Raw genomic sequence first — 108,591 nt, 5'->3', positions numbered from 1 at the left:
CAGGAAAATTGCAAGGCCATCACCTTAAAGGTGGAGTAAAATCAACCATATAGTTATAGGGATCTGTCAAGCATAGAGGAAGCAGCATGCATATATGGACATGACCACGAGGTGGCAGTAAAAACCGCCTGGCAACTGTAAATCTGTGGCATTCCTCAGGTCAGGGGCCACACCCAGGTGTGTTGACCACTATGCGAGTCCAGTCTTCCCAAACTCTAGTCCTAGCTGTGAGTGGAAGGCCACAGGGAGACACCTTCAGTATATCCACGTGACAGCCCTATAGCCATGAACCCCTGCTCTCCAGGCGCCTCCCCACTTGCTCAGTTAAGAATCAAGTTCAGGGGCTGCAGAGATGGCTTAGCGGTTAAGCGCTTGCCTGTGAAGCCTAAGTACCCCAGTTCGAGGCTCGGTTCCCCAGGTCCCACGTTAGCCAGATGCACAAGGGGGCGCACGCGTCTGGAGTTCGTTTGCAGAGGCTGGAAGCCCTGGCGCGCCCATTCTCTCTCTCCCTCTGTCTGTCTTTCTCTCTGTGTCTGTCGCTCTCAAATAAATAAATAAATAATTAAAAAAAAAAAAGGAATCAAGTTCAGGGCGGGCGTGGTGGTGCATGCCTTTAATCCCAGCACTTGGAGGCAGAGGTAGGAGGATCACTGTGAGTTCCAGGGCGCCCTAAGACTGCGTAGTGAATTCCAGGTCACTCTGGGCTAAAGTGAAACCCTACCTCGAAAAAATAAAAAAATAAAAAGTAAAAAATAAAAAAAGAATAAAGTTCAGGGCCATCTGCTTAGCAGTTACTAGCCTGCAAAGCCAAAGGACCCAGGTTTGATTTCCCAGGACCCATGCAAGCTAGCTGCACAAGGTGACTCATGCATCTGGAGTTTTTTTGTAGTGGCTGGAGGCTCTGGATCACCTATTCTGCCTCTTTCTCTAATAAAATATTTTCTTTTCTTTTCTTTTTTTTTAATAAAATATTTTCGAGAGAGAGGGAAAGTGAGAGCGAGCGAGCGAGCGAGCAAGCTTCGGCTGAGGCCAGCTGTCTGGTCCCTAGGACAAGGACGTCAGTGACTTGCCCTCCATCTGATCCTTCTGAGTCTGAGATTTTGGCTTCTCTGCTGAGACCATTAAGTCTACTTAAGAAATGGCACTACGACAGGTGAAAATAATGGCAAACTTTATTGGCATAAATCACAGGAATTGAAATGGAAAAAGCCAGGTTGGAAGTTTATAGAAAAAAAATGATCACATAATCATCGACCCAGAGGGTGGCCCCCTGAAGCCCCAATCCCTTCTTGAGGACAGGCTTGGGACAGGTCACTGTAAACAGAGCAGTTAAGGCCTGTGGGTGGGGGTGGAGGCATCAGACCTCTGGAATGCCCAGACTGACCTCCCCAAACCTGGGTTGCTCCAGCCCAGTTCAGAGCATCCACTTCTGGGACCCCAACACACTCAGCCTCTATTAGGAGGCTGGTAGGATGGTCTGAGCCCCCTGCCTGCGGACCTCTCTGAATACCTGCTTTCCCTTATTCAGAAAGCCCAGGCCTAGCTACTCCGGTTTCATCTTTGGGAAATAAGAGCTATGGGATTTCCCGTTGCTTGACAGGATCCTGTCACTTGGCTACAAAGCCTACCAGGCCCCACTTGCACTAGCTTAGGTCCTACTTCCCAGACCTTCCAAGCATGGATCCTGCCTGTCAGAGGGGAGGAGCAGCCTGTGCCCAGTCTCCAGGAAGTTTGAGGGAGCGATGTACCCAGTGGGTTCAAGACCAGAGACCCTTACGGTCTTCCTGGACAAAAGTGGATACCAACTTTCCTGAGAAGACAGAACAAAGATCTCCAGAGGAGCAATGAGGCAGCTAAGAATGTTCAGTGGGTTCTCTTTGCTGCCATGAGTTCCTGGGGCACAAGAGGCTCCAGATGGCTTCCTCAGGCAGAAGAAAGACCCCACAGCGTACTTCCCTCTCGTGTCTCTTGGGAACAGGACAGATGAGGTTCAGAATTCCAGGTCCAAAAGGGCCAAGCGCCCTTTGGCGAGTTTTAATTAACAGCTTGCTGGCCTGGGCAGTGGGGAAGGGGTTTCAAAATACAGCAGTTTATAAAACAGTCCTGGTGAGCTATGAAATTAAGGGGTGGGAAGGGGATCACAGAACTGCTCCCAGTTCACCTGCTTGTGCTAAGAAAAAAATAAAATACAAATTGCTTCCCCAACCCAAGCCCTTAGTACAAAGCAAAGTCCATACCAAAGCCAAGGTCACCTGCAGGACCAGTGGCAGTGGACAGAGGGGAGAATACAAAAGGGAACATCTTTAAAATCTCTTCAAAATCATCTTGTATAGAGAAGTAAAAGCAACTTGGGACAATACAAATTCAAACCTCAGTGTAGAAATCTATCAAAGTCGGTACAGTGTCGAGGCACACGTGACACTCCCCACCTCACGCCGTCCCCGGAAATGGAGAAGGTGGCTATAAAATATTATTGCTGGAGAGGCTTTTCTCAGTAGAACCGGAGCAGGTAGAAAAGAGGAGGTCGCCCAAACCCAGGGAGACTGGCAGGCAGGAGCCCAAGGAGCCTTCGGCGGCCCATGGGCATATTCACCCTTGGATGGATGGGTTTATGCTGGCATTGTCTGGAGGGGGACCGGTGTCCCCCAATACTCTCAGGGTAATTAATTAGGTCAGGGAGAAAGACGGATTTTTTTTTTTAAAAGCCCCCAGTTGACCCTGCCTGCTCTCCTGCCCCGACTCCACTGCTGACAAATGAGTGTGAGAGGTTCCAGTGTGGAGTGCTGACCTGGCATGGGGCCACACCTGGGGCCGGCTGGACTCGGCCTCCGCCTCTGCCTCTGAGGAGGATGGAGAGCAGGCAGCCACAGGATGAGGCGGCCCCGGGGCTCAGGTGGGTGTGAGGAGAAGCAGGCAGGACCCCCACAGCCCTCTTCTCAGCCTTTGCCTGCTGAGGACGAGGCTCCAGTTTCTGGGGGGTGAGGCCCACCACCCTGGGCGAGCGAGGGCTCTGGATCACAGTAGCAGCTGGGGAGGGCTGGGGAAGGGCGGGCCGGTCGGCGGGTGGGCGCCTAGCAGAAAAGCTTGAGAAAGCAGCTCTGACAGTAGGGCTTGTCGTTCTGCTCCTTGAAGGTGCCCTTGTTGAGCTGTTTGAGGCAGAAGGCACAGACGAAGTGCTCTGGGTGGAACTTCTTGGCCATGGCGGTGATGCAGCGACCGGTGATGGGCTTCTGGCAGCCGGAACACAGGGAGCCCCGGCGCTCGTGGTAGTGCACCTCGCAGTACGGCTGCCCCTCGTGCTCGAAGAAGCTGCCATTGATGAAAGGGGTGAAGCACTCCTGAGGGGCACGGGGGGGGGGGGGGAAGGAACACAAGTGAGGCGTGACCGGCGATGTCACCTGCCCAAGGTCATGCATCAACCAAGCTGCACAGCCTGGATTAAACAGGCCTGACTCAGGCTAGAGAGATGGTTTAATAGTTAAGGTGCTTGGCTGCAAAGCCAAAGGACCCAGATTTGATTCCCCAGGACCCATGCAAGCCACAGGCACAAGGTGGTGTATGCGTCTGGAGTTTGTTTGCAGCAGCTGGAGGCCCTGGTGTGCCCATTCTCCAGCGCCACCCCCCCAACACACACCTGCCTCTTTCTCTAATAAATAAATAATAAGCTAAGCATGGTGGCACACACCTTTGATGCCAGCACTTGGTAAGCAGAGATAGGAGGATCGCTAGGAGTTCGAGGCCACCCTGAGACTACATGGTGAATTCCATGTCATCCTGGGCTACAGTGAGAACCTACCTCAAAAAAATAAAAACAAAAAAATAAATGGTGTGGCTATAAATCGGTGCATAAATGGATTCCATCAGGAGATTAGTGTGCACATGAGGTGTGGAAGGCTCTGAGAAGCCTACAGCAAACAGTGTCAGAGCACCCATGTGGACTCCATATGGACCCCCAACTCCCGTATTGCCCATGTCTTTTTTTTATATTTTATTTATTTCCAGGAGGAGAGAGAATGGGTGCCTTCCAGGACTTCCAGCCACTGCAAACAAACTACAGACACATGCCCCACTTTGTGCATCAGACATAATGTGGGTATTGGGGAATCAAACCTAAGGTCATTAGGCTTTGCAGGCAAGCATCTTAACCACTAAGCCATCTCTCCAGTCCCCCATTTCTGTTCTCTCTCTCTCCTCTGATCCCCCCCCCCTTGAGGTAGGGTCTTACTCTAGCTCAGGCTGACCTGGAATTCACTATGTAGTCTCAGGGTGGCCTCAAACTCACCGTGATCCTCCTACCTCTGCCTCCCAACTGCTGGGATTAAAGGCTCCTTCTACCTCTGCCTCCTGAGTGCTGGGATTAAAGGCATGTGCCACCACGCCGGCTTCTGTTCTCATTTGATTCTTTTTTTTTTTTTTTTTTCTTGAGGTAGGGTCTCACTCTAGCCCAGGCTGACCTAGAATTCACTGTGTAGTCTCAGGGTTATCATAGCGATCCTCCTACCTCTCTGCCTCCCAAGTGCTGGGATTAAAGGCATGCACCACCATACCTAGCTCATTTGATTCTTACATGCCATTCTCTCGGTCACAGAGCCTCCACACACCGGCAGACACTGAGGACATGTGGATCTTGTTCTGGTTTACTTCAGCCCTGGCCCAGAACTTTTTGGACTTGAAACATATAACCCATGCTGCTCACCCCATTACATCCCAAGCAATAGAAGGTTCTTCTCCCTGGTGCCCGCCGCCAGCCCCTTCAGCTGTGGTGGAGGGTCCTTACCCGGCACACAAAGCACTCGGGGTGCCAGAGGGTGTTGAGGGCCGAGATGTAGTTCTCCAGGATGGCCCGGGCACAGCCACCACACTTGGGCGCGAACATGTCAAAATAATCCTTCCGGCAGTAGGCTTTGCCATCTTTCTCGTGGAAGCCTGAGGAGGGGGGCATTTGGGGGTGGCTCAGAGACTGCGCATCAGCAGAGTGCCCCACCCTCCCTGGCCTTCAGGGCGAGGTAGGTGTGCCTCCAGGCCAAGCTGTACCTTCTGGACCAAAGAAGGCCCCACACTGCGCGCAGAAGAAATGCTCCGGGTGCCACGTCCGGTCAAGGGCTGTCACCACTTTCTGTGAAAGCAGAGAGCAGGCGCGTGGGCAAGGCTGGCCCTCCCACCCCACCAGCAGCTCACAGCCAAGGAAAGAGCAAAATACTCCCAAAGGGATCTCCCCTATTGATGCTACAAACGCCAAGAAAAATTCAGATTTACTGAAGGGCAAGACATGCCAATCTCTCTCTCTCTCTCTCTCCTTTAACTCTCACATGGGATTAAGGTTATAGGTTCCTAGGTCCTATTGTGACACCCATTTTATGAATGAATAAACAGGCTGAGAGCGGCTGGGATTTCTATCACATGGTGGAAAAGTGACACTGCCACAGGCAGTCTGAGGGTGTGAGCAAAAGAAATCCAGGTTGGGCCAAGCATGGTGGCACATGCCTTTCATCCCAGCACTTGGGAGGCTGAGGTAGCAGGATCGCTGTGTGTTCAAGGCCAGCCTGGGACTACACAGTGAATTCCAGGTCAGCCTGAGCTACAGCGAGACCCTACCTCAAAAAGAGAGAGAGAGAGAGAGAGAGAGAGAGAGAGGGAGGAGGAGGAGGACCTGGGGAAATGGCTCAGTGGTTAAATGCCTGATGGCCCCAGTTCAAAAATTCCCAATACCCACATAAAGCCAAATGCACAAAGTGCCACATGCATCTGGAGCACATTTGCGGAGGCAAGAGGCCTGGTGCGCCCATTTTTCCTCTCTCTTTCTGCTCTCTCTTCCCTTGCAGATAAAATATTAAAAGAGAGAGAGAGAGAAAGAAATCCAGGGGGCTGGAGAGGTATCTTAGCAATTAAGATGCTTGCCTGCAAAGCTAAAAGACCCAGGTTCAAGTCCCCAGGGCCCACATAAACCAGATGCTCAAGATGGCACATGCATCTGGAGTTCATTTACAGTGGCTGGAGGCCATGGTGTACCCATTCTTTCTCTTGCTCTCTCTGCCGCTTTCTCTGTCTCCCTCTCCCTCAAATAAAAAGATAGATACTTTTCAGAATCCAGGATGGGAGATGGAAGGAAGCTAGAGCTACCTATGCACCAGGCCTGGCTGTGGTGCGGCTCAGCCCCGGTTGGACTCCCTTTCCTGGCTACACGAGCCTTGGGCTGAGACACAACCACCTTGGACCTATAGCCAGTGCGGGCAGCAGTGAGGGAGAAATGCGCAGATGGAGACCCAGGGCCCTGTGGGCGAGAACCCGCGGCTGCTCTGCTCCACCCTGCCTGCACCCTCGCCGGCTCACATCCAGGATGGGCCCGTTGCAGTAGTAGCAGCGCGGGGAGAAGAGGTTGTGATAGTCCTTTTCACAGTAGGGCTGTCCGTCCCGCTCGAAGAAGTTCCGGGACCCGATCTCTTCTTGGCAGTGGGTGCAGACAAAGTGCTCGGGATGCCATGTCTTCCCCATGGCAGTCACCACCTGAGGGAAGGCGGGAGGTGGGAGGGGGCTCAGGGTGAGGACAAACGCACAAGCCCCGCTGCCCACCACTCTCATCATTACCTGTCCAGCGATGGGCTTCTTGCAGGCCCCACAGACCCCCTTAGCGACGGTGGCGACCCCCAGCTTATTCAGGTCAGACTGCAGGCTCCCCAGCATGCTATCAAGCTGACTCCCAGGCTTTGAGGGTACCCCGGGGGGTGGGCTGCTCCCGGTCTTCCCCTGAGCCATGAACTGTGGGCACAGAGAGGACTGGTCAGGGCCTCTAGGCCTTGGGGTGGGGTGATTCACAGCATCATTCCGGGGGGGGGGGCGGCTTCTCTCCCTCCCGAACAAAGAGGCTGACAGAGGCAAAAGGCGCAAGTGGGGAGCTTGAAGGACCCTAAAAGTGGGAGTGACAACAACAGGCCATCCTGGTGTCAGAGGGCTTCCGACACCCAACTGCATGACCAAGCCCAGGGAAACATGCCACGCAGACATCAGGCATCACCAGGCATCGGTCCCCAGCCCGGGCACTGACCCCTCCCTCGTCCTGCCCTTCAGGGCTGCTCTGCCTGCTGCTTGGAGACCAGCCGGCCGCCCGCTGCCGCTCTCCGTCCGCTCTTTGTTCCAGGCCGTGCATCTTATGGGGGAGGAAAGGAGGAAGATGTTAAAAAAAGAAAAAATAATAAGAAAAATTAAGAGACCTTGCCATTGGATCATTTCACATGGGATTCAGGACAAGTAGATTTATCCCACAGGCAGTATCATAATAAGGAGAGGAGGGGTTAAAAAAAAAAACAAACAAACATCTGGGAGGGCCCATGGAGTGGAAGAAGAAGGTCCAAGCCTCCCAACAACATGGTCACAGGAAGGGGAAGTGAGCTGGCCTAGGCTGGAAGGGGGGGAGGCTGTGGTTTCTAGTGTGGGACCGACTTCCTCTGATGGCAGTGGGGCCCTCACTGGAAAGAAAGAAGTCAACTATTTCCCAAGGTGGGCAGAGACATCAGGCTCAACAGGGTCCAGTCCAAGTCTAAACAAAGACCGTGATTACGGTGCTGGGTTGTGGATGGAAGGCAGAGCCATCCGAACGGGTAGAGGTGGGGAGTACATGCATATGCACCCATTCTCGGAGTTGGGAATGCTCCCATATCAGGACAGGGGACAGGAAGGATGGGTGCTGGGGCCCCTGGGAGGCCTGCCTGCATCAGGGGGAAGAGCGGGTCCTCATCAGTCTGGCAGCCCACAGACCTCACAGTGTGGGGTCCAGGAGTGGGAAGGGCGGGGCCCTGCCCATCCTTGTCACAGGGCTCCTCCCCTGCACTCTGGACCCCAGGAGACCCATGGGTGCCAGCCGAGGGCCCCAGGCGAGAGGGAGTGGGCAGGCTGGGCAGGGGAGAAGAGGTGCCGGCCAGGGCGTCTGAGTGGCGCTGGAGCAAGGGGGCAGGAGGAGGAGAAGCCACACCAGAGAGGGTTCTTCTCAGGGGAATGGGAGAGTCGGGAGGGAAGACAACCTGGGAAGAAGAGGGCGAGAGACAAGGAAGACAGAGTAAATATCAGCTGTACAAGCACAGGGGAGGGAAGGGCTCATCCCGTACTTGACGCCAAGAGCAAGGACAGCCTCACAAGGCCTCAGAGCCAGCACTGGGGTCAAGGAAGCACGGAGACACCTGCCGCCCTGGTCCCCAATGTCTCCTGGCTACCTTCTCTATGAGCTGAGCCCCAGCCCGCCTCCCACGCGGCTGCACAGTGATGACAATGCCCTCTGTCAGCCAGTCCTCAGTGGGGGTCCCTGTGGCCTCATCTGCCTCCGGCTGGATGCCCAACCGGCCCTGCAGCTCCGCGATGAGCTGCTCCTGGGATGGGGTCCTGCTCAGGGTGGCGGGATCCAGCCTGCGGCGAGGAGAGGGCTCCCGGGACATGGGGTGTGCGTGGCCTGTCTCCCGGCTCCTCCTGATCACAGAGCGGATCTGGGGGTGGAGGGGAAGCCGTCACCGTCCCACTCTGGGCAGGGTACAATGCTGTTCACGCCACACTTGGTGTCCCAGGGGAAGAGAAAGCAGAACACGAGTGCCAGGGAAGAGCCAAGCCAAAGTGGGTGGAAGCAGGGAGCGGCGGTGGCTGGCTCAGGAACAGGCAGCAAGAGCCCGTGGCCCAGCATTCGCTTCCTGGCCAGCCTCTGACCTTGGACAAGACACTTAACTTCCAGGGGCCGCAGCCTCTCAGTCCTTAAAATGGGGTTAGAGTATTTTCCTGGCTTACCTCACAGGGCTATTACAACAATTGTTTGAGAAGAAGTAAGCAAATGTTCCTGTCTTTTTCTTCCTTTCCTCTTTCCTTTCTTCTCTTTGATTTGTAATAGAAAAATGCAGGCTTTCCTTTTCTGTAAATTTATTTTTTGGTGGTTTTTTTTTACTTTATTTTTATTTATTTGAGAACAACAGAGAGAGAGAGAGAGAAAGAGAGAGGGGGAAGATGGGTGCACCAGGGACTCTAGCCGTTGCAAACAAACTCTAGATGCATACACCACCTTGTGCATCTGGTTTGCGTGGGTCCTGGGGAAATAAACCTGGGTCCTTTGGCTTTGCAGGCAAGCATCTTAATTGCTAAGATCTCTCTCCAGCTCTATCACTCTCATTTTTTTTTTTTTGTTTGTTTTTTTCGAGGTAGGGTCTCACTCTGGTCCAGGCTGACCTGGAATTAACTCTGTCATCTCAGGGTGGCCTTGAACTCATGGCATTCCTCCTACCTCTGCCTCCCGAGTGCTGGGATTAAAGGTGTGCACCACCACACCCGGCTATCACTCTCATTTTAAAGATAAGAAAACTGAGCCTGGAAGAGGTTACCCAAGGTCACGTGGTAGCAAATACTGGCAGTGTGGTCTGAAGGTCTATGTGGTCACCAAGACCATGCTTTTAGCCATTCTGCACATTGGAATGTCCAGAGCAGTTTATCTAAAGGGAAAAGCAAGAGGTGGGTCACCACACCAAATGGTGGGATCCAGGGAGCTCTGCTGGCCACAGTACCCATTTCTAATTGCTCAACCTCAGGACCATGACCCCTTGGCACTTCCTGTGTAGGCAGACATGCATGGTAGACTGCATGCAGTTAGCGAGGAGCAGCCCACACTCAGACCCGCCAAGACCATGACTAGTGGCTGTGCAAAGTGGTGCCTGCCTGGCCAGAGGTAGAAATCCTCTCAGAGGCGCCAAGTGTGCCTGTGGCCGTGGCATGTGGAGTCTCCGGCTGTTCCTTCCTGGCTTTGGGAGCAGCTCTGATGGTGTCTTCTGGGTTCCTTGAGGTCTCAGGTGCCTGGGCTGCTCCCCTAAGACTTCCCCTCCAGGGAAGCTCTCCATCTAATTGCTCCTTGTCAGCTGGGACAGGGCAACTGCTTTCCAAGTCCCCTGGCTCTGACTTTGTCCTCTCCTGCTGGCCACATTCCTTGGTGATACGCCAGGTGTCAGGGAAGATGGCTTGACGGTCCACGGCCACAACAGTTGGTTCAATTACTTCTGGAAAGCTGCGAGTGGCTTCATGGGGAGTATTGGGCCTGGATGTTGCCAAAGCCCACGGCCACTTCCAAGTGGCAGCCACAACCTCCTCTGGACAAAATGGGATAGCCAATGGCCCCTGGGATCCTGTGCCCCCAGCAGGGGATGCGGTGTGGCAGAGGGGATCACTAGAGGGCTCATTCGTGGAGTTCAGCAGGTCCCTCTTAACTGGAGCCTGGCTCTTGGCACTAAATGACCCCGGAGAACCCTCCACAGTAGGCCACTTTGAATTGCGGATATCAGAAGTCACCTCAAAGCCAGCCAAATCAAGCCAGCTAGGGGCCACAGGGGTCAGAAGGACCTGTCTATTTTCCTCAGTGCATACCTCTGGAGTGGGACCTTGGCCTCCAGGGGTGGGCTTAGTGGTGGAGGCCAGGGCTACAGAAGGCATGGGAGGAGGAGGAGGAAGGGTGTGGGATGGGGATGGAGGTGGGCTGGGCAGCAACTCCGGAGAGCTCTGGGCCACAGCAGAGGAACTGGTCTGGAGGAAAACAAGGAAGAGGAGAGAGGAGAGAGAGAACATGGGGAGAGGTGAGGAAGGGTGATCAAGGCAATAGGTAGGCTTGGCTGAGAGCATATCCAGATGCTAGAGCACTCTTTGGGAAAAGACTCAGACCCCAGAAGTGCTTGCCTAGGCTTCATGTCCTTGGATGACATGAAACCCGGCAACAGAAAGCAGCCACAAGGCCATGCCTGGGCCATGGGGACTAGGAGAGGTAGGTGACAGGGACAGCTAGCCCGAGGAGGTCAGTCCCTGGCGCAAATCAAGGAGATTGGTCCGAGAGCAGCTCGGCCTTCCTCAGGCACTGGCTCCGTTTTCACCGCCCCTGCTGTGCCACCCAGGCAACCCCAGCTTTCCTGTGTTGTCGAGTCCGGCTCTGGGGCACAGCCAGAAGCAGTGCAGCCTTTCTCACGGAACTAACAGCAGTCTTATGGAATGGGCACAGGGCAAGCCAATCCCTGAATCCTGACTTACCTACTGACTGCTCAGAGCCATGCCAACAGGGCTCAGAAAACCAGACGAAATTCTCCACCCCAGACATGTTCCAGCTCCATGTGAGCTCTAGCTGTGAGCCCCAGCTGAAGTGAGGCAGAAGGCACCTTCTGGGCCAAGAATGCATGGAGAGCCTGCTCCCTTCTCGTGTTCCCTAAGTTGTGCCCCAAAGGTCTCTGACCCACATGGAGCTGAAGTCAGCAACTGCTGGACAGTTCTGTCAGCACTAATTCCCCATTGAGATACTGAGCCTCTAAACAAGACACTGTGGGCTGGCAGGCCTGCATACCGCACGCAGATGAGGTGGGGCACCTCAGGCTGATGGCTCCAGGGGCCTGACAGACAGAGCTAGTGCGAACTCAAAACCTCCAGGCAGAGAGGGAAGGATGAAAGTAAGGGAGGAAGGAAGGGAGGCCTGTGGATCCCGTCACCACAGGCAGAAAGAAAGAGGGTGTGTAGAGAACAGCTAGCGTGGGAGACGTGGCTCTGGGGAAAGTGACCTCTCAGGCACGGGATCCTGAGTCTCACAGGGCCCAGCAGAGCACACCTCCCCCACTAAGAGCAGCTCTCAACACAGGGCTCTTTGTCTCTGTGTCCCAGTCCCCTGATCCCCTTGACCTGGGTGGCTGGGAGCGCCAGGAGGAGGAATGTTCCCGCTGGAAGCTTCTCTGGGTTCTCTGCCTTCCCTGTTGCACAGCTTCACCCCACCTGCGTGGGCTCTCTGGCCCCTCCCCTGCCAGCCTGGCCAGGCCAGAAGCACCGCGCGGCTTCTGACTCAGGGCAAGAGCCCGCAACACTGAGGAGCCAAGGGCCAGCTACGCGCAGTGAAGTACGGTGCAGAAGAAATGGATGGGAGACAGAGGGGTCTCAGGGCACCTTAAAATCTGACAGTGAAGCCATGAGCTCGTCCAGCTCCCTGGTGGCAGAGGAGGCCGAGATGCGGGTCTGCTGCTGGCTGGAGGTGACTCGCTGTGGGCTGCTCATCTCGCCCTGGTTCACAGTGATGGCGGGGCTGCAGAGCAGGCATGGTGTCAGTGGGGAGCTCAAGGGCTAGGGTCAGGCTTCCCAGGGGACAAGGACAACACCCAGCTCGGGATGTCACTGGAATCTAGCACCTCTGACCCCGGGGAAGCCCACTAGCACTTATCAACTCGAGGACTCATCGCTGGGAGAGCTCCGTTAGCCAGGAAGTACTGCTCTGAGGTGAGCCGACCAGGGAGGGCAGGACGGCTTAAACGGCATCCCTCCCTGGAAAGACACCTCTGCCCCGGTCTAGGGCAAGTCTGCCTGTCAAACACACCAGCACCCCAAGTATCCTCTATAGCACTGTGCACAGATGGGAGACCACCACCGCATGACGGCACCAGTAAGAGCTAGCACTAAGCCAGGGATGGCGGCTCATGCCTAGAATCCTAGCAATTACTTCTTTAGAGGCTCAGAGATAGGAGGAGTATAAATTTGAGGCCAACCTGGGGAACATAGGGAGTTCCAGTATATCCTAGGCTACAGAGTGAGACTTGTCTCAAAATAAAGAGCTTGCTGGACACCTGTGGTGGCGCAGGCCTTTAATCTCAGTACTCAAAGGCAAAGGTGGGAGGATCATGGTGAGTTCGAGGCCAGCCTGGGACTACAGAATGAGTTCCAGGTCAGCCTGGGCTAGAGTGAGACCCTACCTCAAGAAAAGAGAAAAAACAAAGAGATAACATTAGCTACTTCCCAAGAGCTCTGAGTCCAAAACCTTCCTAAGCACACTGCACACATAATGAGTCTCACTCTATCAACCTAAGTGGTTTTCTCCCCATCACCTGTATGTATCTCTCATCCTGTTCTTGAGGGCGTTCTGAGACAGCGTGTCACTCTACAGACCATTCTATCCTGGAACTCACTCTGTAGCCCCGGATGGCCTTGAATTTGAGATCCTCCCACCTCAGTCTCCCAGATGTTAGGATTATAAGTGAATGTTACTATACGCAACTGCTGCTGTCCCCGTTTACAGACAGAGAGCTGAGGCTTGAGCACCGACACATCCTGACAGCAATATTTCAACTCTACTGTATGGCTGCAATGCCTGGACCAACAGTCACCCAGTCACAAGTAACCTTGCACAATGCTTGCTTTATCTGATTGGTGGTGGCTGGCTGCAAGCAGAGATGGTGTCCACACAACTCCTACCACGTCCCCAGGGCCTGACAAATAAGGGAATGGGTGGCACCAGGGCTCAGTGGCTTTCCCCAACCTAGGAAGAGCCGATACTCACACAGGACTGGGCACAGAACTCTCCAGTTCATCCAAGAGGCTCTCCACACTGGGCCGCATATCCTCCAGGCCTCGGCCCCCATTTCGTTTTGGCTTCTCTTTCGTCAAGGACCCAGCCTTGCCTCCCAGAGGGCTATTATTCTCTGGGATCCCAAAATGAGGGCTCAGGGCTCCAGGTAGTGGGGGGCTTGAGTTGACATCATCTTAAGAGAGGAGAGAAAACAGTCACTCACTCCTTGAGCCCTCCAGGGATCCAGAGGCCAGCAGGTGACCTGGGGACCCAGTCCTACCTGCAGGGAAGCCTGGGGGATTATGCTGCACGGCATTCAGTTCTAGTAACAGGCGGTCAAGTTCAGAGAGGTTGCTACCCAGCGAGGAGCTCATGATGGTAGGTGAAGGTTCAGCTGACTTCTGCTTGTTAGGGAAACTTTGAGAAAAGAAGAAAAGAAGTGAGAACTTCTTGACTTTTCAACCTTGCACTAGAAATCTCAGGCGCACAGGTGGAATGTAAGAAGTCTCCCTTGGAGAGAAGGTAGCGGGCGGGGAAGGGATGTGGGAGGCCAGGGAGGAAGCAAGTCTTGCTTCAGTTCCTCAACTACCGGAGATGCTGTGGGCAGCCCAGCCCATCCTCTGCATGGAGACAGCAGTGACAAGACAGAGGGGCCAGGTGACAGAAATGGGAGCTGGGCACGGGCCTCAGGGACTGCTGTAACAAAACCAGTGACTGGGGAGTTTTCTAGCAGGAGAGAGACAAATGTGGGGTGCTGGGCCTGTACCTGTAGACGTGCTCCTCCTCGCCTGCTCGGGAGCACGGAGGACCCACGCCGTCTTGGGGGTTGGAGGCACCAGGGGCTTTGGCACTGGAGCTGTACACGGGTGATGGGGATGGAGGCTATGGAAAGAGAAGAGAACTAGCCCAATGGAGAGAAAGAAACTGGGGACAGGACAGCTGGAGTCAACCCCAGGTGCCTCCTGCTCACAGGCAGTCTCACCAGGGAATTTCCACACTCTGGCCGGGTGATTAACACTTGGTCACTACCCCTCCCCTCACGTGGTGGGCAGAAAGGCAGAGTCTGGTTGGGAGCAGCCAAGGAGCCCGACCATTCCCACGACTCCACTCCCCCACTGGCTTCCCACGTCCCTGGAAAATAAGTTCCTTTTGCCCAGAAGGCGCTGAGGGCATCTTAGGACTTCTGCACACCTTACCTGCTGGTGGGTGAATCGGGAGCCACTGGTCTGCCACTGGTCTAAGGGGTCAAAAACTGTCCCATTGAGGGCCTCGTTGGACGGGGGTGGTGGGACAGGGGGTGGCACCGCAATCTCCTGGTACGTGTGGCTTCCAGTTGGGTAGGAGTAGGGAGGCTCCTCAGATAAGAACACGGGCCGTTTGGAGATGTGGGAGGTGGTAGATTCCAAGTCTGCCAACAGCGCGTCTGTAAAGAGAAGGATACGGGGAGCAGATGAGAGCCAGACCTCCTGGGAACTTTCTGGAAGCAGTGCCCTGCCTGTCTGAACCTCAAGTCTGCTGGGCACCTGCCCCACCCAGGGGAGAAACCATCTCCTCAGGACAGGAAACTGCCAACCAGCCCAGGCCTGGCTAAGAGGAAGACAACTGGGAAAGCCAGCCCAGACAGAAGGAGCTCAGCTCGCTCCAGGCTGCGCCCCGCGGCTCTCCTACCTCGGGGCTCAGCACCTGGCTCTGCTCCTCCAGACAGGGCTGTGTTGCTCACTGGTATGAGTGACCGCTGCCTCCCTGGAACTCCGACTCCTCCGCAGGGCAAATGGGAGGGCGGGCGGGGAGGGGCCCCACGTCACATCATTATCACAGGGAGGGGCTGGGCAGTGCCAGGCCTTCACTGCACTTCCGAGAGCTCCAGTCCACAGACAAGAAAGGGTCCCGGGAGCACCTTGCCCTCCTCACCAGGTGGATGCAGAACCCCAAGCTCCAGGTACCTCCTTATGACCCAGGCTATGGGACGAGGTATGTGGAGTGGGGGGCTGGCATGCAGCCAGCACAACAGTGCCCACGCCCTCGGTGAGCCTGGGGCAAGACTGCTCCGCTGGCTGTTTCTGTGGAAGGCTGGCAAGCAGCCTAGCCCCAGAGGCTCCAGGGCCCTACTACCCTGCTTTTAAGAGCAGCAAGCTTCCATTACCTGGGCACCCGGGGCTCTGGGTCTCCCCAGGCTCCAAAGGAGAAGGATACAGCTAGGACAGGAGAGGGACATGCTGACCTTCCTGCCCCATCCCTCCTCTCCTGGGACTCTCACTGCCCCGTCGCCTTCACAGGCCACAGAGTCCAGTCCCAGATGCCACACTCATTTCTGCTGTGCCCACTGCCTTATTCGCTCCGTGACCTGCCTCAGGGTGATAATCAAAACACAGTGGATGCATAGATCACTACTGCTAACCATTTACATACTCAGTCCTGGCTGACCCTCCTAATGGCCTGAAATGTAGAAATCTGGTCTTCTTTTAGATGAGGAAAGTGGCTTGCAGAGCCAGAGACACCAGCCCCAAGTAACAAAGGGCCTTATAAATCCCAAACCCCAAACCCACCTACAAGAGGTAGATTGAAACATGATGCCAAATTGAAAGAGTTCAACTTTTTTGTTTGTTTGAAGCAGCGTCACTCTAGCCCAGGCTGGCACCATCACACCCAGCTAAATCCAACCTTCTTTATTTTTAGGTTTTCTGAGGTAGGGTTTTGCTGTAGTCCAGGCTGACCTGGAATTCACTATGTAGTCTCAGAGTGGCCTTGAACTCAGGGCGAGCCTCCTCCCTCTGCCTCCCCAGTGTGGGGATTAAAGGCGTGCCCCACACCCATCTTGCATTCAGCTTCTTAAATGTCAGAAGCCCAAGGTTTGAAGGCGACCAGTCTGATCCTTCCACGCAGCCGGTCCCCAGCCCTGCTCTCCCTCTGAAGGGAGAAGGGGCCACGCATACTACCAGCAGCTCTGATCACCTAACCCCTAGCCAGTCACACGTACCCTGGGTTCTTTCCTGATGGTGATGGCGACGAAACTACTCCAAGGCTTAGACTGTGAGTTCTGGTTGCCTGCTTCTGAAGAAGGTCAGTTCCTGCAGCCCCTCCCCACTCCTGGTCCTTTAAAGAGAGCCCGGCTTCCTGTCCTTCCTGTCGCCAGCAAACCGGAACTAGAGAGAGTCTAAATGTGTCTAGGTAACAGCCAGCGGAAAAGGAACCAGTGTCCAGGGCCAATCCCAACTGCCTTCTTGAGGGCCACACCTGCCGCCTTATCTCCAAGCAGTGTCCCTATTTCCTCTGGGTCCAACCCAGAGGGGGCGGAGCCCTTCCTCCTTTATCAAGGCCAGAACCAGTGGGAAGGGCAGGCAACCTCTAGCGGGGTTGTCAGTCCCAAATACCTTCCAGGGCTAAGAGCTTCTTCTCCCCCCACCACAGCACTAGTGGAGTGGAAACTGTAGTCCAGAGGCAACCATGCCCTCACTGCTGAAGTGGCAACACAAGCCTCTGAGCTCCAAAAACTCCATGGAGGACGAATGGTCAGCGTTCCCTGCTAGACACTCTCCATCAGGGACCGGCTGCCAGTTCATCACACACTCACCCCCGCACAGATGATGTGACTCCAAGTCTGGCTTACTGGCTTATGGGTTGGATTCTGGTTCGAAATCAATGGACTTTTTTCTACTTTTGTGGTGCTGGGGAGGGAATCCAGAGCCTTACACAGAGCAGACAAGAACTCTTAACACTGTGCTATGGTCCCAGCCCTTGGTTTTTTTTTGTTTTTTTTTTGAAAGAGGGTCTTGCTATGTAAACCAGACTGGCCTCAAACTCTCAATTCTCCTGCCTCCATCACATGCCTGGTTTTCAGCAAATTCTTTTTGTTTTGTTTTTCCTTTTCTTTTTAATTTATTTAAGGGAGAGAGGTTTATTTTCTCAACAAGTTCTTTTCAACACAGACGCCCAAGTTGGTCAGACAACTGAGTCCCAACTCTTCTATCTTCTACCCACAGTATTTTCTCTGTAAGCTGTGGTGAATAATTCTTACCCCAGAAAGCACTGGGTGAAGTATACAAGAGATGTTAAAGTACATTAGCTACAAACATCAGATCTATTTGTTTTGTGAAGTCCAGAGACACTTCTCTGCCTTTCAAGAATAGAATCTGGGCAAAACATGAACAGAGCAACCTTAACTAGGCAAAAAAAAAAAAAAAAAAAAAAAGGAGTAAAAGCCAGGCATGGTGGGACATGCCTTTAATCCCAGAACTCTGGAAGCAGAAGTAGGAGGATCACTGTGAGTTCAAGGCCACCCTGATTCTACATAGTGAATTCCAGGTCAGCCTGGACTACAGTGAGACCCTGCCTCAAAAAACAAACAAGAGAAGAAAAAAAAAGAAACACCTAGAGTAATAAAGCAGCATTCGAAGAATAGCCTGCATGGCAGGGAGAAGGCCCATTATTCTTCCATTTTCTGCAGATGTTTGCCTGCCTGGGAGAGTCGGAACCCCCGCAACACAAACACAAACACAGTCTCTGGCATGGCTCCCTCCTGTCCTTCCACCCTTAGTCCTTGCCTGGTGATCTGGAAGGACTCAGTGTCATTGTACCCCAAGGACCCCCACAAACTGCTCAGGCGCCAGCTCTACTCGGGATTCTTGTGGTTGCAGATGCCTGACATTCCCGTACGGGCTGCAAAATGGTTACGAGCCCGAGTCCCGTGCTAGCTCAGCAAACTCCGCCCTGACTTGCCTCAGCAGAGCCAGGAAGAGCCTGCAGAAAGCAGCCCACCACCTGCGGGTGCTAGAGTCCCACCCAGGAGTTTCCCTCAGATTTCACCTCAGCTACCACCTTTTGCCCAGCTCTAAATACCCAAAGGGCAGGCTGAGAAATTCCTTCCATTCATACCATGATTGGTGTCTAACCACCCCCCCCTTAGAGATGCTGAAGATCAGAAACAGACTCTCTTTTCCCACATGCCAGAAAGACAGTCAGGGGTGTGCATTTGGGCTGTCAGAGATCTCAAAGTTCTTCAACATCACTCTGCTAAATTGTTGGCTCTAGGCCCAAGACCATTCCAATAAAAGTCACCCCGTGAGAGGAAAACGCCTGCAGCCCCTGGGATACCAACCCTCCCTCTGACTTGCACAGCTGCAGAAGGTGGCACCTTACAACCTGTCGGTAGGAGATGGGGTGGTGGGGGCAGGTGGTGAGAAGGGGACTGGCTGTTTCAAGGCCAGGCACAGCAGGGTGCAAATCCTCAGCAAGCCAGTTGGAACTGAACGTTTGTATGTATGACTGGCTGAGTTAAGGGTGTGGATCATCTGCCGCTAACCACCAGGGGGCGCCATTGGTCCACTGCTTTCCTGCCTCCGGAGTAACCAAAGGTAACCTCAGGCAATCACGGAACTTTCTAGTTGAGATGGGGAAGACCAGGGAGTCCCCAGCCACGAGAACTTTCAGTCCCAGATAAGCTGAATGAGTGGAGGCACAGAGCAGGCTAGTGGCAAGAACATTAAGTGACCTGGGTGTCATCTCTGGAGCATACTGAACTTGGGAGGTGCTACCTATATAGTTCATATAGCTGAAGGCCCCCCACAGATCCAAAGGGACACACTCCCTCATCTCCATGGCTTTCTCCTCCACTCCACAGCTGCACCAGGCCAGGGGAACAGCTCACAGCAATTTAGGCTGGGAGGCTATGCCAGGGCACAGTGCACAGGGGACCAGGCTGAAAGAAAGAGGCCCTTAGCCAGTTGTGATGACACATGCCTATAATCTCAGTACTCAGGATGCCGAGACAGAGGGATTGCTACAAGTAACCAGCCAGCTAGAGCTACATAGCAAAGATCCTATCTCAAAACAACAAAAATCAGAAAAGGGGGACTGGAGAAATGGCTAGTGGTTAAGGCACTTGCCTGCAAAGCCAAAGGACGTAGGTTTGATTCCCCAGGACCCACATAAGCCAGACACACAGGTGGCACATGCATCTGGAGTTTGTTTGCAGCAGCTGGAGGCCCTGGCACACCCATTCTTTCTATCTGTCCCTCTCCCCCACTCTCTCTCAAATAAATCAATAAATCAATCAATCAATAAATAAATAAATAAAATTTTTTTTTAAAGGAAAGGTTCCTTCCCTGTGACAACCAAAATAGGAGGAAGTATGCAGGTCTTCAACCCTGAGGGCTGAGATCCAGGCATCCTTAGCCCCACGGCCTGCCTAAGAAGGAACTGACTGAGGGGCCCTTGCATCACTCTGCCTACATCTCTCAAGTAATGCTACAGTTGTGCCCCTCAAGTTCCCATACCAGCCCAGGGATGCAGGCTGGAGGGGTATCTACTAGACCCTCTAGGACCCAGGCTAATCCACTGACACACAACACTCCATAATGGGCTCGAGAGCAATCAGCGGGTCTGGGAGGGAGCCAGTAGAAGAACTCTTGCTTAGGGAACCCTGGGGTCAATCCCCAGGAGCCCCTCCAAAACAAGGACAAGAGGAAGACTGAATAGCACTTCCTATCGCCACCCCCAAGCAGAGTAAAGAAGCAAGTGAGGGTTCTTTCACAAGCTGGGCTTCCTCCTCCTACCAGGACCCAGCCACCACATCTCAGCATGCCACCACATCTCAGTGTGTGACTGCCTAGGTAGGTATCAAGAGAGATGAGCCAAAAGTCTGCCCAAGACGGTTCAAGTGTGGGCGGCCCGCGAGAGGGCGGCGGACGCACAGTTACTCCTTTCCCTCCTCTCAGGACACCGGCCGTTCCAACTTGCACACGGGCATTGAGAGCCGCGTGTCCTGCTCGCCGGCTGAACTGCTCGGGCAGGTTGCTCCAAGGTGCTTGTGCCTCAGTTTCCTTGCCTGATCTGCAGTCCCAGAAATGTCAGCTTTTTTTTTTTTTTTTTTGCATGTGTGTGATGTGTGGTGGACGCAGGTGTGTGTGCAGATGCGCTTATCCTATGTACATGCGGATGGAGACCAGAGGAGAATGTTGGAGGTCCTCTACACACATCTTTCTTGAGATGAGATCTCTCTCGACCCAGAGCTACCTGCCATAGGTCAGCTAGCCCCAGTGGCTCTCCAGTTTCCACACACCTCATCATGGACTGGGTTTACACACATGCAAAGGTGTGCCCAGCTTTTTTTTTTTTTTTTTTTTTTAACATGGATTCTAGGGAGTTGAACTTGAACTTGGCAATCTCTGGCTCAAGAGACCCTCATACTTAGCTGGCAAGCGCTCTTAACCATTGATCCCTCTTCCTAGCCCAAATGTCACTGTTTTAGTCACAGGATTAGGAGTAAGCAAGGAAGCAGACATAAAGTGCCTACTTAGCACAGAGTTGGTAAAGGCAGCTGAGGGGCAGATAGGAGTTCCCTCCCAGAGAAAGCAACTCCTACCCGGAGGGCAAAGGTTGCTACATACAGTGCTAGGACAAGAGACAGAACTCCATCCTAGCCAAAACAAAGCCTTGAGGGGAACCTGCCACCTCTCAGCCTGACCACAAAGGCTGGAACGGTTAAGTAAAGGGCACTGGGTCATTGAGCCAGCTATCCCACAGTTACCACTCCTGGCTCCTCCATCCACAGGCCCAGGCTCAGGAAGACAGACAGCCCCTGAGCCATCAGGAAGGCTCACCTCACTGTGCCTCTCTTTCTGAGGTTTGGGCGAGAAAGTCCTACCCTTCTCCCACAAGCCAGCGAAACTCGGCTTTCCAGGCCCCAGGCAGGGCCTCGCACTGCTTCCTTAGGAGCTAAGCGGCAGCATGAAGGAGCAGCCAAAACTTCCCCTGGAAGCCTAGCACAGGCAACAGGGGTGGCTACGGCTCCAGGGCCTCCTCAGCAGCCCACTGTCCGTACCTTCAGTGTCATGTGAAAGTCAACGTAGACTTTCAGAGACTTCGAGCTCTGCCAGTCTCTGAGATCCCTCCCAGGAGGGCATCTACAGAAGCCTAGCCGTATGGTCTGCCTACCCAGTTGGGCCCAGAACTCTGGGCAAGGGAGGAGTCAGGTCCCCTGCTGACTACCTGGGTCAAGTAGGTGGCCTGGGGTGTCACAGAAGCTGCCCCTTACGACTGCGCAGGGGGAGGGAGGCAGCAGCGAGGGGGCTCAGGCCGTCAAGACAGCTCAGGGTGGCCCATCATCCCGCTCCCTTCAATGAGGCCGGAGAGAAGAGCACTGGCACGCCTTCTCCCCGGCCTGGCCCTTCCCCCACTCCAGAGCAGAGAGCAGGCCAGCAGAGGTAATCCAATCCGCGGCAGGGTGCTCAGATTCAGTGAGTAACTCCCCAGGAATGGGGAGCTGGGTATATTTATCCTGATAACTGTCCTGTCTGTCCTCAGGGAAGGCAGCTCTGAGGCTAGCAAGGGCCAATCCACAATGAGGCCAAATGCACACCGCCTCTACCCAGGCCAGAGACCTAGGACGCGGATCGGACTAGGAACTCTATCTCCTGGAGCGGGGGGCCTTCCCTACCAACCCGGGCTCTCGTTAACTATCTTCTTGCCAAGATTGAAGCTCCGGATAACAGGGGGTTTGTCCACCTTGCTGGACTCCATATCCTGGCAGACACATGAACAGCTAGATGACAAGGGGACTGTGAAGAAGAGAAGGTTGAGGAAGGAGCAGAGAAAACAGCCAGTGCCCCGGAGGACCAGGTGCCCAGGCTGCTGAGTGCCCGTCAACACGTCGGATACCTATATGATTGTCTTCTCATCAGTAAAGTGGGCAGAACCCGGCCTGTTCCCATTCCCGGTAGCAAGTTCTGAGGAGGATTAATAGTTGCTGAGACTGAGTTCTTCAGGACTCTGTGAAACCATGAGTATCAGAACCCCAGGCAGGAACCGCTCTCCCCAAGAGGAGGGAGGAGATGAGACTGATACCATAGTGTCACTTAACTTTTTTTTTTTTTCTGAGGTAGAGCCTCACTCTAGCTCAGGCTGACCTGGAATTCACTATGTAGTCTCAGGGTGGCCTTGAATTCATGGTGATCCTCCTACCTCTGCCTCCCAAGTGCTGGGATTAAAGGCATGCGCCACCACGCCTGGCTCACTTAAATATTTTTCAACAGTTGTGCCTACAGGGTATGAAGACTCAGCCACCAAATCTCCCGCTGACTCACGCACAGGAACTGCTGTTTCACCCTCAGCCTGAAGGAGGTGTGGGCCGGGGTGACACACAGGAAGCCAGGAGGAAAGGCTCAAGAGTTTTCCAACCTGCTGCAGGGACAGAGGGGCTTGGCAGCACCTTCCTATGAGCCAGAGGCTGGTTTCCTGTCTGCTACCAAGCTCTGACTGGCAAAGGCTGACACAACATAAGTGTGCAGGCGGGCCTGCTTGCTTTACTGGGTACCTGACTTGCACCCAAGGTCACAGGGAACCAGAGAAAATAAGCCCGACTGTGTCAGCTCCCTCTGCACCAGGCACTGAGCACACACACAGGGCCCACCAAGCAGGCCTTGGCAGCAGTGGCTTTCCCACCTAAGCAGGGCCTGAAGGTTGCACAGGAACAGGACCAGGAGATGGAGGCAGCCCCCATTCACTCGAAGCACGTGCACACACTGCCCCTGGCTACTGACCCAGCAATACCATCCAGGCTGGCCAAGCACCGGAGTCTCATGCCTAAAAGAACTCATCTTGGGCCTGGAGAAAGAGATGACTTTTAGCAGTTAAGGCATTTGCCTGCAAAGCCAAAGGACCCAGTTTCGATTCTCCAGGACCCACATAAGCCAGATGCACAAGGTGGCGCATGCCTCTGGAGTTCATGTGCAGTGGCTAGAGGCCCTAGTGTGCCCATTTTTTTTTCTCTCTCTCAAATAAATAAATAAGTAAAATATGTTTTAAAAGGGGGGCTGGAGAACTGGCTTAGTGGTTAAGGCATTTGCCTGCAAAGCCAAAGGACCTCAGTTCGATTCCCCAGGACCCATGTAAGCCACATGCACAAGGTGGCACATACATCTGGAGTTCGTTTGCAGTGGCTGGAGGCCCTGGTGTGCCCATTCTCTCTCTCCCTCCTTCTGCCTCTGCCTCTTTCTCTCTCTCAAATAAATTAATTAAAAGAAGAAGAAGGAAAAACAAAAAACAAAAAAACAAGAACTCTCCATGGCCAAGACGAGAGTGAGGCCTCTCGCTCAGGTTCCTTAAGCTCACCCAGAGACTCTGAACCTTTTAAGGTCAAGGGTCCCACTTGAGGCCCATCCATCCCTCCTTCCCTCCCGTTCCCTCAATGGGTAAAACACAGGTTCACAAATAAAAAGACAGCCTCAAGCCCAGGAGATTCGTGTGCTGGAAATGTCCTCAGCTCTTTCCAAATCCACTCCAGTCCCTTCCTGCATCTGGGCTCTTCCAGGCAAATGGGTCTGTTATAGAACAGGGCGGCTCCTCTGCGCCTCTCCCCATGCTAATCACCAACAGAGGTTAGGAGGGGCTCACCAGTGAGTCATTGCTGGCCCCAGAGAGACCCGAACAAAAAGTTCAAAAGTTTGCCTGTTCCTGGGATGAGCTGTAATCTTTTCACAGTGTTTGTGGATTTCAAAGCAAGAGTAACCCCACTCTTGACTAGTCATTTTTTTTTTTTTCTTTTTCAAGGTATGTTCTCACCATAGCCCTGGCTGGCCTGGAACTCGGCTCGACAAATTTTGACTAAAGAACACAGCTCTGTCACATGTCACCCTTTTTTTTTGTTTTGTTTTGTTCTGTCTTTTGAGGTACGGTCGCACTCTACCCTGGCTGACCTGGAATTCACTATGTAGCTCAGGCTGGTCTCCAACTCATGGTGATCCTCCTACTTCTGCTTCCTAAGTACTGGGATTAAAGGTGTGTACTACCGTGCCCAGCTAAATATTTTTTTTTAATTTATTTATTTGAGAGCGACAGACACAGAGAGAAAGGCAGATAGAGGGAGAGAGAGAGAATGGGCACGCCAGGGCTTCCAGCCTCTGCAAACAAACTCCAGACGCGTGCGCCCCCTTGTGCATCTGGCTAACGTGGGACCTGGGGAACCGAGCCTCGAACCAGGGTCCTTAGGCTTCACAGGCAAGCGCTTAACCACTAAGCCATCTCTCCAGCCCCCCAGCTAAATATTTTTATTTATTTATTTTAGAAACAGAAACAGACACACACATAGAGGGAGAAAGAGTGAGTATGGGCACTCCAGAGCCTCTGCCACTGCAAACAAACTCTAGACATATGCGCCACTTTGTGCATCTGGCTTTACATGGGAACTATGGAATCGACCCTGGGCTGTTAGGCTTTACAAGCAAGCGCCTTTAACCACTGAACCACCTCATCAGTCCCCAGGCTGGCTTTAGCCATTAGATGTCAGCCTTCTAACTGCTGGGATAACAGACACACACTACCATACCTAAAACCTTCCGTATGTGGGTCCCATCTTCACTCACCTCTCCCAGCAGATGGGACATGGCGTGGTGACTCCTGTAATGTCAGCCAGCCAAGAAGCTGACACACAGGACCACAAGTTTGAGTCCAGACCAAGCAATATAGGAAATCACAAAACAAAACTAAATCACACAAAAAAATAATAAGTATATGCATAGGTTATATACAAATAATATGCCACTTCTATTGAGTGTATGTGGAGCTGGTATCTGAGGACTATATTTTTATTTTATTTTTGGTTTTTCAAGGAAGGGTTTCACTCTAGCCCAGGCTGACCTGGAATTCACTATGTAGTCTCAGGGTGGCCTCGAACTCACGGCAATCCTCCTACCTCTGCCTCCCGAATGCTGGGGTTAAAAGTGTGCGCCACCATACCCGGCTTTCCATACCACAGATTTGACTGCTCTTGTGTCCTTGGGGTCTGGGACAGTCACATAGCTCAGTGTACAGCCTTCTGGTATCCCGCCCACATGGCAGTGTGGTCCAGTAGGAAGAATGGGCCAGGTGGGTAGCATTTGAGAGGCAAAGGTAGGATCACTGTGAGTTCAAGGCCAGCCTGGGACTACAGAGTGAATTCTAGGTCAGCCGGGGCTAGAGATCCTACCTTGGAGGGCGGGGGAGGATGGGCTTCCTGGTAGAGAGGCAGATGGCTTTAAATCCACTGCTCACTAGCCTGGTGAGCCTACCGAGCTTCAGTTTACTAAAACCCCTCATAGAGCACATGGTGAGTAATGGGTGAAAAAAAAAAAACAAATGAGAAAACCATCATGGTGACTGGGGATAAAATAAATGCAGGCCTCCCACCCTGACACAGCGGAGATGCAGACACGTGGTAAATAAATCTACACCACTGATTTCCAGGTCCCTGTGGATGGGAGGGGGAGGTGCTGGAGCCAGGGACTGCAGCCAGAGATCCCGGGAGCAGTGACAGATTGTAACTGACTGGGGCCTGTATGCTGAGCAAACCACTGATCTCACCCTCTGTGCCTGGGGTTCACTCCAAGCCTTCCTTGGAGAGCATCGGCTGAGCCCCGCAGCCTCCAACTCTCCCCCACCAAGGGCAAGGACCAAGACAGGGGAGCTGCCGGGCTCCGGTGCGCCCGCTGCCGGCCCTGAGGCTTTGAACCTGGAGCTGCTGGAGCTCCACGGAAGCCTCTAGAGAAACAAGCCTAGGAACGAGCCTCTGCGCTGTCACTGGGAAGGTCAGAGTGACAAAGAGGGACCACAGACAGGGCTGTGTGCCAGAAAGCAGCTCCAGCAGGGAGAGAGAAACAACCCTTCCGGAGCATCTCGACTTCATGACCCCACGGCACAGGTCAGGATGAAGAGGCCCAGGGCTGCCCGGTGAGTGTGCTCGGCAGGCGGTCACTTTCCCACGAGGGCAGCAGCCTTCGGTTCCCACTCGGCTAATGCCACTCTCCACTTCAAGGCCCCGGGAGGAATCCAAGAAGACAGGCCACATGGGCTGGAGAGATGGCTTAGCGGTTAAGCACTTGCCTGTGAAGCCTAAGGACCCCGGTTCGAGGCTCGGTTCCCCAGGTCCCACATTAGCTAGATGCACAAGGGGGCGCACGCGTCTGGAGTTCGTTTGCAGAGGCTGGAAGCCCTGGCACACCCATTCTCTCTCTCTCCCTCTATCTATCTTTCTCTCTGAGTCTGTCGCTCTCAAATAAATAAATAAAAAATTAAAAAAAAAAAAGAAGAAGAAGACAGGCCACTGGGGGGCATTGCCACCACTGGCCCATGTCTTCTTGCCTTCTCCTATTCTGGAAGCTCCACGTTCCAGACCTGCTGAGTGTCCTCCTCCTGTGCTCTCCTCATATCGTTCACTGCCGTTGCTACCTGAGCACCACCATGCAAGACAGGGCTTACCCAGACACCAGTCTGCAACCTCACACAAGTGGCATGAAAATCACCAGCTGACAGGCAGGCAGACACAGCTTCCCTATATACACCAAGCCAGCCAGACGAGGGAGAAACAGACAGCTGGCCTGGACACCCCAAGCCACAGTCAACTTGGACGGTATTCCAGTGGACAGCTACGTGCCTCACTCCGGCACTTACTCTACTAAGCAAAAAGGCAGGTGCTGCCACAGGTTTCTACCTCTGTAAAAAGCTGCTCCCATTTGCCCCAGGTCAAGGGCACCAGCACACTGGCCCTGAGCTGAGAGCCATCCTTGGCCTTCTGCTCTCACTGATGCATGATCAGTCAACTGTCAGGTGCACTACCAGCCGTCCCTGGCTGGCAATCATCAAGTATTGGCATGTACAACTGATCTGCTTTTACTTTGACAAAAAATCGACTGAAGCGGATCCAAGACGATTCCAGGACCCTGGATCCCACCAACATGTGTTCCAAATGTGCTGTTTTTCTTTTTCAATAGTTTTATTTATGTATTTTAATTATTATTTATTTTTATTTATTTGAGAGGAAGAGAGAAATAGGCAGGGAGAGAGAGAGAGAGAAAGAGAATGGGTGCGCCAGGGCCTCCAGCCACTGCAAATGAACTCCAGATGCATACGCCCCCTTGTGCATCTAGCTTATATGGGTCCTGGGTAATCACACTTGAGCCCTTTTGGCTTTGCATACAAGCACCTTAACTGCTAAGCCATCTTCCTATTATGTATTTGAGGGAGGGAGTGAGTGAGTAAGTGAGTACAGGCATGCCAGGGCCTCTTGCCTCTCCAAGAGAACTCTAGGCACCTGTGCTACTTTGTGCACCCGGCTTTACTTGGGTACTGGGGAATTGAACTCAGTCTATAGGCTTTGCAAGCAAGAGCCTTTAACTGATGAGCCATCTCTCCAGCTAATATGCTTTCTTTTTATTAAATTTTATTTATTTATTTAAGAGAGAGAAAAAAATAATAAACAGGCACACCAGGGCCTCCTGCCATCACAAACTCACTCCAGACACATGCACCACTTTGTGCATCTGGCTTTACATGGGTACTGGGGAATTGAACCTGGGTCCTTTGGGTTTGAAGGCAAGTGCCTTAACTGCTGAGTCATCTCTTTAGCCCCTAATATGCTTTCTTTTTTCTTTCTCTTTCTTTTTTTTGAGGCAAGCCCAACAGACTGACCTTTTTTTTTTTTTTTCTATGAGAGGGAGGGAGAAAATTGGCCTGCTAGGGCCTCCAACCACTACAATCGAACTCTAGATGTGTGAGTTACCTTGTACACACATGCAACCTTGCACGCTTGCATCACTTTGTGGGTCTGGCTTACGTGGGACCTGGAGAGTCAAGCATGGGTCCTTAGGTTTCATAGGTAAGCACCTTAGCCACTAAGCCATCTCTCCAGCCCTAATGTGCTTTCTTGAATGAGAGAAGGCTGGGAAGTGCAAAGAACCCCAGACACACCCCAGGGTGTCATATGCAGGGTATGTTGTGGAGGAATGTGAGTTGAAACCACAACATCAGATGGTCAGCAGTTCTGAGAAGAAGGGGGAAGGGAGAAGAAGGGCCAGGCCAGCAGCCCACAGCACCTCCCCTCCTCACTGAGCTTCAAGAACACCTGTACTGCCCTACAAGCACTGACACCCTCCAGACCCGGGTCGCATAATATTTGGAAGCCATCTGCTGAGTCCAGGGCTCCAGGAAGTGAGGAGGCCCCTTGACAGCTGGTGTCACTGCAGAGAGTTGGCACCTTCCAAACAAGGGCCCATCCCATGCGCAAAAGCTCAAAGTCTCATCTGAGTCCTCCACCCCCGAGCTCCCAATACTTGCTTGCAGGTAATGAATTAACCCAAAATGAGCCCGTGGCAGGATGATAGTGCTGCCCTGTAAAAGGAGAGATATGCCACCATCCTGAAGAGGACAAGGCAGATTCACCAGAAGCCCACATCCTCCCTGACTCTCACATTTGGAAAATCTGACTCTTCTTGGACAGGGAGGAAACAGATGGTGGCCGCAGAGTTACACTAAGAAACCACAATAGGAGGAGGAGGAAAATGGACTTTCCTGAATCAAAATGTGTTCAGGGACCTCGGGGTTCTCGGCCGGCTGACAGAGCTCACAAGTACAGAGGCATCAAGGTGCAGGCAGGAGAAAAATAGTACAGAACCAGCCAGGCACGGTGGCACACGCAGAGGTAGAAGGATTGCCATGAGCTCGAGGCCTGCCTGGGACTACATAACAAATTCCAGGTCAGCCTGAGCTACAGCAAGACCCTACCAATGAATAAATAAATAGTATAGAACCAAAATAGTCAAAATAGTCAGCCTGCAAGAATCCTACCAACCCTAGACTTGAGGCCCCTAGCCAAGCAGACACCAATTGTCATGGGTAAGCTGAGCAACGGCGACGATGCACTGGGACTCATGTGACAGAGGGCTCCTGCTTGGCTTGGCCAGCTGGTTACCCCAGGAGATTGATATGGGCGTAGAAGAGGGTAGGACCCACCACATCCCTGATTTGAATTTTATTTGAGGAGACAGTCTGGGGCTCTGGGAGTCCAACCCAGCAGGGCTCGGACAGATGGTAACAGTGCCTGGCTGTGATGCCCAGAAATATCACACAGGAAGTCACCAATGTACACACAGGGAGCATTCCAAAAATGTGTTTGGAAGCTGCATTTGAACCATGGAGACAGTGTTCTCACAGGAACACCACACTGAGGGGAGGTTTGGGTGAATGTTCAGGTGGACTGCTGACATCACTCTGTCCACCAGTGCTAGATTCTGCAGTGTTTGTGGCCACCGCTCTCCTACCTAAGGTGTGGAAGAGAAGGCACACCTGGGCTGGGCCAGACTGCTGAGTCTGGAGTACTCGAGTTCACCATTTAAAAAGAGTTTTTAAAGCCAGGCGTGGTGGTACATATCTTTAATCCCAGCATCCAGGAGGCAGAGGTAGGAGGATTGCCATGATCAAGGCCACCCTGAAACTACATAGTGAATTCCAGGTCGGCCTGAGCTAGAGTGAGACCCTACTCAAAAAAACAAAAAATAAATAAATAAATAAAAATAAAGCCGGGCGTGGTGGTGCACGCCTTTAATCCCAGCACTCAGGAGGCAAAGGTAGGAGGACTACCGTGAGTTCGAGGCTACCCTGAGACCCCATAGTGAATTCTAGGTCAGCCTGCGCTAGAGTGAGACCCTACCTCAAAAAAAACAAAAAAAAAGTTTTTAAATATTTTATTTATTTTTAAAGTTTTATTTTTATTTACTTATTAGAGAAAGAGAGAATGGGCACACCATGGCCTCCAGCTGCCACAAACAAACTCCAGATGCATGTACCCCTTGTGCATCTGGCTTTGTAGGTCCTGGGGAATCAAACCTGGGTCCTTTGGCTCTGCAGTCAAGCACCTCAGCCACTAAGCCATCTCTCCAGCCCAAAATCCTCTGCTATTTTTTTGCAAAATTGCAAAACTGCAAGTCAGAGAGCCTCATGGTTAAATAGGGATAAAACTGGCAGCTGATCCTGTCACTTCTTTCTATCCAAATAGGAAACAGTCATCACAGAATTCAGAAAGCTGTCATCAAGCACCTGTTCCCAACTACTGTCCTGCCTGATGCACTTCATTTCTCATTTATTTGCTTACTGATTTTTTGAAGTAGGGCCTTGCTCTAGCCCAGGCTGCGCCACCACACCCAGCCATTCCTCCCTTACATTTTATTTATTTATTTACTTGCAAGCAGAGAAAGACAGGCAGAAAGAAAATGAATGAATATGAATGAGAATGGGCATGCCAGGGCCTATAGCTGCTACAAACTAACTCCAGATGCATGCACCCTTCTGTGCATCTGGCTTTATGTGGGTACTGGGGAACTGAACCTGGGTCGTTAGGCTTCACTGGCATTTCTCCAGTCTCCACTTATCTTTATAAAAGCTGAAGTTCCAGGCTAGAGAGATGGCTTAGTGGTTAAGGTGCTTGCCTGCAAAGCCAAAGGACCCAGGTTCGATTCCCCAAGGCCCACGTGAACCAGATGCACAAGGAGTTTGTTTGCAGCAGCTGGAAGTCCTGGTATGCTCATTCTCTCCTCTCTCTCTCTCTCTCTCTGCCTCTTTCTCTCAAATAAATAAATAAATAAAATTCTTTAAAAAAAATTTTTTAAAACAGACATTTCTGTCCCTCCCTGATGCATCCCAAGCTATAAGGTCTATCATTAAGGATCCCACTCCTTGGTAAAGAATGCCAGGACCCCGATACCATGATGGAGGTCAGAACTGGGATGAGATCAGTCAAATTTTCTTTTTTTTTAATTTTTATTTATTTATTTATTTGAGAGCGACAGACACAGAGAGAAAGACAGGTAGAGGGAGAGAGAGAGAACGGGCGCGCCAGAGCCTCCAGCCTCTGCAAACGAACTCCAGACGCGTGCGCCCCTTGTGCATCTGGCTAACGTGGGACCTGGGGAACCGAGCCTCGAACAGGGGTCCTTAGGCTTCACAGGCAAGCGCTTAACCGCTAAGCCATCTCTCCAGCCCTCAGTCAAATTTTCTAGACTGCAAGTTAAGCTTTCTGTTTCCACATAAGGACAAGTTTCAAACCTAGGCATAAGCAGAAGTCATGACACTCTCCTCATATCTAAGTTCTCTGAGAAAAGATGCTGGGACTGTGCTGCCCTAAGAATCAGTGGGGGTGGGGGGTGCAGTGGGTAACAAAGTTGGAAGTCACGAGTGATTTGAAGCAGAAAGAAGAGCCCCAGGAAGCTGGTGAGCAGGCTGGGCAAAGGTAGGATCTCGCTCTAGCCCAGGCTGACCTGGAAGTCACTATGTAGTCTCAGGGTGGCCTTGAACTCACAGTGATCCTCCTACCTCTGTGTCACCTGCCCGACTTTTTTCACCTTTAGTTGCAAAAGCAAAATATATTCAGTAGAGACCATATCCAAGTTCTGAATGCTGACGTTTTCCTGGGAAGCTGACATGCAACAGAACAAGCTCTTGAGGTGCTAGGCAGAGGCAGTGGCTCCAAACCACCATGGGAGTAGACAACTGGTATACCACTGGGTACTGTGTTGCTAAACTATGATGTCTAGTATGCTACAAGGCTTAAAGGTGGCTTCAACTTTAGATATTTTCAACTGTTGACAGGGTTATTGGAATGTAATTCTATCATTAAGCCAAGGAGCATGTGAACTGGTCTACTTTCCTTCCCACAGGGCAGCCCTCAGAAGTGGGTGCCTTCTTTAGATGTGGCATGAAATTGAGTCCCTTTTCCTTTTTGGCTGATTTTGTCCAGTCATACATAGTATCTGCCTAATCCCAGGTGTGTGTGTCTGCAACAAAATGAAGCATGCAGGACAAGGGTGGGCTGCAGAGATGGCTCAGCAGTTAAAGACACTTGCTTGCAAAGCCTGAAGGCCCGGGTTCAATTCCTCAGTGCCCATGTAAAGCCAGATGCACAAAGTGATGCATGCATCTGGAGTTCATTTGCAGAGCAAGGAGGTTTTGGCACACCCATGTTCGTTTTTTCTGTCTTTCAAATAAATACTTCAATAAGTATTTCTCAATGTAGTATGGACTTCATCTCTTAAAGAACTTGGGTTCAGGTCCCAGCTCTGCCACTTGCTAGCACTGTACTTCTCTAAGCTCGGTTTCCTCTCCCGCAGAGTGAGTGTGCTAGTAGACTCTCACCACGGGGACTGTGGAACACCCAAGTCTTTACTCAAGCCATCTGGAGGAACAAATAAGATAAGGAAGTGTCATTAACTAGCATTAAGTATCAAAAGCACACAGTTCATTTTCAGCATCAGTCCTATCTCACTAAGTGGCACCAGGTGACAGGTGGAAGCTGAGTAGCTGCCCTGCCCACAAAGCTGACATCCTCGCTGGTCCCATCTAAGCAGGCTGAAAGAAGGTCCAGCACAAGTCATGAACAACTGCAGTGAAGGTGCTCTGAGAGGTTCTGGTTGGACAGCTGGCTTCTCCACACTGCCTCCAGCTGTTTGTTAAGAAACCAGGACCAGATCATTGGTTTGTCGAATATACAAACAAAGGCTGGGCATGGTGGCGCATGCCTTCAATCCCAGCACCTGGGAGGCAGAGGGGAGAGGATTGCTATGAGTTTGAGGCCAGCCTGAGACTACCTAGTGAATTCCAGGTTAGCCTCAGCTAGAGCGAGACCCTACCTCGAAAGAAAACAATACATATACAACACACACACACACATATAAACATACACATACATACACAAACAAAGAAAATCTTGAATAAAAAGCTAAGAAGTGGGCTGAAGAGACTGCTCAGTGGTTAAGGCATTTGCCTGCAAAGCCTAAGGACCTGGGTTTGATTGCCCAGTACCCACATAAAGCCAGATGCATAAGGTGGCACATGTGTCTGGAGTCTGCTTGTGGTAGCTACAGGACCTGGTGCACCCATTCTTTCTTTATTTGACAGAAAAAAAAAAGAGAGAGAATGGGAGTATCAGGGCCTCCAGCCACTGCAAACAAACTCCAGACATGTGCACTCCTTGTACATTTGGGTTTTTTGTTGTTGTTTTTTGTTTTTTTGAGGTAGGGTCTCACTCTAGCCCAGGCTGACCTGGAATTCACTATGGAGTCTCAGGGTGGCCTCGAACTCATGGCAATCCTCCTACTTCTGCCTCCTGAGTGCTGGGATTAAAGACATGCACCACCACGCCAGGCTCCCTTGTACATTTGGCTAACGTGGGTCCTGGGGAATTGAACCTGGGTCTTTTGGCTTTGTTGGCAAATTCCTTAACGCTAAGCCATCCCTCTAGCCTCCATTCTCTCTATCTCTCTCTCTCTCTCTCTCCCTCCCTCCCCCCCCCCCCCCTCTCTCTGGCTTTTTGAGGTAGGGTTTCGCTCTAGCTCAGGCTGACCTAAAATTTACTATGTAGTCTCAAGCTGGCCTCAAACTCAGTGATCCTTCTACTTCTGCCTCCTGAGTGCTGGGATTAAAGGCCTGTGCCACCATGCCTGACTTCTTTTTCTCTCTTAAATAAATAAATAGGGCTGGATAGATGGCTTAGTGGTTAAGGTGCTTGCCTGTGAAGCCTAAGGACCCATGTTGGATATCTCTCCAGATCCTACATAAGCCAGGCACACAAAGGTGACACAAGCGCAAGGCCACACATGCGCACTAGGTGGCGTAAGCATCTGGAGTTCAGTTTCAGTGGCTGAGGCCCTGGTGTGCCAATTCTCCCTCTCTCTAAAAATAAATAAATAAATTTTAGCGGGGCATGGTGGTGCACACCTTCAATCCCAGCACTTGGGAGGCAGAGGTTAGCAACCTAATCAAAATTGTAATCTCTCTCCTTGGCTTCAAAGTCATCCCCAAGTTCAGAGTCATAAAGTACGAGCATCTAGGATCCCTAGGCTTGGGCTGTGGGAAGCTCAGTGCACAAGGCCAATGGGAAAAAAGGTACAGCTGGTCTTCCTAGGAGTCTGGTCCAAAGGCCAACCTTGCAGGCCTGCTGTGCTCCCAACAGACATCTGCTCCCAACAATGCTGGCACGGAAGAATGAATCCGGGGATGGGCCCAACTAAGCCCTCTAATTCCCGACTCCAAAGCTCAGGCTTCGGGAAGCATCAGCACACCAGCCACCCAGAACTCACTCACACCTGAGCGCCAGGCACGACGGGTAGCCACCAGCCTTCCTCTTCCTGCCGATTCAGCTCAGCTCCAACTTAAGGGGCAAAAGGACTGCCCATTCTCTCTTTCTCTCCAGGGCAAGAGAGAAGAAACTCTCTTGCCTCAGGAAGGCACCTAGTCTTACAACAGAACCTGGCATCCATGGCAGGCCTCCAGAGGTCTGTGAACCTCCTGAAATTATACACACAATATCATGTATAGGTCTTGGGGAAAGAGCTCCTAAGACTCGCAGTCTAAAGGAGATGGGAATCCACCATGGGGAGAGCCCTGACCAGAGCCAGGGCTGGCAGTGACACCCCACACCCTCAGCTCACGGTTTGGTTCTCTGAACAAATCTGAAACTTGGGGCTGGAGCTGTTTCATCTTCATGTCAACCCAAGGCAGATGGAATTTCTGGAATGGGACATGACTGTTCATTGGCCTAGGCAGCAAACACTCCTCTCCAGCAAAGCTAACAGACACAGTTCAGGAGGCACAAATAGACCCTGCCTCACTGGGTATCCAAGGTGATCCTTGAAAAGAGACAGAGCAACTGGCACCTGTCTTCCCTGCCTCCTCTGGGCCCTTTCAGTCCCTCTCACAAGGGTAGGCGACAGCCTCACTTCCCATGGCAGCCCCAACACCAACCATGAGCACTGTGCTGAGCACAGAAGAGACACAGGGTCTAACTGTTCTGAGGAGGGAGGCGCAGCTGGGTCAGCAGAAGAACAGGAAGGAGAAGCAGTGGTGGTGCAGTCCGTTTGCATTGCTGGTAGAAGTCACATGACCAAGAGCAGCTTCTGGGAAAAAGAGGTTTATTTTGGCTTACAGGCTCGAGGGGAAGCTCTACAATGGCAGGGGAAAACGATGGCATGAGCAGAGGGTGGACATCACCCCCTGGCCCACATAATGTGGACAATAGCAACAGGATAGTGTGCCAAACACTGACATGGGGAAACTGGCTATAACACCCATAAGCCCACCCCCAACAATACACCTCCTCCAGGAGGCTTTAATTTCCAATTGCCATAAGCTGGGGAACCTAACAGCCAGAACACCTAAGTTTATGGGGGACACCTGAAACAAACCACCGTAAGTGATTTTACAGGTAAAGGCGAGAACAGCCTAGGAAAGAGCCAAGCGGCACCATGGAAGGGAGCGAGGGCAAAGGCCTGCAGGCAAGTGTGGACTCAGCAGGCAGCAAGCAGAGGAGCTCGGGACCTGGCCTGCCTCTGAGGCTGGCTGGCCAGGGTGTGCAGGCAAGAAGGAAGGAGGCAGGGCTCAACGACAGGAGACCAAGAAACAGGGTAACATCAGCAAGACCATTTGTTTTCTGCGGGAGGACAGAACAGCCACCAGAGGAGACGGGAAAGGAAGGTGGGAGAGAAGCAAGGGGGAAAGGTCCACAGGAGGAGTTAGGATGAGGAGGGCAGCAAGGACACACAGAGCCGCTGGGCTTTGCTTTCCTTGGCCAACTCTCCTGTGAATCTCTCAGGGGACCAGCAGGTAGCAGTGTGGAAAATGATGACGTCCCCACTCCTATGCGCCCTCTGCTGAAAGCAAGTCGCTCCACTGCCAGGTCTTGGGGAAAGCTCAGGAGGCTACATGTGGCTTGTTTCTGGAATTCTCAGAGCAGTCAGGAATACCAGGGTTCCCTCTGCCTGCACCTCCTGTCTGTGCTGGGATCAGTCCCAGAGACGCACAAAGCAAAGCCAGCTCCATGTCCATCAGGCCTTCTCCAGGAAGAGGGGCTCAGCCCAGGCATTTTACCAGAGGAGCCAGGGACCCCTAGCCACATGAGCACGCAGCTCATCACTGGGGCCAGTGGGCTCAGCACAGTCTCAGGTCCCCAAGCTCTCACGGAAATGCCCTTGAGAACTGGCCAGAGGTGCAGGTCCAGCTGAGCTCAGACTCAACATCTCAATGGATGGTAGCACACACCAGTGCCCCAGCCTCACCTCAGCTTCTGTATCAAGGTCACCCCCAAAGGTCATTTTATGGAAGAAACAAAGATCAATGATTATGTTTGACCTTGTGGATCGATTGTCTGAATTTCTTGCAAGATCCATTTAGGAACTCAACGTGTATGTGTCTGTCTCCCTCCCCTCCCCTCCCCTCTCCTCTCCTCTCCAGATCTCTATACCTCCTGGTCCTCATCCCTAGACCACCCTCCAATCTTCTTTAGCAGGATAAATCCTTTCTTATTATCCCTTATGATTCATGTACTACAGTTTCCTCTTCTGCAACACAAAGATAAAAAGGATCCACCTTGCCTACCTAGAGACAAAGAACTGTGTTGCTTTTATGCCAGGGGTCTCTTCTACAGAAGACTCTCAAATACTGCCAGGTGTGGTGGCACACGCCTTTAATCCCAGCACTCGGGAGGCAGAGGTAGGAGGATGAGGAGGATGGCCAGGAGTTCGAGACTCCAAAGTGAATTCCAGGTCAGCCTGGGCCAGAGTAAGACCCTACCTCAAAAAAAAAAAAAAAAAAAAAAAAAAGACTCCCAAATACAATTACCAAATGGCATTTCTGTAAAAGGCTGTTCCAAATGTCCCAGCCGGTGCTGCTGGTATAGTGGTATCATGCAAGATTCCCAATTGTCCAAATCTCTGAGACAATGCCGCCCTGAAGGCAACCTATCCCATCTAAAAAAAACTGAGGGCTGGAGGGATGGGTTAGCAGTTAAGGTGTATGCCTGCAAGGCCAAAGGACCCAGGTTCAATTCTCTAGGACCCACATAAGCCAGATGCACAAGGTGGTGCATGAGTCTAGAGTTCATTTGCAGCAGCTGGAGGCCCTGGCATACCCATTCTCTCTCATTCTATCTGCCTCTTTCTCTCTCTCTCTCAAACAAATTAAAATTAAAATTAACTTGAACAACTAAGGATCAGTATCAGGTACCATTTCCTCCAGGAAACCTCTCTGATATCATTCTCTACTCAGGCGTTTCTCAAATTTATTATTTTTTGAGGGGGGGGGTGCAGAAAGGGTTTCAAGGTAGGTTCAGGCTGACCTGGAATTCACTATGTAGTCTCAGGGTGGCCTTGAACTCAAGGCAATCCTACCTCTGCGTCCCAAGTGCTGGGATTAATGGCCTGTGCCACCATGCCCGGCTTCAAATTATCTTTTTTAAATGTCTTTTTTTTAGAGAGAGAGAGAGAATTGGCATGCCAGGGCATCAGCCACCGCAATCAAACTCCAGATGCTCGTCTACCTAGTGGGCATGTGCAACCTTGAGCGCCTGCATCACTTTGTGGGTCTGACTTATGTGGGACTTGGAGAGAGACTGAACTTGAGTCCTTAGGCTTCACAGTCAAGCGCCTTAACTGCTAAGCCATCTCTCCAGCCCTCAAATTACTATTATTATTATTATTTTGGTTTTTGAGGTAGAATCTCACTCTAGCCCAGGCTTACCTGGAACTCACTATGTAGTTTCAGGGTAATCTCAAACTCATGCCTCCTGCATGCTAGGATCAAATTATTTTTTATAAGTATTTTTTAAATTTTTATTTACTTGGAGAGAGAGACAGGGAAAGAGTATGAGCATGCCAGGGCTCCTGCCACTGCAAACAAAACTCCACATGCATGTGCAACTTTGTGTATCTGGCTTTATATGGATACTGGGGAATGGAAGCCAGGCCATCAAGCTTTGCTAGTCAGCACCTTTAACCATTACGGCCCCTTCTCAGACCCCTCCCTACTCAGGGTTTGAGGCCTCCTTCCTCTGAGTTCCTAAAGTGCCATGTACTTCTCTGGTGACAGCATATGTCCAATGGGCAGGGACCATCTGTGAATGTCCCGCAGCTCCTGCACAGCCCAAGGGGCGCAGGCAGAGGACTGGGAAGGGGCACGCTTCTATCTATCTGCCTCTCCTGAGCATGGAGCACAGAACAGATGCTCCACGAATACAGGAGAAATGAATTCATGACCCTGGCCAAGTTAGCAGCTGCTGAGGTCTATCTGCCTGTGCACCCGAGTTCGTTCTATCTCCTCGTCCTCCCCAGGCACCAAGCAGTGAGGGGGAGCGCAACAGAGAAGCACGCCTCGGGCCGCCTCCTCCTCTACTCCCTCTGCTACGACCCAGTGATCCCTCCAGCCACACGACGCCTACCCTTTAGAACAAACAAAAAAAGAAATTAGAGGAATACTCCACAAGACTTTGTGGCCGGAGCACAGCCCCTTGTGGGCACTTAAGGTTTCAGCTCACTGTGTGGCCTGCCTGGCTGCCTTTGTGGCGGGGGAGGGGAGCTGGGCGCGGTGGGCTCAGGGCTCAGCAATGAGGCAGTGGGAGGGAGTGTGGGCGCCCTGCAGGGTCAGGGCCTGGGGCCAGGAGGCACCTTGGTGTGGAGCTGGGGAAGGAGGAGAGGGTCTACCCAGCGGCAGAAGGAAGGAGGAGAGTGCCGACCCCAGTGTCCCGTGGATCTGGTCACACCTCTCCTTGTCCTTGTGAAGCTCGGGAGGCAGGACACCAGAGAGCTGGAATGGGCAGGTTTGTGAAGTGGTCACCCGCTGGAATGTGTTAGCAACACCCACCAGGGGCTCTGTGGCCGGGAGAGCGATAGCATCTTGCTGATTACTGTGCCTGCCCAAGAGCAGATAAGCCACAAAGCATGGCCTGCTTGGTGCAGCAAAGCTAGCCAGGCAGGAAGACATGGTTTAGGAGGGAAAGTGGAGGGAAACAAGGGTATTCTTCCAACTTCCCTGTTCCTTCCTTAGAATCTTATTGTTGTTTTTGTTTGCTTGTTTTTGGTGGAAGAACTGAATGCTAAACACACACTCTACGACTGCCAAGTGTGGCGGTGCATGCCTTTAATCCCAACATTCTAATCCCAGCACTTGGGAGGATCACTGCGTGTTCAAGGCTAACCTGAGACTACATAGTCTTACTACTGAACTACATTCCTAGTGCCCTTCCCTCCCTCTCTTCCTCTTCACCTCTTCCTCATTTTCTCTCCCTCTCTCCTTTTTTAACAAATATTTTAGGGGGCTGGAGAGATGGCTTAGCGGTTAAGTGCTTGCCTGTGAAGCCTAAGGACCCCAGTTTGAGGCTCAAATTCCCAGGACCCAAGTAAGCCAGATGCATGCATCTGGAGTTTGTTTGCAGTGGCTAGAGGCCCTGATGCATCCATATTCTCTCTCTCTCTCTCTGCCTCTTTCTCTCTCTGTCTGTCGCTCTCAAATAAATAAATAAAAATAAACAAAAAAAATTTATTCATTTCAGAGACAGAAAGAGGAAGATGGAGAGAGAAAATGGGAGCATTCTAGCCATTGCAAATGAACTCCAGACACATGTGCCACCTTGTGCATCTGGCTTATGTGGTTAATAGGGAACTGAACCTGGGTCCTTACATTTCATAAGAAAGCGCCTGGCGGCTGAGCAGGTTGGTAGCAGGGATACCAAAATGCAAATCCTTGTGAAGGCCCTAATGGGCAAGACCATCACCATAGATGTTGAACCCAGTGACAACATCGAGAATGTCAAGGCCGAGATCCAAGACAAGGAAGGCATTCCACCAGACCAGCAGCGGCTGATATCCGCTGGCAAACAGCTGGAGGATGGCCGCACTCTCTCTGATTACAACATCCAGAAAGAGTCCACCTGCACCTGGTGTTGTGCCTGCATGGTGGCATCATCGAGCCCTCTCTGCGCCAGCGTGCCCAGAAGTACAACTGCGACAAGATGATCTGCCGCTTGCTCATCTGAACCCTCGTGCTGTGAATTGCTGTAAGAAGTGTGGCCACGCCAACAACCTTCGCCCCAAGAAGAGGGTCAAGTAAAGCCATGACCTTGGGGCACTAATAAAGTCCTCAATACACTGACTGCAAAAAAAAAAAAAAGAAGAAGAAAAAAAAAAGAAAGTGCCTTAACCACTAAACCATCTCTGTAGCCCTCTGTCTCCTTCTTGATAAAGAATCAAAAGGGGGTTAAAGAGAGATGGCTTAGTGGTTAAGGCATTTGCCTGCAAAACCTAAGGACTCAGGTTCGATTCTCCAGATCCCACGTAAGCCAGATGCACATGGTGGTACATCTATCTTGAGTTCGTTTGCAGTGGCTAGAGGACCTGGTGTACCTATTCTTTCTCTCTCTAATAAATAAATAAAAATAAATCTTTGTCAGGCGTGGTGGTGCATCCCTTTAATCCCAGCACTAGGGAGGCAGACGTAGGAGGACTGCCAAGAGTTCAAGGCCACCTTGAGACTACATAGTGAATTTCAGGTCAGCCTGGACTACAGTGAGACTCTACCTCAAAAAAACAAAAAAGAAAGAATCAAAGTGGCCCAGGCAGGGCCCCAGCTCTTGAGTTCAATTGATCCTCATGTTTCAACATGCCAAGTTACCTGTGACTACAGGGATGTGCCAGTGTACTCAGGCATACTTAAATTCCTTTCTGAAAGTCAAAGGCCCTGTCTACAAAGGAATGAAAAGTACCAGAACTTATAAGTTTGAGAAGAAATATAAAAGATGGACAATATTGTGGGAGTTTTATAATATATACAGAAGTAGAACGTATGACACCGCAAAGGATGAGATGGCGCACGCCTTTTAACCCCAGCACTCGGGAGGCAGAGGTAGAGGATCGCCCGAGTTCAGGGCCACACTGAGACTCCATAGTGAATTCCAGGTCAGCCTGGGCTCTCTACCTTGAAAAAAAAAAGATTCTCCTGTTAAATAAATGTGAAATGGTAAAATATGATTTGAAGGCAGATAAGTTAAACCTGAAAACCACTAAGATAATAAACCAATGAATTATAGCTAAATAGGCCACAAGAAGATAAAATGGAAGCCTAAACACAAAGAATCCAAGAGAAGGCAGAAAGGAATGGAGAACAGATGGTACAAATAAAAAACAAATGGCAAGATGGTAGACTTAAATTCAACCAAGCTGTTAAGTATTTAACATGTTCAAAGGTCTACAGGCTCCAATCAAATGGTAGAGGCTGCAGGGCACAGTGGCACACACCTTTCATCTTAGCCCTTGGGAGGATGAGGAAGGAGGATTGCTGTGAGTTCAGGACCAGTTTGATAGTACATAGTGAACTCCAGGTCAGCCTGGGTTAGAGCAACAGCTATAATCCCAGCACCAGCACATTGGGAGGCTGAGGTAGAAGCTGGCTGTGAGTTTGAGGCCAGTCTGAGCTATTTACCTACTGAGTTCCAAGTCAGCATAGGCTAGAGTAAGATCCTGCCTCAAAAAAACAGACATCGGGTCGTGGTGGTGCACACCTTTAATCGCAGCACTTGGGAGGCAGAGGCAGGACTGCAGTTAGTTCAAGGCTACCCTGAGACTATAAAGTGAATTCTAGGTCAGCCTGGGCTAGAGTGAGACCCTACCTCGAACCCCCACACACACAAAAAGAAAAACAGACAAAAAGTCAAAGTATAATGGCATAAAGACCTGTGAACCTAGTGCCAAACTTGATACTTGAGAAGCTAAGGCAGAAGAATCCCGTGAGCCTAAAATTCCAAGGCCAGCCTGAGCAACACAGTGAGACCCTATCTTAAAAGAAAAATAAAAGTTAGAGTGGCCATTTTGAGGAACACAGTGACCCCTGCTACAAAGCTCTGGGATATCCTTGCCTGTTCGAACTTGCACCCCTTCACGGTCACCCACAGGAAGTTCGTCAGGGAGCCATGCCACAACCAAGGCTCTGGAAGATCACAGGACCAGAGGAGGCACTTCACCAAATCAGAATTTCTCCATGAGCTACAGTGCAAAACCCTTGGACAAAGTGTGCATTGGCTTGCTCAGAGGCATGAAAGAAAAGACCCTTGTGCTGGATGTGGTGACTAATGCCTTTAAAAATCCCAATACTGGGCTGGAGAGATGGCTGAGCGGTTAAGCGCTTGCCTGTGAAGCCTAAGGACCCCGGTTCGAGGCTCGGTTCCCCAGGTCCCACGTTAGCCAGATGCACAAGGGGACGCATGCGTCTGGAGTTCATTTGCAGAGGCTGGAAGCCCTGGCGTGCCCATTCTCTCTCTCTCCCACTATCTGTCTTTTTCTCTGTGTCTGTCGCTCTCAAATAAATAAATAAATAAATAATCCCAATACTTAGGCTGAATAGATGGCTCAGCCATTAGGGTACTTGCCTGCAAAGCCTAATAATGACCTGCATTCGATTCTCCAATACCCCACATAAAGCAAGATGCACAATGTAGACCATGCATGTGAAGTTTGTTTACAGGGGCTAGAGGCCTTGGCACTTGCGTGCATGCTCTCTCACTCTCTCTTTGCTTGAAAATAAATAATAGTAATTTTAAAACATTTTATTTATTTATTTGAGAGCGACAGACACAGAGAGAAAGACAGACACACACACATATACACACATATATATTTATATAATATTTAAATACTAACATACATAATATTTATATATTATTGTTCTTTTTTTATTTGAGAGAGAAAGAGGCAGATAGAGAGAGAGAGAGAATGGGCGCACCAGGGCTTCCAGCCACTGCAAATGAACTCCAGACGCGTGTGCCTCCTTGTGCATCTGGCTAACATGGGTCCTGGGGAATCGAGCCTTGAACCGGGGTCCTTAGGCTTCACAGGCAAGTGCTTAACTGCTCATCTCTCCAGCCCATAATATTTATATATTATTTATATTAATTTAAATCCTCCCAGCACTTGGGAGGTAGAGGTAGGAGGATTGCTGTGAATTCCAGGTCAGCCTGGACTACAAGACTATACTTCAAAAAAAAAAAAAAATCCCAGCATTCTGAAAACTGATAATTATCATGAGTTTGAGGCCAGCCTGGACTACAGTGAGTTCCAGATCAGCCTGGGCTAAAGTGAGACCCTACCTTGGAAACAAAACAAAAACGAAAAACAAGAAGAGGAGACTCTCAAGGTAAAATCAGGCCAGATGCCTACCAGGCCTCTGAGAACCACTACAGAAGAAACTGCGCATGGGGAAGGCTCTAAGATTCAGGATAGTTTCCAAATAAGAGTCCACAAGCGAGGCTCTGACCTGCAGTCCTCCAGAGGCTGTTCAAACATTCCACCCCTCTGCACTGAGCCCCACAAGAGTGAAGGCTGAGGTCATCACTCACTGCAGGTGCTCCAAACAACTGTTTTAGTAAACTGAACATAAAGAAAGAAACATAGATATGAAAACCTACTTTTTTGGATAATGGCACACCCAGAAGCCATAGACTGTTACTACAAAAATTTCAAGGGCTAGAGGGTGGCTTAGCACTTAAGTGTTTGCCTGTGAAGCCTAAGGATCCCAGTTGGAGGCTCGATTCCCCAGGACCCACATTAGCCAGATGCACAAGGGGGCACATGTATCTGGAGTTTGTTTGCAGTAGCTGGTGGCCCTGGCGCGCCCATTCCCTCCCTCCCTCCCTCCCTCTTTCTTTGGCTCTTTCTGTCTGTCACTCTCAAATAAATAAAAATAACCAAAAATAATTTTTAAAAAAAATTTCAGTGCCAGGGATAGGATACCTTCTAGTGAGTTGTTGACCAGGGAGGTCCCTGATGACCCCAAAAGATTACAGGTCATTGCCAAGGCTCTTGGTTTCCCACCAGAACTAGATGACAAGACTCTGTTGCTGAAGACTCCACATGCCTGGGCTGCAAGGCCACTGAAAAATCAACCTGGGGCTGAGCTGAAACCTCCTTCATGCAGACCAACTGACAGAAAGCTGGAAAAAGCTGCACTACATGCAGCCCTATGGGGAGACAGTAGTCATCAGCAGTGAAAACAGTGGACACTGCAAGCCTCAAGTGTGGCCAGCCAGGCCAAATGACTAAATGGGTATAAGTGGCATGTCTGTTATGGGGAAAACCAAGCACCCTTTAATTGGACTGGAGGCCCACTCCATGGGAAGGAATACATGCCTGGTACTGAAAACCTAGTCAAAAGCCTACAGTGGGGAAGGTCATGATCCCTAGGAGTGTAACGCCTGCTCTTGTCCGGCTAAATGCATATATTATGTTCACCAAACTGCCCTGTAAGCACTTTATTTAGAGTTCACACCCATATATTAATGCTACTCTCACTTCTGGTTACAGAAACTTCTGGTTACAGAAGCTTCTCGTTTCAGATGGCAGTGACCACTGGGATGACCAAAAAGACACCACAGTGCTGAGAGGAAGGGACGGAGGAGTGTCCAGCACTGAAACATCTCTATCACACCCTCCAGGGCTCAAGGTCCATTGCAGAAGAGGTGGCAGAAAGAAATGTAAGAGCCAAAGGAAGGGTAGCACTCCTTACAAACAACTGTCCACACAGAAATTGGCCTCGATATCCATGACCTCGCAGTGCCTAGCACTACCCACACAAGACCCTCGTAATAGGAGAAAAAGACAATGACATCAAAATAAGAAAGACTAATGGAGAGAGGGAGGGGATATGACGGAGAGCAGAGTTATGGTGGGAAAAGTGGGGGAAGAGAGGGAAATACCATGGTTGTTTGTAAGTATAGAAGTTGTCAATAATACACACACACACACACACACACACACACATATTTATTTTGAGCCAGACATGCTGGCGCATACCTTTAGTCCCAGCACTTGGGAGGCAGAGGTAGGATGATCACTGTGAGTTCGAGGCCACCCTGAGATTGCTTACATACTGAATTCCAGGTCAGCCTGGGGCTAGAGTGAGACCCTACCTCAAAAAAACAAAAAACAAAAAACAAAACAAAACAAAGCAAAAAAATATACATACATACATACATATATATATATATATATATACACATACATACATACATACATACATACATACATATATATATATTTAAAGACAATAATCACTCTGAATGCATACATACACAGCCAACAGCAGAGACAAAGTCGATGAAGAAGCCAAAATGAACAGAACCGAAAAGGAAAAAGACAACTCCACAATTGTGGCTGGAAACTGGAGATGTCAACTCTCCCAATTGAGAAGTTTCAATAATGGAGAAAAGGCCTTCACAGAGAAGCCAGAGAGAGAAGAGCAAACCCAAGAACTCACTGACGGGAGGACAGAGGGCCACCTGGCTGTCCTGAGGAACAGGACAATGGCCTCTGCTCACAAGCACCACAGGGGAACTGGGATGGGCGCAGAGAAATGCTTCTCCCTTTACAGCCCACAAGCCTCCGGCCCCAAAGGGAAGCCCAGCTGCTCACACCTCACTTCCTCACAGTCTCAGTCCCAGGCGATCTAGGTGGGGTTCAGTGGTAATCCCCCTTCCCTCCCATGCACCTGGAAGATCATTTCCTCAAATGCATCCTACAGATGACTTTCACATTCACAAAATACACACACAGCAGGCTCCCACACGTCCGTTCCCAGCCTCCTTCACACTGCCCCTCTGCGCATCACCCTCCTGGCAAGTGGGAATAGGAGCAGAGTCCACAGTGTGGCTGTGGGGCTGTAGGGGACGGTAGGCTAAATCAGTCTCTGGGTTCCAATCCTGGTTTGACAATTTACCAAGGATACCAACACACACACACACACACACACACACACACACACACACACACACACGATCTACTTCGTGAGGTTTTACTTTTTATTTTTCATTTATTTATTTATTTATTTTTGGTTTTTCGAGGTAGGGTCTCACTCTAGCCCAGGCTGACCTGGAATTCACTATGGAGTCTCAGGGTGGCCTCAAACTCACAGCGATCCTAATCCTGCCTCCCAACTGCTAGGATTAAAGGCGTGTGCCACCATGCCTGGCTATTTTTTCATTTTTATTTATTTATTTGAGAGTGACAGAGAGGGGGAGAGAGAGAGAGAGAGAGAATGGGCGTGCCAGGGCCTCTAGCCACTGCAAATGAACTCCAGATGTGTGCGCCCCTCCTTGTGCATCTGGCTTACGTGGGTCCTGGGGAACCAAGCCTCGAACCAGGGTCCTTAGGCTTCACAGGCAAGCGCTTAACCACTAAGCCATTTCTCCAGCCCCTTCGTGAGGTTTTGTTGAGAAGCAATAAGGTAATACATAAAGGTACTTAGAACAGTACCACAGTACCCAGCAGGGAGCAAATGATGCAGCAATGCTGAGACCTCTACATCAAAACACTTAGAAAAATACATAAACTTTTTAAAAATTTTGTTTATTTATTTGGTTTTTTGAGGTATGGTCTCACTCTAGCCCAGGCTAACCTGGAATTCACTATGTAGTCTCAGGCTGGTCTCGAACTCACAGCAATCCTCCTACCTCTGCTACCTGAGTGCTAGAAAAAGCTGGATGCCTGGCTTTTTCTTTTTTTAAATAATTTTTATTTATGAGAGAGATAGTATGTACAGAGGTGTGCCAGGGCCTCTTACGGCTGCAAACAAGCTCCAGATGCATACACCACTTTGGAGATCTAGCCCAGGCTGACCTGGAATTCACTATGTAGTCTCAGGCTGGCCTCAAACTCACAATGATTTTCTTACCTGGACCTCCTGAATGCCAGGATTTAAGGAATGTGCCACCACACCCAGCCTTTAAATTTCTAAACCTTGTATTTAGGAGGCAAGAGGTAGGAGGACTACAAGTTTGAAGAAAGCCTGGGCTATGTTATGAGATCCTGTCTCAAAAGAAAGAAAAAAATGGGCTGGTGAGATGGACTTGGCAGGTTGGTAGGTGGGCTTCCTCAGCAAGCGTCAGGGCTTTGGGAGACCTAAGACTGCTGGAGTTCAAATCTTTTTTTTTTTTTTTAATATTTTACTTTATCTTTAGATACCACATGAAATAGCCTGGTGTGGCCATGTTAACACCAGTCCTGCAGGAGAACAAAGACCCAAGGATTGAGGAGCCCAACAAACTCTGGAAATACAGGGTATTTTGGTTTTGGGGGGGGGCGGTTGGTAGGGTCTTGCTCTAGCCCAGGCTGACCTGGAATTCACTTGGTAGGCTCAGGGTGGCCCTGACAATACAGGTTTATGTGTATATAACATATATTTTTTAAGATTTTTTTTTTTTTTTTATTTGAGAGAGAGGGAGGGAGAGAATGTATGTGCCAGGGCCTCTGGCCTCTACAAACAAACTCCAGACACATGCACCACCTTGTGCTGGGCTTTCCATGAGTATTGGAGAATCGAACCTGGGTCCTTTTGCTCCAGCAAGCATCTTACTGGTAAGCTATCTCTCCAGCCCAAGACAGGGTCTTTTGCTACCGCCAACACCAGCCTAGCTGGTCTACGAGCTTCCAGTTTTGGCTGTACCTCCCAAACAGGTTGAGATCACAGTCGTATCTGGCTTTACATGGCTGCTGCGGATTTCAACTTGGGTTGGCAGGCTTAGCAAGCAAGTGCCTTTAACTTCTGAGCCATCTCCTCAGTCTCCCCAACTGGCTCTTTATGGCTAATTACAGTGAAAACTTTGAAATAATCACATTTAACCAGGGGACCGGTTAAGTAAATGCTGGCCCAAGTATATGCTAGTTTGTTCAAGAAAATAGTATTTTAGAATAAGATAGAGCCGAGCATGGAGGCGCACACCTTTGATCCCAGCACTCGGGAGGCAGAGGTAGGAGGATCGCCATGAATTTGAGGCCACCCTGAGACTACATAGTTAATTCCAGGTCAGCCTGGGTTAGAGTGAGACCCTACCTCAAAAAAAAAAAAAAAGAAAAAGAAAAAGAAAAAGATTGAGTGTCAGGGAAAAGACAGTCACAAAGGAGTGTGAAGTGGAAAAGGGCAAGTTTTAAAACAGTGTGTGGAGGCTGGAGATATGGCTTAGCAATGAAGGTGCTTGCCTGCGAAGCCTAAGGACCCAGGTTCAATTCCCCAGTACCTATGGAAGGCCACATGCACTAGGTGGTACATGCATTTAGAGTCTGTTTGCAGTGGCTAGAGGCCCTGGCGCACTCATTCTCTCCCCCCAACCCTCTCCCTCTGCCTCTTTCTCTTTCTAATAAATATTAAAAAAAAAAAAAAAAAAAAAACTGTCTCAACAAAGGCAGAAGGACACCAACTCAAGGTTTTCCCCTGACCTCCACACATGGGCCTTGGCCTTGTGCACACACAAATAAATTAGGTAAAGTAAAAGACTAACCAGGCAAGGTGGCACACACCTTTAATTCCAGCACTTAAGAGGTGGAGGTAGGAGGATTGCTGTGAGTTTAAGGCCAGGCGGGACTACAGAGAGTTTTCCAGGAGATCCTGGGGTGGACTGAGACCTTATCTGGGGGGCGGGGGGACAACAATAAAATAAAACAAAAGCTAGGCATGCGTGAGCATACCTGTGACCCTGGTCTGAGGGAGGCAGAGACAGGAGGATCACTGGGGCTTCCTGGTCAGCCAGTGTAACTAAAACACGGAGTTTCAAGGGCTGTGGAAATAAGGTAGAAGAGCCTCTACTGCAAGTGCAGCCCAAGACTGAAGCCCGGTACCTGAGCAGAGCCATGGGCAGCTCTGACTGAGGGAGGTGACAGCTGGAGACCCCCAACCACAGGGGCAGTGGGATCCTGAGGTTCCTTCCAGTTCTGGAAGCACACAAGGGGGCTGTTACCCAATAACCTCCAACTGACAGAACACTCAAGAGAAAGCCAGGCAGGCAGTGGAAGCGGGAGAGGAGAAAGGACGGAGCCTGAAAGGGACTCAAGGGAGCTGCTGCCAGCAAGCACCTGATAGCCCCGACCAGCAAACTGAGTGTCCCGGACAGCAGAGGGACCTGGGCCAATATCTGCCTAAGGTTAGGCAGAGAGCAGCTGAGCTGCTTCCTAGTCACTGTTTCTGCTGCTCTCGGGGCACAAACAGGATATTTGGAAACAGATGAACAGAAATGAGCACGGGAAGCCATGACAACCGTAAGGTGACCCTCCTCCTCCCCAGCTAGTTTGCAGCTTGGCTGCCTCAGCAGACTAGGCAGAAGGGCTTCACCTACTGGCTTCCAAGGTGAGGGAAGGAACAGGAACTCTTGGGCACTTCAGGACATAACAGAAGAGGCCATGCGAGGGGCGAGACAGGGAGGAGGTGAGGTCTCCAACAGCTACCTTGGCCCAAACACACAGGCAAGCCTGACACTCAGGAGGGTGAATAAACCACACATCCACTCCTGGGGACAGAGGACGTTCCAAGATGGGCAGCATGTGACCAAGAAAGCTCAGGAAGGCAGCCAAGTTGAGTCACTGAGGAACAAGTGTAGTGCTGAGGCATCATGGCCACTCCTTCCCACCGACCACAGAGGAGCCGGCCCAACCCGCTGTCCTAGAACTCATCAGGGAGGCAAAGCCACCCTAGCAAGCCAACAGAGTCAGGACCCAAGGGGAAAGAGCCAGTGCAGAGGAAACCAAATGTGGCCACTGGACACTCCCATTTCCACCTAGGGAAGAAGAATGTCCATGGAAACAGAGCAGAAGAACCCGGCCTGGACTCTGAGCCACCTTGGACCCCAGCAGAATCCAGGGTAGCCCAGAGGATCAACGTACCTCAAGCAGATACAGCCACTCTGAGCCAGCTTCCATCTAAGGCTGTGCCCACCACGGTTCCCAATCCAGAAAATACTCCCAAATACTTTCTCCTCACACTCCTTTTCTTTCCCCCCTTTTTTAAAACAATATTTTTTTAATTTAATTAATTTGACAGAGAAAGAGAGAATGGGCATGTCAGGACCTTCAGCCGTTGTAAATGAACTCCAGCCACACATGCCACTTTGTGCATCTGGCTTACATGGATCCTAGGGAATTGAACCTGGGTCCTTTGGCTTCACAGGCAAGTGCCTTAACAGCGAAGCCATCTCTCCAGTCCTCTCCCCCGCCATTTTTTTTTTTTTTTGAAGTAGGGTCTCACTCTAGCCCAGGCTGACCTGGAATTCCCTCTGTATTCTCAGGGTGGCCTTGAAGTCATGGCAATCCTCCTACCTGTGCCTCCCGAGTGCTGGGATTAAAGGCATGCGCCACTACGCCCGGCTTCTTCCCCCCTTTTCTATGGGGGAGGGAGACACATTGAGATAGGTTGTCACTCAGTAGCCCAGGCTTACCTGGAACTCCTAGCAATGCTCCTAGCTCAGCCACCCTCATGCTAGGATTACAGATAGGTGCGCCACCACACCCAGCTGAACTCTCCCTTTTCCAATGGCTACCGGGGCTCTAGTGACCAGCGCCCGCGGGAGGCTTTATGGATGTCACAGAGCATCCTGGCAGCCTGGAAGTGCTAGGAGGAGCTCAAGGCTGATCTGGGAGTGAATCCCAAAGCAGCTCATTGTGGCAGCTCTCAAATATTAGTGTTAGAGAAGCGATCAGAATGAGCCAAGCCACAGAACAACCTCCCCCCTCAGCTTCCCTCTTAAAGCCACCAAAGACGCTCAGGGGAACTGAAATGTCACATGAGCAAAACCCAACCTAATGCCACCCACGATGGGGTACTGACCACTGCACCTTCAGAGCAGGGCCCCAGGTCTTCTCTAACTCACGAGGCTATGAAGTGGCCTAAGTTACCTTCTCCTACAGAACAGCAGTCAGTTCCCTCCCCTGGCAAATGAATGGCCAGGTGGGTACATGTGCACTAAACACCCATGGCAAAGGCCATCAAAAATGCAGCCCGGAGATAAGTGCAGTAGAGGTTTGAACATGGATGGTAGACCGGAGAGATGGCTTAGTAGTTAAGGTACTTGCCTACAAACCCAAAGGACTTGGGTTCTAGTTCCTAGGACCCATGTAAGCCAGATCCACAATATGACGCATGTGTCTGGAGTCTGTTTGCAGCGGCTGAAAGCCCTGGCGCACCCATTCTCATTCATTCATATCCCTCTCCCTCTCTCTCTCTCTCAAGGGAGAGAGAGAACAGGTGTGCTCAAGGGTCTCTTATCACTACAAACAAACTCCAAGTGCATGCGCCACTTTGTACATCTGCCTTTTGTGGGTACTAAGGATATAAACTTCAGGCCTATAGGCTTTGCAAGTAAATGCCTTTAACCACTGAGCCATCTTCTCAGCCCATAAACTTTAAAAAAATTTTTTTCAAGAAACATGTCTTCAGCCAGGCGTGGTGTCACATGCCTTTAATCCCAGCACCCGAAGGCAAAGGTAGGAGGATCGCCATGAGTTCAAGGCCACCCTGAGACTACATAGTGAGTTTCAGGTCAGCCTGGGCTAGAATGAAACCCTACCTCGAAAAACCAAAAAAAGAAAGAAAAGAACTGTATCTGTTGGCTGAGCAGGGGAACGGGGCTCAGAGTGTACAGGGCCGTGCTGAAGTCACACGGGGGGCGAGCCAGCGGCGTTGGTGCATACCCAGGTGAGGCCTGGATTCCGCCTGGCAACAGGCTCTTCAGTCCAAACTCCGGGAACTTCTCACTCAGATTCTCCAGAGGAGAAAGTGGTTTGCTGCAGGTCTGGAAGCCCACTGAGTGTCTGCAGTTCATGCCCATTTAATCATCATCCACCATCAAATATTTATCAAGCAACCACAGAGAGAAGAGAACAGTACTTGGTGGTCAGAGATGGTTGACAGGCAAGGTGATGAGGCTCCTGGCTTCAAGGAGCTTACAGGGCAGAAGGAATCCCAATTTATATGGCTCTGACAAGCCAGATCTAAGTGAGGAGAGCGAGGATCAACAGGTTGGCCATTTTAATCACATTAAAAAAAAAAATCTCAAAAAGGTGGCTGGAGATGTGGCTCAGTTGGTAGACAGCATGCAGATAGCTGGCACTGCATTAAACTAGGCACGGTGGGGCACGTCAGTAACCCTAGCACTCCAGAGGTGGAGGCAGGAGGATCAGGACCCTTGGTTATATGGCAAGTTTGAGGCTAGCCTGAGAAACCTTGTCTCAACCCACCCTCAAAATCAGAGTGATGGGCTGCAGAGATGGCTTAGCAGTTAAGTGCTTGCCTGTGAAGCCTAAGGACCCCAGTCAAGGCTCAATACCCCAGGACCCACGTTAGCCAGATAAACAAGGGGACACATGCGTCTGGAGTTCATCTGCAGTGGCTGGAGGGCCTGGCGCGCCCATTCTCTCTCTCTCTCTCAAATAAATAAATAAACAAAAAAAAAATTTTTAATCAGGGCTGGAGAGATGGCTTGGTGGTTGCCTGTGAAGCCTAAGAACCCCGGTTCGAGGCTCGGTTCCCCAGGTCCCACATTAGCCAGATGCACAAGGGGGCGCACGCGTCTGGAGTTCGTTTGCAGACGCTGGAAGCCCTGGCGCCCCCATTCTCTCTCTCTCCCTCTATCTGTCTTTCCCTCTGTGTCTGTCGCTCTCAAATAAATAAATAAATAAATAAAAATTTTTAATCAGAGTGGTGGCTAAAGAGATGGCTTAGTGGTTAAGCCACTTGCCTGCAAAGCCTAAGGACCTAGATGCCATTTCCGAGATGCACAAGGTGGCACATGCATTGGGGAATTCATTTGCCATGACTAGAGGCCATGGCATGTCCATTCTCTCCCCTGTTTCTCTCTGTCAAATAAATAAATAAATAAAAATATTAAAATCTGAAAGTGGGGCTGGAGGGATGGCTTAGCGGTTAAGGTGCATGCCTGCAAAGCCTAAGGACCCAGGTTTGAGTCTCCAGGACCCACATAAGCCAGCTGCACATAGCGGCACGTGTCTGGCGTTTGCAGTGGCTAGAAGCCCTGACGTGCCCATTCACACACTTTCTCCCTCTCTGACTGTAATAAATTAAGTAAATGATAAATAAAAATCTTTTTTTTTAAATGAGAGTGTGGGCTGGAGGGATGGCTTAGCGGTTAAGCGCGTGCTGTGAAGCCTAAGAATCCTGGTTCAAGGCTCAGTTCCCCAGATGTGCAAGGGGGTGCACGGGTCTGGAGTTCCTTTGCAGTGGCTGGAGGCCCTGGCGCGCCCATTCTCTCTCTCTCTCTCTTTCTGCCTCTTTCTCTCTCTCTGTCGCTCTCAAATAAATAAATAAAAATGAGCAAAAAAAAATTAAAGACAAAAATCTGAGAGTGGAGGCTGGAGAGAGGACTCAGTGGTTAAAGGTGCTTGCTTGCAAAGCCTGCTGGCCTGGAGTTCATATCCCTAGTACCCATATACGGCTAGATGCACAAAGTGGTATATGCAACTGGAGTTCATCTACAGTGGCAAGAGGCCCTTGTGCACCTATCCGACCCCTTTCTCTCTTTGTCTCTGCTTGCAAATAAAGAAAAATATTTTTATGTTTTATTTTTTGGTTTCTCAAGGTAGGGTCTCACTCTAGCCTAGGCTGACCTGGAATTCACTAGGTAGTCTCAGGGTGGCCTCGAACTCATGGCAATGCCCCACCTCTGCCTCCCGAGTGCTGGGATTAAAGGCGTGTGCCACCATGCCCGGTTACTCAAACAGTATTTTTTTTTAATCAGAGTGGGTTGGATACCAGAGGACCTAGGTTCAAGTTCTTACATCTCTATCAGAGTTGGAACTGGATGTCTCCCCTTCCCCTAACTCCTCTAAGCTTAGGTTTAGTTTTTGTAAGTCAAAATAACTATCACCTACTACCTCAAAGCTTATGTCCATTATCTAACACAGACCAAGAGAGGAGAGATCAGACAATCGACAGGCTTCCAGAAGACAGTGAAAAGGAAATGAGTTGGGTCTTTGCTGGCCTGCAAACCGGAAGAATGAAGACAATAGAATCCACGTCAGGGGTGGAAACAGAAATTTCGGAGTTGCCAGCACGTAAGTTCTAAAGGAGGTCAGGCAAGTAGACAAACTAGAGAAAAACAGGGAGTCCGAAGGGGGGGCGGAATTCTCTGAAAAAATAGATATGTGCCCCCAACACAAAGAAATCAAGAACGTGGAAAAGGAAAACGTGGATGTTCTACAGAGAAGCTTAAGGAAGGAAAGGAAAACATGGCCACTGGGAAGGTATTTGTGTCAGGAAGTGTAGAAGAATGGACAGGCTGTGTTAAAAAAAAAACGGAACAGAAAGGCTAGAGAGATGGCTTAGCGGTTAAGCGCTTGCCTGTGAAGCCTAAGGACCCCAGTTTGAGGCTCGATTCACCAGGACCCACGTTACCCAGATGCACAAGGGGGCGCATGTGTCTGGAGTTCGTTTGCAGTGGCTGGAAGCCCTGGCGTTCCCATTCTCTCTCTCTCTCTGTCACTCTCAAATAAATAAATAAATAAAAATAAAAATAAATTTATTTTAAAAAATGGAACAGAAGAGCCGGGCGTGGTGGTGCATGCCTTTAATCCCAGCACTAGGGAGGCAGAGGTAGGAGGATCACAGTGAGTTCAAGGCCACCCTGAGACGCCATAGTGAATTCCAGGTCAGCCTGGAAGGATAGAAAGGTGTAAAGGAAGCAGAAGAGCAGGCAGAATGTGGAAGGAGCTGTGGATGGAGACCATGAGGCCACATGAGGCCACACCAACACAGACAGGTAGGGGTCAGACAAGAAAGGACTTTGGGGGGAGTAAACAGATCTGTCCATAGGTCTGTGTGCTCAGCAGTTCCATGTTCCTTGCTACTGCCACCTAACAACCTCAGAGGGCAAACATGGGATGGATTCTACAGCCTTCTTTCAGCAGGGCTGTATTGTTGGAAAAGGCCAAAATCCTCCAGGACTTCTTCCAAAAGACACACAGACACTGGGGAGCATAGGTCAGTGGGAGAGTCCATGCTTTGCAAGAGCATGTCCATAAGCTGGATCCCCACTGCATAAACATACATCCATGTGTGAGTGCATGCACACACACACACACACACACAATGATGTCCTCATGAGAACCGAGCAGCCCGTTGCTCCTTGATCTCCACAAGGAAGGAGTTCCCTGTGGCTCCCACCCACCTTGCTCAGCTTACCCAGATTCCGTAGGGGCCTACGATTCAAAACAGCTGGAAATGTGTGCCCCACTCCCCCCAACAAGAAAACAGAACAGAACATGGCTGTTCCTGCCAAGTGAGTTCTGAATCAGCCGCATTCCATTTCATTAAAACAATTACCTGAGCCCCAGCCAAGAATTACATAAAGCTTCCTCCTAGCACCATCCCCTCCCCCAGGAAACACACATCAGGCTGCTTGTTTCAAAAAGGCAGAGCCAGGCCCTGACACACCACTGCAAGACCCGAGAACCCCTCCAAGTGGCCAGCCTCTGTCCACACCCTCACATGCCAACAAACATGAGGTTCAAAGACTCCCATGTAAAGCACTGGTCTGCTGGCAGTCTGAAATGCTTCTCGTAGGTACCAGAGTCCTCAGGCTCACCTCTGAGCGCAGGAGGCCACAGATGTCAGAGTCCAACTATTTCCCCCCACAACAAATGAAGAGCTGGGTATGGTGGTGCAGGTCTTTAGTCCCAGCACTCAAGGCTGGGGTAGGAGGATCACTGGGAGTTCAAGGCCAGCCTGGACTACAGAGTGAGTGCCAGGTCAGGTCAACCTGGGATACAGTGAGACCCTACCTTGAGAAAAAAAAAAAAGGCCAAGTGGCTCAGCTTTAAGTGAGGATAAACTGGACAGGATGGACATAGGGAATGGAGATTCCAGGAGAGGAAACAAAAAGGATGGAGAACCAGCAGGGCCAGATCTGAGCTTCAAGAAAGAACCCAGTGGCCCCACTGCCCACAGGCTAAGGGTGCTCCACTGGCCATGGATAAGAGATTCATGATGTGAAGCAAAAGGCAACTCTTCACCTCCCCCAGGGCTGGAGCTGCCTGAAGACCATTCTTTTTCTTTTTCTTTTCTTTTTTTTTTGGTTTTTTGAGGTAGAACCTTGCTCTTGCCCAGGCTGACAAAGAATTCACTATGTAGTCTCGGGGTAGCCTTGAACTCACTATGTAGTCTCAGGGTGGCCTCAAACTCACTGCAATGCTCCTGCCTCAGCCTCCCAAGCTCTGGGATTAAAGGTGTGCACCACACCACGCCCAGTCCCTGAAGACCACTCTTACACTGTAAAGCCTTGCTCAGCATCCCTCCAGCTGGACAACCTCCACGAGCTCCGACCGGAAAGCAGCGCCTCTCTGTCCTAATCCTGTTTTGATTAATGTCCCATCACCCAAAATAACTAGTGAGCCAACTGCATACCTATGGAAGTACGCTGTCCGGCCCTGTCATTTTTTTCCCCTTCACAGGTGTCACTGTACTGTCCAGATGATAGTAAGCAGTCACGGTCACTAGAGGCCCGTCCCATCTCTGGCTCCACCACCTGCAGTCACTCAGGCCAACCACAGGCAGACAGAGGCCAGCACCCTTAGCCCGAAAAAGCCTAAAGTCCATGGCAAAAAAGGGTCTTTAACTTATTTTCAGTACATTTTTGGCACAAGAATTTTTTGTTGTTGTTGTTTGTTTGTTTTCAAAGTAAAGTCTCACTGTAGCTCAGGCGGACCTGTAACTTACTCTGTAGTTCCAGGCTGGCCTTGAACTCACAGCAGTCCTTCTACCTCTGCCTCCCCAATGCTAGGATTAAAGACATGCACCACCACAACCAGCTCTGAGGAATGTCTTAGACATGTAGAGATGTCGAAAACTATTACAGTGAAAGCCCGTGTACCTTCTACTTGGACTCAGTGATTAACATTTTCCATTCTGTGCCAATGTGTAGCACATGCATACATGTAAGTACATACACATACTCATGTAATACATGTATAACTGGCCCCCTGTATCCACAAGTTCCACATCTGCAGGTTTGACAGAGGACTGGAAATATTCAGAAGAACACTGCATTGCTGGGCATGGTGGCACACAACATTAATCCTAGCACTCAGGAGGCAGAGGTAGGAGGATTAATGTGCTGAGCTAGAGTGAGACTCTACCTCAGAAAACAAAACAAAAACAAACAAACAAAAAAACATTGCAGAGTTGGAGAGATGGCTTAGCTATTAAGGCATTTGCCTGCAAAGCCTAAGGACCCCGATCCAATTCCCCAGTACCCACATAAGACAGATGTACAAGGGGGTGCATGTGTCTGGAGTGAGTTTGTAGTAGCTAGAGGCCCTGGCATGCCCATTCTCTCTTTCTAATAAAGAAAGAAAGAATAAACATTTTAAAAAATTGCATCATACTGAACTGTATGTACATATTTCTTTTTCTTGTCATTACTCCCTAAATAATATTGTATAACCACAATTTCCATAGCAGTTACATTGCATCAAGTATCATAAGTAATCTAGAGATGATTTAAAGTATACAAGAAGAGGCTAGAGAGATGGCTCAGAGGTTAAGGCACTTGCCTGCAAAGCCTAACAGCCCCAGTTTGATCACCCAGTACCCACATAAAGCCAGATGCACAAAGTGGAAAATACATCTGGAGTTCATTTGCAGTGGCTAGAAGCCCTGGAGTGCCCATTCTGTCTCTCTTCTCTTTATCTCTCTGTGATTGCCAATAAACAAAATATTTTAAAGTATATGAGAAGAGCTGGCACTGGATGTGGTGGCATATGCCTTTAACCCCAGCATTTGGGAGGCCAAGGTAGGAGGATCATTGTGAGCTCAAGGCCAGCCTAGGACTAAAGAGTAAGTCCCAGGTCAGCCTGGGATAAAGTGAGATCTTGCCTCCAAAAAACAAAGCAAAACAAAAAAGAGCTGGGGACGTGGCTCAGTTGGAAGAGTGCTGGCCTAGCACACATGAAACCCTGGGTTTGATGGCCCCCAGCACCACATAAAGAAGTGGCGGTGCATGCTTGTAATCCCAGCACCCAGGAGGTAAAGGCAAGATCAGCTACATAGCAAGTTTGAGGCCAGCCTGAGACCCTCTCTCTGCCTACTCCCCTCAAAAAAAAAAAAAAAAAAAAAAGGCAGGGGTGAGGGAGGGTGTATATATGGGACTTGAGTATCCAGGATTTTGGTAATTAGGGAAGTCCTGGAACCAATCCCCTGCAGAAATCAAAAAATTATTTGGGGGCTGGAGGGATGGCTTAGTGGTTAAGGTATTTGTATGCAAAGCCAAAGAACCCCAGTTCGATTCCCCAGCACCCATGTTAGCCAGATGCACAAGAGGACACACACGTCTGTAGTTCGTCTGCAGTGGCTAGAGGCCCTTTCTCTCTTTCTCTCTCTGTCCCTCCCTCCCTCTTTCTCTGTTAAATAAATAAGTAAATAAAAAGAAATATTTTTTAAAAAAAGAAATGATATTATATGTGTGTATGTCCATGTTTTTTTAACTTTATCATTTGAAGCTAAATTGCAGACATCATGACACTACACTCCCAAATACTTTCACATGCACCTAACAATAACAATATTCTCCCATGAAACCACACTACCACAACCATACAAAAAATAAGTATTAAAAGACCATCTTTAAGGGAAGACTTGGCCCACTGGGGCTCTGTTAAGCCTCGCCAACCACACACTCTGCTTGCCACTGGCCCAGTGTCCAAAGTCTCCCTAGAGAGGCCAGCCCTGGGCCCCACTGGTTAGGCAGTCAGTCAGCTGGAAGACTTATCGGGATGTGAACGTATGCTGAGGCCAGATGTGAGGCAGTGGATGAGGGCAGAGCTCTGCGACGAGACAAACCCTGACCTCTCGTTTTAATAAGTTGCTTAGTCAACAATTCTGAGCTTGCTAATTCTTTCTCTGTCTCTCCTTCCCACAGGACACCCTCCATGCTCCTTCCTGACATGTTCAACAGCTTCCCTGCTGGATATGGGATACTCCCAATGTCGGGAAGTGCATACACTTCTTGAACAAAGGCAAGGAAGAGTGTGAGGGGCGGGAAGGCTTCTAGGTCCCTGCCGAAAGTGATAGGAGGAGGGTCTTGGAGGAGGCTTCCTGCTTCTGCAGACAGCTGTGTACTGCAAGCCCACAGCTCTGTGTCAAGGGTAACAGGCACACTGGACAGAGGGCTGGAGAGAGCAAACAGGGTACTCAACTGACCAGCTGATGGGCAGACACTGCCACAAAGAGCCCTTCATCCCATCCTAACAGTCTCTGTGGTGGTTTGAGTGTGAAACGTCCCCCCACAGCCTCACTCAGTCCCTGGCTGGTGGAGCCTTTGGGAAGTGGAGCCTTGCTGGCGGAGTGTTCACTGGAGGAAGGCCTTGAAGTTTATTAGTCCAGCCCACTGGGTGCTCAGAGCTCACGAACTCTTGCTGCCACTCACAAGCTGATGTGACGCCCAGTCTCTGCTCTGCCATGCTTTCCCCACCATGATGAAATCTGCCCTCGAGACTGTAAGCCAGAATAAACCCTTCCCTTCCAGCAGCTGCTTTGATGGGGTGCTCTGTCCCAGCAATAAGAAGGCAACCGTGGCCGGGTGTGCTGACACACACCTTTAATACCAGCACTTGGAAGGCAGAAGAAGGAGGATCACTGTGAACTCAAGGCCACCCTGAGACTACCCAGTGAAGCCGGGCTAGAGTGAAACTCTACCTCGAAAACACCTTAAAAAAAAAAAAAAAAAGAATAAGAAGGTAACTGCAGTAACAGTCCCCCAGGAACATCAAAAGAAAGGAAGGTGGAAGACTGAATAGAAGATGAAGAGCATGGGGAAGGGACAGGATTGGGGGGGGGGTGCCTGGTGGCAAAGGATTCTATTCCCAGCTCATCTAGATGGTGAAGCAGGAGATGCACAACTTCAAGGGCAGCTCCACTCCACGCTGATCAGAAAAGGCACCTGCTTGAGATTCCAACACACCAGGCTCTGTTTCCTCACAAAGCACCCCACCAAGAGGGCACCTCCACTGCACAGATAACCTCTGCCCTGTCCCAGGCCTAACACACAGGCACCACAGACAGGCCAACTCCAGGTCCAGCCTTTCCATGGAAACTGGGAGGTTCCCATAGCCCGGAATGCCCCAGGCGATTCCCCTACTCCACCCCCTCAGCACTACCCCCTAGGACAATGAGGCACTGTTTTCCAAAGGGTCAAGACTGCTGAGAGGCTGAAAGAAGATTCCAGCAGAAACTGGGCATTGCCAACAGCTGGCTGTGCCCCCCGCTAATGAATAAGATGACACTACCAAGAGTTGAACAGGTCTGTCCCACCCTTTGCCATACAAGCCACTTCCTGGGGATACCCGTGCCCCAACCCAGACCAGAGCAGAAATTTTAAAAGGAACTATCAATTACTTGGCAGGCCTCAGGGCTCCTCTACGGTTCGTCACCAGCACCTACTGCCTTATGATTAAGAATTAAGACAAGCAGGTCCAGAATTGGACAGGTCTGGGTTCAAACCCCAGCTCCACCACGGAATTTCCCTCAGCTGTTTCCACATCTGTGAATCAGACACTTAAAATAATAATAAGAAGAAGAAGGATGCATCTCCCTCTTGGATGGATGCAGTAATATTCACAAAGTGTGGATCACAGTGCCTGCTGTCTCCCATGGAACACACCTGATCACTGTTAGGCCACAGTGTGGTGAAGGTCTCCCCAAACACATCAGGCGTGTGAACAAGGGGAGAAGGAGAAGCAGGAGCAGAGCGCGTAATCAGAGTGTTGTGGGAACTCTGTCCAGGAAACTCCGGCCAGAACCCGAACTGAGCGAGCTCCGGGCCAAACCAGCATCTAAACACTAATGAGAAAAGCCACCAAGCAGCCACCCGGCAGCTCAAAGCGGAGAGAACACACAGCAAAGGGCAGGACACACTGTGTTTATGTTTTTCTGTCCAAAGAGCTATAAATTTGTAACTTATTAAACAGCACATGGTGATTCTGTCACTGGCCACTATGGGGAGGGACAAGAGTGCTTCTTTTTTATGAAAAAAGACAAAAAAACAAACTCATCTTGGAGTCTATGCTCCTGGTGGCCCTGCCACAGGAGAACACCTTACACAACCCCCCGCCCCACGTTAAGGACCAGAATGCGCACAGCTTGGAGTGTTCTCAGGAGACTAATAAAAACAAGAGGGCTGCCCTTGGTGTCCACCCAAACTTAAGAAAACAGCTGACGGGGCCGTGCGCTGGGCAGCCATCTAGACAGCTGACTGCTTGGGCTCAGAGGCAAATTCCTCCTTCCCTCCCGCACACCCACTCCGTCCCACCCCAGTCTCCGGTCAGCCAGGCGTGGCTGGCCCCCTGGGAGCTCAGGCCAAGCAACTGGAGAGAACCTACAGAAGGGCGCAGAAGTCACAGGTGGCAGCCATCATCGGCTGCCACCGCTCCAGGCGCCTGCTCGCGCCCATCCCAGGAAGAAATGCCCTCAGTGAACAAGAGCTACACAGAGACCAGGCGCCCAGAGTCGGTTTTGTTTCTGGGCTGGGCAGCCTCGGAAGGTGTGACTGGGCCTCTCTTGGTCTCCGTTATTTTCTCGAGGTGTAAAAAGGAGGCAGCGCTGATGGCCGTGACCTCGGAGGGAGAGATCGGACACAAAGACTGTTGTGAGGCTGGGGGCAAATCCGGGCATGGGGAAGTAAACCCCATACACAGCACAGTTCAATTCCTACAGCCTCCTCTCTGCCAGGACACTCTCCCTCCTTTCAAAGACAGCTCAGTTTCCTGGCCCTAAATGGAAGACCGACCGTCAGAAGACAAGCATTCCGGACTCTGGGAACTCTACAAAGGCGTCCTCAGTCCTTCAAACAGCCCAGGGACTGTCCAGAGGCAAGAGTCCTCACCAGGAAGCTAGACACTGTAACTGCTCCCTTGTCCCACTGGGGACCCACTGAGACTTTCAGATCCTGATTCACAGCACATCCCCCAAGCCTCCTTTCAGCTTAGTTATTTTTATGTGAAAAAAAAAAAAAAATACCTGCCTGAGAGCCCTGCCAACCTGGAGTGCATTGTAAACATCGGTGCCAAGCCTGACCCAAAGGCAAAACTATGCTTGGCAGCCACTGTACTGTGCAAAACAAACAGGAAGGACCCCTTACACCACCTCCAGCTCCAGGATGTCTCGGGGGCCCCCTGATCCCACAAGGAAAGTGTGGGAAGCTGTGGAGTCCAGTGCCTACAAACAACCCATCTTAACATAGACCCTGCACTACTTGGGCCCCTCAGTCCCGTCTAGTGAATATGCTCCTCAGAGCCAGGGACACAGGAGGCACCAGTGGTCACACAAGCCATGCCCAGTCCCCAGAAGGAAGACAAGGCTCCTACAGAGAAGAAACCCACCTCCCCTTCAGCTCCCAGCTGAGAGGGACCAAGGGGAGGGAGACAGGGGGATCCTTCATGCTGAGATTCCCAGAGCTCAGTGCGTTCCTATACAGTACACTTCCAGGAGACATTTTCTTTCCCTTGTCCCAATACCAGAGCAAGCGTGGACTGAAAAAAAGAACGAAAGAAAAAAAAAAAAAAAAGAGTAGCCTCAGGGCTCCAATAACATGAAGACAGTAAAACTCTGTTCTGGGAATCCTGTCCTCACCTGTGCGGGTTCCAGCAGGGCCAGCGCTGGGGGCTGGGGGGGGCCTGCGCCAGCCAGGACATGTTCAGAGATAGCCATACCTTGTGGCATATTTCCCATTTCATTCCTCTGGCATGTCACCAGGGTCTGGGAATTGGGGGAGGGTCCAACTTGCCCTTCTAGGTTTAACTATGAAAGAAGGAATATCTGTGAATGAAGGACTGGTTCACACAAGGGAAATGGAGTGACTAGTCCTTGAAACAGTGTGACCAGAACTTGAACTTGAAGTGGATGGAGAGCGGAGAGTGGGGGAGAAGGGAGGTTATGGGGTAGACTGGGAAACTTGTCACTGAAATGGGGGGGGTGTGGTCCTCTCACTAACTTGTGAAATGAAAAGAGGGGCTAGATCCCTGAAGGTGGGGGGGCTGGCAGTCTGCTATGCAGGGGGCTGCCTGGAAAGAATAAGAAGGGGTTCCTGGAAATGAGGGTCCAGCCCATGGGACTGACTCACTAGCTGCTCCCCAAGTGGGGCAGACAGTAGATCTGTGAGGTGGGGGTGGGGAACAGTCTGGGAAGTGAGGGTCCCATAGCTGGGGGATGGTGGTCTGGTCTAAGGAGCGGTAGGAGTTGGGTCCGTGGGGATGAGCTGATCTGGAAACTCGGTGTGGGAGATGGGGTGAATCGATGAGGTCGTGAGCGAGGGAGGAGGGGTCCCCGGAGATGGGACAGTCCCCACAACCCGGGCGGGCACGGTCCAGGACTCAGGCCCAGTGAGCGGATGAGCGGCCCGCACAGCTCCGGAGCCTCAGGGATCGGAACCCCGGGGCCCAGCCGCCCCGGAATGGGAATGGCTCGGCCCCAGCCGCTCGCTCGCTCCCGCCGGGCCCCGGAGGCGCGCGTGGCCCCGCCGCTGCCTCCTCCTTGCCTCCTCCGGGTTCACTCACCGAGGTCGTCCATGGCGAGGCCGTGGGTGCTGGGGGATTCGGCTCGGCGCCGTGCTCGCTGCCCGTCCCGGGGCTGCTTCCTCTCACCGGTCCCGCAACTTTCCCGCTACCAGCCTGGGTCCGGAACGGAACGCGACGCCGCCGCCGCCGCAGCCGCCGCCGCCACCGCCGCCGCGCGCGCTCCCGCGCCCGTGCCCGCTTCGCCCCGCCCCCTGGCGCGCCCGCGGCGGGGTGGCCCCGCCCCTTGGCGCGCGCTAGCCCCGCCCCCGCCGCCCGCCTGCAGCTTCGCAGTCGGGAGCAGACGCTGGGCGTGGTGGTGGCGCCCCCTCGTGGCTGAGCGGGCCGGGGAGGCTCCCAGGACACGGACAAGACACCATGTGTCTTGGTCCCTCTCCATGTCTATCTAATGTGGCTGTGCATTCCCGTCCATGCTTCAGCCACTCGGTTATCACACGCCTGCCACCTTTCCACCTGTTTTGTCGCCCAGGAGGTTACCTCCCAGGAGGATTAAATCAAGGCCTGGAGCCTTTGGAAGACATTACCTGGGGTCACCTACTTGTATTAATGGCAGTGTGAGTCACAGTCTAGTCTTTGGGGCTCAGACCCAGTTGGGGTTTTTTTTTTGTTTGTTTGTTTTTCATGGTTTTTCGAAGTAGGGTCTCACTCTGGCCCATGCTGACCTGGAAATCACTATGTAGTCCCAGAGTGGCCTCAAACTCATGGATTACCTTCTACTTCAGATCTTTTTCTTTCTTTTTTAAAAATTTTTTTTCTCAATTTTTATTAACATTCCATGATTATAAAAAATATCCTATGGATGTGCTAGTTAAACCAGATGACAGCATGATGACCCATCTGTGTAAATGTGGCTTTAGTGTGGCTTGCTTGTTTCATTATTTTGGGCTTGTTTTGTTTGTTTGTTTGTTTTTGCTAGAATAATGGTAATTACTTTTCATTTTTCCCCCAAAAACCTTTTAAAAAGTGAAATATGGGAAGAGCTTTAAAGACATTTACCAACTATTTTTCTTCGCTTACCTATTTTTGTGTTTGAGCTTATTAAGCCTCACTCAATAAAAAGGAATTTTAGAAATTGATGGTTTTTAAGAATATACAAACTTTCCAATCCAATTATTTTAATCAGTTTTTGGGTAAGCCTTGCTTTTTACAAAATTGCCTCTGATTTGGTTCTGTGCACTCTTAACCTTTAATTTATTGATGCTGTATTGTCATTTGTCTCTAAGATAAGGATCATATAGTATTACCCATCTAGGTGGTAATGTGATTATGTGGCACCTTGGCTTTAGGTTTTAATTCGCACGAACACCTTTTGGCATGCTTAACTTTCTGGTAACACCCTCACCTGCATTGGTTTTGTTTTGGGGGGTTTTGTTGTTTGTTTTTAAACCCACAGTACACAAAAATCCTTTATTGACAAGCCTTGGAAAGCTGACACTCTTTCTCCTCTCTGTATCTGAACAGTGTATTTATATGAATGCTGGTCAGTGGGACATTTTGTCAACTTTGAGTATTGGGTGCTTCACTGTCTAATAATTGCTGTGTGAATGTTGTATACAATTGTAAGGCTCTGTCACTAAAGATTTTTATTCTGAGTTCATAATCAAAGGTCATGATATTGTATAGACATGCTTTGTAGTGAAGTATAGTAGCAATAATTTCTGTACCATGAACAAAAGTTTGTTGCAGCATTTCTTTTCCGGATCTCTTTTCTTTCTTTTTAAGTGTTAGCATTAACAAATGGCAAGGAGTAGAAAAGTCTACAAAGATTTTAGGAGAACTTACAGAACACAGATTTGTGATTCTTTGGATGTGACACTATTGGATGTTATTCTAAAATCGTTTATTGAGCATTGTCAAATTTGTAAGCTTCATAGGGATGGACATAATATTTATAATGCCCTTCTGTGTGCTACCATAGATGTGAACCTTAATATTGTCTTTGAAAATGTTAAACTGAGAATTCTGTTAACATTTTATGGATTGATGCATTGTATTACTGCAAGAAATACTTGATTTTCAGCACAGTGCAAAAGTTCTTTAAAAATGCATATGTCTTTTTTTCTAATTCCATTTTGTTTTAAAGCACATTTTAAATGTAGTTTTCTCATTTAGTAAAAGTTGTCTAATTGAAAAAAAAAAAAAATCCTATGGTAAGACCCTCCCTCCCCCCACTTTCCTCTTTGAAATTCCGTTCTCCATCATATCCCCTCCCCATCTTAATCAGTCTCTCTTTTATTTTGATGTCATGATCTTTTCCTCCTATTATGATGGTCTTGTTTAGGTAGTGTTAGGCACTATGAGGTCATGGATATCCAGGCCATTTTATGTCTGGAGGGAGCACGTTGTAAGGAGTGCTACCCTTCCTTTGGCTCTTACATTCTTTCCACCACCTCTTCCACATTAGACCCTGAGCCTTGGAAGGTGTGATTGAGATGTTACTCAGTACTCCAGTCACTTCTTTCCAGCACTATGATACCTTCTGAGTCATCCCAAGGTCACTCCCATTTGAAAAGAAAAGATTCTCTACCCAAAGTGAGAGTAGCATTAATATAAGGGTATAAATATTAAGAGAAGTGCTTACTGGGCAGTTAGATAAGCACGGTATATAGATTTATCCAGACATCAACAGATGTTACACCCCTAGGACTCATGACTACCCCTGTTTTAAGTTTTCATTATCAGGGATGTATTCCCTCCCATGAAGCAGGACTCCAGTCCAATTGGAAGGCAGTTGGTTTCCACCATGACAGATGTGCCATTATTGCACCCATTAGCTCATTTGGGCTGGCTGGCCAATTATAAGGCTTGCAGTGTCCACTGTTGAGTATCTTCACTGGTGGTATCTCTTTCTCCCATTGAACTACGTGTAGAATGGCTTCTTCCAGCTTTCTGTCAGCTGGTCTACATGGAGGAGGTTCTCAGCTCAGTTCCAGCAGGATTTCTCAGTGGCCTTGCAGCCCAAGTATGTGGAGTCTTCAGCAATAGGGTCTTACCATCTATTCCTGGTGGAAAACCAAGGGCCTTGGCAATGGCCTATAATGTTTTGGGGCCATCAGGGACTTCCCTGGCCAACAACTCACTGGAGGTATCCCATCCCTGGCACTGAACAGATCTTTTTTTTAAAATTTATTTTTATTTATTTATTTGCAAGCAGAGAGAGATAGAGAGAGAAGGGACAATAGGCACCCCATGGCCTATAGCCACTGCAAATGAACTCCAGATGCATGTGCCACTTTGTGCACCTGGGTTACATGCGTTTGTGAGTTTGAGGCCAGCCTGAGACAACATAGTGAACTCTAGGTCAGGCTGGGCTAGAGTGAAACCCTACCTCAAAATTCATAATAATAATACAAGCCAGGAATAGTGAGGTACGCCTTTAATCCCAGCACTCAGGAGGTTGAAGTAGGAGGATCTCTGTGAGTCTGAGGTCACCAAGAGACTACATAGTGAGTTCCAGGTCAGCCTGGGCCAGAGCAACCCTAACTTGAAAAACAAAAACAAAGACAAAGGAACACATAAAATTAAAACTAATAATATGTAATTCAACATACCCTAAGTACAATGTCATCACTATAGGGCTGGAGGGATGGTTTAGTTGTTAAGACATTTGCCTGTAAAGCCAAAGGATCCTGGTTTGATTCCCCAGGGCCCACATAAGCCATATGCACAAGGGAACACATGCGTCTGGAGTTTGTTTGCAATGGCTGGAGGCCCTGGTACGCCCATTCGCTCTCCCCCTGTCTCTGCCTCTCTCTCTCTCTCTCTCTCTCTCTCTCTCTCTTTCCTTCTCTCAAATAAATAAGTAAATAATTTTAAAATAAAAAAAAATGTCATCACTATAAAAATATCCAAGAGAGCCGGACATGGTGGCACATGCCTTTAATCCCAGCACTAGGGAGGCAGAGGTAGGTGGATCACCACAAGTTCGAAGCCACCCTGAGACTACATAGTGAGTTCCAGGTCAGCCTGGACCAGTGTGAGACCCTACCTTGGTTTATCCAAGAGAAGACTACTGTAGATACTCTTGTGAAATCCAGCACATATGCTACAGTTGCAGCCTATCTGAATTAGACCAGCCTGTTTCCAGTGCACTGTAGCCACACATGTAGCTAATGGTTACCACCTTGCGCTGTAATTTTATTTATTTATTTATTTTTATTTTAGAGAGAGAGACAGACAGAAAGAGAGAGAATTGGTGCACCAGGGCCTCAGTCACTGAAATAGAACTCTAGATGCTTGCACCACCTAGTGGCCATGTGCCACCTTGCACTTACCTCGTCTTTGTTCATCTGGCTAACATGGGATCTGGAGAGTTGAACATGGGTCCTTAGGCTTCACAGGCAAGTGCTTTAACTGCCTAGCTGTTTCTCCAGCCATTGCACTGTAATTTTAAATGTCCACTGGTGTCACTATTTGGATATTTTGTTGTTTTGCTTATTTATTTGAGAAAGAAAAAGTCAGATAGAGGAGGGAGGGAGGGAATTACCATGGGATGTTGTTTGCAATTATGGAAGTTGTCAATTAAAAAAAATATCTAAAAAGAAAAGAAAAGTCAGATAGAGAGAGAATGGGTGCACCAGGCCCTGTCTCTAGTCACTGCAAATGAACTCTAGATACATGTGCCACCTTGTGCACCTGAGTTGCATGGGTCCTGGAGAATCAAAACTGAATCCTGTGGTTTTGCAGGCAAGCATCTTAACCTCTAAGACATCTCTCCAGCTCTTGCTTTGTTTTTCTGTTTTGTTTTGTTTTTGTTTTTGAGGTAGGGTCTTGCTCTAGCCCAGGCTGACCTAGAATTCACTATGGAGTCTCAGGGTGGCCTTGAACTCACAGTGATCCTCCTACCTTTGCCTCCTGAGTGCTGGGATTAAAGGCATGCACTACCACACCTGGCTCCTTGCTTTGTTTTTGGAATAGGGTTCATGTATCCTAAGATGGCCTCCAAGTTACGAATCTGAGGATAACATTGAACTTTTTTTTTTCTTAGAACCTAGAATTCACTATGTAGCCTCAGGGTGGCCTCAGACTCACGGTGATCCTCCTACCTCTGCCTCCCAAGTGCTGGGATTAAAGGTGTGCACCACCACGCCCGGCTGAATTTCTTACTTTTATTAACTTATTCATTTGCATGTGTGTATGTTCTCATACATGTGTGCATATCAGGGTTACTTGCCACTGTAAAGGAACACCAGACTCATGTCACTTTGTGCCTGGTTTACATGGTTGACTTGAGAACTGAACCCAGGCTAGAAGGCTTTGCAAACAAGTGCCGTTAAATGCTGAGACATCTTCCCAGTGTCAACATTGAACTTCTGATCGTCCTGCCTTGCTTGCAAGTGCTGGAATTATAGTTGTATATCATCAAGTCTGGCTCTATTTTGGGAATTTCAACCTAAAACCATGTCCCCAGAAAAAGCATTCTCTGACCTATGTTTAGATATTTTTAGCATCCTAGAAGCCCTCCTTATGATTATAGCTAAATAATTCTTTTTTTGGTATCTGTGTGTGTGTGTGTGTGTGTGTGTGTGTGTGTTTATGTGTGTCAGTGTGGGCAAATGTGTGTCACACCACTTGTGTGCAGGTCAAAGGGCAACTTCAAGGGTCCATCCCTTAACTTCTTTTATTTATTTGTTTATTTTATTTGAGAGAGAGACAAAGAGGACAAGAACGGGCGCACCAGGGTCTCCAGCCACTGCAAAGGAACTCCAGATGCATGTACCACCATGTGCATCTGGCTTACATGGCTCATGTGGAATCGAACCTGGGTCCTTTGGCTTTGCACACAAGCACCTTAACCACTAAGCCATTTCTCCAGCCTTCCCTCAGTAATTTTTATGTACTCACTCTGTGTCTTTCTCTCCTGCTAGACTCTAGACTGACTTACATCAGATAGGTGTGGAACACTTGTTCACAGTCCTTTCCCCAACCCAGGGGACAGGACATAGTAGGTGCTCAATAAAAACACACTTGAGAGCCAGGCGTGGTGGCACATGCCTTTAATCCCAGCACTCGGGAGGCAGCGATAGGAGGATTGCCAAGAGTTTGAGGCCACCCTGAGACTACATAGTGAATTCCAGGTCAGCTCTGGGCTAGAGCGAGACCCTACCTCAACAAAAAAGGGGGCGGAGGCTCCTCACCCCCACTCAGGAGGCTGAGGTAGGAGGAGTGATTGTGAGTTGGAAGACAGCCTGGGGTAACCGAGTGAGTTCCAGTCAGCCTGGGCTACAGCTAGTCTTGCAGGGGCGGGAGGTGACTCATTTATTAGCCTTGTGCTGACTTTATATTGGGAAGAAAGAAGAGGGTAAGAAAAACAACAATTTAGGAGAGTAAATTCCAGAGTTTAACAAATAAATGTGACAAATGCATGTACAAAAGCAATAGTTGCCAAGCATGGTGGTTGGGACTACAGAATGAGTTTCAAGACAGTCTGGGCTAGAATGAGACCTTACCTCAGAACTATACCCCCCCCCAAAAAAAAAAAGCTATGCTGGCTATGTAGCTCAGTTGGTAAAGTGCTTACCTAAGCCCTGGGTTTGATCCTTAGCACAACACAAACCAGGCATGGTGATGCACACACAGCAGGTATACACAAAAAGCAATGTAGGGGGGAAAAAAAGTCTCAAAAAGACAGAAAGCCTGGTGTAGTGACATACGCCTTTCATCTCACCTCTCAGGAGACGGAGGTAGGAGAGTTTGATGAGTTCCAGCTCAGCTTGGGACTACAGAGTAAAGTCCACGTCAGCCTAGGCTAGAGCAAGACACTACCTTGAAAAACAAGCAAACAAACAAAAACCCTCAAGGCCCTGTGTGGTGGTGCACACCTTTGATCCCAGCACTCAGGAGGCAAAGGTAAGAGGAGCGCTGTGAGTTCAAGACCACCCTGAGGCTACATAGTGGATTCCAGATCAGCCTGGACTAGAGTGAGATGACCCTACCTCGGGAAAAAAAAAAAAGGTGGGGGTTGGAGAGATGGCTTAGCGGTTAAGCACTTGCCTGTGAAGCCTAAGGACCCTGGTTCGAGGCTTGGTTCCTCAGGACCCATATTAGCCAGATGTACAAGAGGGCACATGCGTCTGAAGTTCGTTTGCAGTGGCTGAAGTCCCTGGTGCGCTCTCTCTGTCTCTTTCTGCCTTTCTCTCTGTGTCTGTTGCTCTCAAATAAATAAATAAATAAATGAACAAAATTAAAAAAAAAAAAAAACAGGGGAGAAAGTCTGGGCATACCAGGGCCTCCTGCCACTGCAAATGAACTTCAGACACCACACACTTGTGCCAGCATTTCCTTAACCAGTCCCCTGGTTAAATGTAATTATTTCAACGTTTTCACTATAATTAGCAATGCTGAGATGAACATCTTTGTAGCAAAATCTTTGAGCACATCCTTAATTATTTCCTGAAAAATCATCAATTCCTGCGGGTGGAAGGAAGTGCTGTGTCAGAAGCTGGGTGCCTGGGGCCTAGGGATAGAGTGCTTGCCTAGCTATACCTGAGAGTTCAGTTCCCAGCATGCACCCCAAGGAGCCTATGTAGCTCTTCCTTGGGTGAGGGGAGGTGAATTCTCAAAGGTGCTCCATCCTCAGTCTCCCCCATATTGCTGAAGGACCCCATGTATAATTGACCTGGCACAGGCAGCCCTGTCCCTCACCTGCAAAGCATACCCTGAATTGTCCCTTCATCTCTACACACCCTGTTTTTAAATTTTATTTTATTTTTATTTTCAAATTAGGGTCTCCCTCTAGCCCATTCATTATGTAGTCTCAGGCTAGCCTTGAGCTCATGGTGGTCCTCCTACCTCGGCCTCCTGGGTGCTGGGATTAAAGGTGTGCGTCACCATGCCTGGTTTAAAGTTATCTTTAAAAAAAAATTGGGGAGTGCTGGAGAGATGGCTTAGCGGTTAGGGCACTTGCCTACAAAGCCAAAGGACCCAGGTTCATTTCCCCAGGATCCACATAAGCCAGGTGCACAAGTGGCACATGCATCTGGAGGTCCTGGTGTGCCCATTCTTGTGCTCTCTCACTCTCTTTCTAACTCCTTCTCTTTCAAATAAATAAATAAAAATAAAAATATTAAAATTAGGGCTGGAGAGATGGCTTAGTGGTTAAACGCTTGCCTGTGAAGCCTCAGGACCCCAGTTCAAGGCTTGATTCTCCAGGACCCACATTAGCCAGATGCACAAGGGAGCACACGCATCTGGAGTTTGGTTTGCAGTGGCTAGAGGCCCTGGCGTGCCCATTCTCTCTTTATATCTGCCTCTTTCTCTCTCTCTCTGTCGCTCTCAAATAAGTAAAAATAAACAAAAAAGAATTTTTAAAAATATTAAAAAAAAAAAACAAAAAAACTCTGGGGGGACAGAGCTAGAGTGATGGTTCAGTGGTTAAAGGTACTTGCTGGCAAAACCTAACTTCCTGAGTTTGATTCCCCAGTACCCACGTAAAACCAGATACACAAGCCGGGCATGGTTGTGCACGCTTTTAATCCCAGCACTCGGGAGGCAGAAGTAGGAGTATCGCCATGAGTTTGAGACCACCCTGAGACTATAAAGTGAATTCCAGATCAGCCTGGGCTAGAGCAAGACCCTACCTTGAAAAGAGAGAAAGAGAGAGAAAGTATGGGCATACCAGGACCTCCTACCACTGCAAATAAACTTCAGACACATGCACCACTTTGTTCATCTGGCTTTACATTAGTACTGGGGAATTGAACTCAAGCAGTATGGCTTTGCAAGTAAAGGCCTTTAACCACCGAGCCATCCCTCCAGTCCAAGTTTTTGTTTGTTTTTTTGGGGGCGGTTTCCAAGGTATGTTCTCACTCTAGCCCAGGCTTACTTGGAATTCACTGAGTTTCAGGGTGGCCTCAAATTCATGGTGATCCTCCTACCTCTGCCTACCAAATTAAAGGCGTGCACTACCACGCCTGGCTTGACTGACTTTAAAAACAAAAACTTGGGACTGGAGAGGTTAAGGTGTTTGCCTGCAAAGCCAAAGGACTTTGATTCAATTCCCCAGGACCCACATAAGCCAGATGCGCAAGGTAGAGCATGCATCTGGAGTTTGTTTGCAGTGGTTGGAAGCCCTGGTGCACACATTCTGTCTCTCTGCCTCTTTCTCTCTCAAATAAATAAAATTAAAAATAAAAAAATACAAACTTGTGAAGAAAAAATTTTAAAAAACCCTTTTTATTGACAGCTATCATAAGTATAGACAATAAATTGTGAGAATTCCCACACACCACCTTTATGTCCCTCTCCCAGATCTCCCTCCATTGAATCCCTTCTTGTGTGTTTTATTTTTTTAAAGTCTTTTTAAAAATTTTTTTTGTTTATTTTATTATTTATTGAGAGCTGCAGACAGAGAGAGAAAGAGGCAGAGAGAGAGAATGAATGGGCATGCCAGGGCTTCCAGCCACTGCAAACGAACTCCAGATGTGTACGCCCCCTTGTGCATCTGGCTAACGTGGGTCCTGGGGAATTGAGTGTTGAACCGGTGTCCTTAAGCTTCACAGGCAAGCGCTTAACCACTATGCCATCTCTCCAGCCCGTGTATTTTATTTTTATTATTTATTTAACAGAGAAAGAGATAAAGACAGAATGTATGCACCAGGGCTTCCAACCACTGCAAACAAACTCCAGATGCATGTTCTACCTTGTGCTTCTGGCTAACGTGGGTCCTGGAGAATCTAACCTGGGTCCTTTGGCTTTGCAGGCAAACAAACCACTAAGCCATCCCCTCAGCCCTGAATCTCTTCTTCTTTCCATAATCTTTCTTCTATTTTGATATCATCATTTTCTCCTCCTTTTATTTATTTATTTATTTTTAATTTTTGAGGTTGGATCTCGCTGTAGCCCAGGCTGATTTGGAATCTACTGTCATCTCAGGGTGGCCTTGAATTCAAAGTGATGTCCTACCTCTCCCTCCAGAGTGCTGGAGCCCTTGGAGAGCGCCATCAAACCCTGCCTTTCCGTTCTCTTTTGAAGATCTTACGTCAGCCACTGTGAGGTCATAAATATTAAAGGCCACTTTGTGTCTGGAAGACAGCATTATAAGCACTCCTCCCCTTCCTTTGGCTCTTACATTCTTTCAGCCACCTCTTTCACAATGGACCTTAGGCCATATATACACATATAGCAAAAATCCATGGATAAGGTGTTTGCCTGTGAAGCTTAAAGACCTGAAATTCACCCTGTAGATTCAGGTAGGACTTAAACTCAAGCCAATCCTCCTACCTCTGCCTGCTGAGTGGTAGGATTAAAGACGTGTTCCACAGCATCTGACCTCTCTCTGTATGTGCCACTTTCTCTCCCTCTCTCAAATAAATAAAATATTTTAGCCTGAGCCGGGCGTGGTGGTGCACGCCTTTGATCCCAGCACTTGGGAGGCAGAGGTAGGAGGATCGCCATGAGTTCCAGGCCACCCTGAGGCTACAGAGTTAATTCCAGGTCAGCCTGGACCAGAGTGAGACCCTACCTCAAAAAACAAAACAAAACAAAAAAAATTTAGCCTGGTGTGGTTGGTGCATGTCTTTAATCCCAGCACTGGGAGGCAGAGGTAGGAGGATCATCATAAGTTCGAGGCCACCCTAAGACTACATAGTGAATTCCAGGACAGACTGGACTAGAATGAGACCCTACTTTGAAAAGACAAACAAAAAAAAGAAAAAAGAAAAAAGAAAAAAAAATATATATGTATTTGAGAGAGAGAAAGAGGTAGAGATTAAAACTCATGGCAATCCTCCTAACTCTGCCTCCTGAGTGCTGCGATTAAAGGTCTGCACCACCATGCCCAATTCTGGCTGCAGTTTTCTGTCAGACTGCGAAGGAAAGTCTGAGCAGCAGGTTCACAAGCTTTGGATTCTGTCTCCCATTGTTACAGGTGTGTTGGGATCACAGATGCATGTGCCACTTTGCGCCCTGCTTCACATGCAGAGGAACTAAACCTGGGCCAGCAATCTTTGCAAGCAAGCGCCTCTAACCACTGACCCAACTCCTTAGGACCCACTGGTGGTTTTATACCTTTTGTTTGTTTCCCTTGAGTTCATAACAATCCTCTTGCCTTAGCCTCATGAGTGCTGTGACGTGGCAGAGTCAGGTGGGAGCCCAGGACTGTGTTACAGGGGAAGCTGGAGGGCTGTATCACAATCCATGCAAGTTCAAGCCACCCCCCACACACACACACACACTGGCTTATATACATGTGCCTTGGAAGAGCCCTGGCTGCCTTTGAATTTGGGTCTATGTCACTGTTCTGTTTGTAGACTTCATGAGGGGCTGAAAATATGGCTCGGTGGGTAAAGACCTTGCAAAGCCTAATGGCCCCAGGGTTCCTTTCCCAGTAACCATGTTAAAGGCAGATGCACAAAATGGCTCATGCTTCTGGAAGTTCCTTTGCAGTGACAGGAGACTCTGGTGCACCCCAGCAGTTAAAGATGCTTGCTTGCAGCCTTATATTTGGCCAGCCAGGCCAAATGAGCCAACAGGTGCAATAGAGGCATGTCTGTTATGGGGGAAACCAACCACCCTCTAATTTGACTGGAGGCCCGCTCCATGGGAGGGAATACATCCCTGATACTGAAAACCTACAACGGGGGGGGGGGGTAGTCATGAGCCCTAGGGATGTAACGTCTGCTGGTGACTGGCTAAATGTATATACTATGGTCACCAAACTGCCCAGTAAGCACTTCACTTAATGTTCATACCCATATATTAATGCTACTCTCACTTTTGGTTAGAGAACCTTCTCTTTTCAAATGGCAGTGACCTTGGGATGACTCAGAAGGCACCATGGTGCTGAGAAGAAGTGACAGAGGAGTGCTCAGTACTAAAATATCTCAATCACACCTTCCAAGCTCAGGGTCCATTGTGGAACAGGTGGCAGAAAGAATGTAAGAGCCAAAGGAAGGGTAGGACTCCTTACAATGTGCTCCCTCCAGACACAGAATGGCCTGGATATCCATGACCTCACAGTGCCTGACACTACCTACACAAGACCATCATAATGCGAGGAAAAGATCATGACATCAAAATAAAGGAGAGACTGATTGAGTGGGGGACAGGATATGATGGAGAATGGAATTTCAAAGGGGAAAGTGGGGGGAGGGAGGGAATTACCATGGGATATTGTTTACAATTATGGAAGTTGTCAATAAAATAAAAATAAAAATAAAAATATGAGGCTGGAGAGATGGCTTAGCGGTTAAGTGCTTGCCTGTGAAGCCTAAGGACCCCGGTTCGAGGCTCGATTCCCCAGGACCCATGTTAGTCAGATGCACAAGGGGGCGCATGCGTCTGGAGTTCGTTTGCAGTGGCTGGAAGCCCTGGCGTGCCCATTCTCTCTCTCTCTCTCTGTCTGCCTCTTTCACTCTCGATCTCTCTCATATAAATAAATAAATAAATAAACAAAAAATTAAAAAATAAAAATATGTTTGCAGTTGGGCGTGGTAGTGCATGCCTTTAATTGCAGCACTCAGGAGGCAGAGATAGGAAGATCACCGTGAGTTTGAGACCACCCTGAGACTCTATAGTGAATTCCAGGTCAGCCTGGACTAGAGTAAGACCCTACCTAAAAAAAAAAAAAGAAAGAAAAAAAGATGCTTGCTTACAAAGCCTGGAAGCTTGGGTGCAGTTCCCCAGTACCCATGGAAAGACAGATGCACAAAGTGGCACATGTGTCTGGGGTTGGTTTGCAGTGGCATGAGCTCTTGTGTACCCATTCTCTTTCTCTCTCAAACAAATAAATAAACTTTTAAAATTAAAAATGAAAATCTGAAGTATCTTTCTTTTTTTTTTTTTTTTTTTTTTTTGGTTTTCCGAGGTAGGGTCTTTTTGCTTTGTTTTGAGGTAGGTTCTCATTCTGCCTCAGGCTGACCTGAAATGGCTCATCAGTTAAGGCAGTTGCCTGCAAAGCCTAACAACCCTGGTTCAATTCCCCAGTACCTACAAAAGGCCAGATGCACAAAGTGGCACATGTATCTGGATTTTGTTTGCAGCAGCTGGAGGCTCTGACATGCCCATTTTGTCTGTCTCTCTTCTCTCTCTCTGCTTGTAAATAAATAATATGTAGACAGAGAGGGGGAGAGGAAGAGGCTGAGGTAGGAGTTCCAGGTCAACCTGAGCTAGAGAGAGACTCTGCGTCAAAAAAAAAAAAGCAAATACAGCAGGGTGCGTGGCAAACGCCTTTAATCCCAGCAGAGGATCATGGTGAGTTCAAGGCCAGCCTGGGACTATAGAGTAAGTTCCAGGTGCAAGAGTGAGTCCCTATCTGGCAAAACCAAAAAAGATAAAAAGAAAGTTATGTGTATGTACATGCGTGTGTGTGTGTGTGATGTGTGCATGCCATGGCACAAATGCAGAGAGAGGTCAGAGGACAACTTCGAGGTGTCTGTGCCCCACCTTGAGACAGGGTCTCTTAGTGCAGCTTTCTGTAGAGAGAGCTAATGGGTGTCCAAGGGCCTCTTGCTGCTGCAAACTCCATGTACCACTTTGTGCTGCCTTTAGGTAGGCTTTGCAAGCAAGCTCCTTTAGCCACCTAGCAATCCCCCAACCTCTTTTCCTGTGATCTTATTTAATACCCACAAAGCCTCACCACCAGCAGGCCTCTGCCTTGAAGGCATATCGTGACCACCTGAGAAGCTTTAAAATATCTTTTATGCCCAGACCGAATCCCCAGACATTCTGATTTAATTGGTCTGGAATGTAGTCTGGGCGTCAGGATTTTTAACAATTTCCCCACATGATTTCTAGCTAGGGTGGGGGCCCAATGGCCTCTAGAGACTTTCTTTCTTTCTTTCTTTCTTTCTTTCTTTCTTTCTTTCTTTCTTTCTTTCTTTCTTTCTTTCTCTCTCTCTCTCTCTCTCAATCTCTTCAAGGCAGGGTCTCACTCTAGCCCAGGCTGACCTGTAATCCACTATGTAGTCTCAGGGTGGCCTCGAACTCACGGCTGATCCTCCTACCTCTGCCTCCCATGTGCTGGAGTTAAAGGTGTGCACCACCATGCCTGGCTCTTTTTTTTTTTTAACTAATATTTTAATTTATTTACTTGCAAGTAGAGGAAAAGAGATAGGGCCTCTAGCCTCTGCAAATGACTCCAGATGCATGAGTCACTTTGTATATCTGGCTTACATGGGTACTGGGGAATGGAACTCAAGTCATCAGGCTTTGCAGGCAAGTGTCTTAACTGCTGAGCCATCTCTTCTGCCTTCCCCCCTTCTTTTAAATTATTTTATTTGTTTATTTGAGAGTGAGAGAATGGGTGCACCAGGGCCTTCAGCCACTCAAATGAACTGGAGACAAATGCACCACCTTGTGCATCTGGCTTACATATGCCCTGGAGAATTGAACCTGGGTCCTTTGGCTTTGCAGCCAAGAGCCTTAATGGCTAAGCCCATCTCTCCAGCGCCCCCCCCATTTTGGGGGGAGTTTTGAGGTATGGTCTCGCTACAGTCCAGACTGACCTGGAATTCACTATGTAGTCTCAGGCTTCTTCTGTGCCCCTTCCCCCCCAGTGCTGGGATTAAAGTTGTGTGCCACCAAGCCCAGCTGGCGTGGGATATTTTTAGCCTGAAAGCTGGTGGTTCTTGCAAACATCCTTCAGTGACTTACACACTGAGCAGATAGATTGTTTGGGGACCAGTGTGCCCTTTCTGCGCTGAGATAGCCTTGGGGTCAGGCTTTTCCATCCTCCCCAGACCCAGTGGGTGCAGGTAAGCTCAGGAGTTGGCTTGAGAGGGCGGTGTGTTGGTTGGCTGCATGTGTCTGCAGGGGCCTAATGTTCCTCGGGACATTTCCCCACTCAATACAGGGAGAAAGGGTCCCTTTGGAATGAGCTCAAATTCCTATTCCCTCTGAGACAAGGATTACCTCATCCAGTCCAGCCCTTTCCCCCTGCTCCCAGCCTGGAAAGGAGCTGGAGGGCAAAAGAGCCCAGGATCTCGGCTGCGCAGCAGGGAGAGCACCTCCCAGCCTGTCCCTCTCCAGCCAGTGTGAGCCACAGGAAGGAGGCAGAGCACTTCCAGACCTACAGTTAAACTACTCCCCAGGTTCACAGGTGGCATGCCCGTGGGAGATTTGAGACACAAGGATCACAAATTCAAGGCCAGACGGGGCTACATAGTGAGTGATCCCTTGTGTCAAAAACAACTGCTAGGGGTCGGGCATGGTGGCTGTTATAGTCAGGTTCTCATTGCTGGCAGAAATCACTCAAGTAAGAGCAGCTTGTGGGAAAGAAAAAAAAAAAAAGGTTTATTTTGGCTTACAGACTCAAGGGGAAGCTCCATGATGGCAGGGAAAATGATGGCATGAGCAGAGGGTGGACATCACCCCCTGGCCAACATCAGGTGGACAACAGCAGCAGGAGAGTGTACCGAATATTGGCATGGGGAAACTGGCTGTAACACCCATAAGCCCACCTCCAACACACTGCCTCCAGGAGGCGTTAACTCCCAAATCTCCATCAGCTGGGAACCTAGCATTCAGAGCACCTAAGTTTATGGGGGACACCTGAATCAAACCACCACAGTGGCACATGCCTTTAACCCCAACATTCTGGAGGCAGATCACTACATAGTGAATTCCATGTCAGCCTGGGCTAGAGCAAGACCCTACCTCAAAACAACAATAAATAAATATATATATATATATATATATATATATATATATATATATATATATTTTTTTTTTTTAATTTACTTTCATATGTGAGTGTAAGTGTGTGTGGTTGGTCCACTTGCTGCTCACTGCAAACACCATATTCTTTGTGCCACTTTTTTTTTTTTTTTTTTTGTCTCTGGCATTAGGTGGGTACTAGAGAATTAAACCCAGACCCCCAGACTTTGTAAGCAAGGGCCTTTAACTTGAACTCACAGCAATCCTCCTACCTCTGCCTCCCAAGTGCTGGGATTAAAGGAGTGTGCCACCACACCTGGCCTGTTGGTTGGGTTTTTTTGTTCTGTTTTGTTTTGTCTTGTTTTCTGAGGTGGTCTCGCTCTAGCCCAAGCTGACCTGGAATTCACTATGTAGTCTCAGGCTGGCCTCGAATTCATGTCAATCCTCCTACCTCTGCCTCCTGAGTGCTGGGATTAAAGGTATGCACCACCACGCCTGGCTTTAAAATATATATTTTTTATGACAGAGATAATTGGTGCACCAGGGCCTCTAGCCACTGCAGTCAAACTCCAGATGTGTGTGCCACCGTGTGTGCACGCATGACCTTGTACATATGGCTTATGTGGGTTCTGGGGAGTTGAACCTGGGTCCTTAGACTTTGCAGGCACGTGCTTAACTAAGCCATCTTTCTTTATTTGGGCTGGTGAGGTGGCTTAGTGGTTAAGGTGCATACCTACAAAGCCAAAGGACCCAGGTTCAATTCTCCAGGACCCACATAAGCCAGATGCACAAGGTGGCGCATGCGTCTGGAGTTTGTTTGCAGTGGATGAAGGCCCTGGCATGCCCATTGTCCCTTTCTCTCTCTCTCTCTCAAATAAATCAATAAAATAAAATAAATTTTAAGGACTGGAAAGATGGCTCAGTTGTTAAGGCTTTTGCCTTCAAAACCAAAGGATACTGGTTCAATTCTCCAGGACCCACATGAGCCAGATACATAAGGTGGTGCATGTGTCTGGAGTTCATCTGCAGCAGCTGGAGGCCCTGGCATGCCCAGTTCTGTCCCCCACCTCTGCCTATTTCTCTGTCAAATAAAGAAAAATAAATAAAATATATTTTAAAAATATATACATATATATCTTTATTTATTTATTTGCAAATAGAGGTGATAGAGAGAACAGAGACAGAGAGAATGGGCGTGCCAGGGCCTGTGGCCATTGCAAATGTACTCCTGTTGCATGGGCCACTTTGTGCATCTGGCTTTATGTGGGTACTGGGAAATCAAACCCAGGTTGTTAGGCTTTGCAAGCAAGTAAATAAATAGCTGAGCCATCTCTCCAGCCCTAAATAAAATATTTAAACAAACAATGATAACACAAAAAAAAAATCCAGATCTTCTCAGGCAAATAAAATATATTGTGTATAACCTTTGGATGACAAATTGGGTTGCCCTTCAAGATGGAAAATATACTAGGTCTGGTGGCACATGCCTTTAATCCCAGAGTTTGGGAGGCAGAGTTAGGAGGATCACTGTGAGTTCAATGCCAGCCTGGAACTACAGAAGTGAGTTCCAGGTCAGCCTTGGCTAGAGTGAAATCCTACCTTGAGGGGAAAAAAAAAAAGAAAAAGCAGAACATACATGGTATTAAGCCCGCAATTCCACCTATAGAAATTCCCCCTAGAGCCAGGCATGGTAGCACACGCCTTTAATCCCAGCATTCTGGAGGCAAAGGCTGATGGATCGCCATGAGTTCAGAGCTACTCTGAGACTACGTAGTGAATTCCAGGTCAGCCTGGGCTAGAGCGAGACCCAACCTCAAAAACAAAACAAAACAAAACAAAAATTAGAAAGGTCCCACACGAAGACAAAAAAGAAGCAGCTCTAAGCATGTTCATTAGAGAACTGCTTATTGTGGAGAAAACCTGAAGATAACTTCAATGTCCACTCACATGACATCTATCCATTCATCTTGGCAGGATTTGTCCACCGGAAGAAAGGGGAGCTTGGAAAATGTGCCCAAGCTATATTGTTTACCAGAATTGAAAATGGAAGTTCCATACTGTCAGTAGTGACAGGGACAGACATGCTGTCCACTGTGATCTGAAGTAGCCTGAGGAATTCCCTTAAGTTTTTTAGGAACCTGGACTCAGGCAAAATTGGAACACTGGCTTCAACACCAAAAAGAATTACGGGGCCAAATCAGGTGTGGTGGTACAGGCCTTTAATTCCAGCACTTGGGAGGTAGAGGAAGGAGGAACATTGTGAGTTCAAGGCCAGCCTGAGACTATGTAATGGATTCCAAGTCAGCTTGGGCTAGAGCGAGACCCTACCTCGAAAAACAAAACAACATGGGGCCGGAGAGATGGCTTAGTGGTTAAGGCACATGCCTACGAAGCCTAAGGACCCAGGTTCAATTCTCCAGGTCCCATGTAAGCCAGATGCATGAGATGACGCATGTGTCTGGAGTTCATTTGCAGTGGGTAGAGGCCCTGGCGCACCCACTCTCCCTCTCTCTAATAATAAAATAAATAAATAAATAAAACACAACACAAACAAACAAACGAATTACAGGGTAAGCCAGTATGAAACAGAATTGGAATTTATTAAAGTCATTTTGTTCATTTATTTATTTATTTGCAAGCAGAGAGACAGAAAGAATGGGTTCTAGAATTATAGGCATGTACCATCATTCAAGGTTACTATGTCCAGGGTAACATGCGTCTGTGTCATTGAGGAAGAAATCACCTCCTTAAAGGGGTGCTTTAGACTCAGTACATAGTAGAGGGGAAGCCAATGTCACTTGTGAATTTCTTTCCTTTTTTTCTCTCTCTCCTTTTTTTTTTTTCAAGGTAGAGTCTTACTCTAGCCCAGGCTGACCTGGAACTCACTCTGTAGTCTCAGAGTGGCCTCGAACCCATGGTGATCCTCCTACCTCTACCTCCCAAGTGCTGGGACTAAAGGCATGTGCCACCATGCCCCGCTCCTCCTTTCTTTCTATACTGAGGATCAAACCTAAGGCTTTTTAAAAATTTGTTTCTTTTTAAAATATTTTTATTCATATATTTGAGAGACAGAAAGAAGTAGAGAGAGTGAGGAGGTAGAGAGAAAAAGAACGGGTCATTGCAAATGAACTCCTGACGCATGTGCCATTTTGTGCATCTGGCTTATGTGGGTTGTGGGGAATTGAACCGAGGTCCTTTGGCTTTGCAGGCAAATGCTCTAACTACTAAGCAATCTCTCCGTTAGCCTCCCAAATGCTGGTATTAAAGGCGTGCACCACCACACCCCACCTGTCTTGGATTCTTCAAAAGACTAATTCAAGCAGGAGGTAGGAGTTCAAAGCCACCCCGCGAGACTGAGTAAGTGAATTCCAGGTCAGCCTGGACTAGAGACTGAGAACCTACCTTGAAAAATTGAAAAACAAAACAAAAAAAAGCCAAGGTCTGGGATGGAGATATGCGATCAAGCACTTGCCTAGCACATTGGAGGCCTTCCATCTGTTCTCTGGCACACTAAAGTGGGATGGGGGGAAGGGCTTCTATGATAATAAATGAAATAAAGCAAGTTAAGCACTTTGCACAAGATCAGTAAGCAGTCAAGAGAAGACGCTGTTGGAACTTGTCTGGTCTCCTGGCCTCACAGCTGCTTTCTTTTTCATTTTTGTTTTTTGAGGCAGGGTCTCACTCTGGTCCAGGCTGACCTGGAATTCGCTATGTAGTCTCAGGGTAACCTCGAACTCACGGCGATCCTCCTACCTCTGCCTCCCTCCCAAGTGCAGGGATTAAAGGCGTGCGCCACCACGCCGGGCTCCAGGGAGTGTTTTACTATACCTCAGGTGGCCCTGGAGTTCATTATGATGCATCATAAGGTAGACCTTCAACTCACTGTGATTCTCGTACCTCTTGGGAGTTAGGAGTAAACAAGCGCAACATTACAGCAACAGAAGCACCTTTACAACCAGAGAAAATACATAAGTCTTCCCTTAAACAGACAATATTCAGTCTCCGTAGAGACTGTCAAAAATTGCCAATGCCGACTATATTTCAAGTCGTCATGGCGGGGTATTGGGAAAAGTTTTCAATTAGCAATAATCGCGCCTCGGATAAACCTCATTGGCTACGATACTGCCACTGCGCAAAGCTGAAGAACCCAGGCTCCCACCCAGCTTTCCGGGGAATGACAGTCCCCTTTACACTAACGGTGAGTGGACACCTGCGCGCGTCCGGGAAACGTCGCGTTCCCATCCGACCACCTCCAGGTACGGCTACCTGCGTGGAGCGCTTCTCATCAGTGGGTCACCTCGTGCCGAGACCTTCAGGTTTTACAACTAGAACCGCGTCCGCTTGGGATGCTGGGAAGTCTTATGCAAATCAGGATGACGTCACAGAGCCCTCCGGGCTGACGTGCTGCACAACCCGCTGGAGAGCGCGGGATGCAGAAGCGGTCCATGGGGGGGCGGATACAGCCACAGGTGGTGGGTGGCGACTGGAAGATACGTTTTGGAAAAACAATACAAGCTATGGAGCAAAATTGCTCAAAGCACACAGTGTGGGTATTCATGACAGTAATTTAGTGATGATCTGCAAACAAAATGGGTCCAAAAACAAGCTGTAACACCACTCTCCTTTGTCAAAAGTGCAAGCTTTCCCGGTGTGCGGGGCCACGCGTTAGGAGGCGTGGGACTGCAGGGTGAAATGAAGGTCCACCTGGACTGTGTTGATAGAGCTGGGTTCTCCCAACATAAAATGACAATTGCAAAAACCACACGCTGACATACCTGGCTGCACACGTGTAAAGTCACACAGCTTTTGCTTTATTTTTGAAACTGAAATAGCTCAGTCTCCGTAGAGACTGTCAAAAATTGCCAATGCCGACTATATTGCAAGTCGTCACGGCGGGGTATTGGGAAAAGTTTTCAATTAGCAATAATCGCGCCTCGGATAAACCTCATTGGCTACGATACTGCCACTGCGCAAAGCTGACGAATAGGTGCCCTGCTCCGCATGCCCAGTATGCCCGAGTCCTATTACAGAAAAGTGAGTACCCGGCCACTGTGAAGACCCTATGCCACTGCTCGATCGCGAGGCATAAAAGGAGACCACATCATACGGAGCTCTGCGCAGCAAACGTAGGAGCTCGGCGGCCGATTTCATTTAAGGAGGCGATGAAGCAAAGCACCATGGGAGGGAGCATGCTAATAGGCTGAAGTGGGTTTGCAGAATCCGATGATTGCTTGGGTTCCCGGGTTTCTCCTCCGTGTCACTACTTTCTCCAGGGAGGTGTGGTTGCTTGTGATGTTACACATAATGAGATTATGTGTAAGGCATATGTAACATAAGATTTGCCGGCGTTTTAACCATGTTGAGTTTAAAAATCCAGTGTCAGTGACTATGTATTCATTCACGTGCTGGTGCAATCTTCACAACCATGCACCTCCAGAACCTTTGTTTTTTTGTTTTTTTGTTTTTTTTTCGAGGTAGGGTCTCACTCTAGCCCAGGCTGACCTGGAACTCACTATGTAGTCTCAGGATGGCCTCGAGCTCACAGCGATCCTCTTACCTCTGTCTCCCAAGTACTGGGATTAAAGGCATTTACCACAACGCCTGGATTTTTAAAAGTATTTTAATCATTTATTTGAAAACCGAGAGAGAGAGAGAATAGGTGCCTCTAGCCATTGCAAAGAACTCGATTTTGTGCATCTGGCTTTGCATGGGTACTGGGAAATTGAACTTGGGTCATTAGGTTTTCCAAGAAAATGCTTTAACCTCTGATCCATCTCTCCAACCCCTTGCTTTGTCTTTCTCTCTCTTTCTCTATATTAAATAATAAATAAATAAATAAATTTTCGAGGTAGGGTCTTACTCTAGCCCAGGTTCACCTGGAATTCACTATGTACTCTCAGGTGGCCTTGAACTCATGGTGATTCTTCTACCTCTGCCTCCCAAATTCTGCGATTAAAGGCATTGCACTGCCACACCAGCTGTTTGAACAGATGAGGTGTCTGACTTTGAAAGCTGCTTGAAACCTGCATCTGAACTTGTTTCCTCCCTGACTGATAGTCTTTAACATACTTCTTAAAATTTTATTTATTTATTTGCAAGGAGAGAGAACGGGCACACCTGGGCCTCTAGCCACTGCAAAACATACTTTAGATGCATGTGTCACTTTGTGCACCTGACGTTACCTGAGTACTGTGGAATAGAGCCCTATTGTGGGGCTTTGCAGGCAAGTGCCTTAGCTGCTGAATGATCTCTCCAACACCCTAACAAATTAATTTGATTTAATTTATTTATTTGAGAGAGAGTTAGAATTAGAGAGAGAGAGAGAGAGAGAATGGGTGCGCCAGGGCCTCCAGTCACTGCAAATGAACTCCATATGCATGTACCCCCTTGTGCATCTGGCATACGTGGGTCCTGGAGAATTGAACCAGAATCCTTTGGCTTTACCTTTTTTTTTTCTTTCTTTCTTTCTTTCTTTTTTTTTTTTTCAAAGTAGGATCTTGCTCTAGCCCAGGATGACCTGGAATTCACTCAGGATGGCCCTGAACTCATGGCAATCCTCATACCTTTACCTTCCAAGTGCTGGGATTAAAGGAGTGCACCACCATGCCCAGCCCTCTTACTTTTAGAGGCAGGATCTCACTAAATGATCCAGGCTGGCCTTACTCACTCTATTGTCCAGGCACACCTTGAATTCGTGATCTTTCTGCTGCAGCCTACAGAGTAGCTGGGAAGTGTCTATATTTTGAGAAGATGAAATCATAAATTGGAGCTGTTTGGATATACTATTTTGCACTCAGGACACTGGAACCCAAGCTCTAACCACATCTCTGAAAAAAGATGAACACACCTGGAAGGCAGAAACAGGATTAGGAATTGGAGGCCAGCCAGGACAACTTGACCTTGGTCTCAAAACCAAAACAAACACTTTGTCATTGGCTTTGGTGACAATGGCCCCATCCAGAATCCTGAAAGATCTCTGCAATAGCAGATGGAAGTGGAGGGATGGGGGACATTAAGACCTGGGTCCTGGGCTGGAGAGATGGCTTAGCGGTTAAGCGCTTGCCTGTGAAGCCTAAGGACCCCGGTTCGAGGCTCGATTCCCCAGGACCCACGTTAGCCAGATGTACAAGGGGGTGCACGTGTCTGGAGTTCGTTTGCAGTGGCTGGAGGCCCTGGAGTGCCCATATTCTCTCTCTCTCTCTCTCTCTCTCTCTCTCTCTCTCTCTCTCTCTCTCTGCCTCTTTAACTGTCTGTCATTTTCAAATAAATAAATAGACATCAAAAATAAATAAATAAATATTTTTTAAAAAAGAACTGGGTCCTTCCATGTGTGAGACTCAGAATTGTGGGACTTGTAGTTTTTCTTGGCTCATTTCTGCTTCATGAACTACACTTCCCAGAATGCATCTGTCGTCCCGCAGTCTGACGGTTGGATGTGAAGTGTCCTCTTGCTGTGAAAGGTAAGCGTGTCTTGTGCAGGGGTGTTGGTCGCCAGAAGTTGTGCGTTTGAATTTCAGTTGTCCTCTTTGCCCTTGCGGGAATCTGGAAGACAGCAGCTGTTCCCGAAAAAAAACCATGGTTTTTGTTTGGTTGGTTGGGTTTTGGTTTTTCAAGGTAGGGTTTTGCTCCAGCCCAGGCTGACCTGGAAAATCACTGTCTAGCCACAGGCAGGCCTCGAACTCACAGCGTTCCTCCTACCTCTGCCTCCTGAGTGCTGGAAGTAAAGGTGTGCGCCACTACGCTGGGTCCAAGGAACATGTTTTTAGTGGAACGTGTTCTCTTTGGTGTTAGGAAACTGGGTTGTTTGCTTAGCTGTTCACGTGTGGCTACAGAAAGTCAAGCAGAAAGCGGGGTCCTGGACTCGGGTTTGGAAAGCCAAGCATAAAGTCACGTTTGCGTACAAGTGCGTGTCACCAGATCTGTATTCTATCAAAGGATGTGCCAAAGGCTTGCTTTGACCGCTAGAAACGCTGACAGGTAGTACGGTGGAGATGCTCTCACATGAATTCTTTTGTTTTTCGAGGTAGGGTCTCACTCTAGCCCACGCTGATCTGGAATCCACTGTGTAGTCTCAGGCTGGCCTTGAATTTACAGCGATCCTTCTATCTCTGCCTCTGGAATGCTGGGATTAAAAGTATGCACCACCACACTTGGCTTTTCTTTTCTTTTTCTTTTTTTTAACATTTTAGATTATTTATTTGTAAGCAAAGAGAAGAGGGGCCAAGAGAATGGGCACACCAGGGCCTGTTGCCACAGCAAACGAACTCCACATGTATGCTCCACTCAGTGCATCTAGCTTTATTTGGGCAGCGAGGAATCAAGCTCAGGCCATCAGACTTTGCAAGCAAGTGCCTTTAATAGCTGAGCCAACTCTCCAGCCATTTTTTAAAAACTGATTTTCCAAGGAGGTAAAGTCTCACTCTAGCCCAGGCTGACCTGGAGCTCACTCTGTAGTGCCAGGCTGTCCTTGAACTCACAGTGATTCTCCTAACTGTGCCTCCAGAGTGCTGGGATTAAAGGCTTGCACCATCAGGCTTGGTTTCACATGAATTTTTCTTTTTCTTTTTCTTTTTCTTTTTTTTTTTTTTTGTTTTGTTTTTCGAGGTAGGGTCTTACTCTAGCTCAGGCTAACCTGGAATTCACTATGTAGTTTTATAGTGGCCTCGAACTCACGGAGATCTTCCTGCCTCTGTCTCCCCTAGTGTTGGGTTTAAAGGCATGCGCCACCGCGCCTGGCTTCCTTTTTCTTTTGTTGAATTTTTGTCTTCTCTAGGATGAGAAGGAGTTGTGAGTTGATTTTCACGTCAACAAAAGGCCCCTGGATCACAAACCTCAGTCGGCCGTGTTCGCAAGGATCTCTCGGGTTATTTGTGCCACCGAGTCCTCCTCTGGACCCCGACAAGGTCAAAGAGCTCCAGCGCTTCATCGGCCTTTCCAGGAAGCTCCTGGTGATGACGGGTGCCGGGGTCTCCACCGAGTCCGGGATCCCTGACTACAGATCAGACAAGGTGGGACTCTACGCCCGAACTGAGCGGAGGCCCATCCAGCACAGTGACTTTGTGCGCAGCGCTCCAGTCCGCCAGCGGTACTGGGCCAGGAACTTTGTGGGCTGGCCCCAGTTCTCCTCCCACCAGCCCAACCCCGCACACTGGGCTTTGAGCAACTGGGAGAGACTGGGAAAGCTACACTGGCTGGTGACTCAAAACGTGGATGCTTTGCATACCAAGGCTGGGAGTCAGCGACTGACCGAGCTCCACGGATGTATGCACAGGTGCAGGAAGGGGAAAGGGTTTGGCCTTGAAAGGGGTGGTGGTGGTGGCGGCAATGGCAGCTGGAGAGATGGTTCAGTGGTTAAGATGCTTGCCTGAAACCTGGGTTAGATTCCCAAGTACACACATAAACCAGATGCACAAAGTGGGCACACACTTTTAGTCCCAGCACTCAGGAGGCCCAAGTAGGAGAATCATCATGAGTGTGAGGCCACCCTGAGACTCCATAGTGAATTTCAGGTCAGCGTGGGCTAGAGAAAGACCTGACCTCAAAAGAACAAAAGAAAAAAAAGGGGGGGGGGGTTCTGGAGAGATGGCTTAGTGGTTAAGGCGTTTGCTTGCAAAGCCAAAGGATCCAGGTTTGATTCTCCAGGTCCCACATAAGCCAGATGCACAAGGTAGCACATGCATCTGGAGTTCATTTGCAGAGGCCCTGGCACCCATTTTCTCTCTCTCTCTCTCTGTGTCTCTAATAAATAAATAAAAATAAATATTAAAAGAATAAACCAGAAGCTGGGTGTGGTGGTGCACGCCTTTAATCTCAGCACTTGGGAGGCAGAGGTAGGAGGATTGCCGTGAGTTCGAGGCCACCCTGAGACTCCATAGTAAATTCCAGGTCAGCTTTGGCTAGAGTGAGACCCTACCTTGAACCCCTCCCAAAATAAATAAATAAACCAGAGCCAGGCATGGTAGTGCATGACTTTAACCCCAGCACTCTGGAAGCAGAGGTAGGAGGATCACCATAAGTTCGAGGCCACTCTGAGACTACAAAGTGTATTCCAGGTTAGCCTGGGCCAGGGTGAGACCCTTCCTTGAAAAAGAAAAAAAAAAGTGTGTGGTTCCCCAGTACCAGGGACTTTGGCTGTCTTTATGTGAGCCACCTTCTATCTAGAGAAAGAGATTGATGAACAACTTGTTTATTTTGGAGTTGGCCCTGGTAAACTTGGAAAGGAAGTAGGGACATAGTGAATGAGGAAAGACTTTCAAAAGTTTATTCAGGGGCTAGGGATGTAGCCTAGTGGCAAAGTGCTGTTATGTTCAAGGTTCTGGGTTCATTTCCCAGCACCAAGGGGAAAAATGTTGGCAACCTTCTTTAGAACTATCTATCTCTAGCCGGGCGTGGTGGCGCACGCCTTTAATCCCAGCACTCGGGAGGCAGAGGTAGGAGGATCGCCGTGAGTTCGAGGCCACCCTGAGACTCCATAGTGAATTCCAGGTCAGCCTGGGCTAGAGTGAGACCCTACCTCGAAAAACCAAAAAAAAAAAAAAAAAAAAAACTATCTATCTCATCTCACAGAAGAGCCATCATGGAGATGATGGATAATGTTGTGATCTGAGTTTGTCAAAAAAAAGAAAAAGCTGGGTGTGGTGGTGCACGCCTTTAATCCCAGCACTCGGGAGGCAGAGGTAGGAGGATCACCTGTTAGTCTAAAGCCACTTTAAGACTACATAGTGAATCCCAGGTTAGCTAAGGCTAGTCTACCTCAAAAAACTAAAGTACTGGGCTGGGAAGACTGTTCAGTGGTTAAAGGCCCTTGCTTTGCAAAGCAAAGCCTGATGACTTGGGCTTGATTCCCTAGTACCCACATAGAGCCAGATGCACAAAGTGGCGCATGTGTCTGGAGTTTGCAGTGGCAAGAGACTCTGGTGTGCCCACCTTCTGTCTCTGTCTATCTCTTTCTGAAAGAATGGAAGGAAGGAAGGGGGGGAGGAAGGAAAGAAAGAAGAAAGAGCCAGGTGTGATGGTACATGCTCTTAATTCCAGTACTCGGGAGGTAGAGGTAGGAAGATCAGCATGAGTTTGAGGCCACCCTGAGATTACATAGTGAATTCCAAGTCAGCTTGTGTTCGAGCAAGACCCTACCTTGAAAAACCTAAAAAAAAAAAAAAAAAAAAAAGGAAAGAAAACAGAGAATCAGATGTATAATGTTGAAGAAGGTTGGTAGTAGAAAGAAAGTGGGAGACAAGGTCATCAAAATGGGTATCCTAATTTGAAGTAGAAGGGGGAAGGGAAGGTATTAAAAGTGACAGGGGCTTGAAATTGGCTGGGGGCGCCTCTGGCACCTTTATAACTCCCAGGGACATAGTGTTAAATGGGTAATCACATTTGGTTTTAGGGTCCTCTGCCTGAATTGTGGCGAGCAGACACCCCGTGGGGTGCTACAGGAGCGCTTCCGAGTCCTGAACCCCACCTGGAGTGCTGAGGCCCAGGGCCTGGCCCCCGATGGCGATGTGTTTCTCACAGAGGAGCAAGTCCAGAGCTTTCAGGTCCCACCCTGTGTTCGATGTGGAGGCCCTCTGAAACCAGATGTCGTTTTCTTTGGGGACACAGTGAACCCCAACAAGGTTGACTTTGTGCACAGGCGTGTGAAAGAAGCCGACTCCCTGCTGGTGATAGGATCGTCCCTGCAGGTATCTGTGTGACACGGTCATGGTGGCAGCTGACTCCTGCAGAATGGGGAGTCCTGGAGGTTCCCTCTCACTGGGGTCTAGAAAGCTCTCACACTGTTTTCTGCTGGGGCAGGTGTACTCTGGTTACAGGTTTATCCTCACTGCCCGGGAAAAGAAGTTGCCAATTGCCATTGTGAACATCGGGCCCACCCGCTCCGATGACATGGCCTGCTTGAAGCTGAACTCCCGCTGTGGAGAGTTGCTGCCCTTAATAGACCTGCACTGACCACAGTCTGCCCATCCCGAGCCAAGAACGGACTTTCTCCTGAATCTCGCTGCTAAAGGTATAGATTGTCTCAGATGACGGAGTCTAGCTGGGTGTGGTAGCTCTCGCTTATAATTCCAAGAGGCTGAGGCAGGAGGATTTACCTGGGGTTGCTTACAAAGCCTGCTGACCTGGGTTCGATTCCCCAGTACTCATGTAGAGCCCAGATGCATAGTGTTCCTTCTGCCTGTACCTTCTCTTTGAGTGTTGGGACAAAAAGCATCTGCCTCTATGCCATGCCTAGGACTTTGTGCATGCCAGGCAAACACTACCAATGGTGCTAGAGAGCCAATCCTCCTCTCCCTTTTTTTTTTTTTTTGTGAGGTAGAGTCTCACTCTAGCCCAGGCTGACCTGGAATTCACTATGTAGTCTCAGGCTGACCTTCAATTCACAGCAATCCTCCTACCTCTGCATGCACCATGCACCACTTTTTGCATTTGGCTTTACGTGGGTACCTGGGGGATTGAACCTGAGTTGTTAGGCTTTGCAGGCAAGCACTTTAACTGCTGAGCCATCTCTCCAGGCCCTGCTATTTTTTTTTTTTTTTTTGGTTTTTCGAGGTAGGGTCTCACTCTGGTCCAGGCTGACCTGGAATTAACTCTGTAGTCTCAGGGTGGCCTTGAACTCATGGTGATCCTCCTACCTCTGCCTCCCGAGTGCTGGGATTAAAGGCGTGCGCCACCACGCCCGGCGGCCCTGCTATTTTTTAAAAATTATTTATTTATTTATTTTTCGAGGTAGGGTCTCTCTAGCTGAGGCTGACCTGGAATTCACTCTCTAGTCTCAGGGTGGCCTTGAGCTCACAAGGATCCTCCTACCTCTGCCTCCCTCCTGAGTGCTGGGATTAAAGGTGTGTGCCACCACGCCCGGCTTTTATTTTTATTTGTTTATTTGAGAGAGAGAATGCGCATGCCAAGGCCTCCAGCTACTGTAAATGAACTCCAGACATGTGCCACCTTGTGCATCTGGCTTATGTGAGTCCTAGGGAACTGAACTTGGGTCCTTGGCTTTGCAGGCAAGCACCTTAACTGCTAAGCCATCCCTCCAATTTTTTTTTTTTTTTTTTTGCTTTTCAAGGTAGTCTCACTCTAGCTCAGTCTGATCTGGAATTTACTATGTAGTCTTAAGGTGGCCTCGAACTCACAGTGATCCTCCTACCTCTGCCTCCCAAGTGCTGGGATTAAAGGCGTGCGCCACCACATCCGCTTACTATGTTGTTTTTTAATGGGGAGGTTGGTTCCCTACTCTCCTATTATTAAGTGTCCTTTCTTTTCAGATCCCTAAGGATTCATCCCTTTCACCCAAACTAATCAAGGCTCTAGGATTGCATACTGTAGAGGGCAGCAGAGCAACACCTCCATGCCAGTCCATCTCTGAATGGTTTTCAGAGCCAAAGTGATTCAAGCCCCTAAGAGGCGTGGTGGCGCGCACCTTTAATCCCAGAAGTCAGAGAGGTAGGAGGATCACCATGAGTTCAAAGCCAGCCTGAGAGACTACATAGTGAATTCCAGGTCTGCTTGGGCTAGAGAAAGACCCTGTCTTATAAAACCAAAAAAAAAGGGCGGGGGGACTGGAGAGATGGCTTAGTGGTTAAGCACTTGCCTGTGAAGTCTAAAGACCCTGGTTCGAAGCCTGATTCCCCAGTACCCGTTTAAACCAGATGCATAAGGTGGCACATGCATCTGGAGTTCGTTTGCAGTGGCTGGAGCCCTCATGTGCCCATTCTCTCTCTCTATGTCTGTCACTCTCAAATAAATAAATAAATAAATAAATAAGAGAGAGAGAGAGAGACTTTTGTAAAAAAGCAGCTAGTCTTGATGGAAAAACCGTGTTTATTTCTTTTTCATGTCAGAAGAAACAGCCAGAAAACCAGAATGGTCTCTGGACTGCTAACCTAGAGATTCTCACTAATTCAGGAAATAAGGGTACAAGGAAATGAAATGACTCAATTTTTTTTTTTTTTGAAGTACAGTTCCACTCTGGCCCAGGCTGTCATGGAATTCACTATTAGTCTCAGGGTGGCCTTGAATTTACGGCAATCCTCCTACGTCTGCCTGGAATTAAAGGCGTGCGCCACTACGCCCGGCTTGATTGCATCTTATAATGAACCATTTTGATAATTTTTGACAAAATGAGCAATGGAATAAATGAAGTTCTTATTAACCAAAGAATAAAGGAGTTTTCTTTTTTTTTTTTTTTCTTTTGGTTTTTCAAGGTAGGGTCTCGCTGTAGCTCAGGCTGACCTGGAATTCACTCTCAGAGTGACCTCAGCACAGTGAATTCCAGGTCAGCTTGAGCTAGAGCGAGACCCTACCATGAAAAACAAAAAACAAAACAAAACAAAAAAGCAGCATGGAGGAGAGGAGAGGCTGGGGAGATTGCTCAGTGGTTAAAGACACCTGCCTTTTGATTCCCCGTGACCCGCAAAAAACCAGATGCACAGAGTGGCCCATGCATCTGGAGTTTGCAGCAGCTGGAGGCCCTGGCTTGCCCATTCTCTCTGTTTCTCGTCTATCTCTTTGTGCTTGCAAATAAATTTAAAAAAAATATTTAAAAAAATTTTAAAGCATGGAGGGGAAGCTGGGTGTGGTAGCACATGCCTTTAATCCCAGCATTTGGTAGGCAGAAGTAAGAGGATCACTGGAAGTTTGGGGACACCTCAAAAAGCCAAAAAAAAAAAAAAAAAAAACAAAGACAAAGGACCCAGGTTCAATTCCTCAGGACCCAGGTAAAGCCAGATGCATAAGGTAACGCATGTGTCTGGAGTTCGTTTACAGCAACTAGAGGCCCTGGCAAGCCCATTCTCTCTCATATATACCTCTCTCTCAAATAAATAAAAATAAAGCTTTTTTTAAAAAAAGATGGCTCAGTGTACTTGCATGCAACTGTTATTTAAATAGCGTATGGCATGTGACATGCTCAGTGAAGATGTCATGCTACTGCAAAGCAACCTCCCCACCTGAACCCCATTTCTTGGAGTGAGTGCCCAGCAGATGCTCATTTGGTCATTCCTGGCTTAGCCTTTGGAGCAATGAAAATATATCTTTGAGGAGCTGGGCGTGATGGCGCATGCCTTTTTCCCAGCACTAGGGAGGCAGAGGTAAGAGGATTGCCATAAATTTGAGGCCACCCTGAGACTACATAGTGAATTCCAGGTCAGCCTGAGCTAGAGTGAGACTCTACCTCAAAAACAAAACAAAACAACAACCCTATCTATCTATCTATCTATCTATCTATCTATCTATCTATCTATCTATCATCTTCGTGTAGGGTACTCCCTCTCCCCAAGGTAGGGTCTTACTCTGGCCCAGACTGACCTGGAATTTACTTATGTAGTTGCATGCTGCCCTTGAACTCACAGCGATCCTTCTTACCTCTGCCACCTGAGTGCTGTTATTAAAGGGGTGCACCACCATGCCCAGTTTCTCCCAGCCCTTTCTGTTTCATTCAACTTTTGCCAGTGGGGCAAGAAGGAACAATACGCACAATCTCGTGACGATGTTCAGTACACAGAGCACAATAGTTACAAGATAGGAGAGCTTTCAACGCGGTGCTTTATTGTAAGGCACAGTCTAAGGGGAGGACAGCAAGGTGGGTAGGAACGATGCTACTCAGCGGTGACACTCACTTCTTACAATGTTTCTTGGTGTCCAGGTCTTTGTACTGCTTGTTGTATGGAACCTTGGAGAAGCAGATGGCTGCTTCACGGTCGCAGTTGCAGATGAAAGCCTCGCAGGGTTTGTTTTTGCCTGGAGCAGGGAGAGAAGGAGAAAGGCTGAGCCAAGCTGGACACTGCTGTACAATCCAGGGATAAATGAATGAGTGGAAGGAGCTGCTGGTCTTCTCATTGGTGCAGATTTAGGGTGGAGAGATAAAGCAACAGAAAGCCCACTGGAGTACCCAGTTCCATTGGACTTTCTGATAAATAATGAATGTAGGGCTGGATAAATGGCTTAACAGTTAAGATGCTAGCTTGCAAACGCCAAAGGACCCGTGTTTGATTCCCTAGTACCCACATAAAGCCAGATGCACAAAATGGTGCATGCATCTGGAGTTCATTTGCAGCGGCTGGAGGCCCTGGTTTACCCATTTTTCTTTCCTTCCCTTCTTCTTTTTCTCCCTCTCTCTCTCTCTCTCTCTCTCTGCTTGAAAATAAATAAATAAAATTATTATTTTTTTAAGCCAGGCTTGGTGGCACATGCCTTTAATCCCAGGAGGAGCATTGTGAGTTCTAGGCCAGCCTGAGACTACATAGTGAACTCCAGGTCAGCTTAGGCTACAGCAAGATCCTACCTCAAAAAACAAAAATAAAATAAACAGCCTGGAACTAGTAAGTTCCAGGTCAGCCTGGGATAGAGTGAGACCCTTCCCTCCCCACCAAAAATAATAATAAATAAGCTGAACGCATTCGGGAGACTAAGGTAGGAGAATCCCTATGAGTTTGAGGACAGCTTGGATCACAAGGTGAATTCCACATCAGTCTGGGTGAGAGTGAGACCCCTGCCTCCAACAACAGGAAAACTGAAACACCATCCCTTATTTCACTTTTTGGCACACATGCACACTAGTGTGTGTAGAGTATGTTGTGTGGTGTGATGTGTATGTGTATAGCGTATTCCATGTGTGCACAGATGGGCGTGTCCTGTGCACACATGTGTCAGGTGTCATCCTCTGTGTGCTCTTCTGTCTCTCCACCCAGAGCAGCCATTTTCACCATCTTTGTCTATTTGTTTTGTTTTTCAAAGTAGACTCTCATGCTAGCCCCTCGGCCGACCTGGAATCCACTATGTAATCTTAGTGTGCCCTCGAACCCACAGAGATCCTCCTACCTCTGCCTCCCAAGTACTGAGGTTAAAGGCACCATGCTCAGCTTTTTCATTTGATCAAGCAAATCCCAGCAATTCTCTGGTCATTGTCCTCCATAGGACTGGGGTTATAGATATGTGTGGCCATGCCCAGTTGTTTATGTGGGTGCTGGGGGGGAATTGAACTTGGGCAATCTCATGCCCTCTCAGGCCCTTCTGCAGGTGCAGTAAGCGCTCTTGACCACTGAACCATCTCTCCAGCCTCCAAACACCATCACTTATGCGCTGTGTGACTGGGCATGTGGCTCCACCTTCTTAGCTTCAGTTATAATATGATATAAATAAATATATATATAAAATATAAAGTGGGGATAATTTTAGTACCTATCACACAGAGTTGTTGTGAGGGTAAATGAGACCAAGTAAGGGGCTGAGGTGGGGCGGGGGGGGGGGCTAGAGAGATGGTTTAGAGATTAAGGCGCTTGCCTGCTAAGCCTAAGTTCCCAGGTTTGATTCCCCAGTACCCATGTAAGCCAGATAGATGCACAAAGTGGTGCGTACATCTGGAGTTCATTTTCAGGGGCTAGAGGGCCTGGTGTGCCCATTCTCTCCCTCTCAAATAAATAAAATAGAAAAAGAAAAAGAGGAAAGAAAGGAAGGAGAGGGCTGGGTATGTAGCTCAATGGTAGAACAACATGCTCAAGTCCCTAAAATTCAATCCACACGAAAACGAGAGCGACCACAGAACACAGGGGTCATCGTTTCTAGGACTCAGGCCTACTGAAGGTCAGCTAGAACCCCAAGAGCCAGGTGGGTTGGGGACACCTACTGCTGCAGGTGATCTCTGTGCCCGAGCAGCTGTAGGAGTAGCTGTTGGTGTAGGGGTTGTCCACGAGGAATTTACAGCCGTCCAGCCTCTTGGCCCGGGTGTAGCAGTGGTCGTGGATCTGGCAGCACCTGGAAAGGTTCAGAGACAGCTGAAGGAGGAGTGTGAACTGGTGCGCAGTCGTAGGTCAGCCCTCACCTGCTCTCTCTCAGGAGCAGGTGGACTTAGGCAAGGTGCTTCCGAAGAATCTGCCCATGTCTTGAAGACTTCTCATCACAGATTTATTTATTTGGTTTTTTCGAGGTAGCGTCTCGCTGTAGCTAACCTGGAATCCACTATGTAGTCTCAGGATAGCCTCGAACTCATGGCGATCCTCCTACCTCTGCCTCCCAAGTGCTGGGGTTAAAGACGTGCGCCATGGGGCTGGAGAGATGGCTTAGCGGTTAAGCGCTTGCCTGTGCCTGTGAAGCCTAAGGCCCCACCCCCACCCCGCCCCGTTTCAAGGCTCGATTCCCCAGGACCCACATTAGCCAGATGCACAAGGGGGCGCACGCGTCTGGAGTTCGTTTGCAGTGGCTGATGGCCCTGGCGCGCCCATTCTCTCTCTCTCTCTCTCTCTGCCTTTTTAACTGTCTGTCACTCTCAAATAAATAAATAAAAACAAACAAACAAAAAGACGTGCGCCACCACGCCGGGCTTCTTTTTTTAAAGTGACTTTAACCGAACAGGATTGGGGCTGTGATGACCGAAGTCCTGTTCTGTCACCAGAGGGCGGCATCGCCCAGTATTTTACATCTCTGACCTTACTGAAGGGAGCCTTGGACACAGGGTCCTCTGGGTCTTTATATGAGAATATATATATATATATATTTGGCTTTTCGAGGTAGGGTCTCACTCTAGCTCAGGCTAACCTGGAATTCACTATGTAGTCTCAGGGTGGCCTCGAACTCACGGCGATCCTCCGCCTCCCAAATGCTGGGATTCAAGGCGTGGGTTACCACGCCCGGCTTGTATAAAAACATATTATCCTCAGTGAATATGCAAGAGTGTCGTCCCATCCTTTCTGGGCCTCATGAGATCCTGGGCTTGGGTCTCTGTCTCCACCCCAGGGCAATCACTCCGATCTCCCTCCCAACGCATCGCTCACCGGTCCAGTTCATCCACGGGGGTTCCCGAGCCCCCCAAGCCACAGAAGCAGCCGTAGTTGTTGTATTCCTTCAGTGGGTTACTGCCGGGGATCTTGCACTTGATCATGTTGCGGAACTGCCACACAGCCCGGGGGCTGATGCTGTGCGCAGCAGTGCCCACTGCAAGAAAGCGCAGCAGGTTCAAACCCGCCCTGGTTGACTCTGCCAGCTGCCTCCCCAGCAGGGCTTTCCCGGGGGCAACATAAAATAGTGTACTTAAAAAATTATTGGGGGGACTTCCGGTTAAGATGGCAGCGTAGATACCCCGCTAAAGCAGCCTGGGGGGGGGGAGCCAAAAAAAAAAAAAAAAACCTCAGCAAAATACACACTTTTACTAAACAGTGAGGTGTGCAGGAAATCGAAACGGCAGCGGAGAAGTAGGAGAGATCCAGAGCCACAGCAATAAGGCAAGAGAAGCACATAAAAGGGATACAAATTGGAAAGGAAGAAATCAATTTATCATTATTTGCAGATGACATGATTCTATATATAAAGGTTCCTAAAGACTCTACCAGCAAACTGTTAGAGCTGATAAACACCTACAGCCATGTAGCAGGAGACAAAATAAATACACAGAAATCAGTAGCTTTCCTATATGCTAACAACAAACATGCCGAGGATGAAATCAGAGAATCACTCCCATTCATAATTGCATCAAAGAAAAATTAAGTACCTTAGAATAAACCTAACCAAGGAAGTAAAGGATCTCTACAGTGAAACTATAAAACACTCAAGCGAGAAATTGCAGAAGACACTAGGAAATGGAAAACATCCCTTGTTCCTGGATTGGAAGAAAAAGCAATATTGTAAAAATGGCAATCTTACCAAAAGCAATCTACACATTTAATGCAATCCCCATCAAAATTCCAAAGGCATTCTTCACAGAAATAGAAAAAACAATCCAAAATTCATTTGGAATCACAAAAAACCTCGAATATCTAAAGTAATACTGAGCAACAAAAATAAGTCGGGAGGTATCACCATACCTGATTTTAACCTATACTACAGAGCCATAGTAACAAAAACAGCATGGTACTGGCACAAAAGCAGATATGTTGATCAATGGAACAGAATAGAGGACCCAGATATAAGTCCAGGTAGCTATAGCCACCTGATATTAAATAAAAATACCAAAAATACTCATTGGGGAAAAGACAGCCTCTTCAGCAAATGGTGCTGGGAAAACTGGATAGAAATAGATTCTTCTCTCTCTCCATGCACAAGAATTAAATCCAAATGGACTAAAGACCTTAACATCAGACCTGAAACTCTGAAATTGCTAGAGGAAAAAGTAGGGGAACCCCTTCAACATATTGGTCTTGGCAAAGACTTTCTGAATATAGCCCCAATTGCTCAGGCAATAAAACCACAGATTAACAACTGGGACCTCATGAAATTACAAAGATTTTGTACTGCAAAGGACACTGTGAATAAAGCAAAGAGGCAAACTACAGAATGGGAAAAAATCTTTGCCAGCTATATATCTGATGGAGGATTAATATCTAGGATATACAAAGAACTCAAAAAGTTAAATAATAAGAAATCAAACAAGCCAATTAAAAAATGGGCTATAGAGCTAAATAGAGAGTTCTCAAAAGAAGAAATACAGATGGCATATAAGCATCTAAAAAAATGTTCTAGCCGGGCGTGGTGGCGCACGCCTTTAATCCCAGCACTTGGAAGGCAGAGGTAGGAGGATTGCCATGAGTTCAAGGCCACCCTGAGATGACAGAGTTAATTCCAGGTAAATTCCAGGTCAGCCTGGACCAGAGTGAGACCCTACCTCGAAAAACCGAAAAAAAAAAAAAAAAAAAAAAATTTCTACAACCCTAGTCATCAGGGAAATGTAGATTAAAACTACATTGAGATTCCATCTCACTCCTGTCAGATTTCAGATTGGCTACCATCATGAAAACAAATGATCATAAATGCTGGCGGGGATGTGGAAAAAGAGGAACCCTTCTACACTGTTGGGGATGTAATCTGGTTCAGCCATTGTGGAAATCAGTGTGGAGGTTCCTAAAACAGCTAAAAGTTGATCTACCATATGACCCAGCTATAGCACTCCTAAGCATATATCCTAAGGAAGCATCCCATTTCCTTAGAAGTACATGCTCAACCATGTTTATTGCTGCTCAATTCATAATAGCTGGGAAATGGAACAAGCCTAGATGTCCCTCATCTAATGAGTGGATAATGAAGATGTGGCACATTTATACAATGGAGTTCTACTCAGCGGTAAAGAAAAATGAAGTTAAGAAATTTGCAGGAAAATGGATGGATCTGGAAAGGATTATACTAAGTGAGGTAACCCAGGCCCAGAAAGCCAAGTACCGCATGTTCTCCCTCATATGTGGATCCTAGCTACAGATGATTGGGCTTCTGTGTGAGAAGGAAAAAACTCAGTAGCAGAGGCCAGTAAGTTAAAAAGGAGATATAAAGGGAAGAGAAAGGAAGGGAGGAGGGTACTTAATAGGTTGGTATTTTATATATGTAAGTAGAAGAATAGATTAACGGGGGTGAAAAGGCCCAAAGTGAGGTCAGGGGAAGAGATTGAGTAAAGGAAAGGTGGAGGGAGGGCTAATCAAAATCTAAGAGGATGCAAATAAATCATATGGAATCCTCTGGTTTTGGACAATGGAACACTCAGGAGCCATAGATCATTGTTAGAAAATTTTCAGTGCCAAGGATGGGATATCTCCCGTGAGTTGTTGGCCAAGGAGGTCCCTGATGCCCCCAAAACATTATAGGCCATTGCCGAGGCCCTTGGTTTCTCACCAGGAATAGATGGTAAGACCCTATTGCTGAAGACTCCACATACTTGGGCTGCAAGGCCACTGAGAAATCCTGCTGGAACTGAGCTGAGAACATCCTTCATGTAGACCAGCTGACAGGAAGCTGGAAGAAGCCATTCTACACGTAGTTCAATGGGAGAAAGAGATACCACCAGTGAAGATACTCAACAGTGGACACTGCAAGCATTATAATTGGCCAGCCAGACCAAATGAGCCAACAGGTGCAATAGGGGCATATCTGTCATGGTGGAAACCAACTGCCTTCCAATTGGACTGGAGGCCAGTCCATGGGGAGAAACACATCCCTGATATTGAAAACAGGGGTAGTCATGAGCCCTAAGAGTGTAACATCTGCTGATGTCTGGAAAAATGTATATACTATGCTTATCAAACTGCCCAGTAAGCACATCTCTTAATATTTATACCCTTATATTAATGCTACTCTCACTTTGGGTAGAGAATCTTCTTTTTTCAGATGGCAGTGACTTTGGGATGACTCAGAAGGTATAGTACTGGAAAGAAGTGACTGGAGTACTGAGTGACATCTCGATCACACCTTCCAAGGCTCAGGGTCTAATGCGGAAGAGGTGGCGGAAAGAATGTACGAGCCAAAGGAAGGGTAGGACTCCTTACAATGTGCTCCCTCCAGACATAAAATGGCCTGGATATCCATGACCTCATAGTGCCTGACACTATCTAAACAAGACCATCATAAGAGGAGGAAAAGATCATGACATCAAAATAAAAGAGAGACTGATTGGATGGGGAGGGGATATGATGGAGAATGGAATTTCAAAGAGGAAAGTGGGGGGGGGCATTACCATGGGATACTTTTTATAATCATGGAAAATGTTAATAAAAGTTGAGAAAAAAATATTTATTTATTTATTTGAGAGAGAGGAAGGCAGATACAGAGATAGCGATCCAGCCACTACAAACGAACTCTAGATGCATGCGGCACCTTGTGCATCTGGCTACACACACACACACACACACACACACACACACACACACACACACACAAATAAATAAAGTAAAAATAAAAGAAGGAAGTTACTCAAGTATTGATATGATTGATGTTTAAGATGAAAGTAGAAAAGGGCAGATAGTACGTCCCATTTGTTCTCTGCACTGTGGAGGTCAAGTTCATGAAGGGGTGAGAATTCTCTGGAGAGAATTACAGAATGAGGAGGATGGGGAAGGAGAGTGGTAGACCGATGGGAGGCTTTGACGTGCCGAGGAAGCAGGGGATGTGGAAGGCGAGGTGCGAACAGGGGAGACCGAAGGACTGGGAAGAAAGCCGCCTTGGTGGGAAGAAAACCCAGAGGAGAAGGAATGAATGGCTGGGAGAGGCAGGGTACGTCTGTTATCCTAGCACTGAGAGGCAGAGGTAGAGGCAGAAGGATTCCCTTAAGTTTGATGCTCACCTGGTCTAAATAGTGAGTTCTAAGCTACCTACTTTGTGAGACCCTGTTAAAAAGAAGAAGATGGAGCCGGGTGTGGTGGCGCACGCCTTTAATCCCAGCACTCGGGAGGCAGAGGTAGGAGGATCGCTGTGAGTTCAAGGCCACCCTGAGATGACAGAGTTAATTCCAGGTCAGCCTGGACCAGAGTGAGACCCTACCTCGAAAAACCAAAAAAAAAAAAAGAAGATGGGCCAGAGAGATGGCCTACTGGTTAAGGTGCTTGTCTGCAAAGTCTAAGGACCCGGGTTTGATTCTCCAGGTCCCATGCAAACCAGCTGCCCAAGGTGGCATATGTGTCTGGAGTTCATTTCCATGGCTGGAGGCCCTGGTGTGCCCATTTTTAATTCATAAAAATGAATTAAAAAAATAAGAAAGAAGCCAGGTGTGGTGGCACACACTTTTATGCCTTTAACTCCAGCCCTCAAGAGGCTGAGGTAGGAAGATTGCTGTGAGTTCAAGGCCACCCTGAGACTAAATAGTGAATTCCAGGCCAGGCTGGGTTACAGTGAGACCTTACCTCGAAAGAAGAAGAAAGAAAGAAAGAAAAAGAAAAGAAAGGCCTGGGCATGGTGACTCATGCCTTTAATTCAGCATGGAGGAGGCTGAGGTAGGAGGATCAATGTGAGTTCCAGGTCAGCCTGGGCTAGAGTGAGATCCTGCTTGAAAACAAACAGAAGGAGAAGGAAAATTAAAGAAAAAAAAAACAAACAGGAAAAGGAAGGAGGGGGTATGCAACTGCTCTGCCCTGGATCCCATAGTCCAGTGCCCCCCACGTTCTGGAAATTGCAATGGATTGACAGTCATCAGGTTCACCGGGAGACTGGGTCAGAGTGTGTCAGCGTGTGCTTGCCTCCCTGAATCCCAACCTGGAGGCGTGGCTCTTAGATACAGGACCGTGAAACGTCCCTGAAGTACTTTCAGCCTGCAGTTTCTCCCGTCCACAGACCTTGGAATCCACTTCCTCTCTTCTTTCCTTCCTGCATCATTGCTGCCCAGCCAGGACTGGACAAGTGTCAAGAAGTGCCCACACACTTAACTCTGCAGACGCCTGGACTGAACTTGCATGTATTTGAAGTTCTGTTTTAAATTTTTATTTGTGTGTGTGTGTGTGTGTGTGTGTGTGTGTGTGTATGCCAGGGTCTTTTGCTCCTGTAAATGAATGCCTGTCGGAAATTTTATGGGGGTGGCTGGGGAATTGAACCCAGGCCAGCAGGTTGCGCAAACCAGCTCCTTTAACTGCTGAGCCATCTCCCAGGCCCCTGTTTGTTTGGATTTTTGAAGCAGGGTCTCACTTTAGCCCAGGCTGACCTGAAACTCTCTCTGTAGCCCAAGCTGGATTCCTACCTTAGCCTCCCAACTGCTGGGATTAGAGATGTAAGCCATTATGCCTGACTTGTCTAGTTTTGTTTTTGTTTTTTTTTTTTGTTGGTTTTCTGAGGTAGAGTTTTGCTCTAGCCCAGGCTGACTTGGAGTTTGCTATGTAGTCTCAGGGTGTACTAGAACTCATGGTCATCCTCCTACCTCTGCCTCCAGAGTGCTGGGATTAAAGGTGTGTGCCACCATGCCTGGCTTCCTAATTAATAATTTTTTAAAAATATTTTATTATTTTTAAAATGTTATTTTTCTTTATTTGAGAGAGAGAGAGAGAAATAGGCAGGGAGAGTGAGAGAAAGAGAGAGAGAGAATGGGTGTGCCAGGGCCTCTAGCCACTGCAAATGAACTCTAGATACATGTGCTCCCTCCCCCCCTTGTACATCTGGTTTACATGAGTCCTGGGGAATTAAACCTGAGTCCTTTGGCTTTGCAGGCAAGCACCTTAACCACTAACCCATTTCTCCAGGCCCCTAAATTTTATATATATATATATATACATGCATATATTTTGGTTTTTCGAGGTAGGGTCTCTCTTTAGCTCAGGCTGACCTGGAATTCACTATGGAGTCTCAGGGTGGCCTTGAACTCACAGTGATCCTCCTACCTCTGCCTCCCGTGTGCTGGGATTAAAGGCATGTGCCACCATGCCCAGCTCTAATTAATAATTTATAAAAATATTTATTCATTTGAGAATGAGAAAGAGGAGAAAAAGGGAAAGAGACAGAGAGAGAATGGGCATGCCAGGGCCGCCTGCCACTGCAAACAAACTCCAGACGCATGTGCCACTTTGTGCATCTGGCTTTATGTGGGTCCTGAGGAATCCAACCTAGGCCGTCAGGCTTTGCGAGCAAGGTAAGAGGTGCACAGATCCGCCCTGGTAGCTCACTAGCGTAATTCTAGCACGTGGGAAGCCGAGACAGGAAGAATTTCAAGTCTGGGCCACGTAGTGAGTTGAAAGCCAGCCTTGAAAACAAAATTCTATCTCAAAAGAAAAGGCCTGGCATGGTGGCATGTGTCTTTGATCCCAGCACTAGGGAGGCAGAGGTAGGTGGATCGCTGTGAGTTCGAGGCCACCCTGAGACTACATAGACTATACAGCCCAGGTCAGCCTGGACTAGAGTGACTAGTGTGAGACCCTACTCCAAAAAAGAAAGAGAAAGAAAGAAAGAGAGGAGAAGGAAGGGAAGGGGACAGGGACAGGGCACAAGTAGGTTTTGGGAAGTTATTGTACCCAGGCAACATGACAGATAAAGAAGGGAGTTTTCTTCACTTAAGTAGAACAGGATAAAACATTACATTCTAAAAGGGTGCATGAGTCCAAAACTGGAAGCTGCAAAGTGCCAGCTGTTGAGGATTTGGGGAACTGAGGAGGGAACCCCAGCCCAGCAGCTCTTAAGCCCCATAGGGAGCACAGAATGGAGACCCCAGCTATTGCCAGCCCCGTGTCCTGTGGTCAGGGGCCCCCATTAGCGAGGGGGTAGAGACGGGTGCCTACCTGTGAGCAGAGCAGCCAGCACAAGGAATTTCATCTTGAGTGACTACAAGGACTGCAGTGACCATGGTTTCCCTCCTTATATCCTGGGGCCCCACACCCCCAAGATAAGCCTGTTTACTTTGCTCTCGTAGACTCTGGGCTGGCCTTGAGTCTGTGGGGGGAACAACGCTGAGGGATTTGCTTGCAAGGGATCACTGGAAATAATGTCATGGGTTGTGGTTGGCTCTCCTTCTCTCTCTCCCTCTTCCTCCTCCCCCTCTCTCCCTTTCTTTCTAGAGTCTTTTTTTTGTATTCACTATGTAGTCTTAGGGTGGCCTCGAACCTCCTACCTCTGCCTCCCAAGTGCTGGGATTAAAGGCGTGCCCCATCATGCCCTGATCTTTTATTTCTTTATTTATTTTTCTGTTTGATTTTTGTTCAAGGTAAGGCCTCACTCTAGCCCAGGTTTATCTGCAGTCGCAGGTTGTCCTCAGACTCACAGTGATTCTCCTACTTCTGCCTCCCAAATGCTGGGATTAAAGGCATGCACTTCCACGACCGGCTATCTTTTATTTTTATTTTTTATATTTTATTTCTCATTTTGATTTACTTGAGAGAAAGAGAGGGAAGGAGAAAAGGAGAGAGAGGGCCTCCAGCTACTGCAAACAAACTCCAAATGTACCACCTTGTGCATCTGGCTTACATGGGTCCTGGGGAATCAAACCTGGGTCCTTTGGCTTTTCAGGCAAGTACCTTACCTTAACCACTAAGTCATTTCTCCAGCCCAGATCTTTTATTTTTATTCTTATTTTTCTTGAGGTAGGGTTTCACTCTGGCCCAGGCTGACTTACAATTCACTATGTAGTCTCAGGGTGGCCTCAAACCCATGGTGATTCTCCTACCTCTGCCTCCTTCCAAATGCTGGGATTAAAGTTGTGCACCACCATGTCCAGCCTTTTATGTTTTTTTGTTTGTTTTTTGGTTTTTCAAGGTAGGGTCTCGCTGTAGCCCAGGCTGACCTGGAATTTACTATGTAGTCTCAGGGTGCCTCAAACTCAAAGTGATCCTCCTACCTCTGCCTCCCCAGTGCTGGGATTAAAGGCGTATGCCACCACACCCGGCTCTTTTATGGCTTTTTTTTTTTTTTTTTTTTTGAGGTGAAAGATTTATAAAATCTGAAGAAAAATCATAGTATTTTTTTTTTAAGGAAGGGTCTCACTCTACCTCAGGCTGACCTGAAACTTACTCTGAAGCTCAGGCTGACATTGAACTCACATTGATTCCGCCCCCTACGCAGGCTCCTGCGTGTTAGGATTATAGTTGTGTGCCACTATGCAGTATGCCCAGTTTTTTTCTAGCCCAGGCTGACCTGGAATTCACTGTGTAATCTCCGAGTGGCCTTGAACTCACAGCAATCCTCCTACCTCTGCCTCCTAAATGCTGGGATTAAAGGCGTGTGCCACCACACCGGGCTTTTTAAAACATTTTTTGACAGCTTCCGTAAGTATAAACAATAAACCATGATAATTTTCTCGCTCTACTCCAACTCCCCCCTCCCCAAATCCCCCCTCCACTGAATCCCCTTTCAAGTAGTTTCTCTTGTATTTTGATGTCATCACCTTTTCCTCCTACAAGAGAGGTCTTGTGTAGGTAGTGTCAAGCACTTCGAGGTCATGAATATCAAATCAAGGCCATTTTATGTCTGGAAAATTGCATTGTAAGCCGTCCTACCCTTCCGAGAACTTAGAATCTTTTTTTTTTTTTAAATCATTTTCATTATGAGAGAGAGAGAGAGAGAGAGAGAAAGAGAGAGAGAATGGGCACACCAGGACCTTCACCCTGCCCTGAACGAACTGCAGATGGGTGCGCCCCCTTGTGCGCATGTGCAATGTTGTGCCCTTGCAACACTGTGTCCGGCTATGCGGGAGCTGGAGATTTGAATATAAGTTCGTAGGCTTTGCAGGCAAGCGCCTTAACTGCTAAACCATCTCTCCAGCTCTCTTGTTGACTTATTATTTTTTTTTTAAATTTAATTGAGAGAGAAAGAAGCAGATAGAGAGAGAATGGGTGAGTCAGGGCTTCCAGCCACTACTGCAAACGAACTACAGACACATGCGTCCCCTTGTGCATCTGGCTTATGACGATACTGGGAGTCAAACCTGGGTCCTCTGGCTTTGCCGGAAAGCACCCTAACCACTAAGTCATCTATCCATACCCCAGGCCTTGGAATGGTGATCCTCACCCCAATCTTTTGGTCCTCAGCCTAGCTTTGTAGCCTGGGGCTGCCAGTTCTGTTGAGCACCTGAGAGGAGGGGACAAGGCAGACACGATTACTGCCTCAGTGTCCTGTCCAGAGCTTGGGTCTGCGCCGTGGGTGTCACTGCACTGTTCCATCTGTCAAGCACTTTGCCCTTGAGGAAAGAGGCTCAGAAAGGTTAGGAAGTAATTTACCGCCGGGCGTGGTGGCGCACGCCTTTAATCCCAGCACTCGGGAGGCAGAGGTAGGAGAATCACCGTGAGTTCGAGGCCACCCTGAGGCTCCATAGTGAATTCCAGGTCAGCCTGGGCCAGAGTAAGACCCTACCTAGAAAAAAAAAAAAAGAAAGTAATTTACCCAAGTTCACACAGCTAGCAAATGGGAGAGCACACATTTTGTTTATCATCATCATCATCATCATTTTTTCAAGGCAGGATCTCGCTGTAGACCAGGCTGACCTGGAATTCACTATGTAGTCTCAAGTTGGCCTTGAACTCACAGTGATACTCTGAGTGCTGAGATTAAAGGCATGTGCCACCAGACCTGGTTCCATTTTATTTATTATTATTATTTAATTTAATTTATTTATTTTTGTTTTTTCGGTGTAGGGTTTCACTCTAGCCCAGGCTGACCTGGGATTCATTATGTAGTCTCAGGGTGGCCTCAAACTCACAGTGATCCTTCTACCTCTGCCTCCCTAGTGCTGGGATTAAAGGTGTGCGCCACCAGACCTGATTCCATTTTATTTTATTTTATTTTCCCCCCACTATACCAACACCACTTTCTTCCTCCACTCTCAAGTGTGGGTGTGGGAAAGTCCTGGGCTATGGAGCTCCAGAGGCGTGGGTCTCACTTATAGACTAGTAAAGACTTTAAGGATGTTCATATCAAATGTGTATGTATCATTTTTTGTTCAATTCACATTATATAACATTAACTAATTTCTAAAAATATTCAAATTTTTATTTATTTATCTGAGAGAGGGGAAAAAGAAGCAGAATGAGATAGAAAGAATGGCCACACCAGGGCTTCCAGCCACTGTAACTGAACTCTAGACACGTGCGCGACCTTGTGCATCTGGTTTACGTGGGTTCTACAGAATTGAACCTGGGTCCTTTGGCTTTTCAAGAAGGAGCCTTAACTACTAAGCCATCTCTCCAGCCCATAACATCAACCACGTTAAGTGTAAAATTCAGTGACATCTAGAACAGTCACAGGGTTGTGCAACCAACTCTATTACCCACCGATAATCATTATTCCTCTCAACCCTGGTACTACTAATCTGCCATATATTTCTATAGAGTTACCTGTTCTGGGCTTTTGTGTGTGTGTGTGTGTGTGTGTGTGTGTGTGTGTGTGTGTTTGTGTTTCAAGGTAGGGTCTCACTCTACTCACTCTAGCTCAGACTGACCTGTAATTCACTATGTAGTCTCAGGGTGGCCTCAAAGTCATGTGATCCTCCCACCTCTGCCTCCCGAGTGCTGGGATTAAAGATGTGTGCCACCACACCCAGCTTTTAAGATATTTATTTATTTATTTGAGAGACAGCGATAGAGAGAAAGAGGCAGATGG

General features: G+C 48.8%; 3 protein-coding genes, 2 non-coding genes and 1 pseudogene across 7 annotated transcripts; 2 read left to right on the top strand and 4 right to left on the bottom strand.

Annotated features, from left to right (window-relative positions):
* Positions 1-1,154: 1,154 nt before the first annotated feature.
* Positions 1,155-63,388, bottom strand: Pxn (paxillin). 3 transcript variants are annotated; one of them, XM_045132252.1, is made up of 15 exons: positions 63,238-63,388; positions 14,509-14,735; positions 14,079-14,194; positions 13,593-13,729; positions 13,304-13,505; positions 11,923-12,058; positions 9,679-10,533; positions 8,205-8,471; positions 7,704-8,015; positions 7,043-7,144; positions 6,586-6,756; positions 6,331-6,504; positions 5,035-5,116; positions 4,778-4,926; positions 1,155-3,338 (listed from the first exon to the last, which is right to left on the bottom strand). In XM_045132252.1, exons 1-15 carry the CDS (start codon positions 63,248-63,250, stop codon positions 3,072-3,074), a joined length of 3,210 nt encoding a protein of 1,069 aa, XP_044988187.1. In that variant the 5' UTR covers positions 63,251-63,388; the 3' UTR covers positions 1,155-3,071. The 3 variants fall into 3 exon arrangements, with proteins under 3 accessions (XP_044988187.1, XP_044988185.1, XP_044988186.1); XM_045132250.1 differs by lacking the exons at positions 7,704-8,015; positions 8,205-8,471; positions 9,679-10,533 and having other exon boundaries at positions 63,238-63,386; XM_045132251.1 differs by lacking the exons at positions 7,043-7,144; positions 7,704-8,015; positions 8,205-8,471; positions 9,679-10,533 and having other exon boundaries at positions 63,238-63,387.
* Positions 39,607-39,982, top strand: LOC123454114 (annotated as a pseudogene).
* Positions 63,389-82,848: 19,460 nt separating the features above from the next.
* LOC123454441 lies at positions 82,849-82,989 on the bottom strand. The gene has a single exon (XR_006633391.1). It is a non-coding gene; the product is annotated as a U4 spliceosomal RNA (small nuclear RNA).
* A 697-nt stretch (positions 82,990-83,686) lies between these two features.
* On the bottom strand, positions 83,687-83,827 carry LOC123454442. The gene has a single exon (XR_006633392.1). It is a non-coding gene; the product is annotated as a U4 spliceosomal RNA (small nuclear RNA).
* Positions 83,828-86,261: 2,434 nt separating this feature from the next.
* Sirt4 (sirtuin 4) lies at positions 86,262-92,359 on the top strand. Its single transcript, XM_045132873.1, has 5 exons — positions 86,262-86,309; positions 87,623-88,120; positions 90,236-90,530; positions 90,643-90,853; positions 92,112-92,359. The coding sequence occupies exons 2-4, from the start codon at positions 87,624-87,626 to the stop codon at positions 90,793-90,795; spliced, it is 945 nt and encodes a 314-aa protein (XP_044988808.1). The 5' UTR covers positions 86,262-86,309; position 87,623; the 3' UTR covers positions 90,796-90,853; positions 92,112-92,359.
* Positions 92,360-94,459: 2,100 nt separating this feature from the next.
* Pla2g1b (phospholipase A2 group IB) lies at positions 94,460-104,817 on the bottom strand. The gene is made up of 4 exons (XM_004673053.2): positions 104,784-104,817; positions 97,614-97,773; positions 96,470-96,597; positions 94,460-94,584 (listed from the first exon to the last, which is right to left on the bottom strand). Exons 1-4 carry the CDS (start codon positions 104,815-104,817, stop codon positions 94,460-94,462), a joined length of 447 nt encoding a protein of 148 aa, XP_004673110.2.
* Between the last annotated feature and the right edge of the window lie 3,774 nt (positions 104,818-108,591).

This window comes from Jaculus jaculus, chromosome 13 (assembly GCF_020740685.1).
Source record: "Jaculus jaculus isolate mJacJac1 chromosome 13, mJacJac1.mat.Y.cur, whole genome shotgun sequence".
Taxonomy (NCBI): domain Eukaryota; kingdom Metazoa; phylum Chordata; class Mammalia; order Rodentia; family Dipodidae; genus Jaculus; species Jaculus jaculus.
This window is presented reverse-complemented; position numbering and strand designations above follow the sequence as displayed.

Coding starts and splice junctions, on each gene's coding strand:
- Pla2g1b (XM_004673053.2), bottom strand. CDS start 104,817: ATGAAATTCCTTGTGCTGGCTGCTCTGCTCACAG. Junction 96,598..97,613: donor CCCGTGGATGAACTGGACCG/GTGAGCGATGCG, acceptor GAACCTTTCCAG/GTGCTGCCAGATCCACGACC. Junction 94,585..96,469: donor CACAGAGATCACCTGCAGCA/GTAGGTGTCCCC, acceptor TCCCTGCTCCAG/GCAAAAACAAACCCTGCGAG.
- Pxn (XM_045132252.1), bottom strand. Junction 14,195..14,508: donor CCCGATTCACCCACCAGCAG/GTAAGGTGTGCA, acceptor CTCTTTCCATAG/CCTCCATCCCCATCACCCGT. Junction 4,927..5,034: donor GGCCTTCTTTGGTCCAGAAG/GTACAGCTTGGC, acceptor CCCCCTCCTCAG/GCTTCCACGAGAAAGATGGC.
- Sirt4 (XM_045132873.1), top strand. CDS start 87,624: ATGAGAAGGAGTTGTGAGTTGATTTTCACGTCAACAAAAGGCCCCTGG. Junction 88,121..90,235: donor CTCCACGGATGTATGCACAG/GTGCAGGAAGGG, acceptor ATTTGGTTTTAG/GGTCCTCTGCCTGAATTGTG. Junction 90,531..90,642: donor TGATAGGATCGTCCCTGCAG/GTATCTGTGTGA, acceptor CTGCTGGGGCAG/GTGTACTCTGGTTACAGGTT.